This window comes from Thalassophryne amazonica, chromosome 15, assembly GCF_902500255.1.
Source record: "Thalassophryne amazonica chromosome 15, fThaAma1.1, whole genome shotgun sequence".
Taxonomy (NCBI): domain Eukaryota; kingdom Metazoa; phylum Chordata; class Actinopteri; order Batrachoidiformes; family Batrachoididae; genus Thalassophryne; species Thalassophryne amazonica.
Window position 1 is genome coordinate 76,849,957 of NC_047117.1, and position 142,788 is coordinate 76,992,744.

Consider the following 142,788-nt stretch of genomic DNA (forward strand, 5'->3'; position numbering starts at 1 on the left):
AAACTTTATAGAAAATTGTAATAACATTTGAAATTTTAGATTTAACATAATTCATGTAAGTTTTCCTTAATTTATCATCAATAAAAATGGCAAGGAATTTAGTTTCAGATACAATTTCAGTTTCAACGTTGTTCAATGATAAGCTTCTATTTAAATTCCTGGGCTTATTTCCAAATATAATACACTTTGTCTTACCAAAATGAAATGACAATTTATTAGAATCAGACCAATGTTTAAAATTTAGTAATTCCCTCTCCATCATAGTGTAGGAATAAACATTATTTATAAAACATCAAAGCAATATCAGCATGTTTGAAAAAAAGAAAACTGGAATAATGACAGTGGACCAAGCTGATGAAATAACAAAGGCGCAAACCTCAGCCTACTTGAAAACCAGGGTTAGGGTTTAGGGTTAGAGTCGTTGCCGTACAAACGGACAGACGGGACGAACACCAATTTCTCCTGACAAGCACAACTTACAGTTGAAAATAAATTGAATTGAAATTAATGTTTGACCCAATCAGCTAACTTCAACATGGTCTATCAACAGTGAAACATGCAATGTCCTGGATAAATTACAGCATGGTCCACATTTGGAAATCGGGTAACTATAACTCAAATATGTGCTTGACCATTAATTTAACTGCCATTGCAGTGTGTAGGACTTGGTGTCATCTAGTGGTGAGGTTGCAGATTGCATGATGTCATCACCATTCACATAATAGTTTCTCCATTATGTTTTTGCTTCTTTGGTGACTGAGATTCTTGCGCCCTTGCCTTGACCCTACTTTTCACACAAATGAAGCTTCCCACACTTGTTAGCCTGCACTCTTCTTTATTACCCTCAGTTGTCCAGCTACACTGCAAATTGCATAAGAGGGAGTACGTTTGTCTTCTTTGTGCTACCGTATCATCTTGGCAGCCTTCATAAAAACACATCGATTTATTGTTGCAGGTAATTAAACACCAATGAACAGATTGCTACTCTCCCTGCCTGCTAATAAACACCGGTAAATCCCCCACACTGTAGCTTTAATGTTATTGGTCTTTTATTTGGAATGTAAAAGTTGATATTTACTGCTGATAAACAAAAGTCAGAACAGGGGAAATTTAAAATGCCTGTCAGATGTGGTGTGTTCATTTCATTTCTGGAGTTTCAGCTGTGGTTATAGCTTGTCCAGTGTTTGCAGAGCTGGAACCGTCTATCAGGAGCGCGCCGTCTTGTTCTCAAACCGTGATCAGGAGGGTGGTGAAGAATTGTAGGAGTATGGGGGGAGCAGTAAAGCCTACTTGTGTTTCTGTCAAAAACCTCAAAGATTTATCACGAGAGAAGGAAAAGAGAGAGGGCGAAGAAAGAAAGAAGCCAGATGACTGAGATTCCCTCGGTGCGAAGTGTATCCGTGAACGGCTGGTAATGTGGGGGAACTAAATATTCTTGTGGTTATTCTCCCGTAGGGAATAGAGAGTCTATGAAGTGTATGAGCTGCTCAGTGTGTGTGTGCATGTGTGTGTGGTCGTGATTGACAAGACGTGACGAGGTGCCTTTCATCCCCATCTGCATACTGAGCTTCCGATCCGACAGCACCCCGGATCAATCAAAAACTTCCGGGATGGGAATGTTGAGGAAAGAGGAGAACATGACTCGCTTGCCTGGTTTGACACAAACTCGAGAGCGAGAGAGATCGATCCAGAGGAAATATTTCCATTGCTTTAAAATTACGCCGCCTCTGTGCTGAATATCAAACAGTGTGTGAATTAAATGCAGCTGCAAACTGTTCTGCAGCTCAAAGTTCAGTGGAAACAGAAGCACGGTTGATCACAGATCATAAACGTAAATAAACAATGGATCGGCCTCATCCCATCAAATAAAACTAAAAATCCAATGACGACTGCTGCTGTCACACTGTTTTGCTCATGTAAACATTTGTATGGAGCACTGATTAGCCACAAATTAATAGTTCAGTTCACATTTAAGTACATGACAAACCTCTCAAATTGATCTTATTTGATCATCACCAGCACGAACGAGCTGCAGGGCCTAAACTGGACTTACCTCTCCTGTGTAGAAGGAGGCGGCAGGAGCATTCTGTTAAGTGCAATAAATTAATTCCAAGATTTCAAGCACACAAAATACAGAAGCAATCTGAGAGGAGGATGTTGAGAAAACTGCTCACCTTCCATGACGACACCTCCCTCCCCCTGCATGCCACACTGATGTCCTGTCAAAGCACCTTCAGCAAAAGATTGAGGCCACCGAGGTGCTCCACAGAAGATCTTTCCTACCTGTGGCAATCAGTTTTGCATAAACGATGTTGTACTCACTGTTAAAAAAAAGTAATGCTTACTGTTTAGGCACTCTGGCAAAACAATTTCCTTCAGGATTAATAAAGTTATTATTATTATTCTTATAAATTTCCTTTGGACCATGAAAATTATGATGCATGTGCAAACCTCACCTGTTTACATGTTCCCTGCCAGAATTTTGTGCAAGCATGCAGACAATTCCCATATTCCATATTCATAAAGCTAAACGTGGTAAATTGACAATACATGCTATTTTTCCATATTTAACAGATGCAATCCTCTTTGCACTGTTAGTAAATCAGCATGCAGGTGTATTTGCAAGTGCAATGGTGTTTTTAGACATGCAAACTTTTACTATATCAGGCCATAAATGTCTTGTCCAAGGTGACAGACAGGCAGCATGAGTGGGATTCAGACCAGCATCGGCATATTGGCAGGTTAGCTCCTTATCCACTCAGCTACCTGCTTTACATGTTTCCATGCCATTTCGGTATATTGTGTACGGTGGCCATCAGAGGCCAGAACACTTCCAAAAATAGATACAGCATTGATGCAATAACGGATAGTTACATTAAAAAAAAGTCACAGAAATTGAGAAAATGCATGCAACCACAGAACATATAAACTCTACGACAGGGTATTTAAGTGATTCCAGAAAGGGCCGAGAGGGTGTAGGTTTTCTTTGCAACCACCCACTCCACCAGGTGATTTCACTGATTAACTGATTCAATCTGCTCAAAATGATGTTAATCAGTGAAATCACCTGGTGGAGTGGGTGGTTGCAAAGAAAACCTACACCCTCTCTGCCTTTTCTGGAATCACTTGAAGAGCCCTGCTCCAGCACATGCAGCAATTTAATTTGATAACATGCAAGCAGCAAATTCACACAATGTACACAAATGGGTGCAACACAACAGAAGTACTAACAAGAAAAATAGGTTACTGCCTGAAGGACTTTTACTGAAGGACCATTCCAGACTCACCTCCCTGGTTTCATTAAGGTTGTGTTTGTGAGTCCATCTGTCAGGGGACATGTTATTCTACCTAAAATTGTTAAAAATTAGCTGCTATTTATGTTTTTCCCTCAACCACAGATGGCTGACTTCAAGCACCGTGAGTGTTTATGCAAAAGAGGTGATGTCCCCTCAAAACTGACAAATCACAAATCAAAACCTCCGACAACACTAGTTTCCAATTCCACAAATTTTTACCTTGGAAAAGTATTTTCAAGGTGAGAGTCCTGTTAGAAGTGGCTTTTCATAAGCTAAAATATAATACAAAATATAGATCAAAAGGGCTTTTCAATGTTAAAATGAAATAGCCGCTAAATCTGCAATATGAATCAGACGCGCATCAAATTTATTCTAGTCATCGAGAGTGCCAGATTGCACCTCACTGTCACAAATGAGAGTGACTGAGGCACTTTTAATTGTGATATAATACAAAATATACACCAAATGAGCTTTTCAATATTAAATTCAAATGTTCACAAAATCCACAATACGGATCAAACTTTGTCAGGCGATAGTGAGTGCCAGTCTGTGCCTCACCTTCAAATATGAGAGTGATTATGGCATGTTTGATTAAGATATAATGTAAAATATAAATTAAATGGGGTTTTCAATGTAAAATTTAGATCTGTAATCCGGATCAGATCCGAATCAAACTTTGACAGTCGATAAAAGATAACAGCCAACATAAACCTCTCAAATATGAAAGAAATTTGATCTTTTGTGACAGAGTTATGAATTTTTGAAAATTCAGTCAATGTTAAAGATAGGGATTTTTCCCATTTTCCATGATTTTTCCCGACTTTGACTTTTGACCCTGACTTTGCAAACTGAATCAGTTCTTGCCTATCAGGAAATGAAACCTCTGCAAAAATGTTATAACAATATATGGAAAAATTGTGGGTTTACAGGTGTTCAAAAAGACAAACAAACAAACAAACAGGGGTTGGCGGAGGCAATAGTAATAATAATAAAACTTAATTTTATTTGAAATGAGGATGGTAACATGATTTGTAATTAATTACTTTCTTTTAAGAAATAAAAAATAAAAATGCTGCTTGAATATGAACATTTCAGTTTTTCCATATCATATACACACACGCAGAGAGTACTGCACACATGCTTTAAGCACATTTACTGCATCATAAAAGCATTAAAAATGGTGAAATGTGTGATGAATGAAGTGTATTTGTCAAAGGGAACCTCTAGTATTGTTTAACTTGTGCTCTATTTTTAGATGTTTTGAAGATCATCTTTTCACTCGGGAGAAAAGTCATTTTGCACAGGCTCTTCATATTACAGCTGCAGTTACAGGACAGGTAGAGATGCAAAATTGTGAAATGATAAACTCAAAATAGCTAAACATACATTGGACAAATGCCAGATTTCCCTCTTAACGAAAAGAAAATAGTCTCAACCAGTGATCAAAAAGGGTGATCTAATATTTTTTACAAAGATCTACAACCCCTGGCAAAAATTATGGAATCACCGGCCTTGGAGGATGTTCATTCAGTTGTTTAATTTTGTAGAAAAAAAGCAGATCACAGACATGACACAAAACTAAAGTCATTTCAAATGGCAACTTTCTGGCTTTAAGAAACACTATAAGAAATCAAGAAAAAAATATTATGGCAGTCAGTAACAGTTACTTTTTTAGACCAAGCAGAGGAAAAAAATATGGAATCACTCAATTCTGAGGAAAAAATTATGGAATCACCCTGTAAATTTTCATCCTCAAAACTAACACCTGCATCAAATCAGATCTGCTCGTTGACATTGACCCTACGTGTCTTCTTGCAAGGAATGTTTTCGCAGTTTTTGCTCTATGGCAAGATACATTATCATCTTGAAAAAATGATTTCATCATCCCCAAACATCCTTTCAATTGTCCAAAATATCAACGTAAACTTGTGCATTTATTGATGATGTAATGACAGCCATCTCCCCAGTGCCTTTACCTGACATGCAGCCCCATATCATCAATGACTGTGGAAATTTACATGTTCTCTTCAGGCAGTCATCTTTATAAATCTCATTGGAACGGCACCAAACAAAAGTTCCAGCATCATCACCTTGCCCAATGCAGATTCGAGATTCATCACTGAATATGACTTTCATCCAGTCATCCACAGTCCACGATTGCTTTTCCTTAGCCCATTGTAACCTTGTTTTTTTTCTGTTTAGGTGTTAATGATGCCTTTCGTTTAGCTTTTCTGTATGTAAATCCCATTTCCTTTAGGCGGTTTCTTACAGTTCGGTCACAGACGTTGACTCCAGTTTCCTCCCATTCATTCCTCATTTGTTTTGTTGTGCATTTTTCGATTTTTGAGACATATTGCTTTAAGTTTTCTGTCTTGACGCTTTGACGTCTTCCTTGGTCTACCAGTATGTTTGCCTTTAACAACCTTCTCATGTTGTTTGTATTTGGTCCAGAGTTTAGACACAGCTGACTGTGAACAACCAACATCTTTTGCAGCATTGCATGATGATTTACTCTCTTTTAAGAGTTTGATAATCCTCTCCTTTGTTTCAATTGACATATCTCGTGTTGGAGCCATGATTCATGTCAGTCCACTTGGTGCAACAGCTCTCCAAGGTGTGTTCACTCCTTTTTAGATGCAGACTAATGAGCAGATCTGATTTGATGCAGGTGTTAGTTTTGGGGATGAAAATTTAGAGGGTGATTCCATAATTTTTTCCTCAGAATTGAGTGAGTCCATATTTTTTTCCTCTGCTTGGTCTAAAAAAGTAACCATTACTGACTGCCACAGTCTTTTTTCTTGATTTCTTATAGTGTTTCTTAAAGCCAGAAAGTTGTCATTTGAAATGACTTTAGTTTTGTGTCATGTCTGTAATCTGCTTTTTTTTTTCTACAAAATTAAACAACTGAATGAACATCCTCCGAGGCCGGTGATTCCATAATTTTTGCCAGGGGTTGTAATACCGTTCTCTTAGTGATTTATTGTAGTGTCTCAAATAGTGGATGATTCAGTTCATCGGTCAGTTTAAGTGTTGGCAGTGGAAGGAACACCAGGAACACCTCCTGCTTCTTAGAAAATATGGTCCCAGAACACCCAGCTCCAAAGTATAATCAGTGGAATTTACTATTTTAATATCAGTTGACTAGAAAAGGTTAATAGTTACGGTTAAGTGTATGCCATATTAGTGTTTAGCTATTGTTCCAATATGTTGGACAATGACAGCATTGGCAGTTAGGAAAAGAGTGATGTCATTTAGCATTAAAGTTACAGTTAAACACAGTTTGTGCTGAAAGTTTGCAGAAACAAGTCCATTGATTTGGCAAAGTGATATTCACATTTTAAACATTTTTGGCATAAAAAGTTATGTGTAGAATCTTGAATTTTTGAATAAGGTTGTAACATAAAACGTAGAATTAGTGAAGCGCTGTGAATACTTTCCAGACGAGCTGTACTTGTGAGCAAACTGTTGATCTGTATGCAGAATAGAGATGAAAAATCATCACACCTTTACCCAGCCAGTGCTTTTTGATAAATAATTGAATTTAGAGTTGTGATGTTAGGTGTTAGATCTGTTCCATGCAACATCAGAAGGTGGACAAAATTTTAAGTTTTTGTACTTTTTGTACTTCTGGAATTGATGCTGTAAGACGATGTCTCGAGTGCCTATGGCCCTTGAAAATCAGGTTCTCTTAAATAGTGTAAAGTTTAAACTGAACTAACCAAGGTGCACAAAACATCTGAAAATCTGAACAAAACTTCTGGAATTACACAGTTGTTTTATATACTTCTGAATGTTTAAAGGTCCAGGCCCACTTTCTTTAGCATTGGGATTAGACTGATGGTTAAGCAATACTTTGACTTCCAGAGCACGGCTTTGCACACTTTTGGTGGCATTGCACAGGATCAGAATTTGAATATGGTTCCAGAATATTTCCAGTTCGCATATTTCTCAGAACAAAGTCACATCTTTAGCTTTCAGAAGATGCAATGCAAGTTTACTATGCAAATCTGCAATGGAAATCATTTGTGTGGCTATAACAAGATCCTTGGAGGTCTATTCTCAAATTTTAATTGAAGTGAAATTTAAGTGCAGTTGATATGGTACAAAACCATGATGTCCCTCTTTATCTAACAATAATTGCAGCTGTTTGTTTTTTTTGGATGTTGTGCATGAATAAAGGAATACAATACTTCTGATATTCTTATAATTAATTCTTCACAGCCATGTGCCCAAAAAATAAGCACAATTTTGTCACATTTTGCCTCAGTATCTACAAAGTGTCTACACATCGTACGTGTTTACATTTTCTGACATAAAACTTTTCCTACCATCCAGGCGTCTGTTGAATTAGTGTTTTCCAGAGTGATGTTAAAATCAGTTTGACGTCAAGTTGATGATACTTGAAATTCTCTTCAAATAGATGCTATCCAACATAGAAAACTGTTCTTTTTCAAATTGAACTCAGGGGTTTTACTGCAAAATCTGCACAAGGTGTGGTAAAGGAGGGCTTCCTGATGATGCATTCAAGTGCTGTGGTAAAAAAAAAACAGGTACCAAGCTTTCACAGTCATCAATGGAAGTTTGCAACCACAGCTGATTAATCAAGTCTCTTGAGTGGCTGATCACACCTAACTTAGGTCATGAGCAGTGGTGCGTCATCTCCAGGGGCGGAGTTGGTGACCCCTGATTTGCAGGCTTCTCCCTGCAGTTTCTTAATTAGGCCAGGAGATGGAGGTATTCAGCTGAGTTTAGCAACAGGATGGTTGCAGTTGATAAAATGTGACTTAAGGGATTTGCAAAGTGACAGCAGTGCCTCGGACCCAAACTGACAGACAGTGTTTGCAGTCAGCAGCATTCGGTCTGGTGTGGCTAATCAATCTCTAGAGAGCCGAAAGGAAAGGCAGCAGAAACCTTTAAATAGATACTTATTCAGGCCAAAAGGGGGCAGTGGTTCAGCATGTTTGGGCCACAATTAATCTACACACATTCTCCCATCAAAGGCCCAATAAGCCTGTGGTTTATTGGGTTTAAATGTGGTTTAAAACCACATTTTACTGAATGTGTGGATCTTAGAAATAAAAACAGCATGAGTTGTAGTGCTGAGTTGTCTGTCAGAATTTCACTTGTATTAACTTTTATCTTCAAATCTGTGATTAATGGACAAATAGATTGTTATGGCATTTGTCCTATGAAAACATTATTTGCACTTTTCTGAGTACAGTCCATGAGCCCAAAGCCAATTTTGTAAATTTAAGGGGACTAAACGATGCTTACAATCCAGTCTGAGTGTACCATGACCTCACAAAATATATGGTGGCATCCCAGAATGGCAGCTATACCCAAGTTCCGGTTAATGAAGGATTACACGGGGGACAAGACTTAAAAATCCTTCAGTCATATTGAAATGTACATCACATTATTTGTCTGATCAGAAAAATTCCAAAAAGGTATAGTTTGGACTATCGGTGGCGAATTATATGGGAAAAAAAACAATAAAAATAGTGATAAAGTTGAAAAAGTTTAAAAAAGTGATGCAAATTATTGGTTGAGCTAATAGGCTTAATGATTTAGGATTCATAGTTTTGACCATGTTGAATGCTTGATTATGATTACCAACTAATTTGCTTGCTGTATCTTTGTTATTTTGTGTCATTCACCATCATTCATTCCTTTTAAAAGTAATTTTTCAAAAATGTATTTTTCACAATTGCTGGGATCGGCTCCCCCCTCCTCCCCCCCGTGACCCTACTGACCTTACTGACCTCTGTTGGTGGTATACGGGCCACTCGCTGAGCAGCTGATCTTTGAGAATGTTTTGATATAAAAAAAAAAAAAGTCATCGCTGTCTTGACAGAATGGTCTGTGGCCTTTTTCCAAAATAATCTCCACACATTACCGAAGTACTTGGACTGATGAATGAAATACAATCAGTGTGAGTCAAATGCTCGAGAATGAGAGAGAGAGATATGTATTTCAAGCACTGACATGTATTTCCATGACACGAAAGGTTGGAACTGACTCGTGTTCTACTGAAGCTCTGGATCTGGGTTTGGATCATTTTCATTGATGGATCATTGTATTATGTGGAATTTCTGAACAAAGTCCCAGCAGTTCCCGATATGGAATCACCCACAAACACGGCATTGTAGTCATGACGCCTGAGTGTGTCATGTCCCGAAAGGTCATAAAGGTCACTGATTATCCGTCATGTAATTATGCGTTCAAAGCCGATTCTTAATACAGTCCCATCTCCACCATGAAGACGTCTTCATTCCTACCAACACAGCCATGATAAAGATCCCTTATACAGAAGGGATCAAAATGCTGACCTTGAATCTCTTTGACTTATGTTCACACACACTTGGACACACGGACACACAGAACTGAAAACACCATAACCACTTTCACCCCCAAGCACTGATATAAATTCTGCATTTCTTGCCTGTGATGAATTCCTCAAAGGTGAGTTGAACACTCAGACACTTGATTTATTGATGTTTTATTATAAACAGAACTGTTTTTTTTAAGTAAGTTGTGCTTTAGTGTTTGAATATTTTCATATCCACCGTGATGTTTCATATTTAATGACTTTCAGTGTTTTGTTGAAAGGTGGAACACTCCACCAAGCACACTCCACTTTCACAAAGTGAATCAAGATGTGATATATTTAATACGAGAACCTCCCTGAACACTGGACACCCCGCTGGACTCCAGCAGACCTCACGGAAAACATTCAGCCGTTGACGTGAGATACGATCTCCCATAAATAAAGCTTGGTGTTCATTAAACCTTTTGCGTCTGATGTGACTGACTATTCCATGCTCGTGTTTAAAAGGAAGAAAGAGTCACCTTAATAGAGAATAATATATGTGTTTCAGAGATTTAATATTAGCTAGCCAGACGAAGTGTCTGCCAGTGCTGGAAGACGGTTTGCTTTCATAACCAGAGGGGAGATGTGGTGATTCTGGCCCTCCCTGTCAAGCTACAGTCAGCTCGTGGTTCAAAAATATGACATTAAGTAATTAGTTTGGCTGCTACATTACAACTGACTGGCACATGTGTCTGCGGTTAGTGAAAGGACACAACAAGAGCACCACCTTTAAAGCTGTACAGCCTTTGTTTTGTTTTGTAAAGTTGTAAGCCATAAAAAGAATTTTCTTTGGCATCAGTATCACGTTTTTCCTTAAAGGATTCATAATATCATATTGCCAATGTGATGAAAATGTGTGCAGCCTGGAAACAATTTAAAATTTCGACCCCTGCAGGGTAAAAATTCAAGCGATCAGAAGCCATAACATACATTTGGTAGCAACATCATAGATCACGTGGGTGCTTGCCCTGCTCTGAAACATATCATTTCCAGATAAATCTAATACTGTATGTTTCTCATATATTTTGTAAATGCTATTGAGAAATAAACACTCATAAATGTAAAAACACTGTTTTTGAAACCAGTTAGATGTTGGTGTGTACACCCCAGGAAAGCGCATAAAGCAAGTTGTAAAGGTCGAAGATAATCTCAAAATATCACGCATGCACGCACGTGCTTCCTGCTGCAGTGCATCTGCATGACGGTGTTAAAAGGAAAAGACAATACTCACCATGGAATTCCCACCTGGATAAATATGTTCTCTTCATTAAAATGAGCTGTAATTTTGCAACATGTTGCAAAAATAAACTGACATTATAATGCCTGGATTTCAGTAGAAACTAATTTTTGTCAATTTTGTGAAATTTGAAAAGCTGTACAGCTTTAAAAGAGTACAGTTAGATATATTTGGATAGTGACAGTTTTTGTCATTTTTTCTTCTTTTCAGCAGCAAAATAGAACTGAAAGGAAACAGTCAAAATTTAATGTTCAGCTTTAATTTAAAGGGCATGTCTCACGCCTTTTAACGTCCCAGTTAGTAAGACAACATAAAAGTACTCATGATTGTAAGTCTCTCCGCACACATGTGCTAATAATTAGTGATCTCTGATGTATTTTATTCCTCTTACTCTGAGCGCTAGCAGGTGCATTTTTGTCTTCAGGAGTTAATGGACGTTATTTTATGTGCCACAATCATTAGAGAACTTAAGGGAGCTGCAGATGACGATCTTGCGGGCGCATGTGTGCTTCTTTGATAATGTGAGTTTACAATTGGAATTAAATCTATAAAACGGTGAGTCTGGCATGTTCAGAATTTTACCCCTTTTCTGTTTTGTGGCAAGATTTTTTTTTTTTCTTTTTTACTTTGAGAGAGTGTGAATTTGGAGCTGGAATGTGTGTGTGTGTGTGTGTGTGTGTGTGTGTGTGTGTGTGTGTGTGTGTGTGTGTGTGTGTGTGTGTGTGTGTGTGTGTGTGTGTGTGTGTGTGTGTGTGTGCACGTGCACATGCGCTGTGCAGCTGATGAGACTTTTTTTCCTCGGCAGCAGATGTATTTTTTTTAGATTTTATTGATAACAACACTCATAATTAATCGTGCACAAAAGTGATCCTCCAGCAGAGATTGTTATTGACAGGCTGGGTTTATAACTTGGAGGTGCACGTCAACCTTCTCGGAGCTGCCGCTTTTACCGTGACTGCATCAAAACTAACAGTTTTTCCTAAAAAACGAGTCATCATAACACGACATCACACTTATGTAAACTTTGGAATTAATCTGTGCCTCCGTTCTTAATGTCAGCAGCTACATTCCACTGAGGCGCACACTGGGATGCTTCTAGTAGCTACGTCACTTGTTGGAAACACCTGAGTACTCACGAGTACTTTCTTTTCGGATGTCTCCGTAGTTGTTTTTTGCAAATGCTGTATACTTTGAAACCGCTCATGGAAGTGCACAAAGTAATCCCAGTGGATCACTGGATGGTCACTAACACCCTAAATCTAAATTGTTATGATTTTGGTGCGACATATCCTTTAAAGCTGCATTGTGCAGGATTTAGGGTTGCTTATTAGCAGAAATAGAATATAGAGTTCATGATCATCTGTTCATTAGTGTATAATTAACTGCATCAAAGAAAACAATGTGTTTTCATCATCTCAGAATGAATCCTTCACACACCCATGGCAGCGGACCTCCTCATGGAGACAGCCATGTCACTACAGTAGCCCACAAGGAACATACTTACTATGTTTATTGCATTTTGCAGCACAGGCAGAAGACAGAAGAAAAAAGAAGCAGAATCAGTGTTTGATTCCATGTACTCTGCAATCCAGTTTCTAGTGCAAGCTAACAAGTTTGAGAACCCTCATTTCATTTTTATGCTTATCACAAGTGAAAGTAAGGGATCATGAATGTCTATAATCAAAATAAAAGGAAAAAAATGAAGGGAAATAAAAGTGTAACTGGTGACAGCTTAATGCAATCTGCAATCACACCACTGGATGGCACTAAATCTTACACACTGTCGGTTTAAACGGTTCAATAAAATGTTGCATTAACACTTTACAGACATTTTTTACACAACCTGTTTTTTGTTTTGTTTTTTTGTTTTTGTTTTTGTTTTTGGACAGAGTCCACACTTCTCTGTCCATGGACAAGTCCTCTAACTGTTCCTGGGAGATTCCAAAGTGTTCCCAAGCAAGCTGGAAGATGTAATCCTTCCAGCATATCCTGGGTTTTCCCCTGGGCCCCCTCCCAGTTAGTTGTGCATGAAAGGCCTCCCCAGGGAGAAGACCAGAGGGCATCATCACCAGATGCCCGAACCACCTCAGCTGGCTCATTTCCGTGCAAAGAAGCAGCGGCTGCACTGACAGTCCCTCTTACATATTCCAGCTTCTCAACTTGTCCAGGTACCTCATTTCTGACCCTTCCATCTACGACCTTGTACTTTTAGTCGTTACCCATTAGTCGTTACCCAAATTTCATGACTCATGATAGGAGTGTAAATTTAGCAGTAAATCAAGGATCTGGCTTTGTGGCTCAGTACTTTCTTCACCACAGTGGTCCAGTATCGCGTCCACTGGTATCAACCTGAGGTCTCAGGACCTCAGGTTGATACTTTAACTCCTTCTCTTGAGGGACAATCCACCCTTTTGTGACAGAGGACCACGGTTTCAGATCTGGTTGTGCTGATCCTCATCTTTGGGGCCATTATTGTAGCAAAGTATTTGCAAATATGTATTTCGATCCACAAATGTGTAAAAAGGTCCACAAATGTGTAAAAAAAAAAAAATCTGTGCATGTGCAACCAGATCCACAAATGTGTAATCAGATCCATAAATGTGTAAAAAAGAAAAAAATCTGTGCGTGTGTTGTGAAAATCAGGCTACTCGATTGGATGTGTTCTTACACATGATTTTTGCTACGTTTCTGCCATGAAAGATCCACAAATGTGTAATCCGATCCATAAATGTGTAAAAAAGAAAAAAATCTGTGCATGTGTAACCGTGTGTTTGTGAAAATCAGGCCACTCGATTGGATGTGTTCTTACGTACACATGATTTTTGCTACACTTCTGCCATGAAAGATCCACAAATGCATGCAGCAATTTGCACTTGTGTGGAGACTAACCACGAGGGGGCGCAAGCACCAATGATATCAGTCAGCTCTACCGTTTTAAGTCTGGCCAGGCCTTCGAAGAACATCTTTGAGGGCGTCTTTTATTTATTTTTTTATTTATTCTTTTTTTTTTTCTCTCTCTGTGTTTTGGAGACCAGGAACATAAATGGATCTTCTTGCGTCTTTTAATTTTAAATAAACACAAGAATAAAAAGGGTAACAATAAGAAAATGTTAACACAAATAGTACTATATCCTACGGAAGAACATTGCATTCACTGGATTAAAAAAAAATCCTGTACTCGTAATTACGAGAGCTGGAAGTCTGGAGGGGGCGAGAAGCGGGCTAAGGTTAGCTGATGACAGCACACTGTGATTGGACACAGTGTGGATTTTTCCTTAAGGTGTTCCCTTATTAATCAAATTCCTCCAGGGAGGGGCACGGGGCCCCCAGACTGAAAAGCATCGAGCCAGTTTTCTGGAATCAGTAACATCAAAGCAAATCGCCGTTTTAAATTAAATGATGCCTCTTTCCAAATGTTCCAGCCGTTTTTCCCCAAAATGAGACGTACTCCGTTCTTTGTGAATTACACAGATCTTGACGTGCAGCTGAGTGAAAGGAACCATCAATATTTTCTTATTATTACCATTTTTATTCTTGTGTTTATTTAAAGTTAAAAGATACAAGAAAATCCATTCATGGTCTTGGTCTCCAAAACAAAGGAAAAAATAAATAAATAAAACATACCTTCAAAGATGTTCTTTGAGGGCCCGGCCAGCAGTGGTGCAGCTTAGCTAAAATTTCCATGAAAATTGTTCATTTTGTGATAAAAGTATGGAATTTGGCACACATATTCCAAATTAGCTAATGTTTATTTTCAGATATGGAGCCATCCTGGAGCTGACCTCTGATGAGCTACAGGGGTCAATAAAGAACAAGGGGCGGTATGCATGGCTGAAAAAGAACACAGCATTCCAAGAAAAACACTTGCTACCTACAGTAAAATTTGGAGGTGGTTCCATCATGCTGTGTGGCTGTGTGGCCAGTGCAGGTACTGGGAATCTTGTTAAAGTTGAGGGTCATATGGATTCTGGTCAAAATCAGCAGATTCTTGAGAACAATGTTCATGAATCAGTGACAAAGCTGAAGTTGCGCCGGGGCTGGATCTTTCAGCAAGACAACGACCGTAAAAACTGCTCAAAATCTACTAAGGCATTCATGCAGAGGAAAAAGTACAATGTTCTGGAATGACCGTCTCAGTCCCCAGACCTGAATATTATTGAAAATCTGTGGTGTGATTTTAAGCAGGCTGTCCATGCTCAGAAACCAACAAACCTGAGATGTTTTGTAAAGAAGAATGGTCAAAAATACCTTCAACCAGAACTCTCATTGGAAGCTATAGGAAGCATTTAGAGGCTGTTATGTATGTAAAAGTAGGATCTACTAAAAACTGATGTATTTTTTTTTCTGTTGGGGTGCCCAAATTTATACACCTGCCTAATTTTGTTTAAAGGATTATTGCACACTTTCTGTAAATCCTATAAACTTCATTTCACTTCTCAAATATCACTGTGTTTGTCTGCTATATGATATATTTAACTAAAATTGCTGATCCAAACAACCAATGATTTATAAAGAAAAATCATGGAAATCATCAGGGGTACCCAAACGTTTACATACAACTTTACTTCAAAATCACATCAAACCTGCAAAGGTTTAAAGCTGTGATTATTTTTCACTGTTGGCAACGAGAAACTGGTGAGAGTTTGATGTGATCTGTGTCACCTTCACACCAGGCTTAAAGACGACTCCTGTCACGATTCTGACCAGTCGAGCTGTCTGCAGAGAACGATTAAAGAGTCGTTTATGAATGTACACATTAGTGCTGAGGAACTGCACACACACACACTCTCACACACACACACACACACACACACACATGCATATGCACACACAAAGTCTCCAAACACGTGTTTTTAATTTATGCAGCTTTCACTCACAATTATTCACACCAGCAGACATTTGAATATTATTGACCCACAGGAGACGCAAACTCATGACTTTAATAAAAACCCGATGTGTGTGAATTGTCAACATATAAACACAATGACTTTTTAAATTAAAACATTTTTATATTTTCTCTCTCTCTCTCTCTCTCTCTCTCTCTCTCGCTCTCTCTCTCTCTGTATATATACACATATTATTACATTCATATTCATTTATCATTTATTCATTTATCATTTATTTATTCATACAACATTTATGAAATCAGCAACTATGTTTGTGTTGTTGTGTAAAGAGCAGCACATACAAAGAAATACATTTGTTACTGAGTTACTACTAACAAATAAGACAAAAAATACATTGTTATCAACATTTGAAGGTATCTGATAGATAGATAGATAGATAGATAGATAGATAGATAGATAGATAGATAGATAGATAGATAGATAGATAGATAGATAGATAGATAGATAGATAGATAGATAGATAGATAGATAGATAGATAGATAGATAGATAGATAGATAGATAGATAGATAGATAGATAGATAGATAGATAGATAGATAGATAGATAGATAGATAGATAGATAGATTTGACAGTTAATAGCAACTGATTTGAAAATGAAATCAGCTCCACACGAGGGAATAACACACATGTGGCAGTGAAGCAGCTGAGCAGCCAATTGTCCAATTACTTTTGGTCCACACACAAAAGATGCTGTTCAGCTGATTTTGAGCCTCAAATTAAGCCGGTCAGTCTACACAGTGGGCTCATAGTCTCTACAATTGAAGCATTAATAATAAAAATAATTTTTAAAAAGAAAATGTAAATAGGATACTAAATGTATCATTGGAATTGGTTTGAGTTTAAATAATGAAACATTTTAGGTGCATCAGCAGCTTCATATCTTTGTGTTCATCCTTTTAACAGACTCTTGACTCATTAATTGTAATAAAATTGTATGAAAGATTCTCAGCATCTGATTAGAGCGATTGCTTGTTGTGCAAGAGGGAAACAGTGACATCTGTGCACCCTCTGGTAAAGTGAGAAGTGGAACACCTGGTTTGATTGACAGGTCATTACTAACGCCTTCGGGAGAGAAGGCAAAAAAACTGAATGTATGACTGAGTTACATTTTTTTAACATTAAAATGACAGCATAATTTAAAATGGAACATTCTCTTTTCTCAGTCAGTAAACTCACTATGTGCACACAGCCACACACACGCACGTGCGCACACATTTGTGCCTCATTCCATTGTGCTGTACACAGCCGACACACCCAGTACCCCATTTCCCTCCAGTGTGCTCGCTGTCTCTCTCACACAGGTCATAAGTCAAAAAGGGTTGAATAGCAGGAAGGGAGTGAGCTTGTTAATACTGGGCTTTACTGTAATATATGGTGTGAACCGTTTTCCGTGCCACCGAGCTTTATCTCTACATCTCTCACACACACACACACTTAAGTGCCAGCGTCTTATCGTTTCATCAGCAGACGCGGGTTGTTGCGTTGGTTTCCTTCCCTGTTGTGTTCGGATGTGAGGTGCATTCACATCGATCTACCTTTTCCTCCTCGAGGTGTGATCTTATCCTTCAGAGGGAATTCAGGTGTACAGCAACAGTAGAAAATGCTCTTAACATTTTTACCTTCATTTTACAGTTTTGGAGTGATTGTTTGGGGGAGAATGGAGGGTCTCTTCCCCCAAGCATCTCATAGCAGAAAACCAGTCTTGCAACTTCAGGGACATCAACCTGGGCCCAGTTTCATGAAGCAGTGTAATCTTTTAGTCTACTAAACTTAGTCAACTAAGATTAGTCTCACAGCATTAGCCGTCTAATCTCCGTTTCACATAGATGGCTAAACTTGTAAATTAGCCGTCTAACATTAGTTGATTAACGTTAACGTTTTTGATTTTCACTGGCATAAGCAGCCTCACGAGTGCCAAGATACATCTCCAATGTGCAAAAGTTTTGTTTACTTCCAGGATGGTCGTCTGCTACACTCATGTCTGAGTTCGATACATGGTCGACTTGGAGACATGGATGCACCGCCATTAACCTGCTGAAAGATGCCAAACCTGTAAAACTTCAGCACAATCAAAACCTGAAGAAGGGCTGACAGAGCGTTGTTCCTCCTGGTTTGGTGCTTGATGGCTGGAGCTATCATGTCCACGATGAAAAGGATTGTAGGTGGACAGAAGTGGTATTGCTGTTTAACCTCGGCTTCCGTAAACATCTCCAATGTTTTTTTTCCGGGAAACCCACTCCGCAATGCTCCATCAAGTGGCAGTACACCATAGCCACCATTTTTGAGGTAAGACAGTGAAGTTTTGTTTACTAAAATAAGATTAACCTCCTCTGTAGCAAGCTAAAAACTTTAGTCGGCTAACGCAAAACTTTAGCCAACTAAGTGCTTTGTGCAATGACAAATGTCAAAAGATTAGTTGACTAAGTGAGTTTAGTCGACTAAACAAGATTAGACTGCTTCATGAAACCGAGCCCCGGACCCAGTTCGTTAAAACAGTCTAATCTTTTAGCCTACTAAGTTTACTTAGTCGACTAAGGTTAGTCGCCCAACATTATCCGTCTAATCTCCATTTTACATCGATGGCGAAACTTGTAGATTAGACGATTTACATTAATCAAGGATTTTCATGGTCATAGCAGCCTTGCGAGTGCCGTTGCCAAGAAACGCCTCCAATGCATGACAGTTTTGTTCACTTCCGGGTTGGTCCGTGTGCTACAAACATGGCAGAGTCCTCCACAGCAGAGCAGAAGCACTCCTGACCTCAGTGTCTGTAAACATCTCCAGTGGATTATTCTGGTTCCGGTGTCACAGCTTGTCCCGGTCCCCCCCTAAAAATTAGTCTGCTCTGCCTTCACTGTGCATGCGTCATTTGGGGCCGCAGCAGCTCGTGTGAGACTGACTCTCTACACCCAAAGCAATCAAATTGAATAATGTGATTATTAACCATCAGATGACAAAGTAAAACCTTTTAAATCATTCTAAAGTTAGTTTTAACCAGAAACAAGGCCATTTTAAGTAGAAACGAGACGATAATCAGAAAAAACAGTCGGCAGTGAGTTTTTATGACGTCTTTGTGGAATACGTACTCCGAGCTGCAGGGGGAGCTCTGAAGAAACGAATGTGACTGAGAGAGAGAGAGAGAGAGAGAGAGAGAGAGAGAGAGAGAGAGAAACACCTCTTTAAATTCTCTGACTTGGCATGTGAGAGATAATGTAAAAAAATTGCTTGATTTTTGTTACGTGTTTCTCACCTCAAGCTGATGTTTAAAATGTTAGTTGTGTCATTTAAATCAAGGGTTCCCAAACCTTATTACTCACATGATGCTTGAGGAATAACATGATTTTTACTTTCTTTCCTTGTGACCTTAATTAAGTTGTTACGGGGCCTAAAGTGAAACCGTTGTTACCTTTTCAGGAATAATGCTTGAATGCAATTAGCTGGTCCTTGTTGCCTTGTGAGCGGTGCAGTGGGATATGGCAACCCGATCAAAAAAATTATCGTTTCACAGGTTTCCTCCTGGGAGGTTCTTTAGAACACTGTTGGTATCATTCATTTTCACCAAACGTGGTCAGAACATTGAGATGAGTGTTTAAACTGATTAACCACTGGACCATGAACCTCATAGTCATCAAATATACAGTCTTTCAGAGACAATTCCCAAGTATTTCTGCCACAGAGGTGATTCAAAGCGTGTATACATCAGCCAATCAGTTGTGATTTTGTGCTATGTTATATAATGATGACATCCCTTAAACATAATAAATTGACACCTGCATCTGTTTTATATATTGCTTGAAATGTTCCAGCCTTTTGCACTTTACATTAAACACAGGCTATAAAAAATTGCTTTAAAAGTCCAGTTTTTTGTGATATTACAGACACAACTCACCCATTAAACTAACTTAAGACATTGATTTCCTGGCATGAAAATATGTCTCGCAGTCCAAATTTCACCATCGTTCACAACAAATTAGTGTCTAGTTTGTTGTCCTTGAAGCTGTGGCAGTTGGAAGTCAAAATTTTTAACTTTCACCAGCATGTAAAGTCACTGTGCTGCTTTGAAAGGCCAGCAGTGGCAGAAAGGGATGGGTATTGATAAGAATTTTATCAATATCAATGCCATTTTCAATTCCGCTTATTGATCTGATTCCTTATCGATTCCATTATCAATACCTCTTGTGAATTTTCTGTGTACTAAAAGTAGGCTTTACAGGTTTTCTATGTCAACAATGTTTTATTGAGTCTTAAAGTAAATGTGAAATTGGTCACTGGATCCTTAAACTCTGGACATAATAAACTCTACATGGTGGATCCTTGATCTCTGGACATAAATAGAAATAAACAAAATCTTCAGTTTTTGTCAAAAGCATTTCCTTTCAGACATTAAAAGCACAAATTTAACTACATACATAGCCTCTGAACTGAGCTCAGCCGGCTGCGCTGCAAGTCAGCATCAATGTAATTCATAAAGAATGCAGGATGTCTCATTTTGGGAGGAAAAACACATTTTGGTCAATTGTAGTTCATTGTTTGCATTACAACGTTTGGAAAGGTGTCATTTGATTTAAAACGGTGATTCGCTTTGAAGTTATTAATTCCAGTCGGACTCTAACTTGACTCAGCATAGAGCGGCACAGGGTTTGGAGCTGTGCCAACGGAACGGAGGACAATTCTTGTTTCTTGTTTCAAGACAAGAGTCACAGTTAGTGACTTTAATCAGCACAAAAGTGACTCATGATTGACATCTTTAAATGGCTTCTGAAAAGCAGTGAAGCAAAGAACCAGCGAAGCAGCAGGTCAGAGCACTGCTTTGTTGGTTCAAGCTTCAAGCAGAGCTGCGCTGAAGAAGTGGTTGATTACAGTCCCGCTGCAGGGTCTGCAATCAACGTAGAGAAAAGATCATTTTCCTGATAAACACAGTCAAAAACAGCGGCACTCTGAAGGACCGATAATGGAATCGTTAAGCAAAAAGGCTATTGATGTCGCTATGAATAATTTCTTAACGATTCTCAAAAAGAATCGATTCTCGATACCCAACCCTAGTGGCAGAATTATCAGTGAAAACAACATCACATCACCAGTGTGAATGTAGCAATGGCTTTATATTTTATTGTTGTTAGCTTTATTCATTTATATTAACTTTTCTCTTTGCTTCCTTGGTATTGCATTATGTACATTTTTCAAAGACGCATTCAACAAATTCCACCAAAGTGCACTAATAAATGAAATATATATCATGTTAAAAACACTCCTGCTGTAAAATTTCTGTTCTCTTTTGTTCTCTGGCAGAACTTGTTTTTCCCACATAAATGTCAGCAAAAGTTAGTTGTTATGAAAGAACATAATGATTTTAGTTGTCAGCAACTAACATCATTATGTCTGACTGAAACTCTGAAAAGGTTTTAATGGTGTTGGAACATCTCCTAGTTTCTGAAAATTAAAATACACAGAATGCCTAAATACCTGTTATTATTCAGCAGCGTCTCTGTAACACATATTTCCAACAATTAAATTGTAATCATCACACATCGAGCTGTCAGCCTGACTCATAGGCAGACACACATTTTGAAGCATCAAATCGGCTTCTCCCAGATGGATGTGTTGGGCATGGAAGTCATTCAGGCACCACATGTCTGTGTGTTTGCATTATTGTATGTATTTTTTTGCTCAGTAGTGTAAAGGTTAGCAGGTTGTGTCTGTACGCAGAGACGTGGGGTGCTGCAGAGGTTGATAGACTGGAAAATCTACTCCAGATGTACAACATTAATTGTTGAAACACTGTCATTTCTCATGTTATCCTGGTGTGTGTGTGCATGTGTGTGTGTGTGTGCGTGTGGATAGAGCAGTCTGAGGCTAGTGTTGGCCATTCAGTGAGTACAGTGAACTCCTCTCCAGTGTGTCAGTTCCTGCTCCCTATTCTTGCAGGTTGTCCAGAGAGCAGTAATTTTGGGTGCAGCTCCTCTCACTGTGGATCACAAGGCACTGTTGACTTTATGACCGTATGAATTATTGAGCACAATCATTTTTTCTTAATGCTATATAGTTTATTTCAGAACTCGATGAATGCTTTTAAATTATACGTATTCAGGTCTTCTCTGGGAGGTGTGTTCTGCTGCCATGCCTTGGCCCATCCACTATACTACGGAAACACCTTGGGTCTTAGATGGCAACCACCTGGGCAGAGAACCGGTCTCTTCCCCACCTCTTAATAATAACATTCTATCTGCTGTAACCAGGTAAAACTCGGGCATCCTATTGACCTTCTCTACCTATTGGGGTCCTCAACACTGAAGCAGCTGCATGCCCAATGAGAATGCAAGAAATACTCATCTTCTGAGTAACCGGTTGGTTGATACATCATTCCAGTGTCATCTTCCAAAGAGATTCAGTACCAGTGACATCTAGTCGTTGCCTTAAGTCACTGGTTAGCATCCAAGTGTCACAACCACATAGTAATCCAGGACACATCAGGACTTTAAAGACTTGGACCTTCATTCTCCCGAAAAGACATCAGCATCGGAAAAAAACTTCTGTCCGGTAACCTTATGTGGATTACATAAAGGTAACTTTCATATCTACTCTACCATAGTCTCTTAACACTCTGTGAAGAGGAGTCATTGTTGAAGAATATCCAGAAAGGAAGTGAGGAGGTACCAATCCACCAATCCATTTGTCTGCCTCTAGGAGAGGTTCACGGAAGATGATCCCCACCCCCACCCCCGTGGTTCATCTGATGCAAAGCTGCTCCCAAGCTTATCCGTGTTTCTTTTATTCGAGCTGGTCTGTCATCACAAGAGCTCATGTCGTTTATGTGACAGCATCATTATTTATTGTTAATACCAATCCATCTAAATCTGCTTTTTCCACTTAATGGTCACTGGGCGAGAGGCTTAGTGCACATTTGACAGGCCGTCAGTGGACTAATACATATTGATTGCCACTCCCACTCACACCTACTGTCAATTTAGAGTCACTAAGTCACCGAACCTGCATGTCTGTGGAAGTGGGAGGATGATAGAGCAGTTGGAGCAAACCCATGCAAAAATGGGGAGAACATGCAAATTCCACACAGAAATGGACCAGGTTTGGAGCAAACCTGGGACCTTCTCGCAGTGAGGCAATAGTGCTAACCACTAAGCCACCGTACCGCCCTTATTCTTACTGAACAAAACATTAATATTAAATGGTGACTATCAGCTTGAGTAGGCATGTTTGTATATAATGTAAAAGTGCATGTTACTATTTGTCATATTAGCCACATTCATTCCCTCATTAATTTCCTGTACCCGCTTCCTCTATCCCAGCAGTCATAGGGCATGAGGCGGGGTTCACCCTGGACAGGACGCCAGTCTGTCGTAGAGACTAACCACATGTTATTATGAAAGCTTGTCTTGCAGCTTTGAGAAAATCTATCTTAAATGCACAAAAATTGGCTCATTTCAGATCATATTTATCAAACTGTCTTTATGATATTAAAAACAGATATACATTTGACGCCATAACAATCTGGAGGTAAAGGTTCTCCTTTTTGCACTCTTTTTTACATGTTTTCACTGTCTTTCTGGTACTTCAGGAAGGATCTGTATGACATCATGAAAATCTGACCAAAAGACCCAAGTTTAAAGTTCTTCCACTATTGTTGTAGGAGGAAATGCAACACTGTACAGAGTCCAGCCCCCACCACGAGAACACAGGCTGTGAATTACTCTTACACCAAAAACTGTTTGCAGTATCATTAGTTAAAAAAAGTTGTATCTGCTGAAACAGTATCAGCATACTTTGCCTGAAAGTCATTCTGAAACAGTGTCTATCCAGAACATGTTTGTGACAAAGCAGGATAAATGACATCGACATACAAACACAAGATTATCAACATGCTGTTCACAGCCAATGTTTGGCAATTGGCATTTTAAGAGAAATTCCACAGCACAACATGGCTTTAGTGTAAGTCTGGCGTGCCCAACCAGTCGATCGCAATCGACTGGTCGATCGTGGGCTGAGTTCCAGTCAATCACATGGAAAAAAAAATAAAAATCTGTCACTGGACTCAAGAGGATTTTGTGCTGCTATAATAGACTGATGCAGCAGGTGGCAGCAACGCACCATCAAGGATTCCGGCTGCCATTAAAAGCCAGAGTAGAAGAAGAGCTCTTCTTCTATGGTGGATAAGAAAAAATATAATTTTTATCCTGTATTATATTTTCATTTATTCGAATGGCAAATCCATCTGGCTTATCTGCAATGTAAATGCGGCTTTACTGAAGAAAGGGAATTTGGAGCGGCATTTCAGACGATTCACAAGAAATATGATGGCAACGTCTAACACTAACATGGCTAAATCCCCTCTGCTCGCTCAAAAAGTCCAGGATTTGAAAAGTCAGCGAGCAACACAATAATTCATGGTCCATAAATATGAAGACTGATGAATGTGGCAAAGAAGATTGCAGTGTTCTGTTCAGGCCAGGAGTCTGAGGACGCATTTATTGTGTTCGCAGCTGGAGGAGACACACATCTGTTGCACACAGACGTTAGGTGGCTCAACAGAGGTAACTTTCTGAAACGTTCAAACTATGCTGAATATGCACAGCTTTTGGATTTGAAAGCAAGTTTAAAAGCAAATTACACATGCTATCAAGCAGGTTGGAACAGTGTGACCTGCAGAACTTTCCACACATGGACACAGAACTTAAGCACCAGGACAAAGACTGTGGAGCCTCAGAGTGCACGTTATGATGATCACGTGCAGAGCATCTTGTCAGAATTTGACAGGCGCTTCACTGACTTTGCATCCAAAAAGGCTGTTGTCAGTTTTCTCTGTTTTCCATTTGGGGAAAATATAGATGTGGACTGTATATCATCGAAAGTGGCATCACTCTTCAAACTGGATTCTCACACTGAAAAATGACATTGAGTTCAAATCCAGAGCAACACCTGACATGAATGTCCAAATCTGGAATCTAAGTCGCCCTATTGACGTATCCCATAATCCCTTGCGTGCCAGAGACGCTGCAGTCAAACAACATAGAGATCATGTGGATACATGATGACAATTATCAATGAATATTAAACTACAAAAATGTAATTATTTATGCTTTTCGTCACGTTAATAAGAGATTAAATGTTTGATAGCCTGAAAACTTACTAAAACAATTCTAACAAATAATCCATGTCTGCGACGTTTAATCTGCATGGAATTTAATAAACGCAAACCAAATTTCAGACATATTATATATATTAGTCTGGAACAAAGAGGACAAACAGTGTTATAAAGAACAATAATCAAGACGTTAAAGAGCAAACTTCACTGTCCCCCAGAACGACATGAACAGGAAGCGAGCGTAGCTCACAGTAGCTCCCGTTGAAAATAACAGAGAGACAACCTGTGATTCTCGCATGTTTACATAAAACAAACGCAATAACAACGTCTATAAACCCAGAGAATATATTCACAAGAGTTTTAGGCACAATATAAAAATAGTTTTATGTTGCAATGTTAATGGTGTTGTCCGTGTGCAGCGGTTAAAGTGGAGCCCGATCAGAGCATCTCAATGCAGTTCTCAGTGTTACTGAGATCTCGCAGCGCGGTGACCTCTCCGAGGTTTTGCGGGATTTGAAACGTCAATAGGGCGAATGCAGACAAAGAGTGTCTGAGTGCCTGCTTACAGCTGCACTCAGCTCCTACTGTCCGGACTATGAGAGACCAGCTTCCTCCTCTCGGAGGCCAGAAGTCCCACTAAGGTAGGGAACAACTTTTCCAACTTGAGGTCAGTCCTAGGCCTACTTGTGCTTATTCTTTTCCACCATGCACATTTACTTCAATGATGCATTATTATTGCTAAAAGCTGCCAGAAAATTGTGTTATTATATTGGTGCACAATATATTGCGGCTACGCTGTGGCATTCCATATGGCTTGGTAGATCTCGGTACATTGTCAACTTTAAAAGTAGATCTCAGTTCAAAAAAGGTTGGGCACCGCTGGTAAAGGTGTTCTCCATAAGAGATGATAAGGAGACACATACTGGTGAAGTAAATAGATAACACCATGCAGAAGCTTTTTACAGTTTGGATGAAGAGCAAACTTCCAGCTTTTAAAGTTTTTTCGTTTGTTTGTTTTATAAAGTTATTGCTGATTTTACAGTTTTTCAGGAAGCTGGAAAGACACACAACTGATTATTTGAAAAAAACAGTGAGTGATTATGAAATTGAAGAGCACAATAAAGAGAGTAAGATACACTGATACAAAGCATATAAATAACAATATACAATAAACAGTATACTTTATTTTACAACATATACTTTACAATGATACAAAAATATGGTTCACAGTGTTTTGTCTTGGAAAAGATTGAATTTGCAATAGACAGGTTGAAAAACATTTAATAAATTATATAATCCATATCTGACATAAGAATAATGAGACATAATTAATAAGATAAAATCCCCAAATATTTTAAAAAACTTACTTCAACAGTATTTTAAAAATGTTGACTGACTTTCTCAGTCGTTTCTTCCCGTCGTCGACCCTGTTCAGTTACTCCATTCGAACGTCGTTCTAGCTGAGACGACTGAGTGCATGTCTTAAATCCCAGATACCCATATCTGCATTTTCCCAAACTCTTCGCTGCCAGCACAGCTCGTGGGGATTCTCATGACCAGCAGTTCTACCGGGGGCGGGTGATCAATCCTAGTTTAGTTCGTTATCCCATCAGCAGCAGCACGTTGTTGTTGGATCGGTTAGTCCAGTCGTCTCCAGTGGGACGGGATGCAGCGACACACTTCCTCGCTGAAGGAGAAACCTGGATCACACTTTCTCCTTCGGACCTCACAGGGAGGCCTGTGACAGCTAGGATGGGATAGAAAGAAAAAAAAATGTTTATTGTCAACCACAAAACAGAGTTGTGACGTGTTCAGAGTACTGCAGGTTAGGCTGCTTTTCAATGTTGTATTTGTGCTACTGTGGATGAGCTGTTGTGCAACCCATTAATTAATATTACAGATTTGTATTCAATTTAGATTCATTGCCACCAGACACCAGTGAATGAGTTTGTTTTGTTTTATTTTGTTTGACCTGACAGCTTGTCAGTAAAATATCTTTTAAAGATATGAACACGGAAGAATCCACTTTGGTGTGGATCCTGCCTTTGATGTTTGATCCCCGATTGCTGATATTTTATCAATCCATTGATCATAATTGACTGTTGAATTGATTGACTGATTAAATAACTCGTCGAGATCCATCCAATATCAAAGCCAGATCAAAGGTTAACAATCAAGGTAAAATGTTTGCAATAAAGATCAAAAGTCAAGATGACTGATCAGGATCAAAGGTCATAAATATGACCAGAGATGAGTTGTCAGTATCACAGCTTAGGATCAGAGGTCAGCAATCAGGATCAAACCTTAGCAGTCAAGAAGACCCAAGTTTGGGAACAAAGATTAGTGATCACTGTCACCAAACTGTATCACAGATGAGTTATCAGGATCAGAGATGAGTGATGAAGATCACATATCAGGATCAAAGTTCAGCAATCTGGATCAAAGCACAGCCATCAGGATAAATGGTCAACAATAAAGATAAAAGTCTCGTATTAAAGATAACTGATCCGGATCAAAGATCAGGATTGGGATCAAAGGTCATCAACATGATCAACTATAAGGAATCAGGATGACAGACCATGATCAACGTTAAGCAACCAGGACCAAAGGTTAGTAGTTGCCATCAATGAATGTGAGAGAAGAAATTAAGTAAATAACATTGAAACTGAGGACTGTTGTTGAGTGTTACAAAAATGTAACAAAGATGCTACTGTAATGTGTTTAATTGAAATACCATTCCCAAATAGTCCATGAGCCAAGCAGGTTTTCGGTACCACTTAAGGGTAATAAACAACACTTTTAATCCAGCATCAGTGTATCATGGCCTACACAAAAATGTATGATAGCCATCCCATGGTGGTAGCTGTAGCCAGGTAGGGGTCAGTGAAGAATTACACAGAGGTCAAACTTTAAAAATGCTCCAATCATGTTGAAAACAATATCACATTACTTGTCTGGTCATAATAATTCCAAAAAGGTATAGTTTGGACTATCTGTGATGGAATGTTTTGGAGTTCCATCCATTTTCTTCCGCTTTATCCAGAGTCGGGTCGCGGGGGCAGCAGCTCAAGCAAAGCCACCTAGACCTCCCGATCCACACACACCTCCCCCTGCTCCTCCGGGGGAACGCCAAGGCATTCCCAACCCAGCCGAGAGACGTAGTCCCTCCAGCGTGTCCTGGGTCTTCCCCGGGGCCTCCTCCCGATGGGACATGCCCGGAACACCTCTCCAGCAAGGCGTCCAAGGGGCATCCGGAAAAGATGCCCGAGCCACCTCAACTGGCTCCTTTCGACGTGGAGGAGCAGTGGCTCGACTCCGAGCTCTTCCCGAGTGACCGAGCTCCTCACCCTATCTCTAAGGGAGTGCCCAGCCACCCTACGGAGGAAACTCATCTCGGCCGCTTGTACTCGTGATATCGTTCTTTCGGTCATGAGCCAAATCTCATGACCATAGGTGAGGATCGGAACGTAGATCGATCTGTAAATCGAGAGCTTTACCCCCTACTCAGCTCTCTCTTCACCACGACGGTCCGATACAGCGACCGCATCACTGCAGATGCTGCACCGATCCATCTGTCGATTTCATGCTCCATCCATCCCTCACTCGTGAACAAGACCCCGAGATACTTAAACTCCTCCACTTGAGGCAAGGACACTCCACCGACCTGAAGAGGGCAAAGCACCTTTTTCCGGTCGAGAACCATGGCCTCGGATTTAGAGGTGCTGATTTTCATCCCGGACGCTTCACACTCAGCTGCAAACCGACCCAGTGCACGCTGAAAGTCCTGATTTGATGAAGCCAACAGAACCACATCGTCCGCAAACAGCAGAGACGAGATTCTGTGGGTCCCAAACCAGACCCCCTCTACACCCTGGCTGCACCTAGAAATTCTGTCCATAAAGATAATGAACAGAACCATTGACAAAGGGCAGCCCTGGCGGAGGCCAACGTGCACTGGAAACAGGTTTGACTTACTACCGGCAATGCGAACCAAGCTCCTGCTGTGGTCGTACAGGGACCAGATAGCCCTTAGCAAAGGACCCCGGACCCCGTACTCCCGGAGCACCCCCCACAGGGTGCCCCAAGGGACACGGTCGAACGCCTTCTCCAGATCCACAAAGCACATGTGGACTGGTTGGGCGAACTCCCATGAACCCTCTAGCACCCGATGGAGCGTGTAGAGCTGGTCCAGTGTGCTGCGACCAGGACGAAAACCACACTGCTCCTCCTGAATCCGAGGTTTGACTATCGGTCGAATTCTCCTCTCCAGTACTCTGGAATAGACCTTACCGGGGAGGCTGAGGAGTGTGATCCCCCTGTAGTTGGAACACACCCTCGGGTCCCCCTTCATAAACAGAGGGACCACCACCCCAGTCTGCCAATCCAGAGGCACTGTCCCCGACCGCCACGCGATGTTGCAGAGACGTGTCAGCCAAGACAGTCCCACAACATCCAGAGACTTAAGGTACTCAGGATGGATTTCATCCACCCCAGGAGTCTTGCCACCGAGGAGCTTTCTAACCACCTTGGTGACTTCGGCCTGGGTAATGGATGAGTCTGCCTCTGAGTCCCCAGTCTCTGCTTACTCTTCAGAAGACGTGACGATGGGATTGAGGAGATCCTCGAAGTATTCCTTCCACTGCCCGACAACATCCCCAGTCAGGGTGAACAGCTCCCCACCCGCACCATAGACAGTGCTGGTGGAGAGCTGCTTCCGCCTCCTGAGACGTCGGATGGTTTGCCAGAATTTCTTCAAGGCTAACTGATAGTCCTCCTCCATGGCCTCCCCGAACTCCTCCCAGACCTGAGTTTTTGCCTCTGCGACCGCACGGGCTGCGGCACGCTTGGCCTGCCGGTACCTGTCAGCTGCCTCCGGGGTCCAGCCTGCCAACAAAGACAAGTAGGACTCCTTCTTCAGCTTGACAGCATCCCTTACTTCTGGCATCCACCACCGGGTTCAGGGATTGCCGCCGCGACAGGCACCAAAGACCTTGTGACCACAGCTACGAGCGGCCGCATCGACAATGGAGGTGGAGAACATGGACCACTCGGACTCCATGTCTCCAACCTCCTCCGGGATCTGAGAGAAGCTCTCCCGGAGGTGGGAGTTGAAGACCTCGCTGACAGAGGGTCCGCCAGTCGTTCCCAGCAGACCCTCACAATACGTTTGGGCCTGCCAGGTCTGACCGGCTTCCTCCCCTCCGAGCGGATCCAACTCACCACCAGGTGGTGATCGGTCGACAGCTCAGCCCCTCTCTTCACTCGAGTGTCCGAGACACGTGGCCGAAGGTCAGATGATACGACTACAAAGTCGATCATCGACCTCCAGCTCAGGGTGTCCTGGTGTCACGTGCACTTATAGACACCCTTGTTTTGGAGTTATGGGGTAAAAACAGCAAAAATTGTGACAAAGGGTCAGTTTTCAGTTTGTACAGGGGTCAAAAGTTAAAGTTGCTCCAATTTCAGTACAAAATGATGCAAAATATTGGTTGAAATAAAAGGATTAATAAATGGAATAGTTTTGACTGTGTTGAATGTTTGGTCTCCAAGGTAAAGGTCAAACAAGTTTAACATCTATTGGATTCTATGACATGTGACATATATTGCCCTGTAACATGATAACTAAGCATGACAGATGGTGCAAAGTATTCCTTATTAGAACCCTATTAACCCAAACAATAATTTGCATAATTTTTACTGAATTTTAGCAACTTTAACTTTTGACCCCTGTACAAACTGAAATTGACCTTTGTCACCGTTTTTGGTGTTTTTACCCCATAACTCCAGACCATTCCATCACAGATAGTCCAAACTATACCTTTTTGGAATTGTTATGATCAGACAAGTAATATGATATAGTTTTCATCATGATTGGAGCATTTTTAAAGTTTGACCTCTGTGTAATTCTTCATTGACCCCTGTCTGTTCTAGAGCTACCATCCTGGGATGGCTATCATGCATTTTTGTGTAGGCCATGGTACACTGAGGCTGGATTCAAAGTGTTGTTTACTCCCCTTAAATGGTACCGATTTGGTCAAAATTGATGAGGGGCTCATGGACTAAAACATAAATTATTTTCCCTTTACTAAATAGTACATCTTGCTCATTCTGGTTTTGGTAGACCGGCACAATCAACCAGTGCCCACCAGATCAACCACTTTATTTTAAATTCAGCTGCATTTCAATTTTTCCTCCCGTGGGTTTGGGGCCAGCTCCAAGCTAAGAAGGCCAGCTTTCTAGGCATTGTACTTGTGTGATTGAACTTATGATATGAGACAACAGGGCCTCAGTACAACCAAGGTTTACTAGACATGAGTCAGAACCATGGCCGCCTTTAAAAAGGCAGTAACCATTTTAGTGTCGATTTGTCAAGGTCATCTCATAGCAGTAACATTTACAGGCTGCACCAGTGATTTACTGCCAATAATTAAACATCTCAGTTTTCCACAAGTACTGGATATCGACGCTCATTTCTGCTTGACCTCTGATACAGTTACTGCTGTTTACCTTTATGGAGCAGTTGAACAGTGGATTCTTAGATTTTGTGGACACTAATTCCACAAAATATAAAGACTGAAAACCGCTGCCAACAGCTTAACATCCAGAATGGGCACCAGCCTCCAAAACCTCAACCTGGAGCCAGGGCCAGTTTATCCATCCTTCAACTGATTACACGAATACAGAAGGTCTCACAAAGTGATGGAGAGCTTCATCTTACGCACTTCATTATGACGACACTGATTCTGCAGCGTGATTGTGCTTCTCCGGGTGTCACTGAATGATGCAGAATATTTCACGGCTACTTTGGGAGACCTCTAACCCCGTGATGAAATGCACAGACGACTACAAACACACGCGCACGCCCTCTTTTAAACACATGCCAGCGCCTGATCCCAGACACGATGTTTCTACTGTTTTGCTCGACTCATAAAATCACTCAAGAGGGGTCACAAAGGGTCAGCGCTGGGCAAGATGGATGTATGCGCGTGTGTGTTTCCGCCAGGTCAGGGAGAGGAAATTGTTAAGTGACAGCGAGGAGAAGTCATTAGCAGACTGAGGTCTTACATTACAGGCCGGGTTCACAGCAATAACCACCTACACCAGCTGAGCCACACGTAGCCACGAAGATCTCTGGCCACAGCACAGTCTGACTACTCTGAAGCACAGAAATACAAATATTGGCACTTAACATGAATACAAATAAGTAGCTGGATTTGCAAAAATGAAGCAAAATTACAGTATGGAAAAATAATGCTATTTATTCATTGTTTACATTTTGTTCCTTGGATGACTTTTTCAAAGAGCTTGAGTTGCTGTTAGAAAACTTTTTACCTTTTTATTTAACTGCAACCAGCTGTGTGGCTGGTGCATTTGTGGCCTACACAGATTTTATTTCATTTAAGATCCTAATCAATATCAAGTTACAAACCACACACATATAGAGAAATCATACAACTCGCAGTTACTAAACGCTTTCCTCATCAGGCGCCAACTGGGGATGAATATATAGTTTTGCCGGCTATTGGCAAGACTGCCATCCTCGTGCAACCAGAGGCCTCAAGATGCTGGACGGTGTCACGTCACTTCAGAAGCCAAGCTGCATATTAGTAAATAGACCCTTTATTTCCATCAAGGTGGTGAAAGTTCAGAGAAAGGTATCACACCTGGTACCACACGACATGAGCCCTTGGTTCCATCAGTTTTACATCTTATCAATTCAATCTGGCTTTTGTCCATGTCCAACTTGTTCAGCCGCTTCTCAGATTCAGCAAAAGGCATGACTTACCGTAGTGTGCTGTAATTTAGTCCTATTTTTGAGAAGAAGGATACCATTGTCCACCCAATGAAACTATGGCATCCTACCTCCACTGAAAGGACATTGCACTCCCAGCCTTTTTCCTCACAGAACTTCTTCCACTCATACGCCTCCTCAATAATTTCCTCTCAAGGCACTATGACTTCAACAAGCAGAACCTACCTTGCTCCCTCTCACCAGATCACAACACCAGGGCAAAGGAAATGAGGAGGACACCTACAACATCAGCAGCCACCTTGGAGTCACATGCCCCACCACCAGCTTAAAGTGTAGTGCTTTATGGACTTACTGAGGAGGAGTCATACGCTCCTTATGGAATGGGATGGCACAATCTGACTTCTGTTCAGGTTCTTGGTTGATTCTGTTACATCAGGGATGGATAACTTCCATCACTACACTAAGAATCTGGCTATTTCATCAAGTCTACATTTGCAGGGGAGGTGATGGTCTAGTGGTTAAGCGTTGGCCTTGAGACCAGAGGATCCTCGGTTCAAATCCCAGCCTGACCGGAAAATCACTAAGGGCCCTTGGGCAAGGTTCTTGATCCCCTAGTTGCTCCGGGTGCAGTGAGTACCTGTTATGGCAGAACACTGACATCGGGTGAATGTGAGGGAATTATTGTAAAGCGCTTTGAGCGGCTGATGCAGATTGGAAAAGTGCTATATAAATGCAGTCCATTTACCATTTGCAGTGACTGCCAGTATGAAGACAACAGGGTGCCTCGCCCTTTGTGACACAGGGTACAGGTCTCTGAGGCAGTATTGCTCCACAGTTTGAGTTTGTTGCGGTTTTATAATTGGTCAAAACTGGACAGCAAGAGGAACAAAATAGTCAAAGGCTCCATTGACATAAGAGAAGGCCATGTGAGTTTTCTGGACTCCTCTGATTCCCAAAATGTCCACAAACACTGGCCTACACCATTGCAATGACCATGCACGTCTCCTTCGTAGAGTGGATCTCTTCAGTGGCCCTTGGTTTCTTCACTTGAGAGCCAACAATGTGGGATATTTCCCAGTCCTGTTCAACCTATCTGTATAGCCCCATCAATTTCCTTTATCCAAATGCTCACAGCTGTACTTGACAATGGGAAGAGTACAAAAATGAGAGTAAATCACAATGAAAGGAAACATTATTTGTCTGCAGGCCTTCGTCCTTACCTGCAGGTTGCTTGGTGAAATCTGCGGCCTTTTAGGAAACACTTATTAGGAGACTCATTACATTCGCAGGAGCACTTTGTTTTATTGAGGGGCTGGTGCCTTGGACACGTCCTGCTACACGTGCACCGACAGGTGTCCTTATTGAAGACGTGGTTCGGCGGACAGGATGAAGCCGTCGAGACTTTGCAGATGCACTGGCAGGTGTTTCGGTCAAGGTGTCGATTCGGTCCGCAGTCGTGAGTTTGGTCACCTCGCCGACACACACACTGGCATGTTTCCACATCCAGTTCTTTATCCGGGCCACACAGATCTGCTAGAAACAAGTCTGTGTAGAAGCAGTGAAAAAGACACAAGGATTTAAGGGTGACACAGAGGATGAATCTTCCCTGACACTTTTATATGGCACATTCTTCACCATCACACTCACCTTCCCAAAGTGGATGTTGGATTTTTGGTAAGCCGCATCACATCATCGGAAGAAGTTAAAATTTGAAGCATAAAGTCATAACATATCTAACAATCTCACTATTGCTCATGAAATTAATAATAAAACATGGTGCATGATTCCAGCAGTGTCAATGTTTCCAGTTTAAAGTTATATGTAAACTTTATTTCAGTGCCATACAGCTAATTGTAGTTTTCTCCTAGTTCCCATTCTTTTGTGCTCCTCTCCGGTCTTTTTCCAACATTCTTCCGCTGTGACCTCATGACTACTGTCTGAAGATTTAAACAAACATACATCTCAATTCAGCCTCGAACAGTCACTTTCCATCACAATGCTAAGCAACATAGAGATTAATGAGTCTTGTGAAGTCAGGCCGTGTCAAGGAAAAAACATAATTTTCGCATAATTTTGTAAGAGCTGAAAGCAGATTGAAAACAGTGTTCAGCATGTATCCATTTTGAGATTGACTCTGGAAGTTCTAAAATAGGTTTTGAAACGTTCCTCAACAGTGTTTTGACCAGAATATTAATTTCATCTGCTCTTGCAACCATACCACTCTGTGCACACATGATCCCATCAGATTTCAGAAGTCAAGAAGAGGACGAGATCCTGATTAGTACTTGGCTGGGAAACTGCTTCGGAACACAAACATCTGTATGCATTTTTCCACGTGGACCTGGAGGTATGTCAAGAAGGGCATCCATTGCAAATCCCAATGCAGGTTTCCACCAGATCCACTGTGGTGACCCCAAGCAACTGGGGACAGCTAAAAGCAATGAATAAATAAATAAAATTGAATCTTCTCCAAAAGAACAGGTGGCTCTGTGGGGTAGGAGTTGGACCATTAATTGGAGTTTGATTCCATGTCTGTGCTACACACTACCTATATCCACCTTCTGCATTGTCTCAGGTCACCCACTTGTAAATGGGTACTTGCATTGGCTAGTGAAGAACGAGGGGTGATTGAGAAGTTTTGAGCCTGACCCAAAAAAAGTAGGGTGTGGGTCTCCATCTTTTGCATTCTGAGAAACCAACATTTCTCAACATTACACCCAACCTTCACATATTCTGAAGAAAGGTCGGTTTCTCAGAATGCAAAAGATGGAAAACTACACCTTATTTTTCTGGTCAGGTTCAAAACTTCTCAAATGCCCCTCATACCTTGTGATGGACTGGCATCCCATCTATGGGGAGTTGTAGAAGCCCATCCATTTCATGCTATCTAGGGGTACCATCAGCCCAATGGACCTAAGGATCTGTACTGGAATTACTTCTTACTTTTACCATGTCTACACATATTTACCATAAAAGATCTGTATAACAAGGATGTGTCTTAGAGAATGGGTGGAATTAATAAATCATGCACTCAGACTGGAAGACCACATTCTTGAACAAAAAGAGGGAATAATCTTGCACTCTGCACTCGATGTGTTTGCACTACGTGGGAGAGCCAAAACAGCAACAAGGAAGATGGCTAGGTTAAGGGCCTTGTCCCACTGGCGTTTAGGAGGATTTGCGCATGAAATGAGGAGACAAAAGCTGAGCGTCCGTAACAAAGGTGGGCGGAAGTGACAAATGTCCTGGGGTGGATCAGCGAAAACATGAGGAAGAAAAGCGGATATAACAGGGAACAGAAGCGAAAACGACCGCGGAGGCGCCCCCATGAGGGGCACAGCGGCCGTGATGCACTCGCTCCATCCGTGCCCACTCTGTCTGCATGTGCGACATACCATTTGCGACAGTGATGTGGCCATGCTGGGCATGCATCATATCTGTTTTGCACGCTGTCCCGGTCCGCCGCCAAGCTGCGCCAACCCGTCGGTTGTGGATATCAGCAGATGACAGAGGATATACGGCGCATTGGTTGTGTATGTCCTGCGTATGTCTTCAGTATGTGTTCAGGCAGTGATGCGGATCTCATCCGCAGCAGGATTTTTGAGCCGCTCAAAAATCCTGGCTGCAGACATGCGTGCCTCTGCGGATGATCACGGACGTGTTCGGATGGCGGCCGACTCATACAGGAATGTTACACGGTTATTGCGGTTGTTTGGCGGATGTGGGCCACTTTTGTGCGCATTCCATCCGCAAATCCTCCTAAACGCCAGTGGGACAGGGCCCTAAGGTAAGGTTAACTATAATGTTTTAAAAATGTATAATAAGTTTAAAACGTTTTTTTTATATATTTAGTGAGGTAAACGTGCACATGTTCAACTTCACATTGGCATTTTCATCTGTTCAGTGGCAACAAGAAGCACTTTACTCTTGAGTTCTTCTTATAATAATAATTATTTGCACATTAGCTTCTGCTCAGTAATTGTATGTTTGCATTATAAATAAAACAACGCACCTATTAAATTGTTTTTATTGCATGAAGCAGTAGCAACATGTTTCAAAAATAAATGTGACTTCCAGACCCATGTGACATATATGTTTTCCTCTTCCTGGTGTATTTTTGGAAAGATGCTGATACTCCGGTGCAATGTCCCAAAAAATGCAGTTTGTACATGCCCTTATCTTTCAAACTCAATTCAACATGTTATAGATGCAGCATTGTGTGTTTTTCAAGCTTCAGTTGCTAAACATTAGCTGTTGTCAGGGGTGATGTCAGCACCGTCACCCCCTTGTGCTTTGTCACATATGCAATACAATTTGTTAAGTAAATGTTACAATACAACTGTTTTCCAAGAAAAGATAATGGAGGAGAATCACAAAAAGGAAAAACTGAATTATTCTTGGTAATCTGCCCATCTAAATAAATGGTGTATAAATTGTCATTTTGGCATCCAGGAGAAGTTTCATCACCACGATTATAGTTCCTTACAAGGATGAAGGATTTGTTTTTGAATTTCAAATAAACCTACTATTAAAGCTGCAAATATTAGAATGTGTTTTGTTTGTGTATGTATGTGTGTAGCTGTGGAATCTGCCACGCTACGCTCTCAGAATTCTTCCATCTTTTGCTTGTTTACATTGAGTCCAACAAGTGTTGTCATAGTGAAACACACAAAAACACACAGATTCATGCATCCGCCATTGCAACCGTAAATCCTCCTCAGTGAACACATGAACACTCCTGCGAGAAACACTAACACAGAGCCAAAGTTCGTCTAAAATAGTGTTTTAGCCTTCTTCTTGCTATGAGATGTAGAAATAAGACACCATACTTGTTGTCAGCCACTTATGTGTGTTGCATTGTCCAGATGTATCTGCAGTGTTCAATATCAGTCCATCTAGTAAGCCTCAGGAAATGCAAATTACATATTTAAAAACACCAGTAGTCTAATATCTACCCTTGAAGACATCTGACCATAATCATGCTCCTTCATGCACATCCTCATCAATCCATGAAGTGGTTTAGGATGAGTTGCACTTGTGAATATCATACAGTATGATGCATTTCCTTTGCTAAGGGCTATCCAGTCCCTGTACGACCGCAGCAGGAGCTTGGTTCGCATTGCCGGTAGTAAGTCAAACCTGTTTCCAGTGCATGTTGGCCTCCGCCAGGGCTGCCCTTTGTCACCGGTTCTGTTCATTATTTTTATGGACAGAATTTCTAGGCGCAGCCAGGGTGTAGAGGGGTTCTGGTTTGGGAACCACAGAATCTCGTCTCTGCTGTTTGCAGTCGATGTGGCTCTGTTGGCTTCATAAAATCAGGACCTTCAGCGTGCACTGGGGCGGTTTGCAGCCGAGTGTGAAGCGTCCGGGATGAAAATCAGCACCTCAAATCCGAGGCCATGGTTCTCGACTGGAAAAAGGTGCTTTGCCCTCTTCAGGACGGTGGAGTGTCCTTGCCTCAAGTGGAGGAGTTTAAATATCTCGGGGTCTTGTTCACGAGTGAGGGACGGTGATGCGGTCGCTGTATCGGACCGTCGTGGTGAAGAGAGAGCTGAGTAGGGGGGCAAAGCTCTCGATTTAACGATCGATCTACGTTCCGATCCTCACTTATGGTCATGAGATTTGGCTCATGACCGAAAGAACGAGATCGCGAGTACAAGTGGCCGAGATGAGTTTCCTCCGCAGGGTGGCTGGGCACTCCCTTAGAGATAGGGTGAGGAGCTCGGTCACTTGGGAGGAGCTCGGAGTCGAGCCGCTGCTCCTCCACGTCGAAAGGAGTCAGTTGAGGTGGCTCGGGCATCTTTTCCGGATGCCCCCTGGACGCCTCGCTGGAGAGGTGTTCCGGGCACGTCCCACTGGGAGGAGGCCCCGGGGAAGACCCAGGACACGCTGGAGGGATTACATCTCTCGGCTGGCTTGGGAACGCCTTGGGGTTCCCCCGGAGGAGCTGGGGGAGGTGTGTGTGGATCGGGATGTCTGGGCGGCTTTGCTTGAGCTGCTGCCCCCGCGACCCGACTACAGATAAAGCGGAAGAAAATGGATGGATGGATGGATGATTTAACTGAACAGTGTACTTACCAATATGCTGCACTGAGGGCCGTGGAGGGGGCAGTGGTGGTGGTGGGGCGCTGTGGTGCACACTGGTTATCATAGTGATGCATTGACATGACCTACTGCTCCACACCTGACCAGGAGGACAAGTCCTGTTGGATACTGGACACCTTCCCAAAGACAGCACATTCAAAAAACCCAATGAGATACACAGAGGTGGAAAAAACCAAACATGACAGAGTACGACTTCCACAGCAATTTTACATTATTTACATTATTTTTAATTTTAATTTTTAATTTTAATTTACATTATTCTCTGTTATGGGGTAAAGATGGAATGGAAAAAAATGCATTTCATTTCAAACCGACTATATGCACAAGTGCACAATGACCCAAATGCACAACCCACACAGCTGTTTAATAAATGTATTAAGCAAACAGGACAAGACATGCAGCTTCATCGAGACAAAAAAACACAAGCCATCCATAGCTCCAAGAATTGAAAAAGTCCAACCTGTGTGTAACACAGAACACATGTAAAGTATAATAGGACAATAAGATTTCTCACAAAAATGTAAAGTGCAGACAAAATCTGAGTAAACATGACAGAAAATCTGGGGCAGAGATTAGGACACAGACTCACGATTAAGCTAATGCAGGACAGGTGTGTGATTGCTGACAGAGTGTAGTTGGGGAAGCTGAGGTGAAAGTCATCGGGATGAGTGAGCAGCCAAGACAAAGTGCCTGAAACAGTCCAGGAACTGGACAAATCCACTGCACACCATGATTTGAGTTCTATAGTTATGGAATAAGTGTAAACGTTTCACTGACAATATTTTCAGTCTGTTCAGACATGGCTGCCTTAATTTGTGGCACCTAAATTAATATATATTTGCTTCCATTCTGTAAAATTATTTATTTTGTTTCAATTTACAAAAGCCAGATATTTGCACTGAATGCCAGCCGGGTGGCAGCAAAGACCCTATTTCCTGCAGATACACGTTTTATTTAATTATTATCAAATATCAACATTTGTCATGATCCTGGCACTGCCTATATGGCACTAACACTATCAATAGCTCATAAAAATTAATAAATTAAAACGATGGCATTTCTCTGATGTGAATGTGCACGCCCTTTAACTTTAAGCTTTTGCTCATAAGACAGTTTAAGGATTGTAGACAAATAAACACATTGATCAAAGGAAGATTCCTGGACTAGCTTCAATCAAACATCCAGGGAGGAGAAAGGAAGCATGAGCGCATTATTTTGGCTGAGATAACTTCGATTTGTGCAGCTTGAAATCACTGTTTGGACTTTAGTCCTTAACAAAAAAGGTTATTAGATTGATTTGTCACATTTTGCTACTTTGGGAAATGCACAGTAAGGTGAGAGAACAGCTAAATTTAAATGGGATGAGGATGAAGTGTGGATTGGTATATTGGTACCAAAGCCTCAGTTGGTGCCAAATCATTTAGCAGTAATCACTGTCTATTTTTGATTGATAAATGCAGCCATGATTGAGTATTCCTAAACTCTAAATTCATCTGCATTGTCTCAGTTCACCTAGCCTGACAACCGGCCTGAATTAGGCTGAATACTGGCCACCATTTAGGAGTAGGAATTCCCCCTCCTAAACAACCAATAGGAGAGCAGCGCTCACGCCACACCCCCAAACTTGAACAAAGTGAGGCTGACCAACGTTGACGTCAGCGTTTCGGCCGCCAACCAATCACAGGCTAGGAGAGAGAGATAGGTGTCCAGCCTAATTCAAGCCGATTGTCAGGCTACAGTTCACCCACCTGTAAATAGGTACTGGCTGGGGACGTAATGTGCAATGGACTGTCACCCCCTCCAGAGAAAGATGTAGACCTTTATTCACTTCACATTATAGAATCTGGTGACAAGTACCAGTACCAACAATCCTCGGGACATATATATATATATATATATATATATATATATATATATATATATATATATATATATATAACCTAATCTTACTCTTTCCCCCCCACCCTAATCATAACCACCCCAACCCCCCCGCTTCACTTTTAATTTCATGCAGCCATCACGAAATGAATTAGAATGAATTTGTGCTGCCGTGACAAAAATGAGGCGTTTTTCATCACAATATCACAAACCGATAGATTAATGTATATTTCGTGCTGCTGAATCACGACTTGCCGTGAGACCAGGTTGTATATATACCAAAGACCTATATATGAGGTCTGTCAATAAAGTAACGGTCCTTTTATTTTTTTCAAAAACTATATGCATTTGAATCACGTGCGATTACATCAGCCAACCTTGAACCCTCGTGCGCATGCGTGAGTTTTTCCACACCTGTAGGTTGCGTCATTCGCCTGTGGGCAGGCTTTGAGTGAGCACTGGTCCACCCCTCTTGTCTTTTTCTTCATTGTTCTGGAATGGCTCAGAGACTGCTGCTTTGCTTGATCAAAATTTTTTTCAAAAACTGTGAGGCACATCGGAGTGGACACCATTCGAGAAATTCAGCTGGTTTTCGGTGAAAATTTTAACGGCTGATGAGAGATTATGGAGTGTTACTGTCGCTTTAAGGACTCCCCACGGAGCTGCAGGTGTTTTGCTGTGGCGCCGCGCCATGAGCAGCTAGGTGCTAACGGCTTATCCGTCCGCACGTCTTTCATTACAAAATCTCCTTTAACAGTGGAATGTCCGGATAAACTGCTGATCCCGAGCTCTTCTGAAACTTCTCTGTTCTCTCACGACGTCCTGGGTCAACAGAGGCTTAAATTTGGACGTTTTCAGCTTGAAACAGGCTGGTGATAGCGGCTCGGACCGTGGCGCACCCTGCGGCTCTGTGGGGAGTCCTTAAAGTGACAGCAACACTCCATAATCTCTCATCAGCCGTTAAAATTTTCACCGAAAACCGTCTGAATTTCTCGAATGGTGTCCACTTCGATGTGCCTCACAGTTTCTGAAAAAAATTTTGATAAAGCAAAGCGCCAGTCTCTGAGCCATTCCTGAACAATGAAAAAAAGATGAGAGGGCTGGACCACTCCTCACTCAAAGCCTGCCCACAGGCGAATGACGCAACCGACAGGCGTGGAAAAACTCACGCATGCGCACAAGGGTTCAAGGTTGGCTGATGTAATCGCACGTGATTCAAATCCATATAGTTTTTGAAAAAAATAAAAAGGACCGTTACTTTATTGACAGACCTCGTATTCCAAAGGTCTATATGAGTCATAATTCTCTAAAGCCCAAATCTGTGTGTCTGTTATTTGTGAGTTAGTTAGCTAGCTAGTCTGAAAAACTCAAAACCAAGATTGTTGTTTTTCAGGCAACATGTAAAATTACCTGAAAATGTGCAGTAAGATTGTAAAAATGTAACTCTAAGTATGTTTTTTAAAAGCAAAATATAAATCTCATTGATGGAGGCACTCCGCTCATTCTAATATTAGGAGCAGTGTAAGCGGACCGAAAGCCAAGCTTGTGCCAAGCCAATTATACAACATATTATATAAAGACAGTAACTTTACTAAAATAAGGAAACAACGATGCAACACAATGACAGTATTCACCAATAATGAACTGCAACTGGATGAAATATATGTCATTTAGAAGAAAACTGAAACATGTTTCTCAGTTTTTTCAAAATTGCTCGAAGGAGAAATGAATGATTCACCACACTATAGCCAACTTCTTGGGCTGTGATCATAATAAAGTATATTTTATTTATCAACTCATTTTTCATGAATGCTATGACATCAGAAACTTTCCTAAAATAGTTTTCTATTATTTGGGAGAGTGCATATAGTTTATTTTGTAGTTTATTTTATGGAAGGAGAAGCCAAAGTGACTTACTATTTTAAATATTTTTATTATGGGGAATTTCAGCTAGGCTACAGCGTATTTATCCAGAGATTGTGATAGTATTGGATATATTCTTCTACTTCAGTTAAAAATGGAGAAAGAAAAGTTTAGAAGACTTCATCTGACTGGAGCCTACGAGGCAGCAGGTTATAGGTAAATAAAGTTCAATCAAAGGCTGACCCAGAAGGTTGACCTCTTGGGTCAACTTCAGATAAGTAGCTGAGCGCTCCCTTTGATAAAATGCTCTGGTTGCCGTGCTAAGATCACATAATCTTGGCATTTGTTTTCTCTAGTTAAACTGTTCCTGATTTCTCTTTGTGGTGCATTTTTAATCATTTTCATCCTTTCTGAAGATGGATTCCACACTCGGCTGAGAAACGCTGCACAGGAACTCTGCTCATGCACAGGTCACTGCTTACATGTAAAGCCACATGCTGATTCTCAGTACTTACTCAGGTGCTGCCCTCCTGATGATGCTGTGGACTTGTTTGTAGACGTCCAGCTTGGACAGACAGCTGCATTGGGTGTGGTTGGCCACACTGATAGTAACTGGCTTGGTGCCCTGGGTGATTGGCACTGTGATCTCAAACAACTGCAGAAAGACAGACAAGGAAATGTAAGTGCAACGGGCGGACAATTTCTGAATCAAGGTGTTCACAAAAACAGCAGTATTGCATGTTTAGCTGTATCCTGTAGCAGCAATAAAATCGTAAATGGACTTCACTTCCATGTGTTTTTCTATCTAAGTAGGCAAATACTCAAAACACTTTAGAGTTATACACACACACACACACACACACACACACTGACTTCAGGGTACTGCCATGTAAAATCTCTAGTTTTTCAAGGTAAGGAAAATGTTTTTAGGTACACAACTGCTTGGGGCTTAAGTACCTTGTTTTTAGTGATATGTCTGGCTGGTTACAAGACTGATCCTATGATTTTGTCGGTCACAAGACTACCTCTCTGTAGGCCACGACAAAACAATGACGTTATCTACGTATCTGTTGATTGACCCGTAGATAGGCTTGTTAAACAACACTGAACATTGCTCCTTTTGGATGAGATTGCCCAATTTGCAGGGGATCAAATCTACTGCAACATACAGTCTCACTGAAAGCTGTTTCCTTTGACCAGGCGTGTCCTTTTAGATTGATTGGTCAAATGTTAACTGCTTCTTGAACTCTTGCTTTCAGCCTCACATTTTACCAACGAAGACAGCAGGACCTTAGTCAAAAACATTTCATATACACAGCAACCATGGGTACACCTTTTCCCACACATTAACTCATTCATTCATTCATTTTCTGCCGCTTATCCAGAGCTGGTATTTATAAATGTATAAAGTGTGTACCATTTATTGGAGCAAGTCAAATATTTGAGACTACTACTGCTTCCTCCCACTTGCAAAGACCTGCAGGTTAGATGAACCTGTGACTCTAAAGTGACCGTAGGTGTGCATGCGAGTGTGATTGCGTTTTTTCGTCTACACGTGGCCCTGTAGTAGACTGGCATCCTGTCCAAGGTGTGCCCTGCCTCTCACCCAAGGAATGCTGAGATGGGCTCCAGCCCCCGACCCATAATTGGAGTATGCAAAAAGAATGGATGTTTCTGTTCACACTCTCACTTGAAAAGATGAGTGGGGAATTGGAGTGTCTGGGTTTGCAATTGTCTTAGAGCAAGACAAAGAGCATCTCAGAGTCCTCTCAGAAAGCTCCCAACTTAGCCTAAGGAATCTTTAGGCTAAGACTGATCCAGGAAGTGTCCGAGAGCAACTCTGAGTAAGGAGGGGACAGAAACTTTTATCTTTTGGAGGAGGTGGGGTTGACCCCATTGCTAGGTATGACGCAGTCTTCTAACAGCTGTGATTGGTTGTCACAAAAAGGGAAAGAGTTAAAAAACAAATGTGCTTTGCACTTCTAGTTATGAATGGGCAGTAAAATCAACCGATCATACAACCGAACTGTATTAAAAAATGTGTAACCATGAAAATATTTTTGTCATTATGATGAAACTTCGCAAAATTAAATTAATTATTACACAGCTTCAAAATGTTTGAATGTACCTCATTTATGTGCCGATTATTATATTGATTAGCTTATTGTTATGTTTATTCTCCATGCTGGTAATTGCACACAAGCGACGAGTGTGAGAAGTGCTGGTACATACTGCAGTCCACAGCAAGAGCAGAGATTGCAGCACACAAGAAAAATTCTCTTCAAACAGGTGAGTGTTGTAAGCTGTGGCTGCTGACATCGCCTACTTTGATGTTAATAACTATATGAATGTTATAGAATTTACATGCAATTGACATCTTTCCTGTACCCAGGAATCACAATGTTGTGATGACCTTCATCTCAAGCATTATTACATTAATACGCTGGGTGAGAAAAGTAAGCTCATTCCTGATCAGGTCAACCATAAACATTATTATTATTATTAATGTGTTACTGAATCACTGTCATTCAACATACAGAGAATATCTCTCCTTCCTCTCTGTCTTTCAGCTGTTTTGTCTGTTTAAGACACTCCTTAAAAGTCCTCCTTCCTCCTCTTACCAGTTTTGTACCTTAGGAGCTCTCTTGAAAAACATGAAGATCAGAGAGATGTCTATTGGAGAAAAACAAGACATTTTGAAGCTAAGAAATGAGAGAAAATCAATCAGAGGCATGGCAAAAAAAAAAAAACAAAAAAAAAACACTGAGCATGGCCAATACATTAATTTGGAATGTCCCATAAAAGTATCAAACTTCTGATTTACAGAGCAACAGAAATCAAATGGGTCAACCAAGAAAAACAAGATCTCACAGCGCAAACACTGTGATTACAAATTCTCTTCTATTATGCATTCCTTTGCAAAAAAAATCTGTCAACAGCATTTATGTCAGGCAACAAAATTTGGTAAGTTAGTATTAGGCACAAAAAATTATACAGAATTAATGGCAGGTAAACTCGAATCTCTTCATTCACATTTGTAGTGTCACTTATGCCACAAAGTAATTTAAATAAGTAAGGGATTGAGTTAGCACGGACTATTCCAGGTTTTGTACAACCCTAACTCAGACAAAGCTGGGATGTATGGAAAGTACAAACAAAAAAAAAAAAAATGTTGGTATGAGGGCAGTTTAGAGCTAGTAATGAGGTTATTGATTATATGTACTTTCAAACAGGTGATGACAACATGTGATTGTAATTTGGTCTAAAAGCAGTATTTATGAAAGGAGTCTTTGAGGAAGAAAGATGAGTAGAGTATCTCCAGTTTGTCAACAAATGCATGAGAAAATTATAGAAATGTTTAAAAATAATGTTCCTCAAAGAAAGATTGGAAGGTATTTACATATTTCCCCCTCTACAGTGAATTATATCATTAAAAGATTCAAGGAATCTGAAGGAATTTTATTGCCTAAAGGGTAGAGGCATGAGCCGAAGCTGAACACCCACGAACTCTGATCCCTCAGACTGCACTACATCAAGAATTCCCATTCATCAACAGCTGATATAACCATATGGGCAGGGGATTACTTTGGGAAACCATTGTCAAGCACGACAAAACAGAGTCACATTCACAACTGCCACTAAAATATTTACTCTGTAAAAACGAAGCCTTACGTTAAACCTTATTCAGAAGTGCCGTTGTGTATTTAGGGTTGAATGCACCTGGGTTGGATCATCACTCAGAGGAAATATGTATTGTGATCAATTCAATCAGCATTCAAGGTTGTTTTTGGAAGAAATGGATGCTTTGTTTTCTGGACCAAAGATGAAAAGGACCGTCCAGACTGTTATCAGCAACAGGCCAAAAAACCAGTGTCTGTCATTTAGTTTAGTTTAGTTTATTTGATTATTTAAGGGACAATGTACAGCATCATTAAGCTCAATGAGACAGAGATGAGTTGCACCAGATTATAGCCAAATAGCTAATTTCCATCTGCAGTCCCTGGGTACATCAAATAAATTAACAATGAAATTACACAATATTCTAAAATTCCTCTGCCACAATAAATCACTTTCACAGACAAAGTCAGAGCATATCACAAACATTCATCTACCACAGAACTATTCACCATTCTCTACACAATACTAATCAATTTAATTTCTACTAATATTTACAACACAGCTTAAGTTACTTTAAAGCTGGTATGTGTTTATGTCAGTACCCTTGGCAGCATTATTGCAAAAAGGTTCACTTATATTTCAGAGCGACAAGTGCTGCCTTCAAGATGGCATCTTTTCTGAAAAAGACAATGTAAAATCACATTCTGCACACATTACAGTGGCATGGCTGCAGGAGAAGAGGGCACAGACCCAGCTTATTCTGCAATAAGGCCCATGGGTCAGGCCTTATTGCAGTCCTGACCCATCCCCGATACAGAATGTATGGAGAATTTTGAAATGGAAAAAAAAATACAATTGCAAATACATATTGTTGCACACCTTAAGACATGTTTGCAGGAAGAATGGGATAAAATGACACTAGAATTTTTTCATCGCTTGGTATCCTCAAATCCAAAACATCTGAATGTCATTATTACAAAGCGGCATGCTACAATCCAAAATCATAAAAAGTTGGGAAGGTATGGATGAGACTATGTTTCCATTGGTGTCACGGTGCATTGTTGCTCTGAATTTGGCTGAAACATAATTTTGATCAGCAGGGATAATGGGCTCCAGTGCCTGATATTCGTTGTTATTGTATTTTTTTTTTTAAATCATCCATTTTGTCTTGGGTCTTACGTATCCTCTACATCTACTTCCCAGAGAAAAAGTGGGACGTCTCCAACAAACAGGCCATAACCAGTGGCCAAAACTACGTCAGGTTGTGTACAGCTAAAGTTTTCAACCCAATGGCACTTACTGTGAGCTCAAAGTGTGTGTTCTTAGGACGCTGTTGCTATGGCAGGATCTCTCAAGGTCAAACAGACTGGGGTCAGCTTTAATGATATCCTCATCAGAATGAGATGGAGAGAGACAGAATAAGCTCTTTAAGGGTTTTAAATACAAGTTGTTGAGACTAATTAGCTACTATTTATGCTGCTTATGTAAAATGAATGAAGTGGTTCTCAGGGTTTCTGCTCTTTTCAAGTACAAATGGTCTTGTGTGAGCATCTTCATCATTGCCATGAGAAAACCCGAAGTGAACTCTTTAGTCTGCTTTAAGGGTTGAAGTGCAAACCCTTGAAAGTTCTTTTTTATTGTATCATTGCTGTGGTCTTTTTGCTTTTCTTATTTAATCTCCATGATGCTACTCATGCTGATTGTGAAGATCCTGGATATTTTGTTCTATGTCTTTACCCACTTAATCTACATTCAGATTTCAAGTTTAGAGGTTTTTATTCATGGGTCTTTGACTTCAGAAATAATGGCGTCTTCACATGGATGTCAATGAATAGCTGAATTAATAGGCTTTTCCGCACAGAAGTGTTTACGGAAAACTGACTGGTGTGATCTGATGTTTTCAAATGGTTGTTCACATGACATTTTCAAATATAGTTTATGAAAACATGTGAGATATAAAGCACCATGAGCCTGGAAATGCAGGTCTCAGACTGACAGAAAATATGTAAGAATCTGATGTGCAAATTTCAAAAGAATCTGATCCAATCTAAAATGTGGTAGACCACAGGACAGATTATTACAGTTTTGACCTATCCTCTAAGATTTGGACAGGGACAGGTTGTAGGTGAGCTATGGGAATCACTTTCATATATATATATATATATATATATATATATATATATATATATATATATATATATATATATATATATATATATATATATATATATATATATATATATATATATATATATATATATATACACACACACACATGCACACACATAGGTGTGCTCAAAGGTTTACATATCCCTGTTCTTAATACCATGTATTGCCCCCTTTAACATCAGTGACACCTTGGAGACTTTTGTGGTAGTTTGTGGACGAGGCTCTCTGATGGTAAAGCTGCCACTGAATATGTCTTGGACTTTAATTCAATTTCAATTTCAATTTATTTTCATTTATATAGCGCCAAATCACAAGACTGCCTCAAGGTGCTTCACACAAGTACGGTCTAACCTTACTAACCCTCAGAGCAACAGTGGTAAGGAAAAACTCCCTCTGAGGACGAAATCTCAAGCAGACCAGACTCAAAGGGGTGACCCTCTGCTTGGGCCATGCTACAGACACCAATTACAAAATAATGAAATAAATTTATTTACGTCAATTATGAAGAAATACAAACAGTATGGCACTTTATAGTAAATCTGCATGGAGTAGACAGTTCTCAAAAACTGAGTGACTGTGCAAGAAGGAGAAGAGTGAGGAAAGCCACCAAGACACCCAGACAACGCAAAAGAAGTTACAGGCTTATGTAGCTGTGATTGGAGAAATTGTGCACAGTGCAAATTTTTTATTTTTATATCACCACTCTTAGCTTCATAGTGGATTAGAGTGGAGAAAGATATTCATTCACCAAAACAGATCAAATCTAGGCTTGCATCTCAATGTACCTTCTGGCAATTTGTAGCTAAATTTTCAGGTCTTCTTTTTAAGAAAATTCTCCTCTATACCACTTCATCATGAAGATGTATAACTGCTGATACAAAATGCAAAGCTTTTTACCCCGGGCAGGCTTACTTCCCCAGCCAAGGCCAGTACCCATTTACAGCTAAGGGTAAGGGGACAGTGCAGATTCAGTGTCTTGTCCGACAGAGACAGGGACCAGGAATGGAACCCTGGTCAACATACTGGTCCAATTCCTATCTCAGCTGCAGCTGTCAACTGATATCAACCAGCAAAAAAAGGTGGCATAGGAAATTTGTGGCACTGAATATGACACATATGGCAAAGATACAACCAGAAGTCCACTCATAGAAAACCAAGAGGACCAAAAGTAATTCTTTAATGATGCAGTGAAGATGGCAGAGTGAAACATCCATGATGGCATAGGTGTCAGGCTAAAAGACCTTATGCAGAGAATAAGCAGACAAACATAAAAGCTCAGTTCAGTTCAAAGTCAGTTCATTTAACACAACTTTCATTAACTCCTAAGTGTCAAAACCTCTCAACTGCTGCCAGCTGCTTCGAGGCAGTGCCAAAAGAAACCTGACAAAAGTGACCACAAGAACGCTGCTCAAGGAAACCGCCACGTCCATTATGAAACAAGCACTTTTCAATCACTTCAAAAAGACATTTGAATGAATGTTAAATTACCTTCACTGTGATTGATTTGAATTACGTACTATGACGCCAATGTAAATCTCTCAAGTCTGGTCAGTAATCTGTGTTTGCAGCCAAACCAGCAAATAGGAAAAACTAGCAGAGTGAAACAATGTGTTGGGAAACATCTAAATGACTGTAGCTCAGCACCGCTGCCAGACAAACGTCTCTCTGGCTCAACCTCAGCCTGCTTTGGTGTCTTACTACAACTGAAAGGTAAAACACTAACTGAAGTTCCATCAGTCGGCATGCCAGCAATTTCGGTAAATTTGTTGAAATACTGAATGAGTAAAATAAATGTATGATATACAGAAGTCCTATATAGGGGCAGCAGTGGTGGCCAAGTGGTTAAGTGTGCTTGACAATTCTCCTTTCTTGCCAGACAATTTTTTTTTTTTACTTCAAGATTAATTTCTGATTACTGTACATTTTGAACTTTTTAAAAAAAGTTTCTTACATTAAATAACTTGTAATTAAAATAGTTTTAAGTAAAAAAAAGATTCTTTAGACATCTTTAATGTTTGTCTGTAAATTAAAACCATAGCTTATCTGTTGCTGTTTCAGATGAGATGATTTTTTGATTAACATTATAAGGAACCTTGTGTATTTATTTTTAGAAAAAATAGCATGAAAAGTAATGTGTATGTTGGGAAGGTGTCGTAGCACGGACCCACAACAGGGGGCGCAAATGAACGGACAATGAATAAGCCAAAAAGTAACAATTTAATGTTGTGACAATACACAACTAAATACACAAAATTTGCAAAGTCAATTAACACCAGGTGACGTGTGGGCAGGCTCGAAGATAGAAGACCCCCGACGAGAGAGAAGCCGTGTCCCACACGGCTTCCACCACCAACGGTCTGAAGAACACCGGAGCCGACACGTCCCGAGTCCCCAGGTGGCCTCTGTCTTCGGCTGTCGACCCTGGTACTGCTGGCAGAAAGCAAAGACAAGATGAATGAGCGTGAGTCCGCACACTCAGCAATCCACAGTCTGCACACAGTTAGGAGGGAGCACCTCCACCTCCAATCACACACTCGTGCAGCTCCTGTTTAATCCACTTATCTGGTTAGGGGTGTGAGGCGAAGCCGTCGCTGTCACACCAAACGCCAATCCCACAGATAAGGAAAGCACCAGGAAAACGGCTGCAACAGAAGTTCAGATTATTACTCAACGTATGAGTCAGCAGAGAAAATTACCTCTTCGGTAGTCGATTTCTTGGCGAGGAGGTGGAGTTGCAGTCCGGCCTTTATGGTGATGATGATGATGATGAACGAGTGACAGCTGGTGCAGAGGATGAATGACAGCTGTCACTTCTTCTGGGTCTGGCGCCCTCTCGTGCTTGGAGCCCGCACTCCAAGCAGGGCGCCCTCTGGTGGTGGTGGGCCAGCAGTACCTCATCTTCAGCAGCCCACATAACAGTGTATATTTTTAAGTCTGGTAGATTCATTCATTCATATCTGCATTTCAACCAGGAAAAAAGACACCGTAAATAAATGTAAATATTTATTATAAACACAATAGGAGATGGTGTAACAGTGACTGCAGTGTGTCTGTTAATTAGGATTTCTCAATGTCACATAATCCTCATGATGAAATCATTTTTTTTAAATTTAGTCATTTCAACATTTAATTACATCCTCACTGTCTATGTGATTGCTTTTAATGTTGTAATCAGGACAGAGTAATTACTAAAATATGAATTTGACTGTGCTTGTGATTGTGAATGCTTTGAAATTTTGCACAATAGGGGCAGGGCTTCTACCTGTGCAAGTGTCTTTTTGACTGAACTCTGACTTCATGGATATGTTTAGTGATTCATTCATTTAACCCTTTATCTACAGCGATGGTGCCCACGCCATATTTTCCATATGCGTATTTTTTTACCGTAACTCCGCCATAGTTTGTCCAATCCGAATGATTCAAAGTGCATTGTTAAGCTAACACCAAGGGCTTTCCAATGATATATGGTGTATTATGGTAAACGTAAGCCTGTGACGTCATAACGCAGACGAAAAACACGGAAGTTTCATACTAGTGCGCCGCTGATTCTCATTACCGTAAGTTCTCATGTAAGCCCTCAATCTGAAAAATTTCAACACTGACAGCAAGCCAAGAACCCGTGCTTTCCAACAGTATGCTATATGTTGCATATATTACGGTAAAGTGCGTTCGGTGACTTTTGAAATGAGGGAAAAGTATGAAAAAGAGCGCAAAAGTGACAGAAAAGTACAGAGACAGACAGCAAACATAAATGTAGTAATGTTTGAGGAAAAGGCAGGGTGTTAGTGTCATTTGTGAAGGTGTGTGTGCGTGTTTGTGTGGGTGTGATGGCTTTGCAACAGCAGTGGAAACCCAACTTGCCAGCGATCCACAAAGGGGCGGCGTTCTTGCAAGGTTTGCAAGAGGTCAACCTGCTGGATGTGTAAAATTGGCCTCTGTCTTGGTTATATATTTGTGTATACTCGTATAGTTTGACACTTTACTGTTTTATTCATATTCTATAATTTTGCACAAAATGAGTGATCAAATGAGTGATTTATTGCACATTTTAATAATACAGATAATAATTGATATATTTATATATAGTTTTGCACTTTGTTGTTATTCATATTGTTTGGTTCTGCGCTTTAAAATTGGTTACTTTTTGCATATTTTCGCCTTGTAAAATATTTACTTTTGCACTGTTTCTGCACTGTTTCTGAGTTCTAGACACACAAAATTAATTATTTTGATTGTAAACACTTACACCTTCCTGTTAAAAATGTGAAATCCAAACTTCCTTTACATAACAATCATTTTCACTAAAAAAAAACTGAAAAAGAAATCAAGTTCATTTTTGTGTTTTTTTTCTCATTTTAAATGCTAAAACTTGCAAATAATGTGTATAAATAGTTAATCAGGTGTAATATAATTGAAATTCAGGTACTCTTGGAAAAGGGTACCAAAGCACACAAACATAGAACATTATTTCTTAATTTTATTGCTATAATAAAAAATTATAACCAATCTTCCATTTATAGCCTCAGTAGGTAAAGGGTTAATGTTAAAATATAAAATAAAACAGCTTTTTCAAATAATAAAATAATTGGTGTTTAAAGAGCCTTTGTAATATTTATAAGTGTAACAGCAACGCTTATAAAAGACAGGAAGTGAACTGGACTCTCAGGACTTTAACCAGATGAAGGTCTCCTCTGCAGCTTCGACCTCAAATTGGTGGAGTTTTTGGAGACACTTTCCTCACATTTTGAAGCATGGAGATGTTCTCTTCTTCTTCCATCTGGACTTAAGGTTTTGGTATAATGCAAATGCTCGGGGGGGGGGGGGGGGGGGTGAAGCCCCTGAACCCCTGGCTTTTTAAGGTGATTTTTCCATCCAGTTACGCTGAGAAAAAAAAAATCATGCGGAGAACCCTACTTTCATCTCTCTTGTTTCTTACACAGTAAATTTTGCAGAGTAAAATATACTCTGCCAAAATAACTTTTGGTCCTAGTCCAAATAGAGTTAAATATACTCTATCACAGTGCTAAATCAGTTCTATCATAGGGTAAAATGAACTCTATCATAGTGTGAATGATTTATTGAAGCTGAAAAACGTGATTTGATACGACTGTAGAGCTGATTTCACTCAATAACAGAGTGTATTTAACTTTATTTGGACGGAACCAAATGTTATATTTTACTCTGTAAATTTTACTGTGTACCAGTTGTCTTTTCTGACTTCAGCGCAAGGCTGATTTGCCTAATGGACCTCGTCCACACAGCCCATCTTGCAACTCCTCCCCTTCCTCCTTTTTCTTTTCCCCTGTATTCCCATTGTCATCAATCTTTTACATATTTGTCTTTCCTAAAGTTACCCCACAATCTTGTGTTGTATCACAGGATACACATATAAATGACCTGATACTGATATTTACATTTAGGTTTATTGGTGTGTGTCACAAGCAAACTCCAAAAAGAACATAAAAATCGTCAAACTGTCAATCACTCAATCAATCAATCAATTTTTTTTATATAGCGCCAAATCACAACAAACAGTTGCCCCAAGGCGCCTTATATTGTAAGGCAAGGCCATACAATAATTATGTAAAACCAAACGGGCAAAACGACCCCCTGTGAGCAAGCACTTGGCTACAGTGAGAAGGAAAAACTCCCTTTTAACAGGAAGAAACCTCCAGCAGAACCAGGCTCAGCAAGGGGCAGTCTTCTGCTGGGACTGGTATCACTAATGATTAAATGCAGAGTGGTGCATACAGAGCAAAAACAGAAAGAAACAGTGCATCATGGGAACCCCCCAGCAGTCTACGTCTATAGCAGCATAACTAAGGAATGGTTCAGGGTCACCTGATCCAGCCCTAACTATAAGCTTTAGCAAAAAGGAAAGTTTTAAGCCTAATCTTAAAAGTAGAGAGGGTGTCTGTCTCCCTGATCTGAATTGGGAGCTGGTTCCACAGGAGAGGAGCCTGAAAGCTGAAGGCTCTGCCTCCCATTCTACTCTTACAAACCCTAGGAACTACAAGTAAGCCTGCAGTCTGAGAGCGAAGCACTCTATTGGGGTGATATGGTACTACGAGGTCCCTAAGATAAGATGGGACCTGATTATTCAAAACCTTATAAGTAAGAAGGAGAATTTTAAATTCTATTCTAGAATTAACAGGAAGCCAATGAAGAGAGGCCAATATGGGTGAGATATGCTCTCTCCTTCTAGTCCCCGTTAGTACTCTAGCTGCAGCATTTTGAATTAACTGAAGGCTTTTTAGGGAACTTTTAGGACAACCTGATAATAATGAATTACAATAGTCCAGCCTAGAGGAAATAAATGCATGAATTAGTTTTTCAGCATCACTCTGAGACAAGACCTTTCTAATTTTAGAGATATTGTTGTGAAAGTGTAGTGACACGGACCCACAACAGGGGGCGCAAATGAACGGTCAATAGATGAGCCAAAAAGTAACAATTTAATGTTGTGAAATGTGCACAACGAATATACAGACAATCTCAGAATATGATTACAGTCAAATTACAAAGGTGACGTGTGGGCAGGCTCGAGGATAGAAGACGTCTGTCCTGAGAAGGGCCGGAACCACACGATTTCTGCCACCACCGAACCTGGTGAATACTGGAACCGCCAAGTCCCGAATTCCCAGGTGATCACCGTCTCCGACTGTCGGATCTGGTACTGCTGGCGAGAACAAAGACAGTCAAGTGTGGGTGTGTGTACACCCAGTAACAACAACGGTGGGAATGCCACCTCCACCTCTCACTCAATATGTGATGAGTACCGCAGTGATTCCTCAGGGGAAAAGAGTGCCGTCCTGCACTCACTCAGCTTCCACAGATAGAGGAACCGGTACTCCTGCAAACACTCACAATATACAGACATATTGTAACACAAAACGGCTGAGGATATTACCTTCAATGAAGTACGATATCTCGGCGATGAGGTGGAGATGACGTCTGGGTTTTATGGAGTGAGGTGATGAAGAATGAGTGACAGCTGTCAGGAAGTAATGAGTAACAGCTGTCACTCCCGGCTGTGTCCGTGGCGGCAGCGTCCTCTCGTGCCTGAAGCCCGCACTTCAGGCAGGGCACCCTCTGGTGGTGGGCCAGCAATACCTCCTCTTCTGGCGGCCCACACAACAGGACCCCCCCCTCAACGGGCGCCTCCTGGCACCCGACCAGGTTTGTCGGGGTGTCAGCGGTAGAAGTCGGCCAGGAGGGCCGGATCCAGGATGAAGCTCCTCTTCACCCAGGAGCGTTCTTCGGGTCCATACCCTTCCCAGTCCACCAGATATTGGAACCCCCGGCCCATTCGACGGACGTCCAGGAGCCGGCGCACTGTCCAAGCCGGCTCCCCGTCAATGATGCGGGCAGGAGGCGGCGCCGAACCGGGAGCACAGAGGGGTGAGGTGTGGTGAGGTTTGATCCTGGAAACATGGAAGACCGGGTGGATCCGCAGTGAAGCTGGGAGCTGGAGCTTCACCGCGGCAGGGCTGAGGACTTTGAGGATACGGAAGGGGCCGATGAACCTGTCCATCAATTTTGGAGACTGTACTTGCAGGGGGATGTCCTTCGTTGACAACCACACCTCCTGCCCGGGCTGGTATGCAGGGGCCGGGGACCGCCGGCGGTCTGCATGGGTCTTGGCCCTCGTCCGGGCTTTCAACAAGGCAGAACGGGCGGTGCGCCACACCCGACGGCACCTCCGAAGATGGGCCCGGACCGAGGGCACACCGACCTCTCCCTCCACCACGGGAAATAATGGGGGCTGGTACCCCAAACACACCTCAAATGGGGAGAGGCCGGTGGCAGAAGACACCTGGCTGTTATGCGCATACTCGATCCAGGCCAGATGGTTACTCCAGGCCGTCGGGTGCGCGGATGTTACGCAGCGAAGGGTCTGTTCCAGTTCCTGGTTGGCCCGCTCTGCCTGTCCGTTCGTCTGTGGATGGTACCCGGACGAGAGGCTCACGGTGGCCCCCAGTTCCCTGCAGAAGCTCCTCCAGACGTGTGAGGAGAACTGGGGACCACGGTCAGAGACGATGTCGGTGGGTATCCCATGCAGACGGACGACGTGGTGGACCAGGAGGTCTGCTGTCTCCTGGGCTGTTGGGAGCTTCGGGAGGGCCACGAAGTGGGCCGCCTTGGAGAATCGGTCCACTATCATGAAGATGGTGGTAATGCCCTGGGACGGCGGGAGGCCCGTGACGAAATCCAGGCCGATGTGGGACCAGGGGCGATGAGGCACCGGTAATGGCTGGAGAAGTCCTTGGGACCTTTTATGGTCTGCCTTGCCCCTGGCACAGGTGGTGCAGGCCTGGATATACTCCCGGACGTCGGCCTCCATAGACACCCACCAGAAGCGCTGCCGGACAACTGCCACGGTCCTTCGCACCCCTGGATGACAGGAGAGCTTGGAACCGTGACAGAAGTCCAAGACTGCAGCTCTGGCCTCTGGTGGGACATATAAATGGTTCTTCGGACCTGTTCCTGGGTCCGGGCTCCGTGCCAGGGCCTCCTGGACGGTCTTCTCCACGTCCCAGGTGAGGGTGGCCACGATAGTGGACTCCGGCAGGATGGGCTCCGGTGGATCCGACAGTGCAGTTTTGACCTCCTCTTCGTGTACCCGGGACAAGGCATCCGACCTCTGGTTCTTGGTCCCGGGGCGATAGGTGATCCGGAAGTCAAAACACCCGAAGAACAGTGACCAGCGGGCTTGCCTGGGGTTCAGCCGCTTGGCGGTCCTGATATACTCCAGGTTCCGATGGTCAGTGAAAACCGTGAACGGCACAGACGCTCCCTCCAACAGGTGTCTCCACTCCTCAAGAGCCTCTTTCATCGCAAGGAGTTCTCGATTGCCGACGTCATAGTTCCGTTCAGCCGGGGTCAACCTGCGTGAAAAGTAGGCACACGGGTGAAGAACCTTATCGGTCTCTCCGCTCTGGGACAGCACGGCTCCTATCCCTGAGTCAGAGGCGTCCACTTCAACCATGAACTGGCGGCTAGGGTCGGGCTGCACCAAAACTGGCGCAGTAGAGAACCATCGTTTCAACTCCTTGAACGCGGCTTCGCACCGATCCGACCAGGTGAAGGGGACTTTTGGAGAGGTCAGGGCTGTCAGGGGGCTAACTACCTGACTGTAGCCCTTAATGAACCTCCTATAGAAATTAGCCAAGCCGAGGAACTGTTGCAGCTTCCTACGGCTTGTTGGTTGGGGCCAATCTCTCACCGCCGCAACCTTGGCCGGATCAGGGGCGACGGAGTTAGAGGAGATGATAAACCCCAGGAAGGACAAAGACGTGCGGTGAAACTCGCACTTCTCGCCCTTCACAAACAGTCGGTTCTCTAACAACCGCTGCAGGACCTGACGTACATGCTGGACATGGGTCTCAGGATCCGGAGAAAAGATGAGAATATCGTCCAGATATACGAAGACGAATCGGTGCAGAAAGTCCCGCAAGACGTCGTTAACCAAGGCTTGGAACGTCGCGGGGGCGTTGGTGAGGCCGAACGGCATGACCAGGTACTCAAAGTGACCTAACGGGGTGTTAAATGCCGTCTTCCATTCGTCTCCCTTCCGGATCCGAACCAGGTGATACGCATTTCTAAGATCCAGCTTAGTAAAGATTTTGGCTCCATGCAGGGGGGTGAACACGGAATCCAACAATGGCAACGGGTATCGATTGCGAACCGTAATCTCATTCAGCCCCCTGTAATCAATGCATGGACGGAGTCTGCCATCTTTCTTGTCCACAAAGAAGAAACCTGCCCCCATCGGGGAGGTGGAGTTCCGGATCAGCCCGGCAGCTAATGAGTCCCGGATGTAGGTCTCCATTGATTCGCGCTCAGGTCGTGAGAGGTTGTACAGCCTGCTGGACGGGAACTCAGCGCCTGGAACCAAATCAATGGCACAATCGTACGGACGGTGCGGGGGAAGGGTGAGTGCCAGATCCTTGCTGAAGACGTCAGCAAGATCGTGGTACTCAACCGGCACTGCCGTCAGATTGGGAGGGACTTTGACCTCCTCCTTAGCCTGTAAACCGGGAGGAACCGAGGATCCTAAACACACCCGATGGCAGGTTTCGCTCCACTGAACCACCACCCCAGACGGCCAACCAATCCGGGGATTGTGCTTCAACATCCATGGGATGCCCAAAATCACGCGGGAGGTAGAAGGAGTTACAAAAAACTCAATCTCCTCCCGATGGTTTCCAGACACCACCAGAGTTACTGGTTGTGTCTTGTGTGTGAGTAAAGGGAGGAGGGTGCCATCTAGTGCCCGCACCTGCAATGGCGAAGGAAGCACCACCAGAGGGAGCCCTACCTCCCTTGCCCATCTGCTGTCTAGCAGATTCCCTTCTGACCCCGTGTCCACCAGTGCTGGGGCTTGAAGGGTTAAATCCCCGTTCAGGATTGTGACTGGGAGTCGTGTGGCAATCTGTGTGTGTCTCACTTGAATGTTTTGACCCCCCCTTAGCCCAGTCTCTAAGGGCAAGTGTTGTCGTTTCGGCCGTTTGGGGCAGTTTCTCTGTGTGTGCTCAGTTGAGCTGCAGAGAAAACACTCTCCACGGATCAACCTCCTCATTTTGGCCCTGTGCGTTTCCCTAACAACGTCAGCAGGGGGAGCTGTTGCCCCACAGAGCGCTGCGGCTGTGGAGCGTGGGGAGGGCGGCCCCTTTTCGAACCCGGAAGGGAGAGGGGCGGCGCGTATCCGGTCACGTCCTTCGCCTCGCTCCCGACGGCGTTCCTCCAACCGATTGTCTAACCGTATAACGAGATCGATAAGCCCATCTAAATCCCGCGGTTCCTCCTTAGCTACCAGCTGCTCCTTCAGAACCAACGACAGTCTGTTTATGAAGGCGGCGCGGAGCGCAACGTTATTCCAGCCGGACCTCGCAGCCGCGATGCGGAAGTTGACTGCATAAGCGGCTGCGCTCTCGCGTCCCTGTCTCATTGACAGCAGCACAGTTGAAGCGGTCTCTCCTCTGTTAGGGTGATCAAACACTGTTCTGAACTCCCCCACAAACCCAGTGTATGCTGATAACAACCGTGAGTTCTGTTCCCAGAGTGCCGTAGCCCAGACGCATGCTTTACCCCGAAGCAGAGCAATCACATAAGCTATTTTACTAGCATCTGACGCGTACATGACGGGACGTTGTGCGAAGACGAGCGAACACTGCATAAGAAAGTCCGCGCACGTCTCCACACAACCTCCGTACGGCTCAGGAGGGCTTATGTATGCTTCAGGGGATGGTGGGAGGGGTTGTTGAACCACCACTGGAACGTTCATATCCTGCACAGGGTCGACAGGATGACGAGCTGCAGCAGCGCCCTGAGCGCTCGCCGCCATCTGCGCAGAAAGAGCCTCCACCCTGCGGTTCAGGAGAATGTTTTGCTCAGTCATTTGATCCAACCGAGCCGTAAAGGCGGTGAGAATGTGCTGCAGCTCACCAATCATGCCTCCTGCAGACGCCTGCACTCCCTGCTCTCCCATTGGTCGTTCAACAGACGGGTGACGCCCCTCGGAGTCCATGACGCTGGCCGAGATATCCTGTTGTGAAAGTGTAGTGACACGGACCCACAACAGGGGGCGCAAATGAACGGTCAATAGATGAGCCAAAAAGTAACAATTTAATGTTGTGAAATGTGCACAACGAATATACAGACAATCTCAGAATATGATTACAGTCAAATTACAAAGGTGACGTGTGGGCAGGCTCAAGGATAGAAGACGTCTGTCCTGAGAAGGGCCGGAACCACACGATTTCTGCCACCACCGAACCTGGTGAATACTGGAGCCGCCAAGTCCCGAATTCCCAGGTGATCACCGTCTCCGACCGTCGGATCTGGTACTGCTGGCGAGAACAAAGACAGTCAAGTGTGGGTGTGTGTACACCCAGTAAGAACAACGGTGGGAATGCCACCTCCACCTCTCACTCAATATGCGATGAGTACCGCAGTGATTCCTCAGGGGAAAAGAGTGCCGTCCTGTACTCACTCAGCTTCCACAGAAACCGGTACTCCTGCAAACACTCACAATATACAGATATATTGTAACACAAAACGGCTGAGGATATTACCTTCAATGAAGTACGATATCTCGGCGATGAGGTGGAGATGACGTCTGGGTTTTATGGAGTGAGGTGATGAAGAATGAGTGACAGCTGTCAGGAAGTAATGAGTAACAGCTGTCACTCCCAGCTGTGTCCGTGGCGGCAGCGCCCTCTCGTGCCTGAAGCCCGCACTTCAGGCAGGGCGCCCTCTGGTGGTGGGCCAGCAGTACCTCCTCTTCTGGCGGCCCACACAACAGATATTGCGTAAATGCAAAAAAGCAGTCCTACATATTTGTTTAATATGCGCTTTGAATGACATATCCTGATCAAAAATGACTCCAAGATTTCTCACAGTATTACTAGAGGTCAGGGTAATGCCATCCAGAGTAAGGATCTGGTTAGACACCATGTTTCTAAGATTTGTGGGGCCAAGTACAATAACTTCAGTTTTATCTGAGTTTAAAAGCAGGAAATTAGAGGTCATCCATGTCTTTATGTCTGTAAGACAATCCTGCAGTTTAGCTAATTGGTGTGTGTCCTCTGGCTTCATGGATAGATAAAGCTGGGTATCATCTGCGTAACAATGAAAATTTAAGCAATACCGTCTAATAATACTGCCTAAGGGAAGCATGTATAAAGTGAATAAAATTGGTCCTAGCACAGAACCTTGTGGAACTCCATAATTAACTTTAGTCTGTGAAGAAGATTCCCCATTTACATGAACAAATTGTAATCTATTAGACAAATGTGATTCAAACCACCGCAGCGCAGTGCCTTTAATACCTATGGCATGCTCTAATCTCTGTAATAAAATTTTATGGTCAACAGTATCAAAAGCAGCACTGAAGTCTAACAGAACAAGCACAGAGATGAGTCCACTGTCCGAGGCCATAAGAAGATCATTTGTAACCTTCACTAATGCTGTTTCTGTACTATGATGAATTCTAAAACCTGACTGAAACTCTTCAAATAGACCATTCCTCTGCAGATGATCAGTTAGCTGTTTTACAACTACCCTTTCAAGAATTTTTGAGAGAAAAGGAAGGTTGGAGATTGGCCTACAATTAGCTAAGATAGCTGGGTCAAGTGATGGCTTTTTAAGTAATGGTTTAATTACTGCCACCTTAAAAGCCTGTGGTACATAGCCAACTAACAAAGAGATTGATCATATTTAAGATCGAAGCATTAAATAATGGTAGGGCTTCCTTGAGCAGCCTGGTAGGAATGGGGTCTAATAAACATGTTGATGGTTTGGATGAAGTAACTAATGAAAATAACTCAGACAGAACAATCGGAGAGAAAGAGTCTAACCAAATACCGGCATCACTGAAAGCAGCCAAAGATAACGATACGTCTTTGGGATGGTTATGAGTAATTTTTTCTCTAATAGTTAAACTTTTGTTAGCAAAGAAAGTCATGAAGTCATTACTAGTTAAAGTTAATGGAATACTCAGCTCAATAGAGCTCTGACTCTTTGTCAGCCTGGCTACAGTGCTGAAAAGAAACCTGGGGTTGTTCTTATTTTCTTCAATTAGTGATGAGTAGAAAGATGTCCTAGCTTTACGGAGGGCTTTTTTATAGAGCAACAGACTCTTTTTCCAGGCTAAGTGAAGATCTTCTAAATTAGTGAGACGCCATTTCCTCTCCAACTTACGGGTTATCTGCTTTAAGCTACGAGTTTGAGTTATACCACGGAGTCAGGCACTTCTGATTTAAAGCTCTCTTTTTCAGAGGAGCTACAGCATCCAAAGTTGTCTTCAATGAGGATGTAAAACTATTGACGAGATACTCTATCTCACTTACAGAGTTTAGGTAGCTACTGTGCACTGTGTTGTTATATGGCATTAGAGAACATAAAGAAGGAATCATATCCTTAAACCTAGTTACAGTGCTTTCTGAAAGACTTCTAGTGTAATGAAACCTATTCCCCACTGCTGGGTAGTCCATCAGAGTAAATGTAAATGTTATTAAGAAATGATCAGACAGAAGGGAGTTTTCAGGGAATACTGTTAAGTCTTCTATTTCCATACCATAAGTCAGAACAAGATCTAAGATATGATTAAAGTGGTGGGTGGACTCATGTACATTTTGAGCAAAGCCAATAGAGTCTAATAATAGATTAAATGCAGTGCTGAGGCTGTCATTCTCAGCATCTGTGTGGATGTTAAAATCGCCCACTATAATTATCTTATCTGAGCTAAGCACTAAGTCAGACAAAAGGTCTGAAAATTCACAGAGAAACTCACAGTAACGACCAGGTGGACGATAGATAATAACAAATAAAACTGGTTTTTGGGACTTCCAATTTGGATGGACAAGACTAAGAGTCAAGCTTTCAAATGAATTAAAGCTCTGTCTGGGTTTTTGATTAATTAATAAGCTGGAATGGAAGATTGCTGCTAATCCTCCGCCTCGGCCCGTGCTACGAGCATTCTGACAGTTAGTGTGACTCGGGGGTGTTGACTCATTTAAACTAACATATTCATCCTGCTGTAACCAGGTTTCTGTAAGGCAGAATAAATCAATATGTTGATCAATTATTATATCATTTACTAACAGGGACTTAGAAGAGAGAGACCTAATGTTTAATAGACCACATTTAACTGTTTTAGTCTGTGGTGCAGTTGAAGGTGCTATATTATTTTTTCTTTTTGAATTTTTATGCTTAAATAGATTTTTGCTGGTTATTGGTGGTGTGGGAGCAGACACCATCTCTACGGGGATGGGGTAATGAGGGGATGGCAGGGGGAGAGAAGCTGCAGAGAGGTGTGTAAGACTACAACTCTGCTTCCTGGTCCCAACCCTGGATAGTCACGGTTTGGAGGATTTAAGAAAATTGGCCAGATTTCTAGAAATGAGAGCTGCTCCATCCAAAGTGGGATGGATGCCGTCTCTCCTAACAAGACCAGGTTTTCCCCAGAAGCTTTGCCAATTATCTATGAAGCCCACCTCATTTTTTGGACACCACTCAGACAGCCAGCAATTCAAGGAGAACATGCGGCTAAACATGTCTTAACTGTCTTAACAGCATTGTGTCTCAAACTGTCTTAACAGCATTATGATTCTTGTATTACACTGAATTATATATTTACCACGGCGATATTTTTAAAGTACCTTCTCATGCCTGGTCTTTATCAGTTTCTGAATATTTTCACTGGATGACTTACAAGGGATCAGTCACCCTTTTGGACAGCCTCTCTTAACAAGGTATTGCCAGAACTTCATCTTCACTTAGCATCACTTTCACTGGATGTAATAGACACTTGCTTATTTCCATTGTTGCTAGTGTTTATTTGGCCATGTGACCTTGGCTAAATAGATGGTTGACAAAAATATCTCATCATCAAACATTTTTCATTACATGCAGTAAAAATCATCACTTCGTGGTTTGGAGTTGTTGCAAACATTACCACACATTCACCATGTCAACCACATAATACGTCAAGATTTCTTTCTTTCTTTTTTATTGCCACACTATGCATCATTTTTCTGTGTGGCTCCAAGGAGCTGGACTGCATGAAATATACAGTATATACTGTGTATCCAGAAAGTATTCACAGTGCTTAATTCCAAAATGTATGAAATTTATTTCTTTCCTCAAACTTCTACACACAACACCCCATAATGACAATATGAAATCCTTTGAGATTTTTGCACATTTATTACAAAAAAGCCCACCACATGCACATAAGTACTCACAGTCTTTGCTATGAAGCTCAAAATTTATTTAATTAGTTCCACTAATCATCCTTGAGATGTTTCTAAAGCTTAACTGGAGTCCACCTTGGGTAAATTCAGTTCACTAGACATGATTTGGTAAGACACACATGTCTACATATAAGGTCCCACAGTTGACAGTGTATGTCAGAGCACAAACCAAGCATGAAGTCAAAGAAATTGTCTTTAGATCTCCGAGACAGGATTGTCTTGAGGCACAAATCTGGGGCTGGGTACAGAAACTCCATCATCCGTAAATGAAAGAAGTTAAGATCCACCAGGACTCTTCCTAGAGCTGGCCGCCTGTCTAAACTGAGCAATCTGCGGAGAAGGGCCTTAGTCAGGGAGGTAAACAAGAACCTGATGGTCATACTGTCAGAGCTCCAGCATTACTCTGTGGAGAGAGGAGAACCTTCCAGAAAGACAATTATCTTTGCAGCAATGCACCAATCAGGCCTGTATGGTAGAGTGGCCAGACGGAAGCCACTCCTTAGTAAAAGGCACATGGCAGCCTATCTGGAGTTTGCCAGACCATTAGAAACAAAATTCCCCGGATCTGACGAGGATTGAACTCTTTGGTGTGAATGTCGGGGTCATGTTTAGAGAAAACCAGACACCATCCCTACAGTGAAGCATGGTGGTGGCAGCATCATTCTGTGGGGATGGTTTTCAGTGGCAGGAACTGGGAGAGGATTGAGGGAAAGATGAATGCAGCAATGTACAGAGACATCCTGGATGAAAACCTGCTCCAGAGCGCACTTGACCTCAGACTGGGATAACAGATCATCTTTTAGCAGGACAATGACCCTAAACACACAGCCAAGATATCAAAGGAGTTGCTTCAGGACACCTCTGTGAATGTCCTTGAGTGGCCCAGCCAGAGCCCAGACCTGAATCCAATTGAACATCTCTGGAGAGATCTGAAAATGGCTGTGCACCGACGCTCCCCATCCAACCTGATGGAGCTTGGGAGGTGCTGCAAAGAGGTATGGGCAAACTGCCCAAAGATAGATGCACCAACCTTGTGGCATCATATTCAAGAAGACCTGAGGCTGTACTTGCTGCCAAATGTGCATCAACAAAGTATTAAGGAAAGGGTGTGAAATTAAAAATGTAAAATTTCTTAGTTTTATTATTTTTAATAAATTGGCAAAATTTTCAAAAAAAACTTTATGTTGTCATTATGGGGTGTTGCGAGTATAATTTTGAGATTAAAAATAAATTTAATTTTGCAATAAGGCTGTAACATAACAAAATGTGAAACAAGTGAAGCACTGTGAATACTTTCCAGATGCACTGTAAGTGCCTCCACCTCCGTTATTATCAGTCACAATAAGCCTAGATCATGGCAAGAAGAAGCATCCCATACTTGTCCACCAATATCCTTATGTAATATGACCCATTCCAGAGAAAATATACTTACTTCAAATTTATTTCTCAAGCCAAGTTAAATCAATTTTTGCAACTGATTTGTGCATTCACACTGAAAAGTTTTGCTCCAAGAATAGCGTGAAACAGCAAGACAAAATATGCTGTCGAAGTCAATTGGACAGCACATGCCCACCCAAAAAAATATTGTACTAGTCAGACCATGAAAGCCATTCAAAAAGAAAACCTTATGCTAGTACATGCTACACTTTAATCACAGCTTAATCTCTAGACATGCAATTTCCTTGTTTCCACTGAAGCTTATAAAGGTTTAATTAAACAATTACAAAACACAAATGCAGTGATTTCCACAAAGCATGCGCATTAAGGATACAATGAGTGAGTTTTCCTCAAAAACAATGTTCTGTATCATATTTAGATGAGCTTTTATGTATAAGTAACTAAAGTGAATTCACTTTTGAACAGGGGTGGGCACAGTTCAGCTAATCCCATAACAGATAATTATTGAAGCTAATGTTTTTGCTAGCGGATTAGCTTTTCAGATAAGTTTTAAAACCATTATCGGACCAATTATCTTCCGATAAATTTAGTTCCGATAACTTTCAGTCCCATAACATTTTTTTTTGGCTGGTAAACTGAGCACATTTTAACGGTCAAAAACGTTTGTAAATCCTAAAATCAAACATTTTAGTCCATCTGTTGTGTGGTTGTAGCAGACTGTCTGCCTGTCGCTTGCTGATTATGTCATCATTAAGCGCAAAACGTGATCGGCCGGTCAACGCAGGGAGCATTGTGGGTAGTATAGTTCAGGTTCACTTTGGACGTTACAGTCTGCTCGGCACAGAAACAAAATGGACTAATTTTAACATTATGTTATTTTATTTCTTTGTGGCTGACGGTATCATTTAATCCCCAAGACTCGGTGGGGAAGAGGAGCTACATTAAAAGTAGTTGGTTATCGGCTATCTGTAATAAAGATAAATTTTGTAGCAGTTTATCGGTTTAGCATCATAAAAGATCATTTTTCAGTTATCAGATTAATGGTTAGTGAAACTAGGTTTTTGGTTAGCTGTGCCCACCACTGCTTTTGAAATATCTTTAAAAAGGTTCACACTTGAACCCATGTTTGTTCTCTTATGCAAACACTGTTTGAATATGAGCAAGGTTGCATAGCACTCTTGGCTTTCAATAAATTCTTAGCATTTGTAAAACTTGTGGTGATTAGATTCCATTGCTGAGTCATCATGCTTTTTTCCCTTTTTACCCGAGGTCATCAAATATGGCCATCAGGTATTGCGAAAGCTTTTCGTCCATCCGTCCGTCCATCTCTCTGTGCATCTGTCTGTGCTTAGCTTAAGTCCAGTACTATTACTGCGAGACTCTTGAAATTAACAGGAAAAATTCTTAGGACACAGACCTTGGACAAGTTTAAAGATGGTTAACCTTGATGTATATTAAGAGGTATTTTTAAGAGGTTAAAAAGTCACATTCTGTTTCAATCTGATCCGTTTTGTGTTTGAGTGATGTGGGTGACAGCCAATCAGAGTAGAGCTGCACCGTGACATCAGTGGCTGGTCTCTTCAAAATCGCTTCGTTTTGTGCATTTATATACATGTTTCTGATATATTATGTAAAACCTAGCAAGAAATAAACACTTCTAAAACTAAAAACGCTGTTTTTGTAACCTGATAACTCCTCTGGAAGGATTTACAACCCATTTAGCGGATGTTAGCGTGGTGACATCACAGGCTGCTAGCTAGGTGGATAGTCCTTTTTGTTTGTGTGTAAATATAACCTCTTTGTCATATGTTATGCAAAACCTAGCAAGAAATAAACACTTAAAAAATGAAAAGGCTGTTTTTTGAACCTAAAAACACCTCAACAGTGATTTATAAGACATTTAGCTGATGTTAGCATGTGCGCTAACACCCACTAACACTAACATCCGCTAACTTAAAGCTAACTTGCTATGGGTTCAATTTGTCTTTTTAAGACCTGAGAATGCACCGAGGGTGATCTACAAATATTCTTTGATTTGCACAGCATTCGCTCTTGTCTAAAGCTCATGTAAACATACACGCAAAGCCTCCTGCAGACGCCGTTAAGGGCCCCTTCACACATAGTATGAATTGCACAAATTGCACATGAAGTGCGCATGAAGCCGGAATCATATGCAATTCATGTAAAATCATAGCTGCCTCCAATGCCTCGTACACCTGTTGCTACAACTATTTGCACACACCAGCGGCTGAAAGACAGAATGTGCGCTCTGATGGCCCGGTGAACCCTCTCGTGGCAGGTGTTGGCCAAATTCCAGCTGACACACACGAACATCTAGCTCTGCTAGCTAGGCACTTAGAAAATGGGTGGCCATTCACACTATAAACACGACAACAGTCAGCAGATGATCACTTTCAAGCTGGGTGCGAAATATGTCTAAAGGCCCTTTTACACCGGGCCAGCTTCGAGTTGCTTCATGTGGCGTCATGACGACGCAGGAATGTCTGTCTCAGATGTGTACAGCAGGGGGAGAGAGGAGGTGAGGACGCAGAGAACCTGCAGGCAGTCAGAGGAATCAGAGTGCACAGTTTGGATGCAGCCAGACTGTGCACTCTGATTCCTCTTCTAGTTTATTTTTGTTCTTGTGCAGGGCTGCAGGGCTGCGCTCTGAGTTCTGTTATAGTTTGTCTTTCTTCCTTTAACTGCGAGCTGCGTGCGTGCGCGCGAATGAACCATCCGTGAATAAATGTGGAGATGTCTGGAGTTATACTTGATGTGGACCTGTCCTGTCTCTGGCAGTCAGTCTGTGAGCAGGACTTATGTCCTTTTTTGTCCTTTATTTAACACAGTGGTGAGAGAGTTTGAGGTGAGAGTGAGGAACTAACTGCAGCAGCCAGACAGGTTTTTTTCTTTTAATTGTTCCCATGTGCACGTGCGAACGAATTGTCCATGAGTGGACTGGAGATGTTCAGACTTTTTACTGGATGTGGACATTTCCTGTCTCTAACAATCAGTCTGTGCGCAGGACTTTTTATGGACTTTATTTAAACACAATTATGAGAGAATTTAAGAGCGAGAAGCTGCAGCAGCTGTCAGGCTGCAACCAGCATTTTTTTTCTGTGTGCTTTTTGAGCGTGTAGTTTTGCATTGTGTACACGGTATAAATACAATCCTGCGTGGTTTATACTTCGGGAACAAACGCAGACTAAAGGATTATTTAGGTGCAAAATTATAAAAATTGTATCACTGTACACCTATTCAAGAACCTGACTGTACCTCTTCAGTCTAATATCAACCGTGAGGCCTATCCAGTGTGCTTGCCTCCAGATTCCATAGTGTGAAGCAAATAAGGTTCTATGGCCTTCCCCTAGAGAGGACACCAGTCTGACACAGGTTACTTCTTTGGACAAGGCTGGTACCCATTTACAATTGGGTGGACTGGGACATGTATACAAAGTGTCTTGTCCAAGGTCACAGGAAGGAAGCATGACCAGGACTTGAACCCAGGTCTACATATTGGTAGCCCTAGTCCTTATCTACTGAGCTACTTAACAGTCAAATCCAATATCATCTGTCAATTAGCAAAGATTTTTTACTATTTCTCACTTAGACCGTTATCATTTACAGTAGATGAAGACTTACACAAACAACAAATCTGAACATCTTGGGACAGATTTGGAATGACCCACTACAGCTTAGGGATCTCTCCAGGACCAGGTTTATGTGAGCATCAACAAAGATTTGTTTAAAGATTGCAAATCTTTATGATTCCTTAAGGCACGATTTTGTATGAAAGCAATAGAGAGAGGGGGGAAAAAATCAATTCTAACCTAATCTGTTGACATGTGGCCACCAAAGTTTGTTCACATCTGTCTTGAATATGACAGAATTCAGCTGCTGTTTCTTTTTTGCATACCATTTTCCATACTATTTCCACTACTGTACTGAAGTGTTGTTAAATAAGCCATAAGAATATAAATGATGTCAAATCTGGAGGGAAAAACTTCACTGCTCTGAAAGTTCTGTGTTGTCCTTACAGTTTTGCTGAGATATCCTGTTGAGATATTCCTGCACTGTTTGTCCTCGGAGTGGCAGCATCCTCCACATCTGTACACGGACACACAGGGTGGCTTGTAGAAGATGTTAGTCGGAGCCCCAAACTCCCTTCCTACATCGACACACACTTCCCGAGGCATGCACTGAGTCTTCCTCCACTCCGACTCGATGCCTGCACACATGTGACAGCATGACAGGGGGTCATTTGACATTTCACACACACACACACACACACACACACACACACACACACACACACACACACACACACACACACACACACACACACACACACACACTCAAATGTTTGATCCCTGAATTCTAATATTCCAACACCAATATCTCTTCTAAAAGTAATTTCAAAAATAAAGATGTGTACATACTTTTCAGGATGTCCAGGTTGAGGTAGGCGGCAGCAAAAGTGGTCTCTTCTGTAGATGTCAATGGCCTCAGTCGGCGGGGATGCGGCAGTGGCTGGTGTATAAATTTTGAAGAAGCAGCAGAAGAAGCAGCAGCAGTAAGTTTTGATTTGCATTTTAGGGCAGCCCAATATGAGGGATAGATGAGACTCATTAGTTCATCGACACTGGAGGCTGAACGCAACCTCTGTTCCATGTCTGGCTTTGGGGGAGTGTCCTGGAAAAAGGAGTCAAGATAAACAAAAAATTAGAGAAGATAAAGGCAACACAATCTCTTAGACATATGTAATATGTAGGTAGGTATATAGGTAGGTTGGTAGCCAGGTAGGTGGGTAGTCAGCTAGGCAGATCGGCAGGCAAGTCTAGGTATGTAGGTCGGCAAATGGACAGATAAATATGCAGCGAGAACTATGTTGGCAGGCAGGCAGGCACGCGGGTAGCTATGCTAGTAGGTCAACGGGCAGGTAGGCTGGCAGGTAGATGAGCAACTAACTAGGTAGGAAGGTAGGTAAACAAGTAGGTATGTAGGCAGGCAAGTAGGTACTAGGTATGTAGGTACATAGGAAGTAGGTAGGCTTGCAGATAGGCAGGTTAACATAAATAGGTCAGTAGGTAGGTAGGCAGGTAGGTACTAGGTATCTAGGTAGGTAATTAGGTGGGTACATGGGTAGGTGGGTAGGTAGGTAGGTACATTTAAATGCACCAAAGTAAGTTGGACAACACTAACTCTGAAAAGAGGTAGGTGATACCTAGTCAGCAGCATTTCAAGGAAAAATTCCTTGTCAGGTTTACTGTTTTCATCATGGCATGAGACAGAATGTTTGAGGTATTTCAGCAAGTACCAAATCAGCTTTGAATTGCAGAATATTGTGTTACCATTTACATATATGTATTAAATGTTAAATGGCAGAGGTGGGAGTAAGTCGCTGACAAGTCATTCTCAAGTCATGAATCAGCAAGTCCCAAGTCAAGTCTCAAGTCAGCTGTCAAACACTTGGTTGTCATTATGACTTGAGACTTGACTTGGGACTTGCTGATTCATAACTTGAGAGCGACTTGATGATGACTTAATCCCACCTCTGGTAAATGGACTGCATTCATATAGCGTTTTTCCACCAGTAGCAGAAGCTCAAAGTGCTTTACAGTCATGGCTTGCATTTACCCATTCACACACCGATGTCAGGGTGCTGCCATGCAAGGCACTCACTACACACTGGGAGCAACTTGATGATTAAGGACCTTGCCCAAGGGCCCTTAGTGATTTTCTGGCTAGACGGGGATATGAACCGAGGATCGTCCGGTTCCAAGCCCACTGGTCCATCTCCTTCCCTATGAATTACACTATGAATACATAAATCCAGGACAGCATAGTGGTATAGTGGTGAGCACTGTTGCCTCGCAGCAAGAAAGTCATGGGATCTCTTCCCACCTTGGGCCTTTTGTGTGGCATTTGCATGTTCTCCCTGCGTCTGCGTAGGTTCCTTCCAGGTGCTCCGGCTTCATCTCACATCCAAAGATATACAGGTTAGGTGAATTGGAAACTTTAAATTGACCGTAGGTGTGGGTGTGAATGTGTTTGTCTGTCTATATGTGGCCCTACGATAGACTGGCGTCAGGGTCTACCCCTCCTGGAGCCCTATGATTGCTAGCATAAGCTTTAGCCCCCATGACCCTCATTTGGAGTAAGCAGGAATAGAAAATGGATGGATATCCATCCATCCATTTTCATCCATCCATCCACCCGGATGGAGTAAGCAGGAATAGAAAATGGATGGATATCCATCCATCCATTTTCATCCATCCATCCATCCGGGTGGATGGATGGATGAAAATGGATGGATGGATATCCATCCATTTTCATCCATCCATCCATCCGGGTGGATGGATGGATATGTAAATCCACCAATACTATGTCATGTTAGATAGACCATTTCTGTGCTAATTGCATTCACATACTACATGCATGTGCTCTTCTGAGAATGTGCACTGGTATTTTTTTCTACATGCTGAGTTTCCTGAGCGCACTGTATCCTTTTACATGGGAAAAAAAATGGCCTTTTGCAGCTCAAAGTCACAAAAAAAAAAAAAAAATTGCGAATGCTACGGCTCAAAATAAACGGTTGCTGTCACCTGAAATAGGAATGACTTCTGATTCTGAGACCAGACCACACTTTACAAGGCTGACTGATGACTGCAGCCATTAAAGCAGTAACTAACTTTTTGATCACTATGGATAGAGATTCTTCTTCATTGTGGAGCTTGAGTTTGACTTCTGAGCTGCTGTTGTCTTGACCGAACTGAACTAATGGTTGCATGTCTTTTCAGTTTTACATTTGACCCCAGTGAGGCTACACATCTAACTAAAGATAATAACTAATTGTGTACGGAACCAATTGAAATTTGGACACACTTTCCCATTCAATTGAATGAGAAAGTGTGTTCAAAGTGTGTGAAAATCATGTCTGTTGTCCCTTTTGATGGGCTTCCACCCACCAAGAGGTTCTGGGTTTCACTAAGCATATTTTCTGATCGTGGTCTCAGACAGTTGTTGGTAATCCATGCAAGAAGCTTTCCTGCGGTAGACAGCAAGGCGATTCCACAATATCGTGATTGGGTTTGTAGGGTTTATAGTATGTTGTTTATTTTCTGTCTGTTACTTGTTGTGCTAAGGTTTTGGTGGAGGGCTTTCTCTTGTCTGGTGTTGGGTGCTTGGTGTTGGGCGTGTCTTTCCTCTTCTCACCTTCCTGCTTGCCACGCCTCATTCCTGAACCTTCCTCACACACCTGTCTTGTATTTCCTCATTATCACTCCTCCCATATAAATCACTTCCTTTCCCGCTTTCAGTTGCGAGATTGTTGTGGCTTGTGTCACTTTCAAGCATTTGTCCTCAGAGCGTCCTTGTCCTGTTTTGCTTAACCGTGTATCGACTTGTCTGCCTGTTTTTTGGATACTGTCTCTGTCTAATACTTCAGTTACTGTTGCTATTTTTGGACTGCCTTTTTGTGTACCAAACTTGTACCACTTGGACTGACATTAAACTCTGTTAAGCTGAATCCTGAATCCTGCATTTGTGTACAACCTCTTGGTGCCATTGAGTGTGTCACACGGTGCTTTTTACAGTCAGACTTGTCTCCTTTACACTTGTAGATGTGACAATTAAGTCTTTCAGGTTTGCTAAGATTTCTTGTTTAGTCCAAATTTTGATGATGAGACTGTGCAGTTGGCGTTGAAGTAAAGGACCTTCTTGAAGGACATCAACAGGAATATTGTCTAACCCTGGTGATTTGTTGTTTTTCATGCCTTTAAGAGAAAGAAGACTTTCTTCAAGAGTTGGGGTTTGACTGAGTTCTTCAACAATGTCTTGTCTTGGTAAATCACCTCCTCCACCTAATCTGTCTCTTGAGGACTTCTTGTTTTACCAGAGCTATGTTAGGCGTCTCATGTTGAGGGCTCCTGTTGAGCTTTCATGGTTACCACAGTGGACATGGAGTACACAAGGTCCCCAATGTATGTCACCTCAGCAGGCAATCCTCTACTTGGTCCGTTACCCAGGTGTCACTACACAGATGAGAAGCTGGACTTATTCTTATTTATTATCTGTTTTTGTGTGTTATTATTCAGTACATTAAAAGGCTTCTGTGTCACTTCACTACCTGTAATTCTCTCATTTGCATCAGCCAGAAGTGACGCATTTACAGCTACACAGAAGCAAAAATCAGATGTTAGTGTTCCCTTGGCATAGCTTTCAATACAATCAATCACTGTATACTTCGTACATGTTTCTGACATTTCTGATCTGCTCCTGGTTCTTGCAAGGTTTTATTTGTACTTGTGCAGTTCACGACAGGTTGTAATTTTTTGTTTGTTTGTTTTGGGGCCGGGGTCGGTAAATATGGTATACCTCAAGGTTCTGTACTTGGCCGTTTGCCACTTTTGTGAAACACCTCGTGGTCAGATCATATATTAGCATGAAGTTCTACTATTATACTGATGATACTCAGTTCTACTTGGCTATAAATACAGATAAACTGTTGCATATTAAGAACTTAAACTTATAATGTTTGGCCAGAATTGGTAGAATTACCCTGAAATCAATCAATCAATCAACTTTTTTCTTATATAGCGCCAAATCACAACAAACAGTTGCCCCAAGGCGCTCCATATTGCAAGGCAAGGCCATACAATAATTATGAAAAACCCCAACGGTCAAAACGACCCCCTATGAGCAAGCACTTGGCAACAGTGGGAAGGAAAAACTCCCTTTTAACAGGAAGAAACCTCCAGCGGAACCAGGCTCAGGGAGGGGCAGTCTTCTGCTGAGACTGGTTGGGGCTGAGGGAAAAAACCAGGAAAAAGACATGCCGTGAAGAGGGGCAGAGATCGATCACTAATGATTAAATGCAGAGTGATGCATACGGAGCAAAAAGAGAAAGAAACAGTGCATCATGGGAACCCCCCCACAATCTACGTCTAAAGCAGCATAACCAAGGGATGGTCCAGGGTCACCCGATCCAGCCCTAACTATAAGCCTTAGCGAAAAGGAAAGTTTTAAGCCTAATCTTAAAAGTAGAGAGGGTATCTGTCTCCCTGATCTGAATTGGGAGCTGGTTCCACAGGAGAGGAGCCTGAAAGCTGAAGGCTCTGCCTCCCATTCTACTCTTACAAACCCTAGGAACTACAAGTAAGCCCGCAGTCTGAGAACGAAGCGCTCTAATGGGGTAATATGGTACTACGAGGTCCCTAAGATAAGATGGGACCTGATTATTCAAAACCTTATAAGTAAGAAGAAGAATTTTAAATTCTATTCTAGAATTAACAGGAAGCCAATGAAGAGAGGCCAACACGGGTGAGATATGCTCTCTCCTGCTAGTCCCCGTCAGTACTCTAGCTGCAGCATTCTGAACCAACTGAAGGCTTTTTAGGGAACTTTTAGGACAACCTGATAATAATGAATTACAATAGTCCAGCCTAGAGGAAATAAATGCATGAATTAGTTTTTCAGCATCACTCTGAGACAAGACCTTTCTGATTTTAGAGATATTGCGTAAATGCAAAAAGGCAGTCCTACATATTTGTTTAATATGCACTTTGAATGACATATCCTGATCAAAAATGGCTCCAAGATTTCTCACAGTATTACTAGAGATCAGGGAAATGCCATCCAGAGTAACGATCTGGTTAGACACCATGCTTCTAAGATTTGTGGGGCCAAGTACAATAACTTCAGTTTTATCTGAGTTTAAAAGCAGGAAATTAGAGGTCATCCATGTCTTTATGTCTGTAAGACAATCCTGCAGTTTAGCTAATTGGTGTGTATCCTCTGGCTTCATGGATAGATAAAGCTGGGTATCATCTGCGTAACAATGAAAATTTAAGCAATACCGTCTAATAATACTGCCTAAGGGAAGCATGTATAAAGTGAATAAAATTGGTCCTAGCACAGAACCTTGTGGAACTCCATAATTAACTTTAGTCTGTGAAGAAGATTCCCCATTTACATGAACAAACTGTAATCTATTAGACAAATATGATTCAAACCACCGCAGCGCAGTGCCTTTAATACCTATGACATGCTCTAATCTCTGTAATAAAATTTTATGGTCAACAGTATCAAAAGCAGCACTGAGGTCCAACAGAACAAGCACAGAGATAAGTCCACTGTCCGAAGCCATAAGAAGATCATTTGTAACCTTCACTAATGCTGTTTCTGTACTATGATGAATTCTAAAACCTGACTGAAACTCTTCAAATAGACCATTCCTCTGCAGGTGATCAGTTAGCTGTTTTACAACTACCCTCTCAAGAATCTTTGAGAGAAAAGGAAGGTTGGAAATTGGCCTATAATTAGCTAAGATAGCTGGGTCAAGTGATGGCTTTTTAAGTAATGGTTTAATTACTGCCACCTTAAAGGCCTGTGGTACATAACCAACTAACAAAGATAGATTGATCATATTTAAGATTGAAGCATTAAATAATGGTAGGACTTCCTTGAGCAGCCTGGCAGGAATGGGGTCCAATAAACATGCCGATGGTTTGGACGAAGCAACCAATGAAAATAACTCAGACAGAACAACCGGAGAGAAAGAGTCTAACCAAATACCGGCATCACTGAAAGCAGCCAAAGATAACGATACATCTTTGGGATGGTTATGAGTAATTTTTTCTCTAATAGTCAAAATTTTGTTAGCAAAGAAAGTCATGAAGTCATTACTAGTTAAAGTTAATGGAATACTCAGCTCAATAGAGCTCTGACTCTTTGTCAGCCTAGCTACAGTGCTGAAAAGAAACCTGAGGTTATACTTATTTTCTTCAATTAGTGATGAGTAGAAAGATGTCCTAGCTTTACGGAGGGCTTTTTTATAGAGTAACAAACTCTTTTTCCAGGCTAAGTGAAGATCTTCTAAATTAGTGAGACGCCATTTCCTCTCCAACTTACGGGTTATCTGCTTTAAGCTACGAGTTTGTGAGTTATACCACAGAGTCAGACACTTCTGATTTAAAGCTCTCTTTTTCAGAGGAGCTACAGCATCCAAAGTTGTCTTCAAAGAGGATGTAAAACTATTGACGAGATACTCTAACTCCCTTACAGAGTTTAGGTAGCTACTCTGCTCTGTGTTGGTATATGACATTAGAGAACATAACGAAGGAATCATATCCTTAAACCTAGTTACAGCGCTTTCTGAAAGACTTCTCGTGTAATGAAACTTATTCCCCACTGCAGGGTAGTCCATCAGGGTAAATGTAAATGTTATTAAAAAATGATCAGACAAAAGGGAGTTTTCAGGGAATACTGTTAAGTCTTCTATTTCCATACCATAAGTCAGAACAAGATCTAAGATATGATTAAAGTGGTGGGTGGACTCATTTACTTTTTGAGCAAAGCCGATAGAGTCTAATAATAGATTAAATGCAGTGTTGAGGCTGTCATTCTCAGCATCTGTGTGGATATTAAAATCGCCCACTATAATTATCTTATCTGAGCTAAGCACTAAGTCAGACAAAAGGTCTGAAAATTCACAGAGAAACTCACAGTAACGACCAGGTGGACGATAGATAATAACAAATAAAACTGTTTTGAAAGCTCCCATTCTCCACTTACATTTAATGTTGTGCTGGATAGGTAATTGTCCAGCAGTAATTAGTGATTTGTGGGTGAAGCCTCATTTTCTTTTACTAATGTATTGTTCCTGCTTTGATTTGGACTCACTTGCACATCAGTAGTTTTGTGATCACTCACAGGAGAAATCAGGGGAGAAAGATGGAGGTGCTTTGCGAAAACAAGGAATGGTGCTGCCAGGGACAAATATTGTGTTTGTTCCTGAATACTGAGCTCAGTACTGCTTGTCTTCATTCTTTGGTCCACCTTCCACCCCCTCTTAGTGTCTGGGACTGTACTCAGTACAAACACAGATGGTCTTGGCTCAAATTTTATCAACATTCAAGAAAATTGCACATCTCCAAGTGACGTCTTCATGCTTCAAAAAGGAGCAATAACACAAAAAAGAAGAGCAGGGGAGAGAAGATGAGACTTAACAAATTTGTCCTTGTTTGGTGGTTAGATCGTTAGCAGTATTATTCTTAATTATTATTATTACTGTTACTACTACTACTACTACTACAGCTACTACTTTTTTAAACTGCACATTACACTATGATGTAGTTTGTGTGCAGCATTCATCACTATAGTATATTTTATTCTTTACATTTTCCCAAAATCTGTGGTTCTTACAAATAATTAATAATAATAATTCAAATTTGGTGCATCCCAAATTTGAATAATCAATCACACATGCAAATGGCCGCAAACTCACAGAACCAAAACAGTGGGTGAAGTTCAAGGACTTTTTTTTTGTTTGTTTGCGTTTGTGTATGCAGGAGAAGAACTGCACTTGAGACTCTTTTCAGCAGTTCAGGGAACAGTTATTGGGGGTGAAAAAGCTAACAAGTGGTTCAGAGGTCACAGTTAAGTTGCACCAGAAAAGTTGTGTTTGCATTCTGGCAACTTTCTCTGGCAACTTTCAGTGTTCACTGGTTAGTTGTTACTGTTTGTTTGAAACATTGTGTACATATTGGAGAAATGGGTGTAAAAATACAATATATAAGTAATAATAAATTAAATAATATGTGTGCACATCCAGCAACAGCCTAGTACCAGACTTAGATAATGTTTTGTTTTGCTTTTTGAAATTTACCTTTTTTGGTCATATTCACTGACTTTGTCCTTTTTGGGGGGAGGGGGACAAATCAAATGGGTTATAATAACATTATACCAATGTTATTACGTCCACCAAGGATGTAATAAAATCATTAGTGTTTATTTATTTGCCTGTCTGTCTGTCAGCAGGATTACATCAAAACTACTGCACGGATTTTGACAAAATCTTCACCACAGATAGATTTTAGGCCAAGGAAGACTCCATTAAATTTTGGAGGTAATCTGGATCTGGATCCAGATTCTGGATCAGGATTTCACTTTGTAGACTTTTAAGGATTAAGTCAAAACTACTTCATGGATACGCCATCAAGATGTAAAACCAAGATCAGGAAGACAATGGTTTGTTTCAGCTTGTGAATTCTGGACCAGTATGCAATTATTGCATTGTGTTGTGGAATCTGGATCCAGGTAAAGTCTGGGTCACAATGTGAATCACAAATGTGTTAGTTTGAATCCTCGTCAACCCTTGGCGGATGTCAGAAATCTCGTGTATTATAATGCTGCAAAACTGTTTTTGGACTGTTGGTTGGTAACGTTCTTAGTAACATCTCAGCAACATTCTGGAACGGTTAAATATAAACATTCCTCCAGTGCTGTGATGTGTTACTGTCACTTTAATACAACATTCAGGCAACGTTCGATTGTTAGCTGGGAAGATTAAATGTCAGTTGTAGTCCCATTTTAAAACAGGTTTTTGCTGTCCTTAAAATGACTGAAGAAACAATCTCAAATAAAATGACTGAAGAAACAATCTCAAATATTGGTGGAAACTTTGGAGCTGCTCTTGGAACAGAATCCATCAGATTTTGGATCAGATTAGGAAACGTCTCAAAGTTTGAAACCAGAGAGCAGCGGTGCTGCGGCACGATGTTCACTGTCTGTAAGAGGATATATATGAGTGACAAGATGAATCAAGATCAGTGCGTTAGGTTTGCTAAACGGGATAAAAATATAATGCCCAATCTTGGAAATGTTAGGCTTTGGAAAAGCCTTGGCAGGTATACTGGAAAATGCAGTCAGTGATAGATAAATGAATGAGTCCATCCATTTAATTTTGTTACTTTGACAAGTCAACACCATAAATGCGATCATCTTGTATGTCCATAAATTAAGTCAAGTCTGGAAGCGTGCGCTAGTACTGCACTTTGCTGCATCTACGACACCATGGAACAGCCTTGGGTCTTGAATGGCAAACACCCAGACAGACAACCGGTCCAAATTAATTTGTTTGTATGCAAGACAACTTTAAAAGTCATTACTTTTTGAGTTATCTTACAAACAAACAAATTTGGTGAGCAGACAGATAATGTTAAGAGGAAGTAAGTGTTTCAGTTTTGGAGGCAGTAAGGAAGGTATTCTGTCACTGAAATCCAGAAGAATGTTTGGCACGTAAAAAAAAAGTTATGAGAGGTTTTTGATGAAATATGGTGAGCAGATAATAACAGAAAGTAGATGATATTCTAGAAAACGAGGGAGGAATTTTAATTGCAATTTGCAGAGCATATTTCAAATCCAGTAACTAAATGGCATTTTAAACATTCAATTTATTAATGACTTTCAATAACATTTTATGAGAAGATGAATAATGTTCTAGGAAATCTTCAGTGCAATTTTTTTCACTCAGAATGTATTCTGCATCCGTGACTATGCGTCTGTCAGCCTTTTCTGTGCCCTTATGTTTATGGGTTTGTATGTAGTCCTCTGTCTTGTTTCTGTGCATACACATATGTGTTTATTGTCTACTGCCCGCACACCTGTTTGGATTTCAGCATGTGTCCTTCTGTCGTTCGTGTGTGCCGCGGCCTCAACTTTATCTAAATTCTGGGTCTTTAAGTGAATCTTAGGGTTATAGTGGCTGGTGATCAGCTTAGTATTTCCTCTGTCTTTCTTGTCGCTTAATGCTGACAAATTACACTGTATTTGTCTTTCTGATGCTTGATTCCAGGGGCGTAGGCAGAAATCATAAAACGGGTGGGCCCAGAAAAAAATCAGACGGGCCCAACCTTTGGGGTTGTAGGTAAGGTGTAGGTATTATAATACACCGTTTGAAAAGGTATGCCTCGTTTGGACATCGCAAGCAACGTTATCACTTAGCCTACAGCACTGGCAAAGTGAGCACACAGACGTGACACATCAGACACAAGTACTCTTCATGGATAATGCAAGCTGCAGTGCAGCACCACACACACACACACACACACACACACACATTCAGTGCAAGTCTGGTAGCCTACTTGGCTCAGTCGAAACCCAAAACGTCAATAGGTATTTAAATAAGGCATTGTTTCAAAAATGAATTCCAAGTTTAATGATGAACACATCTCTGCCAACTGCACAGATGCTGTGTGCACAGTGCAGATGCAAAGTGTCAGACACAAGCACCCCATGGACAATGCAAGCAGCAACGCAACGCTTAGTCATGTAAAGTCCTTTAAAATAAAAATTCAAAATATATCCGCAACATGAAAACAGGTTGGCTCGGCAGCCAAATTATGAAATTGATAAACAATGGAAACCATGGCTCAGTGGCCAAATTAAAAACCATCAGAACGGACACCAACATGATTTGGACCTCTACTGGTGGTTGGCTCTCACTGCGGTATTGTATCACTTCCTGTTCCGGAGCACAGCGGTGTTTTGCTGTATCTGTTAGCTGTTTAATCTGCGCAGTTAGATTGATCTAGTTAACTAGATAATGATTTGTTTCACAGTGTAATCTTCACATGCCTTAACTAAAGCACTCCCTCTGCTGAATCACCTCTAAATTATTTACACATTATTCACTTTGTGTGTTTTTAGGAATCCGCTAGCTTAGCGCAGCTACTAGCTCTTAGCCGATTTAGCATGGCGGCTTCTCCTGTCTCTCCCGCACTTTTCTGCTCTGGGTGTGAAATGTTTAGTTATTCCTCGGCCTCCTTTAGCAGTAACGGTACTTGTAATAAGTGTAGCTTATTCGTAGCTTTGGAGGCCAGCCTGGGCGAATTGGAGACTCGTCTCCGCACCGTAGGAAAATTCTACAGCTAGCCAGGCCCCTGTAGTCGGTGCGGACCAAGGTAGCTTAGCCGCCGTTAGTTCCCTTCCAGCAGATCCCGAGCAGCCGGGAAAGCAGGCCGACTGGGTGACTGTGAGGAGGAAGCGTAGCCCTAAAGAGAAGCCCGGTGTACACCGCCAACGCGTTCACATTTCTAACCGTTTTTCCCCACTCGGCGACACACCCACCGAGGATCAAACTCTGGTTATTGGCGACTCTGTTTTGAGAAATGTGATGTTGGCGACACCAGCAACCATAGTCAGTTGTCTTCCAGGGGCCAGAGCAGGCAACACTGAAGGAAATTTGAAACGGCTGGCTAAGGCTAAGCGTAAATTTGGTAAGATTGTAATTCACGTCGGCAGTAATGACACCCGGTTACGCCAATCGGAGGTCACCGGGAGTGACATGTTTAGCCGCATGTTCTCCTTGAATTGCTGGCTGTCTGAGTGGTGTCCAAAAAATGAGGTGGGCTTCACAGATAATTGGCAAAGCTTCTGGGGAAAACCTGGTCTTGTTAGGAGACACGGCATCCATCCCACTTTGGATGGAGCAGCTCTCATTTCTAGAAATCTGGCCAATTTTCTTAAATCCTCCAAACCATGACTATCCAGGGTTGGGACCAGGAAGCAGAGTTGTAGTCTTACACACCTCTCTGCAGCTTCTCTCCCCCTGCCATCCCCTCATTACCCCATCCCCGTAGAGACGGTGCCTGCTCCCAGACCACCAATAACCAGTAAAAATCTATTTAAGCATAAAAATTCAAAAAGAAAAAATAATATAGCACCTTCAACTGCACCACAGACTAAAACAGTTAAATGTGGTCTATTAAACATTAGGTCTCTCTCTTCTAAGTCTCTGTTAGTAAATATAATAATTGATCAACATATTGATTTATTCTGCCTTACAGAAACCTGGTTACAGCAGGATGAATATGTTAGTTTAAATGAGTCAACACCCCCGAGTCACACTAACTGCCAGAACGCTCGTAGCACGGGCCGAGGTGGAGGATTAGCAGCAATCTTCCACTCCAGTTTATTAATTAATCAAAAACCCAGACAGAGCTTTAATTCATTTGAAAGCTTGACTCTTAGTCTTGTCCATCCAAATTGGAAGTCCCAAAAACCAGTTTTATTTGTTATTATCTATTGTCCACCTGGTCGTTACTGTGAGTTTCTCTGTGAATTTTCAGACCTTTTGTCTGACTTAGTGCTTAGCTCAGATAAGATAATTATAGTGGGCGATTTTAACATCCACACAGATGCTGAGAATGACAGCCTCAACACTGCATTTAATCTATTATTAGACTCAGTTGGCTTTGCTCAAAATGTAAATGAGTCCACCCACCACTTTAATCATATCTTAGATCTTGTTCGGACTTATGGTATGGAAATTGAAGACTTAACAGTATTCCCTGAAAACTCCCTTCTGTCTGATCATTTCTTAATAACATTTACATTTACTCTGATGGACTACCCAGCAGTGGGGAATAAGTTTCATTACACTAGAAGTCTTTCAGAAAGCGCTGTAACTAGGTTTAAGGATATGATTCCTTCTTTATGTTCTCTAATGCCATATACCAACACAGTGCAGAGTAGCTACCTAAACTCTGTGAGTGAGATAGAGTATCTCGTCAATAGTTTTACATCCTCATTGAAGACAACTTTGGATGCTGTAGCTCCTCTGAAAAAGACAGCCTTAAATCAGAAGTGCCTGACTCCGTGGTATAACTCACAAACTCGCATCTTAAAGCAGATAACCCATAAGTTGGAGACGAAATGGCGTCTCACTAATTTAGAAGATCTTCACTTAGCCTGGAAAAAGAGTCTGTTGCTCTATAAAAAAGCCCTCCGTAAAGCTAGGACATCTTACTACTCATCACTAATTGAAGAAAATAAGAACAACCCCAGGTTTCTTTTCAGCACTGTAGCCAGGCTGACAAAGAGTCAGAGCTCTATTGAGCCGAGTATTCCTTTAACTTTAACTAGTAATGACTTCATGACTTTCTTTGCTAATAAAATTTTAACTATTAGAGAAAAAATTACTCATAACCATCCCAAAGACATATCGTTATCTTTGGCTGCTTTCAGTGATGCCGGTATTTGGTTAGACTCTTTCTCTCCGATTGTTCTGTCTGAGTTATTTTCATTAGTTACTTCCTCCAAACCATCAACATGTCTATTAGACCCCATTCCTACCAGGCTGCTCAAGGAAGCCCTACTATTAATTAATGCTTCAATCTTAAATATGATCAATCTATCTTTATTAGTTGGCTATGTACCACAGGCTTTTAAGGTGGCACTAATTAAACCATTACTTAAAAAGCCATCACTTGACCCAGCTATCTTAGCTAATTATAGGCCAATCTCCAACCTTCCTTTTCTCTCAAAAATTCTTGAAAGGGTAGTTGTAAAACAGCTAACTAATCATCTGCAGAGGAATGGTCTATTTGAAGAGTTTCAGTCAGGTTTTAGAATCCATCATAGTACAGAAACAGCATTAGTGAAGGTTACAAATGATCTTCTTATGGCCTCAGACAGTGGACTCATCTCTGTGCTTGTTCTGTTAGACTTCAGTGCTGCTTTTGATACTGTTGACCATAAAATTTTATTACAGAGATTAGAGCATGCCATAGGTATTAAAGGCACTGCGCTGCGGTGGTTTGAATCATATTTATCTAATAGATTACAATTTCTTCATGTAAATGGGGAATCTTCTTTACAGACTAAGGTTAATTATGGAGTTCCACAAGGTTCTGTGCTAGGACCAATTTTATTCACTTTATACATGTTTCCCTTAGGCAGTATTATTAGACAGCATTGCTTAAATTTTCATTGTTGCACAGATGATACCCAGCTTTATCTATCCATGAAGCCAGAGGACACACACCAATTAGCTAAACTGCAGGATTGTCTTACAGACATAAAGACATGGATGACCTCTAATTTCCTGCTTTTAAACTCAGATAAAACTGAAGTTATTGTACTTGGCCCCACAAATCTTAGAAACATGGTGTCTAACCAGATCCTTACTCTGGATGGCATTACCCTGACCTCTAGTAATACTGTGAGAAATCTTGGAGTCACTTTTGATCAGGATATGTTATTCAATGCGCATATTAAACAAATATGTAGGACTGCTTTTTTGCATTTGCGCAATATCTCTAAAATTAGAAAGGACTTGTCTCAGAGTGATGCTGAAAAACTAATTCATGCATTTATTTCCTCTAGGCTGGACTATTGTAATTCATTATTATCAGATTGTCCTAAAAGTTCCCTGAAAAGCCTTCAGGTAATTCAAAATGCTGCAGCTAGAGTACTGACAGGGACTAGAAGGAGAGAGCATATCTCACCCATATTGGCCTCTCTTCATTGGCATCCTGTTAATTCTAGAATAGAATTTAAAATTCTTCTTCTTACTTATAAGGTTTTGAATAATCAGGTCCCATCTTATCTTAGGGACCTCATAGTACCATATTACCCCAATAGAGCGCTTCGCTCTCAGACTGCAGGCTTACTTGTAGTTCCTAGGGTTTGTAAGAGTAGAATGGGAGGCAGAGCCTTCAGCTTTCAGGCTCCTCTCCTGTGGAACCAGCTCCCAATTCAGATCAGGGAGACAGACACCCTCTCTACTTTTAAGATTAGGCTTAAAACTTTCCTTTTTGCTAAAGCTTATAGTTAGAGCCTTTTCTGAGCTCCTCCCCCCCGGCTGCTCGTTTTTCAGCTCCCCGCGAGCATCAGGTCGAGGCGGTGGTGTGGCCACGGTTTTTAAAGACAGTTTTAAATGCCGATTTTTATCTTCTAATGTCTACTCCACTTTTGAACTTCAGTTGTTTGTGATGGAGTTCGACTGTCCTGTGCTCTGTGCTGTTGTTTATCGTCCACCAAAATTTAATAAGGATTTTATTCAGGAGTTTTCTGAGTTTCTGGCAGATTTTATCCCAAAATATGACAACTTTTTGGTCTGTGGTGATTTTAATATTCATATCTGTTGTCCTTCTAATCAGCTGGCTGATGATTTTAAAAGCCTCCTGAACTCTTTTGGTCTAACACAAGTTGTGGATGGACCAACACATAATCTTGGACACACCTTGGACCTGGTTATTTCTTTTGGGCTCTCAGTTTCACTTAAGGACATATCAGACATTGCTATTTCAGATCACTTTCCTGTTATTTTTGAATTTATTGCTCCTCCATCTGCTAGTAAGCCACTTGTTCCTGTCTCTCGCCGCCGTTTGGTCACCTCCTCGACAGCGGGGGACTTTGCTGCTGCCTTCATGGACTCTCAGTTTTATGCCATGAATGGACTGGTTTCTCCATTACTCCCAGATAACATCCTCTCTTCTTTCCACTCTACATGCACAGTAATTTTGGGCTCTGTTGCACCGATGCGCTGCAAATCCAGGAAATCAAAATCCGACCCCTGGTTAAATGCCACGACCCGTGCCCTCAGGCAACGCTGCAGACGGGCGGAGAGAAAATGGAAAAAGGACAAACTACAGGTGACTCTGGGTTTTCTGAGGGACAGTCTAACTGACTATCAGAAGGCTGTGAAGGAGGCAAAAGCACAATATCTGTCTCATATTATTTTGAGCAGTTGTCATCGTCCCAGTGTGTTATTTCAGACTATAAACTCAGTTGTAAATCCACACACCTCTGTTTTGTTGGACGCTACAACCACAACCTGTGAGGAGTTTCTTCAGTTTTTTATTAATAAGGTTTCATCAGTCAGACAGAACGCTGATCAGAGCTGTAATGTTGAGTTGTCTGCTCCTCGTGCACATTCTGCTGTGCTCGAACAGTTTGAGCCCATTTCTTTTGCATCTCTCGCTGATGTTGTAAAACACATAAAATCTACAAGTTGTCCTTTTGATGTTGTTCCAGCTAAGGTGTTGAAGGAGGTTTTTAATACTGTTGGGACGGGTCTCCTAACTTTTATCAATGCTTGTCTTAGATCAGGGTCTGTTCCAGCTGCTTTTAAACATGCTGTGGTTCGACCTCTTCTTAAAAATCCTCACCTGGACTCATCAGTTTTATCCAATTTTAGACCTGTGTCTCATCTGCCATTTCTATCTAAGGTTTTAGAAAAGGTTGTCTTTTTACAGTTACAATCATTTTTAGAAGACAATCTCATCCTTGAAAAATTCCAGTCTGGGTTTAGATCGCGACACAGCACTGAGTCAGCACTTTTAAAAGTTCATAATGATATTACTCTGTCGGTGGATGCAGGGAATCCTGCTGTGCTGGTTCTGTTGGACCTCACAGCAGCCTTTGATACTGTGGATCACACAGTACTTGTTTCCCGGTTGGAACATTTTATTGGCATTCATGGTACTGCACTTAAGTGGTTTAGATCATATTTGGCTGAAAGGAGCTGTTCTGTCATGATTGGGGACCTTTCCTCATCAACTGCTCCTCTGTGCTGTGGAGTGCCGCAGGGATCTGTCCTTGGGCCGATTCTATTTTCTTTGTACATTCTGCCATTGGGGTCAATTATAACCCAGCACAACCTGTCCTTTCATTGTTATGCAGATGATCTGCAAATCTATCTGCCTGTGAGGACTAATGGGAGTGATGCTTTGTCATCATTATTTAATTATATTTGTGATGTCCCTTTACCTGAATGATGGTAAAACTGAGATCATGGTGTTTGAGCGCACTGGCATACCAAATGTGGTAACACCAAATTTTGGTGCTTTGGCTAACTATGTAAAACCAGCTATCAAGAATTTGGGAGTGATATTTGACAGCTGTTTGAGGTTCGATCAACAGATAAATTCTGTTGTCAAAGCTAGTTTTTTCCAACTTCGCCTTTTGGCTAAAATAAAGCACTTTCTCAGTAGACGTGATCTTGAGACGGCCATTCATGCTTTCATCAGCTCCAGACTTGATTATTGTAATGCACTTTATTCGGGCATTAATCAGTTGTCTCTTGCACGTCTCCAGTTGGTGCAGAATGCTGCTGCTCATCTTTTGACAAACACTTTTAGAAGTGAGCATATTACGCCCATCCTGTACTCACTCCACTGGCTTCCAGTTCGTTTTAGAATTGATTTTAAAATTTTAATGTTTGTTTTTAAAGCTATTTATGGCCTTGCACCTCCCTACTTGTCTGAAATTTTAACTTTGCGCACCTACAGTGGGACATTAAGGACGTCTGGCCAGCTTTACTTAGATGTTCCAAGGTCAAGATATAAACGCTGGGGTGATCATGCTTTCGCGGTAGCTGGCCCCAGACTGTGGAATGAGGTACCTCTTGAGTTACGTACTATTCCTGACCTAGCACTTTTTAAATCTAAGTTAAAGACTTATTTATTTAAACTGGCTTTTAACACTTAGTGGGGAGGTGACATGTTCTGTTATTTTTATGTTCTTTTTTATGTGTTGTTTTAAAATTTTATTTTATATGTGTTTTATTTTTGTAAATTTGTGTTTTTAATGTTAAGCACTTTGGACACCAGTCGGTGCTGTAAAGCACTTTATAAATAAATGTTGATTGATTGATTGATTGAGGGCTGGATCAGGTGACCCTGAACCATCCCTTAGTTATGCTGCTATAGACTTAGACTGCTGGGGGGTTCCCATGATGCACTGAGTGTTTCTTTCTCTTTTTGCTCTGTATGCACCACTCTGCATTTAATCATTAGTGATTGATCTCTGCTCCCCTCCACAGCATGTCTTTTTCCTGGTTCTCTCCCTCAGCCCCAACCAGTCCCAGCAGAAGACTGCCCCTCCCTGAGCCTGGTTCTGCTGGAGGTTTCTTCCTGTTAAAAGGGAGTTTTTCCTTCCCACTGTCGCCAAGTGCTTGCTCACAGGGGGTCGTTTTGACCGTTGGGGTTTTTCCGTAATTATTGTATGGTCTTGCCTTACAATATAAACAGAGGTGTCAAGTAACGAAGTACAAATACTTCGTTACTGTACTTAAGTACACTTTTTAGGTATCTATACTTTACTCCTTTACTTATTTTTCTGCCTACTTCTGACTTCTACTCATTACATTTTCACACAAGTATCTGTACTTTCTATTCCTTACATTTTTAAAACAAACAGCCTTGTTACTCTTGGCTTCAGTTTAATGTTTATATATATATATTTCACGTCATGTGCGCCTGTAATCAACTTTTCTGCAGCACGGCTTTGCTTTGAACCGTGAACCAATCCAAGCAGTGGTTCGCAGATTGAAGCAATGCTTCGACCTATTGCTTCGTTTATTCTTTCTTTCGCTTAATTTTCCCCTGCAAAAACCCTAAAGAGCATACTTCTGTGAGTATTATTTACCTTTTCTATGTTAAACCGACCTGTTATGGTCTTCTGAAACAGTTGATAGATGTATTTTATAACTGAAAAGCGGGAGCGATGCTAACGCGTTAGCATGTCTATGGTATTTTCAATGTTAAAAGTTAGCATTAAGCAGCTCTCATCACGTTCGGGTGCATTTGTTTTCAAATTGTAATATTTCTTAAATTTATTTTTGTTTATATATTAATAATCTAATGATTACTATATACAATTTTAGAGAAAGAGGCAAAAAGAACCTGATTAGAAACACAACAGAAAATATAAAAGCAACTAACAATGAACATACATATATAAATACATACATAAATAAATAATTGTTTTCTGTGAACACCTAGTGACTCTTACACCTCCACTTCATCCCTGTCTTATTTAATGACAGTTTGTTTCAGTCAAACCATATTTTCAGTTTGTTAATTTTTTCAGTGATTTCCTCCAGAACTATCTGCCAAACTAGAAAACTGCTGCATCCTAGTAAGAGCAGAATACTACTGGAATGAATTTGAATAAGGAAAATTGTTTTGTTTTTTTTTCTTCACTAAATGGATGCTGCACTCACTCCAGTTTATTGTCTGGAATAGTCCCAGATTGTATTTCAGAGCTTCTACGTAGAATTGAAACATTTTCGTGCAGGTGGTGTTGGGGGGTAATTTTGGGTTTTGGCCACATGTAGAATGAATCAGTTTTTAAATTAAGCTTTCAATTCATATAGTGGCATCTACTTTTTTTTCTCTTTTTTTTTAAAGGTTACTTTATACTTTTATACTTTAAGTAGGTTTTGGAGCACATACTTTTTCACTTTTACTTGAGTAAAGAGGTCAAGTTGATACTTCAACTTTTACCAGAGTGTTTTTAAACTGCAGTATCTATACTTCTACTTAAGTAACAAATGTGTGTACTTTTGACACCACTGAATATAAAGCACCTTGGGGCAACTGTTTGTTGTGATTTGGCGCTATATAAATAAAACTGATTTGATTTGATTTGATGATTCATGGCAGTTGCAATATAATGTTAACAATTAGGCCTATTTAGAAGAAAAAAATAATTAATGGTCTCAGAATTACATTTGATGAAACCTTTTAATGCTACAGCAGGAGACAACAGGGTTTTTTTGTTGAACTCTCTTATCACGTCATCATAGTCCAACAATTCGGTCAGTTCTTTCAAGGGAAAGCACGGAGAGTGCATTCAGTCTGTGAGTCAGCATGGATGTTCTGGTGGACGTTTTTATCCATTTAACAGTAGAAAACAGCAGTTCGACGGTGCATGTTGTTATTGGCATTGTGATGAGGGCCCACAGAAGACTATTTATTTGAGGAAAAATGTGGTCCCTCGTTTATCGCGGGAGTTACGTTCTAAAAATAACCCGCGATAAGCGAAATCCACGAAGTAGTGAGCGCTATTTTTTGCAAATATTATAGATGTTTTAAGGCTGTAAAACCCCTCACTACACACTTTATACACTTTTCTCAAACAGGCATTAACATTTTCTCACTTTTCTTTCTTGTGTAAACACTATCTTTTTTCTTCTGGGCGAGAAGACTATAAACAGACACATGCAGAACACAATGCGCATGCTCTCCCTTCGCTCACTGCCTCCGGAGGTATGGATGCGGGACCCGCAAAGAATCCAAGTCCTGTCTCGGTGGCCACGGAGCTCTGCGGCTGCGATCAACATCCAGATCAAAACAGCGAGCGTAGTCTCTGGACCTGTTGCCAGATTTGGTGCAATTACGCACAGCAGCCAGGAGAGCGGTGTGATTGGCCCGCTGCTGCATTTACCGAGCCAGCAGAAAGCGCATCGGAGGCAGTGAGAGCAATCGTGGTGATGCCGACCGGTGCCGCGACCGGCCCACCTGATAAGGACGCAGAACACAATGCGCCATTAAAAAAAAAGCATGCAAAATTGCACTAAAAAAAATCCGCGAAACTGCGAGGCCACGAATGATGAACCGCGTTATAGCGAGGGACCACTGTACTCTGAAAATGAATGAATACAACCCCTGGCAATAATTATGGAATCACCGGCCTCGGAGGATGTTCATTCAGTTGTTTAATTTTGTAGAAAAAAAGCAGATCACAGACATGACACAAAACTGAAGTCATTTCAAATGGCAACTTTCTGGCTTTAAGAAACACTATAAGAAATCAGGAAAAACGGTTACTTTTTTAGACCAAGCAGAGGGAAAAAAAAATATGGACTCACTCAGTTCTGAGGAATAAATTATGGAATCACCCTGTAAATTTTCATCCCCAAAACTAACACCTGCATCAAATCAGATCTGCTCGTTAGTCTGCATCTAAAAAGGAGTGATAACACCTTGGAGAGCTGTTGCACCAAGTGGACTGACATGAATCATGGCTCCAACACGAGAAATGTCAATTGAAACAAAGGGGAGGATTATCAAACTCTTAAAAGAGGGTAAATCATCACGCAATGTTGCAAAAGGTGTTGGTTGTTCACAGTCAGCTGTGTCTAAAATCTGGACCAAATACAAACAACATGGGAAGGTTGTTAAAGGCAAACATAGTGGTAGACCAAGGAAGACATCAAAGCGTCAAGACAGAAAACTTCAAGCAATATGTCTCAAAAATCAAAAATGCACAACAAAAGAAATGAGGAACGAATGGGAGGAAACTGGAGTCAACGTCTGTGACCGAACTGTAAGAAACCGCCTAAAGGAAATTGGATTTACATACAGAAAAGCTAAACGAAAGCCATCATTAACACCTAAACAGAAAAAAAACAAGGTTACAATGGGCTAAGGAAAAGCAATCGTGGACTGGATGAAAGTCATATTCAGTGATGAATCTCGAATCTGCATTGGGCAAGGTGATGATGCTGGAACTTTTGTTTGGTGCTGTTCCAGTGAGATTTATAAAGATGACTGCCTGAAGAGAACATGTAAATTTCCACAGTCATTGATGATATGGGGCTGCATGTCAGGTAAAGGCACTGGGGAGATGGCTGTCATTACATCATCAATAAATGCACAAGTTTACGTTGATATTTTGGACAATTGAAAGGATGTTTGGGGATGATGAAATCATTTTTCAAGATGATAATGCATCTTGCCATAGAGCAAAAACTGTGAAAACATTCCTTGCAAAAAGACACATAGGGTCAATGTCAATGAGCAGATCTGATTTGATGCAGGTGTTAGTTTTGGGGATGAAAATTTACAGGGTGATTCCATAATTTATTCCTCAGAATTGAGTGATTCCATATTTTTTTCCCTCTGCCTGGTCTAAAAAAGTAACCGTTACTGACTGCCACAATTTGTTTTCCTGATTTCGTATAGTGTTTCTTAAAGCCAGAAAGTTGCCATTTGAAATGACTTCAGTTTTGTGTCATGTCTGTGATCTGCTTTTTTTCTACAAAATTAAACAACTGAATGAACATCCTCTGAGGCCGGTGATTCCATAATTTTTGCCACACACACACACACACACACACCTCTAAATGCCACCTGCTTTTTCATAAGCGCTGATATGCCCCTGATATGAAATGGGAAGGTAACAGTGCATAAACTCATTTGCACTATGTGTTACCTGATGACTTATTGGTATACCGTAAAATGACGCGTGCAGACCAAGAATATGTTGAAATTTACATCAACTTTCAAGATGTTGTGCAATGTAACCCACCAAATTAACCAGTGAGATCTATATTTTCCTTTAAATACAAACATTTCTTTATATTTCAAATTAAATTATGCTTTTATAGAACATCAACAACAGCACCACTTGTAAAACAAAATTTACTCAGAAACACGGCAAATGTCACATATAAACATTTCCATTCACCAAGTTGTCAGATTTCAACATGGAATCATTTGTAATATGATGAGACATGATACCAGTAATATTTTGAAACCAAAAACACTGCTTTAAGCTTCATAAGAAATAGCTTCATGAGAAATAGCTTTTTACAGCTTGACTTTAGCTTTTTTTTTGCTTGACTTTCGAACTGACACAAAAACACTGTCTGGTTGAACTATTACTGGTTATTATTATGGACAAAGACATACATATTTTAATTCATTCATCATGATTGTTCCCACTTCAAGTACATCAGAATATCAGATTATCAGTGTAGGGAACAATGTGAGTATCTGACGATGGGCAGTTTTGGTTTCATGATGATCCTAAACATTCCAAGAAATGTGATCTGCAATATGAAAATTCTGAATTATTATGTACTTTCTATCAATCTGTAGGTTCATAGGTTCATTGTCATGTATTACATATTTTTAACCAGTAACATTGCACAACATCTTGAAAGTTGATGTAAATTTCAACATATTCTTGATCTGCGAGCATCATTTTATGGTATATCAATAAATCATCAGGTAACACGTAGTGAAAATGAGTTTATGCACTGTTACTTTCCCATTTCATATCAGGGCTTATGAAAAAACAGGTGGCATTTGGATGTGGGGGGCGGGGGTGCACGGGGGGCCTATCTGGCCCCTGGGCTACCTTGAGAGTTTTATTGTCACCTTTTTTGAAGCTACTGAATTTTACTTTTATGTTTTGTTCCTTCCTTGTATACTCTGTGATTGGATCCTTTTGTCATGTTTGGACTCTCATACCCACATTTCTTCCCTGTCACTTGTTTGGACTGTTTATCACTCAGGTAACATTAAATCACCTTGGTTTTTGCAACTCACCCTCCACCTCATTGCTGCTGGCAAATCTGGTTCACTCAGACTTTGTTAAATCCCAACAGTGTGAATGCCTTCCCATGTGTAAATTAAATCAGCGTGCCATTGTTTATACATCTGCTAAATGAAATAAAGATATAACAAGCCAGGCATGAGCTATTAGGTGATTTCAGTCATTAATAACCATTTGTTACTTAGCATGTTGTCCAAAGTCATTCACATAAGTGATGAGTAACGTATTTTCCGGAGAATATGTCGCTCCAGCGTATAAGTCACACTGGGGTATAAGTCACACCTTTTCTGTGTTATGACCTCTTTCATTTGGGATTTTTATGCATAATGTATTTTTTATTACTGGTATTTATTCTCTTATTTTTGGAGTTTATTTTCTTTAGTGTTTTGATTCTTGGGAAAAATTCAATATAAACAGTCATAATTACTTAGTAGAGAAGCTTGAATCTTCGACTGGACTGGGTTGCTTGACGCGAGGACGTTTCGCTTCAAATCGCAGAAGCTTCCTCAGCTAAAATTCTTGCTCTGGTAGTCTGACTTCTGTCTTGACCCTTGTAGAGAAAACGGCTCTCCTCGCATCAGGAGAGCCGTCAGTCCCATCGTTAAGAGGGACAGCTACCCTGTCATTAGGAGGGTGCTAACTAGAGCACAATAGGTGCTAATTAAAGCAATTGTTTAGTCACTAGCCAATAGCAGTCTGCTTCTTGGTTGGAGGGGTCTGGTTAGGTTTAAAACTCCAGCTTTTGCGGCTTCTGTTTGTTCATCTCTACAAAGGTCAAGACAGAAGTCAGACTACCACAGCAAGAATTTTAGCCGAGGAAGCTTCTGCAATTTGAAGCGAAACGTCCTTGCATTAAGCAACCCGATCCAGTCGAAGATTCAAGCTTCTCTACTATGGAAACCACCTGGACAACTGAGAGCCTTCACAGAAGTCATAATTACTATTATTAATAATAAATTTGTGAGTTTTTGGTATATAAGTCGCACCAAAGTATGAGTCGCAGGGCCCACCCCCCCACCCCCATATCACCCACAAAAGTGCTGTAGTTGTTCTTTCACATGGCACACCAACTGCATCAATCAGACATTATTTTCCATAAAGGAAGTGAGCCAGTAAAATGTTGCTAGAAGAGAGCTGAAGACAGATGGTAAAACGCTCAGATGCAGCAGACATGGAAAAGACCCGTCAGGTCCTCAAGCACACATCAAAGAAATCCAGTGTGCTTTTCTTCTTCTTTCTCTTCATCTTTTCCCACATCTCTGTGGGGTCGTCCCCCCTCCCAGCGCTTCCTTCCAGTCTTCCTTTTAATCCACCTCCACTTCATTCTCTTCCCTCGTACTTTCTTGGATATTTCTCCAAATTTTGTTTTACTCAACGCATCCATCTCAGCATTATCACTTCTGCCACACCTTTCTCTGCCCACGTCACAGCCCCAATCAATCACTGCTAGTCTTGTAAATTTTATTTTTAACCCTGACATTAATTCCTCAGTCAAAAAAAAATTGATTGCTGTGTGCTCACTGTTCCAACCAACCATTCAGGGTTCTGATTCTGCAGGTCTAATTAAATTTTAACACTCTAAAAAAATGAAAAGTTGTCTCAACAAGATAAAGTGATGTAACAATTTGCACAGATTTGTGAGAGGTTTTTTTCAACTTAAGTTAATTCAACTTAACTGGAGTCGATTTGTGACATTAACTACACTGAAATAACTTAAAAAAAAAATTATGCAAATTGTTACATCAATTTTTCTTATTGAGACAGCAGTTCCTTTTTAGAGTGCATGTTGATGCAAAGCCAAGTCCTTATTTGTGCATTTGGGTCCAATTTTGGTACATTTTGGTGCTTCAATTTTGCAATAAGGTGTTGTTGTGGTGATTTATAAAGTTATTCATGGATTAGCACCTCCCTACCTATCTGAGCTCATTACACCCTATGTACCGGCCCGTGCTCTACGTTCTCAGGGCACAGGACTACTTTATGTCCCTAAGGTTAAAAAAGAGTCAGTAGACTACAGAGCCTTCCCTTATCGTGCACCTGTCTTGTGCAATGATCTCCCTGCAGAAACAATTCTGTAGAATCTGTCAAGACATTCAAGTCCATACTAAAGGCACATCTAATCTCCCTCTCAAATGGCTAGCATTCTGGTGTAGTATGGAACTATGCTTCTTCTCCTCTCAATTCATATTATTAGCAATATAACAGGCCTCAGCCTAACTACATATAAATTCTGGGTCTCTTAGTGAAGTACAGGGCTAACTGACAGCAACCACCGTAGTAATCTCTCTGCTTCTCTGTTGACTTACTGCTGGTGAATTAATGCCTTAGGTGCAATGACTTGGTAACAGTGGTGGGCACAGTTCCGATAATGCAATAACAGATAATTATCAAAGATAACGTTTCCATTATCGGATTATCTTTTTAGATAACTTTAAAAACCATTATTGGACCAATTATCTTCCGATAAATTTTTGTCCGATAACTTTTAGACTGAAAACGTAGTAAACAAAGTTGAATAGCGGCAAACATTTTTAAAATTTAAAATCAGTTGAGCAGCTACCTGTTAAAAGTTTCATAACAGATGTATAGTTCTACCCTCTGCAAACAGAAGAGAGCTGCTTCCAAGAGAAATTGCTCTATCCTTTGCAGGCCAAAGAGAGCTGGTCACAAAAAAAAAAAAATTTCCTTTAACACCATACTGATACACTGACAATATCACCCAAGTCATCCAGAGGCATACATTTTTAACTTATGGTTCAAATTTTAACCAAACTAAGTTCGAACAAGTTATTTAAAATTACTGTCATGTCTGAAGATTTATAAAGTGAAAATATCAGATATATGTTTTAGTTTTAAAGTAATGTGCTAATTTGTAAGGTTTTAGTGAGCACATGCTGTGCCCAGCAGTGCATTATGGGTAGGATATAGCAATCTCAGTACATTCACAACAGGACAAATGCATTTCAGACACTCTGTTCAGGCTCCACGGACAACAGCATTAAACTCTAGTGCCTAAAACTCTCATGAATATATTCTCTGGGTTTATAGACGTTATTGTATTTGCGTTTGTTACATTCCACACATCTTAAATGTAGCAGACACGGATTATCTGGAATTTTGTTTTGGCAAGTTTTCAAGGCCTCTACTGCCATCTACTGGCCAGTAGTGTTGGTTTACATAATGAATGACTGAATCAATCAGTGTTTAGCAGAGGCACCTTACCCAGAATCCTTTGCGATCTTTCTGTGTTTGTTAAAAAACCTCAGAATTAGTGCATTATTCAACATTAAAAGATATACGTTATATTTTAACTTTGTACAAATGACAGAACTGACATTAATGGAGTTATTCTGTCAGTATTCACACCTAACCATAAGTCAGCATGACTTTATTTTCCAAGCCCTCCGCCTGACCGGAGCGTTGTGATTGATAGAGAGCTGGCTTTGTGGCTGCTCTCAGGGTGCTTCTGTGTTAGAAGCCATGTAGTAAACAAGAGCTTCCAGCAGGGAGCAGGATGTTCAAAGACAGAAGTGTGGGCTCATTGTTTGGGTCTGTTGTCGTTTTCAATGCTACTAGAAGCGACCGTGGTGTTAAAACTCAAATTCAGTTTATTAGTAGTTGCGAATGTACCAGAGACAATACTGGAATTTATCGGTTATCTGTAACTTCCGATACATTTTTTGGGTGGTTTATCATTTTATCTTTATCAAAGATAACTTTTCAGTTATCTGATTATCTGTTATTGTAGTTAATGTTTTGGTTATCTGTGCCCACCACTGTTTGGTAAGTTGTCCCCAGCCAGACATTCCATCTTTTTTTTTTCCTGGTTTTAATTTTTTGCCCCTTTGTATATATCATCTAGTATTTGCCCACATAGTGGCATCTTTCTTTTGATACGAATTCCTGAACAGTGTTTGAAACAGGTTTTGAATTACTCTGAAGTAGTGTTTTCAGTTGCAGTCGCTAATTCATAAAACTGTTTTGGCATCATTCCCAGACACATGTTCTATCTATTGTTTAATTCTGGTTTTAGTTTCCTGTTCTGTTGTTCCATTCTGTTGTTGATGAACTACGTGTAAGTTTTAACCACAACTCTTCATAATTTCCCACAATCCAGCATCCAATAACCGTCCATAACTTATTAGGCACTTCCACTCACTATGGAGCAGGTGTCAGTACGTCTGTGGTGTGTTACACACAAAACAAAGTTCCTCTTTTGATTGACATGGTGCATCAAAGGTTATCAGCTGTAAAAGGGTTTTCCGCCATATGTTCTTTTTATGTGGTGACTCATTAGGATGATCACATTAAATGTATTTTGAGCTACTGTCTGCACAAGTTGGATGTGCATTAGAAACTCACAATTTAAATCCACTGATTGTTCATTTGGGTATGTACTGTATGACAGGAAGCAGCATGGACCATAGACCCCTGGATACAGAAAAACCCACCAGTACATCCGCATGAGTGTTTGCAACATCATGAAGTTCAATAACTGAAGCTTTTCTTTTTTTTGCCAAACAAACCACAAGCCAAAGGTCTTGCCAAAAGCTGTCTCTGTGTGTGTGTGTGTGTGTGTGTGTGTGTGTGTGTGTGTGTGTGTGTGTGTGTGTGTGTGTGTGTGTGTGTGTGTGTGTGTGTGTGTGTGTGTGTGTGTGTGTGTGTGTGTGTGTGTGTGTGTGTGTGTGTGTGTGTGTGTGTGTGTGTGTGTGTGTGTGTGTGTATTACAATTTCTGTTCTAAATCTAAGTGATCTAAGTATTTCTGAAATCAACTTTGACATCTTGTACCACAAACACGCACACTGTCTATTAGAAGTCAATAGCAGTTTTTTGGGGGAATGGAAAACAGACAGCAAAAATATGATTAAAAGCAAAAACATCAAGAAAGCACTGCTGAATATGCACATGTTTATGTACACAGGCATGTGCACCACACATAAGCATGCTGTGTGTGACGTGTCAACACTGTCAAGCACAATTTGAAGTGGTATGTTAATGTTTTTCCAAGCACTCTCTTACTCAGCTGTTCACAAACAGGCATACATAAACCACATCTCCGTGCAAAGCCAGGAACAATGTGTTTTATGCAGCAACATCTGCACCACAATGGATCAATAATCTCTAGATTGTAACCCATCAATCTGGAATATGAGGCAAAAAAGAATTCTATTGACTGAATCGATTCCCAAAGAAACAAGAGATTTTTGACATCTGCCAATCCGGATCTGGATCACCTCCAAAATTCAGTGGAGTCTTCCATGCCCTGATATCAATCTGTGCTGCAAATTTGGTGAGAATCTGTGAAATAGTTTTGAAGACATCCTTCAAAGCCTATATAAAGGGAAATCTTGATCCAGAATCCATATCTGGTTCTGCATCTCCTCCAGAAGTCAGTGGAGTCTTCCATGCTCTAATATCTATCTTTGGTGCAAATTTGGTGAGATCCCCAGCACTTGGTGAGCATGTTGGGGATTTTCACAGAGATTGGCACTGATGAATATCTAAAAATTAAAAGCCAAATGGCCTCTGTGTGCATGTGTGTGAATATCTTCGATCATAGACAAACTGGGGAGAGCTGACATTTTCCGTTTGGTATGCTTATGCATTTTGGGTCATGGATGAACACTGCCAAAACAGAACATTAATAGGACTAATATTTTGGGGGGAAACTATGGATATTAGCTAACAAAATATCAACAGTGAACAATGGATGTTGATAATTACATTCTGGACTTACATGCCATTCCAAATCATTCTAGAAACTTTGCAGAATTTATTACCACCCTTCAAAAATGTCTGCTACCTGTTTTATAAACACTACCCAATCTAGAGCCCGTGGATCCTCAATGTGCTACTGAAAGATGGCAGCTAGTCTTTATTCCAATACATTGGAGATGCACTGGGCATGGGCTGAAACAAGGCAGGCACTTTGGTCCCACAGTGATACACAACACAACCTCCAGTTTTAACACCATGCACAGAAAAAAAATGAATCTAAGATATCAAGAAGAGTTCATCTGCCTGGAGTCCAAGGGCTCCTGACTTATCAAATAGGACTTGACTGCTGCAAATGTGGCCAAACAAGACCAGCTCAGACATATTATCTGAGATGTGCTGTTACCCTGTTACAGTAAATTAGTAAAAGTAAATAAAGAAATAGTCATTAACTTATTGTTATTTGATCGATGAGTAGACATTTTAAAGCATGTAAAATAAAGTATGTACAAAGTACAAGCCCACCCCCACATTTACCCCTATTTCATTGGGGCAATGTTTTGCTGCAGACATCATGACTTTCCAGTTAAGGAGATATTGGCCAACCCCACAGTGAATGAAAATGAACAACAAATGTTTAATCTGTTATTCATCTGCTGAATTTATTAAAGCTGTTTCAGCACCAGACACTAAATACAACATGACAGTTTTACACCACTCTTAAACTACTGTAGTTCCAGAAGGAGCAGAGAGGATGCAGGTTTTCATTCCTCCCAATCACATCAGCAGGTGATTTCAATCAGTAATGGTCTGACGCAGACTCCAAGTTCTGAACCTGAGCAGAAAACTGTGTGAGCATGTGAGGCGAAAGTTATTTTCTATTCCTGAAATGTAACCAAACACTTCTACGGTCAACATAGGAGTGCTGTTGAGTTGCACTATTCTTACTCCTTATTTTGACTAGATTTACAGTCAGACATACTTTTGGTTGTATTGTAACTGCATATGATAAGATAAAGTATACTTTATTGTCCCTAAGGGGGAAATTCATCTTGGGCTCACAATTTTTAACACGGGTGCAGCCAGTTAAAAACACATCAAATAAGTGTAAACCAGAGTGGACAAACTAACAAATAATAAATACACGCCTTGCAACACAACCGCATGCCGTTAATTTTAGATTTTCTTGCAGACACTGTAACTAACAGGGCCAGAAATTTAGGTGATGGAGGGACACCAGATGTTGAAGATGCAATGCATTCTTGGTCCATTCTGCCAATATGTGATAGGGAGATTTGGATATGTCGATATGTAGACCCGGGTTTAATTCCTGGCCACAGAATGTGTTTGCGACCTTGGAGAAGACACTTCATATGCATTGACCTAGTCCAGGTTATGTCTGTTAGCATGTGTTGCTGCTGGTGGTCACCATGGCCCCCAAACTATGGAACCACAATAGCTCCTGGATGGCAATCATGGAGGCATAAAATCAGTCCATTCCATTGGAGCAGTGATGGTCCAGTGCAGGAGTATTCAACTCGGTCCAGAAAGGGCCGAGAGGGTGCAGGTTTTCTTTGCAACCTCCCACTCCACCAGGTGATTTCACTGATTAACATCACTTTGAATCGGTTAATTAGGCCAAGAAACCAGAGAAACGAATATCACTACTGAAACATTCATTTCGCAGGCCTCCCAGCTATAAATGGGTACCGAACCTGTGACAGACTATCCTCCCATACAGGGAGAGTCATAGACTCACATCCACTTCACGCTTCAGTATATGAGGATAACAACCTTCACCAATGGGCTCCAAAGCCTGGATAAGACTTACTTTTCTCTTCTTGCAAATAATTTAGGTCAATTTTAGCAAATTTTGAAGTTACAAAAAAGCAACAGTGAATATTGGCAAGTGATCAAATGGAAGGTTCCCGGTTCAAGACCGCCTATACCCATTCTCCATGCCATGTGAGGATTTACATCAGAAAGGACATCCAGGGTAAAACCTGTGCCAGATCAGCAACACAGAGTGAAAACTGTCTTCGGGGTTCCATGGATAACTTCAACTATTTGACCAGTGATTTTTCACAAAAAAAAAAAAAAATGTGAATAAATGAATACAAAATAATTTTTTTGTTTGTTCTGTTTGCATGTACAATGCTGTCACTTGATCTGAATTATGAGCGTTTTCCAGCTTTGAGTGTTTCAGAGAACAAGTGTTCTCAGTCAGTCCTTCCTTTGGTTGGTAAAAGGAAAAAAGACTCAGCTCCATCATCTATCAAAAAGCTTTGACAGCCAAAGACAGAAGCATTTACCATCATGACCTGTTCATTGCTGTTTGAATTAAAACCGACTTCAGGCCCCTCGAATGGCCACTTGTGCTAAATGTGAAAATGTTGTGAAAATGTTACTCCAGCTGGCCGTACGAACACAGACTAAGTTTAGTTTAGCTAGTATTTCCTAGAAAAACCAAGATTCTGTGCCGCTCTGTGACAATCTTCATTATGCATTCTGCCCTCATTGACCTTTAGTCACCCTTTAGCTCACTCCCATTTACCGCTCCTCCCGTCTCCCATTCAGCCCAAAACAATAGCAATTGGTGAGGTCTGCAGGTCAGTGTTTGGCACGTCCAGCAGCAGCTGGTTAACCTTCACATGTCAGAACTCTGAATGAGGCCTCACATAGTTTCACTTCAAAGAGAACTTCCAGAGTCAAAACGTCCGGCATAAAACGCCTAAAAATCATTCCCACAGGTTTCAGATGGTGACCAACATCAAACCTGGTTGCAAATGAGCAAATAAATCACATCCTTGTGATTTGTACAATACAGGACGTCACAGAGGAACATTTAGTTTTGGCTTAGACTGTTTTTTGAACTGCACTCCGGTGACTGGCTTCACAGGCCTGTCATGAGCACAGCTAAAAAAAAAAAAAAAAGATTAAATCAGACTGAAACCATGTCACAAGCTTTCTACAATGTGATTGCTTTTCTCAGTGGCTGAAATAAAATGTGCACAGGAAACTTTTTTTTTTTACTGGGATTTTTACACCAGGACTGAATTTTTGCTGGACAAAGATGAAGCCATGTCCAGACACCAGCGTAGACCATGACGATCCATGACGATCATCAGTAGAACGGCAGATCTTAGTTAAATAACCTCCTGGTTCCCTTCAGTGGTGAATATTTGAAGGAATACCTATAAAAACTACTTTTAATACAATTTTTGAGCATTGTGAACTAGGTTTGGGCAGTTGGACGATTTCATCATCCATCAGCAATGGCTGATTGACATTACAATGTGGAACCACCCACCATCTTGAAGCCCCCAACCGGCTGCACATGCACATACATTTTCCTGAGTATAACTCCCTGTTGGTTTGTTTTTTGCTAGTCTGGGAGGCTCCGCAATTTATACACTGAAAAATCATGTTTGTTATTCATAATAAAAACAATTATATAACTCTTTATATAGGACTTTCACAGGAATCAAAGCAGAAAAGAAAATAAACTCCAATAGGGTTAAATCCCACCCCTGCCACATTTCTCCATGTAATGTGGAATTGTGTGAGGAAGGGCATCTTGTGCCAAAATTAACATGCAGGTCCACCTCGGCTCTGCTGTGGCAACCCCAAGTGAAAATGAGAGGACAGCCGAAGGGACTTACTAAAGAAAGAATGAATGCCAATAAATATATACTCACTCAATCATCTTCAACCACTTACTCCAATTAAGAATCACGGGGGGCTGGAGCCTGTCACAGCGGTTATAGCGTGTGAGGTACACCCTGGATAGGACGCCAGTCTGTCGCAGGACCACATACATACAAACAAACATATTCGCACCCGCGTTCACACCGACTGACAATTTAAAGTTTCCAGTCCACCTAACCTGCGTGTCTTTGGATGTGGGAGAAAGCCGGAGAACATGGGGAGAACATGCAAAGTCCACACAGAAAGGCCACAGGAGGGAAATGATCCCATGACCTTCTTGCTGTGAGTCAACAGTGCTAACCACGAAGCCATCGTGCTGCCATAGTTGAAATAATTGAGATGTTTCACCCACTGAATATTCCACTCAGAAATAACAGAAAATTCCTAAGAAATAACAATTACCAAAAACATTCTTCTACAAACTCCAGGGGGCTTTTGAAATATGAAAGATACAAAAATAAGATTAAGGAAAGTGCTTAAATAGAAAAAAAAATATTAAAAAAACTCAAGTAGCAACAGATAACGTGAGTAAGAGCACCAAAACATTTTCAGATTGCATCCCAGTTGTAAATGTTTGCCAAGCTGCACTTAACTACTCAAAAACACATCATCAGTTCCCGTCACTGACTTCAAAATAAGAATTGCAACATTTCACCTGAAGCTTTTTGTCCTTCCAACTTGGTCAGAGCATCTACTGAATGCTCCCCAAGGCAAAAAAAAAAAAAAAGCAAAAATCAATAAACATAAAACTAAATCATCCCAAAACTATTATCTATGAGCTGTTTCTGTTCTCTCAGGTGGACGAAGAAATAACTCACGTTAACACAGAGAGGATTACGTTTCTGTGGAAAAGGTCAAATCCCAGAATGGATCAACCACTGCATGATGTAATCAAAGCCAGATGCAGACTAGAAAAAACACTCTTTATGGCCCCTTTACACATAGTGCAAAGTTTGGACGGCGTTTGGGTGAAAATGACAAAAATTAGTGCACGAAACACTGCGCCGATGGGCAGGTGTGCACGAACACGGCGCAAGAGTTCGTGCATGCGCAGGTGTCTTTGGAGCAGGAACAGTGCCAGGTGCAGCACATGGTGCTGCTTATGTGGTGCAAATAAACAAATAACAACCAGCTAGTACCTGTGGAACCATATCATGCTGCTTATGTGGCATATTTTTTAAAAAAAGAGAAAAACACACCACCCACTGGATGCAAACTCACACCTTTCAAAAGCTCTGATTACCAGTCAGCGACTTTACCACTGTGCTACCGAGCTGTTCTTTGAAAGTTGCGGGAATCTGCCTCATATCAGGAAGACCATTTTATTATTACAAAAAAACATCAAAAACACACATCATATAAAAACACCACATTTATCAAGCAAGCAATACAAAAACGATCCGTTCTGTTTCTGTGTAGATGACCCATGGTCACAGACATACAGTTATGAAATGACATGAATGAGAAGCAGTTCACCCGTCTCATTCATGTCCACATCTGCTGGCGCATCTCCAACCAGCCGCGCATGCGTGTCTAGTGGACAGTGCGCTGCAGGACACCGCGTCATGTGGAACAGAGCTCAAATGGGTGATGTGACAGTGAGATTGCCTGCTGTGTGTTCTCATCTGACGGTTCATTTCAACCTGGAAGCAGCTTGTCCATGTGCACACCGTTCATGCGCTCGCTCGCTGCAGCACGTCACCACAGTGATATATGTTTTTATTTATGTCCACTTGATAACAGCAAACAGACACACGCACTTCACAGTGGGCAGTTGTTTGTCCATGCCCGTCCAAACAGAGTACATGGTGTCCAGCGAGACTGTCCAGATCCACAGATTTCCACAGCTGCTTCAAGGATTCAAAGGATTCAAGGATTCAAAAGAATTTTATTGTCATATGCACAAAGGAACATGTTCCCTGCACAATGAATGTGTTTGCTGCATTTAACCCATCCTAATTGCCAGTTAGGAGCAGAAGTCACCTTTAGGCGCCCGGGGACCAGCTCCAGATGTATATCCTGCCTTAGGTCAACAGCAGGGCTGAGCAAACCCTTCAATGGGAGGACACACCTCCTATCAGTTCTCAGCGCACACACCAAAGCCACACTCGTGTGGGACTTATACAGATTTCTCTGCGAGTACAAAGGTGATTGTCTGCAGTCTGTCATCGTGCCAAGAGTGTGACTGGCCACACATTTTCTGCGTGCCATGCCAGCGGTGTTCGGTGTTCGTGCGTGTCACCTGACATTTGGCCGGCACCTGCTGCAAGAGGATGTGATGGGTTTGCACAGCGCACACTTTGTCTTTCAGGCGCTTGTGTGCGCAAATAGTTGTAGCAACAGGTGCATGAGGCATTGGAGGCAGGGACAACATTACATGGTTTGCAAACGATTCCTGTGTCATGTGCACTAAGTGTGCGCTTTGTCCAAACTTTGCACTATGTGTGAAGGGGCCTTTACAGTGCACACCTCTGCATTCTGATAGAGGACCACCTCCAGCCTACAGATGACTATTCAATGATGACTAAACGAAGGTGAAAACTAGATGTCTTTGGTGCAAGGTTTCTTCGGAGATCGTTACGTACCGCTGGAATGCGTTTGTGTAAAACAAATGGTTACTTAGAGAGACTCACATGAGAAGTATGAGGGACTTGAGATATCTTGTGCTGCATGCTGTTGCCACATGTTGGAGCTTCATAGATCATTCTGTCCATCAACTGCCCATCCATGTGATCCTCCAAGATCCTTCCAGGAACAGGACATGTTAGACCTATGAGGGAACTGTGGAAATCTGGAGGATACTGAGGACTTATGGAAGGATCGTAAGGTCCTTCGATGACTGATCTCCCAAAAGCAGTCCATTTACCGAGACTCTGCTCTTCACTATGTCTTTTGAACGATAGGTTGCTGTGACCACTTGACCCTCACTCTGTATGTGTATGGCTGCTAATGCAGTAAAACTTGCATATCCTGACTATCTTCCTTGTAGTCAGAAGGATATATCTGGTAGTCAGGAGGATATAATGGATTCAGGTGAACCAGCGAATTTTGCCCGTTATAATCGAAGTCCGTTATATGAATAAAACAAAATCCATTATATGTATAAAATGCACAAAATCCATGTTTTCTAAATCCGCTGCGAAGTGGTACCTTAAAATCCTAAAGCCTGATATACAGTGAGGAAAATAAGTATTTGAACACCCTGTGATTTTGCAAATTCTCCCACTTAGAAATCATGGAGGGGTCTGAAATTTTCATCTTAGGTGCATGTCCACTGTGAGAGACATAATCCCCCAAAAAATAAAATCCGGAAATCACAATGTATGATTTTTTTAATAATTTATTTGTATGTTACTGCTGCAAATAAGTATTTGAACACCTGTGAAAATCAATGTTAATATTTGGTACAGTAGCCTTTGTTTGCAATTACAGAGGTCACCAGGTTTTCACACACTGCAGCAGGGATTTTGGTCCACTCCTCCATGCAGATCTTCTCTAGATGTTTCAGGTTTGGAGTTTTAGCTCCCTCCAAAGATTTTCTATTGAGTTCAGGTCTGGAGACTGGCCAGGCCACTCACCTAGAAATGCGTCTTACGGAGCCCCTCCTTAGTTGCCCTGGCTGTGTGTTTGGGGTCACTGTCATGCTGGAAGACCCAGCCATGACCTATCTTCAATGCTCTTACTGAGGGAAGGAGGTTGTTTGGCCAAATCTCGCAATACATGACCCCATCCATCCTCCCTTCAATACGATGCAGTCGTCCTGTCCCCTTTGCAGCAGAGCACCCCCAGAGTATGATGTTTCCACCTCCATGCTTCACGGCTGGGATGGTTTTCTTCGGGTTGTTCTCATTCTCTAAACATGGTAAGCGGAGTTGATTCCAAAAAGCTCTATTCTGGTCTCATATGACCACATGACCTTCTCCCATGCCTCCTCTGGATCATCCAGATGGTCACTGGTGAACTTTAAATGGGCCTGGACATGTTCTGGCTTGAGCAGGGGGACCTTGTTGCCCTGCAGGATTTTAAACCATGACAGCATCATGTGTTACTAATGTAATCTTTGTGACTGTGGTCCCAGCTCTCTTCAGGTCATTGACCAGGTCCTCCTGTGTTGTTCTGAGCTTTCTCAGAATCATCCTTACCCCACAAAGTGAAATCTTGCATGGAATCCCAGACCGAAGGAGATTGACAGTCATCTTGTGTTTCTTCCACTTTCTAATAAATAATCATAACAGTTGTTGTCTTCTACCAAGCTCCTTGCCTGTTGTCCTGTAGTCCATCCCAGTGTTGTGCAGGTCTACAGTTTTGTCCCTGGTGTCCTTAGACAGCTCTTTGGTCTTGGCTATGGTGGACAGGTTGGAGTGTGATTGATTGTGTGAACAGGTGTCTTTTATACAGGTAACAAGTTCAAACAGGTGCAATTAATACAGGTAAAGAGTGCAGAATCAGAGGGCTTCTTAAAGAAAAATTAACAGGTCTGTGAGAGCCACAATTCTTGCTGGTTGGTAGGGGGTCAAATACTTATTTACAGCAGTAACATACAAATACATTATTAAAAAAAATCATACATTGTGATTTCCGGATTTTTTTTTTTTTTAGATTATGTCTCTCACAGTGGACATGCACCTAAGATGAAAATTTCAGACACCTCCATGATTTCTAAGTGGGAGACCTTGCAAAACCATAGGGTGTTCAAATACTTATTTTCCTCACTGTATGCTTCTGTAACTCTGTGGCCATGCAATGACGTCAACGTGCATGTGACCCTTTTAAAGTTCTCCATCGTGTCTTTATGCAATTTGCCACAGTAGCAGTGACTTTTTCTGGATTAACTTGTTCCTCAACAAACTCTACTTCTTTATACAGTACAATCATCAACCTCCAAACCAACCATATGGTATGTACAATTTTCCTCCATGAGTTGCAGTTCATTTGAGGTTCTTTTCCTGACTCCTTGTTGTAAAGTTGATCATATTTGTGGACTTTTCTGCCAAATGTATTGGATCCATGCTCGAAATGTAATCGGCAGGTGCACTGCAAAAACTAGTTTAGCAGGTGCACATCAGGCTCTGGGAAGGGGTCACAGCCAGGCAGAGGGCGCTGATCTAAAGCGGTTTGGTTCGCCCCAGGGATGTGTGAAACTTAACACCATATTACAGTGCAGGCAACAAACAGCATTTTGTTAATAATCACCGGCCTTAAATTACACCGTGTCTCATTTAGGTCCCGTGTCTGAGCACGGTTTGAAAAAATAAATCTTTTAATCATGGAAATACAGTATCCATTTTCCTTGAATCGGCAAGTGTCAGTGCTGAACCTCATTTCGTACCTCTGTTACTGGACACGTCCAGACTGCTCTGTTGGTACATGTGAGGGCTTTTCATGAAAATGCATTGCGATCGGACAGGACTTCTTGTCGGATGTGAGCAAAAATCCATCATACAAAATCCATTATATACAGTGTTTATTACATGGAAAAACATACAAAAGTATTGGGACTTTTGCTTTTGTCCGATGAGCGTGAATATCTGGTTTATATGATGATGGTTTAGGCGAGTTTTACTGTATACACTTGCTCAGTGGGTGGATAAGATGGCACCTTCCTCATGTGAGACACCTTGGGGCGAAATACACTGTGATTTGGTGCTGTATAAATAAACTGAATTGAATTAGTACTTGCATTCATTAGACCCAGACCTGACTTGACATGAATGGAAACAAGACTGCAAGGACAACAGGGAAACAGCACTGGTCTTGGTCTGGGGTACCAATCCTGCTGTCAGGTGTGCTCAGTCAGCAGAAGCTCAAAAACAACAAATACTAATCAGCTGTGGTTGTAGCCGATATGCATGGAGAGCATGCAGGGCAGGTGATCTTCAACACTGAGGCTTATGACCCCTGCTGTTGTGGCTTGGTTAGAAGAGAGGCAGACTTGTGACCAGAGGATCCTTGGGCCAGACAAGAAAATCACTCATTTGCGTCCAGTGTGAAGACGAGATCCTCACATGGCAGCAGACTGACGTTGGTGTCACGCATCTTTGTAAAGCACGCTGTACATCTACATCAGATGGATGCCACTGTACCACTATAGAAATGCAGTGGTCAGCATTGGGCAGTACTTGGCAGAAGAATAAAGCCAACACAATTCACAAAAACTGGTGCCAAACATGAAAAGCCAAACTCCATGTAATGAGCCGTGACAATAACACTAAAGGAAATCCTGATGAGCTGCATGTGTCACTTTCCAAATGAAGCATGAAAATGCAGTTAGCCACAGCCCAAGCCACAAAAAGCCAGACTGAACTGAGAGCCAAACTTTAACGTGTCCCAAGGCTAAGCACTTTTAGTGTCTTGTTCAAGGACATTTCAACACTCAGCTGCAATTAGAAATCAAACCCACCAATTAGTGGTCAGTGGACACCTGCCCCATTGACTGAGCTGTAGCTGCCCTCAAGCGCCAAAGCAAAGACGCATACCTTCAGTATTATGTTCCGCTAGTGTCTCGTCTCTGATGATCTGTTCTTAACTCCAGGTATCCAGGTTCTCCAAAAGAACAAAAACATTTAAATCAATAGGAGACATTAAAGAAATTATTTTTTAAAAACTGATCCTGAATTACAACCGCCTCAAATTCTAATAAACTCTTTGTTTTCACCAGATTCCAATGAAATGCATTTATGCTTTTTTTTTTAATGACCTGCACAAGAGCAGTCAAACAAGCCAACAAACAGACTGAACAGTGGTAATAATGGTGCGTGCTTACAAATAAAATGACAGGTTTGTAACAACAAAATAGCCCTGTAGAGGGCTTCAAACACACAATGTGCATAGAACAGTTACAGTACTGCTGTACCTCAATATCCAAAATGCAAATCCAGTGATGTGAATGCATCTGGCAATTTGAATTCATGAAAAATTGTGACTTTCAACCTTCCTGATGTTTCCAGATGAATGAAGATTACCACACAGGGACATGTCATGGTCAAGTGAACTGCCAAAAACAACTAAAAGGACTAAACTCACATTGAAATACTTTGAGTGTTGATCTAAGCTGTTTTTGGCCCTCAGTCTAATGCTCTGTAAGATAAAATCCATTTATCTGCTGCTGCAGAGAGGAGTTTCCATAAATAACAGATATTTCAAAATATTCTGTTCTGCAGAACCATTGTATGGACACGGCTTACCGTCAGAAAACCCCAAGGCAATAAAGTTAATTAAGGTGCTGGAGTATATCTGTCAGGTCAAAAGGAAACTGGAAACGGAAAGCCAAAGCAAATACAAAGCAAAGTAAAAAAATAAATAAATAAAGATGAACCATGAGGAATGAAGTGACGATAATTGGCACAAATCAGGACGCATTGGAGGAGACTGGGAATTCTTCAACCTTTTAAGCCAACTGCAGTAAGTCAAAAGACTCAAGGAAGTCTCAAGTGGAGCCATTTACAACTTCAGAGTTCATCCAGTACTGTTGACCTGTTAGTTCTAGTTGCCCAAAATTGGCTTTTGCATGGACAGTAACGAGAGTCTGTCCATATTAAGCTGTTTGATACAGCTGGAAATAGTTGGGGGATTTTCTCAAGGGGTCCAGTGAAATTTCCTCAAGGGTGCAACAACCATTTCCAGGAGGTAGGTGGGCAAATTGTGCAACACATTTCTGGGGGGGTATGTTGATTTTTCACAGTGGATATGGTTTTCCGAGGGGTACATCTGTTTTAAGAATAAGTTTGCCTTTTTGTATTTGTTGTTTGTTTTTTTTCCCCAGGGTAAAAAAAAATAAAAATTCTTTCATCCCATATTTTTGGATTCAAAATAGAGTGCTACATTCTATGTATATATCTTTTTTTTAATATAACAGCTGAGTGGATCCTTGTCATTTGATTGGTGCTTTGTATTTCACATGACATGGATAATTTGGCCCCATTTGTGTTGCGTTGCATTTAGTGTGCATATATGGTTCCATTTAGCGTGCAAATTTGGTTCCATAGATTTTGTACCATTGCATGCTGTAAACTCTGCCCACACATTAGTGTGGGCGGCAGAGTTTGTTTTGATGACGAACGACGATATGAACAAGTTAATTGATGTTGCTAATTCTTCGAGCACACACAAAAAAAAAAATACGCTACTCCATGAGCCATCTGGAGGCATGAAGAGCTGTTAGAATGAAAAGCTGGTCAAATTTCTGACGTGATTTTTCGCTGGACTGAGGACGTACGTGCTCATAGCTTCATGGTGGAATGCAACAGAGAAGGCCAAGAAAACAGATCAAATCTAGGATCAAGTTGCCGACGTGTCTTCTGGCAAAATATGACTGAATTTTCTTTTAAAGAAAATCCTTCTCTGTTCCACACAATCATGAAGCTGTACAACTGGTGATGCAATAGACAAAAGTTACACAGTGCAACAATCTGTCCAACCACATGCGTCATGAGAGTTTTGATGGCTTCCTTCACGAGTCGCTTTCCTATAATTTCAAGTTCAAGCAGTCACTAACTGTTTCACAACACTCACTGTATCCTACTATGAAAATACTTTTTTAAACATGTTCAGTTGCTTCACAAATGTTATTTTTAGTTGTATAATCCAAAACATGAGAGAAGTTTAATGAATTATATATATATATATATATATATATATATATATATATATACACACGAGGTCTGTTAGAAAAGTAATGGACCTTTTTATTTTTTTCAAAAACTATATGGATTTGATTCATATGTTTTTACATCAGCCAAGCTTGAACCTTCGTGCGCATGCGTGAGTTTTTCCACGCCTGTCCGTTGCGTCATTCGCCTGTGGGCAGGCTTTGAGTGAGCACTGCTCCACCCCTCTCATCGTTGTTTCATTGCGAGGAAATGGCGGAATGATTTGGGCTTTTTTTTCCATCAGAATTTTTTCAGAAACTGTTAGAGACAGGCAGCTGGAAACCATTTGAAAAATTTATCTGGCTTTCTGTGAAAATTTTACGGGCTTCACAGAGAATAAGGAGTGTTACTACAGCTTTAAGAACGGCCCACAATGGCGCACGGCGAGAGGCAGAAACCACCACATCATTTCTAAACGGATGGCTGTGTGGAGCTGGGACCGTCGTGTGCAATTTCTCTGGTTATCACAAGAGCTGGACATCAGCCATTTTCCGGCAGATTTCACTTTTAACAAGAGATTTTGTCATGGAAAGCCGTGCGGAGGCTTCGCGCGTCACGACCGATTCGCTGATGAAGCGAGACAAAGGAACACCTCCATTTCGGAGTGCCAGAGTGCTTACCAGTCGAGTGAGTATAAGAGAAATTGTGGAGAGCTGGGCAATTCATTGGTCAATGAAATCTAAGCATGATCGTGGATTAAAGATGCAATGCCCTCTGCAAATACATTATTATACTTCATTCAAACTGTACTGTTATTTGCAAAATGCTCAAATAATATATTTAAATATCAAATAATTGTGCTCAAATAATGCATTTGCTCCCTAAATATGTAAGTTTCTGACATCTCTGAGGGGTGTCACCTGAGCTGGTGTTAAGATTTTACTGAAATTCCTTTGAGTAACTGTGATAAGCTTTAAAATTAAACAATTGGAACTGCGAGAGAAACTCGTCATTCAAATTAAGACTTTAATGTGATCAAATGGTGACGTGTTACTGGCGAACATTTGTCCCCAGCACCATGCACACATTCACACACGCTTAACCCCCGTGACACCTGCTGTCATTGACTCTTTCCTCTGCCTAATTTCACCTCAATTTTCCTCCCCTATCAAACACTTTCTACATTCTCTCTCTCTCTCTCTCTCTCTCTCCTTTCCGCTCAGCCACTTTTTTTTTTTGCTCTTGTCAGTTCATTTCAATTCAGATCAGCTCTGCTGGCATAACATTAAAGAAACGTATCTTTCAATAGTGTATCAATCCAGCCATTATGGTCCATGACAGACCAATAATAACTGTTAAAAGCCATTAAACTGCACGATGCCTTATGCGTGTAAGATAAACCATATCATAAATTACAAAAAATAATAATAATAATAACCTGCTCCCTTACAATGCTTTTAAATTCCCAAATTATGATCATTGCCAGCATCAAGGCATGTTCATATTTTTATGGTCTTGCAGAATGCACTGGTCCATGTTGACCTTTACCACTCCAAAACTGATGGCGGTGCTAAGAGGTCTGTCCAAAAAGTATCGTACCTTTTTATTTTTTTCAAAAACTATATGGATTTGAATCACATGTGATTACATCGGCCAAGCTTGAACCTTCGTGCGCATGCATGAGTTTTTCCACGCCTGTCGGTTGCGTCATTCACCTGTGGGCAGGCTTTGAGTGAGCACTGGTCCACCCCTCCCGTCGGATTTCTTTCATCTGAGAACTTGCTGAGAGACTTTGCTCCATGAAATTTTTTTCAGAAACTGTTAGAGACAGGCAGTTGGAAACCATTCGATAGATTCAGTTGGATATCGGTGAAGATTCTGTCGGCGTCACACGGATTAAGGACTGTTAAAACCTTTTTAAAGACGGCCCACAGCGGCGGAGGGTGCACGGCGCGCCGAGCAGCCATTCGACAGGCTGGAACGACCAGATAATTTCTAAACTGAACGCTGTGTTGATCCGGGACATCATGTGACTACCACAGAAATGGCAACAGAGCTGGACATAGCACTTTTGCGGCACATTCCACTGTTACAGGAGATTTTGTAATGAAAGACATGCGGAGGATTTCGCGCGTCGGCACGAAGCAGCTCAGGACGCGCAGCAAAAAAAAAAAACAACTCCGTGTTGGAAACCATTCAGAAGATTCAGATGGCTTTCGATGGCTTTCAGTCGAGTGAGTATCTGAGAAATTGTGTAACAGCTGGACATGCTGTTGTGTGGGCCGCCAGAAGAGGAGGTACTGCTGGCCCACCACCAGAGGGCGCCCTGCCTGAAGTGCGGGCTTCAGGCACAAGAGGGCGCTGCCGCCTCACAGGAACAGCCGAGGTGACAGCTGTCACTCATCAACTATGACAGCTGTCACCGATCATCTGCACTTCACCCCGGATAAAAGCAGGATGACACCTCCACCACGTCGCCGAGATATCGTTCTTCCAAGGAGGTAACTCTCTCAGCCTGAGAATTCCTAAACGTTGTTTGTTGATACATTGTTTGCAGCTGTCTTCCTGAAGGACCGGCGTATGCTGCGACTGCTTCGCTCTGCATTCCGCCAGATAAGTGAATAGACAGACGCTGCACGAGTGTGTGTTAGAGGTGGAGGTGGAATAGCCACCATCCTTGTTACGGGGTGCACACACACCCACACCTGACTGTTTTTGCTCTTCACCAGCAGTACCAGATCCGACACGCGGAGACGGTGGCCACCTGGGGAACTCGGGACCTGGCGGCTCCAGTATCCTCCTGGTTTGGTGGCGGAGGAAATCGTGTGGTTCCGGTTCTTCTCCAGACGGACGTCTCCTATCGTCGAGCCTGCCCACACGACACCTTTATTAATTGACCTTGTATTCATTCTATAATCTGCTGTGTGTAGTTGTGGCATTCACAACAGTAAAGTGTTCAAATTTAACTTCTCCTATTGTCCGTTCATTTGCGCCCCCTGTTGTGGGTCCGTGTCACTACACTTTCACAACACATGCCCCAACATGTCCTGTGAGACTTCCAAGACGGAGGTGTTTTTTTGCTGCGCCGACAGAATCTTCACCGATATCCAACTGAATCTATCGAATGGTTTCCAACTGCCTGTGTCTAACAGTTTCTGAAAAAAATTTCATGGAGCAAAGCGGCAGTCTCTCAGCAAGTTCTCAGACAAAAGAAATCCGACGGGAGGGGTGGACCAGTGCTCACTCAAAGCCTGCCCACAGGCGAATGACGCAACCGACAGGCGTGGAAAAACTCACGCATGCGCACGAAGGTTCAAGCTTGGGTGATGTAATCACACGTGATTCAAATCCATATAGTTTTTGAAAAAAATAAAAAGATACTATACTTTTTGGACAGACCTCGTATACTGTATTTCTTCTGCTTTGCTTCCATTGCTAGCATCATCTGTGCCATTAGCTTAACTAATTTGATGGTGAAAGTGCAACAAATCGCATAGCTGCATTTTAAAGCTAACATTTCCCAGTCCATTTTTGTTAAAATTTTGTCTCGAAAGTGAATTTGTTGTCGCACAACACAAATGTCTCCTTCATTTCGACTGCAGTCGTCGTCCCACTTTACACTCATTGGTTATGAGCTAGGGCTGCAGGATATAACCTAAAATTCATATTGGGGTATAAATTGAATCCCTTCATGATAATGGTATATATCACGATATAAACCTAAGTGCAAAAATTATCATGTGTTTCTGAATGGGTCCCTTAGCAAAGGAAAATTGATCAAAATAAATAAAAATGACAAAAAATAAAAACAGATATAATGTAATTTTGAAACCATTTATTGTGCAGATCTCAAAACTACTGGTACAATTTGCCGGAAGGTGATGCAAGCCTAGATCTGATGTTTTGGTGAAAGAATTAAATAAATTTATGGTCAGCGGCTGAAGTTTCATGTCTTGAACACTAGATGGCACACCCGCTCTGAATACATGAAGCGCTTTCAGGACGGTCACTTCCTCATTTACAAAACGCAACATGAAACCACATGCAAAACATTTTATAAAAACTACTTAATTTATTCATATCTGAAGTCAATCTAGGTAAATTGACGTTACCTGACTGATTTTGTCTTTCTGCTCCAGTTAAAAAAAAAAACAAAAAAAAAACATTGCATTATTAAATGTGCCGCTTTCTCAAATAGTAGAGAAGCTTGAATCTTCGACTGGACTAGGTTGCTTGACGTGAGGACGTTTCGCTTCAAATCACAAAAGCTTCCTCAGCTAAAATTCTTGCTCTGGTAGTCTGACTTCTGACTTGACTCTTGTAGAGAAGAATAAACCAGAAGCCAACAAAAGCTGGAGTTTTTAACCTAACCAGACCCCTCCTACCGAAAGGCCGACTGCTATAGGCTAGTGACTAAACAATAGCTCTAATTAGCACCTATTGTGCTCTAGTTAGCACTCTCCTAATGATGGGATGGAAGCATCCCCTGATGGCTCCCTTGACGACTCTCCTGATGACGTGAATGACTCATTACCATGAACAAAAGACTGAAACTGCTTTGACCTGAGTACCCCATTGTAAACAGGGGACAAAGCGTGTCTGAGACCCGCCCCCCGGTTAAGGCTGGGTTTCAACTGTTTTACAAAGAATGCTTCCTTGACACCTCTCTCAAACCATTTCTTCTCTCTGGCTAAGATTTTAACTTCCTTGTCCTCAAACGTGTGGTTAGTGTCTTTCAGGTGGAGATGAACTGCAGACTGAGGTCCACTGGCGACCTCTCTGCGGTGCTGGTATAGCCTCTTGTTTAAAGGTTGCTTAGTCTCACCTATGTAGTGTTCATTACAGTTTTCTTGACATCTGATATAATACACTACATTGCTCTGTTTGTAACTAGGGATCCTGTCCTTAGGATGAACTAATTTCTGTCTCAAGGTGTTAACCGGTTTAAAGTAAACTGGGATTTTGTGCTGTCTGAAGATCCTCTGTAGTTTTTCCCCTACTCCTGCTAAATAAGGGAGAGACACTCCTCTTCTTCTTGTCTCCGTCTCCTGTCTATCTGGTCTCTTTGTTTTCTGGGACTTCTGCACTTTGTCCAGGGACCATTGTGGGTACCCACATACTGTGAGGGCTTTCTGTACAAGTTGTTGTTCTTTAGCCCTTCCCTCTGCAGTTGTGGGCACCTGTAGGGCTCTGTGTTGAAGAGTCCTGATCACCCTGAGCTTGTGTTCAAGGGGGTGGTTTGAGCCAAAGAGCAGATATTGGTCAGTGTGAGTGGGTTTTCTGTAAACCTCTGTCTGGAGCTGCCTGTTCTCTCCAATCGTAACATCACAGTCCAAGAAGGCTAAATGGTTGTGTCTGGCATCTTCACGTGTGAACTTGATATTGGAATCCACCGAACTGATGTGTTCTCTAAAGTCCTCGACCTCCTGTTGCTTTATTTTAACCCATGTGTCATCGACATATCTGAACAAGTGACTGGGAGAGATGCCCATGAACGACGTCAAGGCTGTCTTCTCCACTCGCTCCATGTACAGATTGGCCACAATGGGGGATACCGGAGACCCCATCGCACAACCATGGATCTGCCTGTAGTAATTCCCCCTAAACAGGAAATACGTGGTGTTAAGACAGATCTCCAAGAGTTGGCAGATGTGGTCTGGTGTGAGTTTGGTCCTTTCAGGTAGAGACAAATCCTCCAGCAGTCTCTCCTCACAGCTGAGATGGCCTCAGCGGTGGGGAAGCAGGTGAACAATGAAGTCACATCAAACGACACAATTGTTTCATCTGCCTCCAGCTGCAGGTCCTTGATCTTGTTCACAAAATCTTTTGTGTTCTCCACATGGTGGTCTGAGTTACCCACTAGAGGAGCCAAAATCCACTTGAGGTGCTTGGCCAAATTGTATGTGATGGAATCTGTGCTACATACAATAGGCCTGAGTGGCACGTCCTGTTTGTGGATTTTGGGCAGTCCATAGATGCATGGAGTGGTGTCCTGTTTAGTCACCAACCTATAGCAGTCAGCCTCTCGGTAGGAGGGGTCTGGTTAGGTTAAAAACTCCAGCTTTTGTTGGCTTCTGGTTTATTCTTCTCTACAAGAGTCAAGTCAGAAGTCAGACTACCAGAGCAAGAATTTTAGCTGAGGAAGCTTCTGTGATTTGAAGCGAAACGTCCTCACGTCAAGCAACCCAGTCCAGTCGAAGATTCAAGCTTCTCTACTATGGAAACCACCTGGACAACTGAGAGCCTACACAGAAACAGCTTTCTCAAATGTTTAATTCAGGTCGCGACAGCTCTTCCTTCTCCCAGTGCTTCGGCTGAAATAAATAAACAACGGCTTTGCAAATATCATCGACAGAACAGGCGTCTCACAAACTTAGATGAACAGCAGTTAGAGTCAGTCACCTCAGCTCAGAACACCCCCTCCACCGCAGCAAACTGGTTCACACAAATCTCTACCATCAGCCAGATAAACCACCTAAAACAAGAAGGCCTAATATGCGCACAAACGTCAACATGGTGCACGGTGAAAGTGCAACAAATTTTAACTTTTGAGGTGGTGCACTTCCAAGGTGCGTGTCGCATTTCTCCAAACAAGACTCTTGCAATGTACCACAAATGGAGGCGCTGTTCTCCACTGAGTCACTATAAGTCAGTTGTTGATAAGGAGTTCATTCGCATTGTTAAAAAAAAAAAAAAAAAGCCTCTCATCAACATTCGACTTGTACTGAGCCAGTAGAGACCTGTGATGCTGAACAGGTAGAAGGCTAAGGTAAGCAGCTAACTGTACATCAGATGTTTTAAAAAGCACATATAGTGAGTTAAATGTGCATGTTTAACTTGGTAGGGATTCTCCCTATGCTACCAGACCCATCTGATGATATTTTCTCTGTTCCGTGGTGAAAACAAATGGTTTAATGCAAATGTTTTTGAGTTTGTCCTGTAGACTGTGCAACCAGATACCCCGTCATGGTGCTTGAGTTCTAAATCAATACTGGAGTAATTAAAATAATTTATGTCCTAAAATTATGAAATAAAACATCTAAAAATAGAGCACAGTTTGAAATATCCCTGAGTTCTCCTTTATTATCCTGTAAATGGATGCAGTATTTAAGTATCTCCAGTTCTATGTACTGTGTTGAATTATGAAAGAATTTTGACTGCAATGTACATGAAAAAGTAAGTGTCAGTGAAAGTCGAATGTTTTACTTTCAGTTATGCCAAATGTGGCTGGCAGTTTTTTTAAAAGGTCTTTTGTTCTATTATAATTTTCTGCCTCTAAATTGATAAAAAAAAAAAATTACAAGCTAATGGGTTTTATGGTGGCGGCAGAGGAACATGTACTCTAAAGAATACCCTTCTAGTTTTTGCAGTAATTCATGTTTCATAGAGGTTCTGTGTTTTTTATAGGCTCACTGTGTACATGATTAAAGTTTATTTTGCCTGAGGTGGGTACACTCAGTTCAAGGCCGCCCCCTCACTGCAGAGATTCACCTCCCTGTGAGTTTTAATAACAATATCCTTGTGTTTCAGCTTTAGGTTTCCCCACAGCAGCCTAATGAAATATGAATAAAATAAAATATTCTTAATTTTTATGCTGGGAGTAATCATACAATAATTTATAACTTCTATAACAGTTGACACATATATATATATATATATATATATATATATATATATATAAAGTATTTATGATTAGATCTGAAACTGGCTGTGCACCGACGCTCCCCATCCAACCTGATGGAGCTTGAGAGGTGCTGCAAAGAGGAATGGGCAAACTGCCCAAAGATAGGTGCACTAAGCTTGTGGCGTCTTATTCAACAAGAAGACTTGAGGCCATAATTGCTGTCAAAGGTGCATGAACAAAGTATTGAGCAAAGGGTGTGAATACTTATGTACATGTAATTCATTCATTTTTTTTATTTTTAATAAATTGGCAAAATTTCAAAAAATGTTTGTCATGTTGTCATTATGGGGTGTTGTGAGTAGAATTTCGAGAGGGGAAAAAATTAATTTATTCCATTTTGGAATAAGGCTGTAACATAAAATGTGGAAGAAGTGAAGCGCTGTGAATGCTTTCCGGATGCACAGTATTTTCCTAATCACAGAACTGAAAATAAGTTTAAAATGCAGCTTCTGTCTTTTCTGAGGAAAGATTAACTTAAGTTTATTTGGGTACACCAAGAAAGTAAACTTGCAAATGCTTCTGAAAGTGTTCAGATGTGTAATCCATCACAGTGAACACTGAGTACCCTGTTTTTCCCACCACATGTATTTTAAGTATTACTAAATGTATAAAGTGTGTTGTCTGTAATCCTGCATTGCTGCCAAGTTCAGCAAATGAGCTTCACAAAAAACAGAAATCCATAACAAAATGATGGAATCTGAGAACAGCAATCAAGTCAAGTGAAAGTATCCAGTATCACCCACCCAAACAGACAACTGTCTATTCCCAACTCTCAAAAGTACCCATCTATCTGCCAAGGTGAAGCGTGGTCATCCCCCAGTTACTAGAGTCCTCGACACTGAGACAACTACATGATGGATCGTGCCCAGAGAAATACACCACATTGGCAAAACCTGGTTTATGGCATTCCCTCACAAAGCAAGTCATACTTCTCATTCCAGTCATCCAAGTCTCCCCAAGTACCCAATAGTTTGACTCAAAGTAATTCCAGTGGTATCCAAGGATCCTCCAGAGACCTAGTAGTAATCATCACCTTGTGAATACCATTTTCTTGCAATAGCAAGGTAGTTTATTTCATTATTGTGGGAAAACAAAAATGCCAGTTTATCAAGCTATTAAGATTAAACTTTATGGGGAAAGATTTTCTCCTAATAAGTCAGGTGTTATCACAAGAAATGAGCTTCATTTAAGAAGATCCCCCTGGATGGGACGCTACTTCATCGCAGGTTACTTTCCCAGCCAAAGTTGGTTCCCATTTACAGCTGAGCGAACTGAGACAATGTAGACAAAGTGTGATCCTCAAGGTCGTCAACAAGTAGCTTGACTGGGAATCAAACCCAGGTCAATATATTGGTCGCCCAAGTGTTGAACCCACTGATTTACCTGCTGCCTTGAACATCACATGACCCACTCTCCAAAATAGTTGAAATTCCCTTCACTATCGCTATCTCTCATCACCATAGCGACCCCGCGGAGAGGAACCCTTTACTTTATTGAACTGTGCAATGTTCCCTCAGTTGTTCAAGCTGACAGACAAATCTTTCATTCCAGCAACAACCTCTGTGCCTTATGAGCAAAAATTCTCCAAAGCAGGAGAGATTTTGATTAATAAGGAAACCATTGCAGTCCGAGCACATAGAGCAGACTGTTTTTCTTTGTTAAACGAATAAATAGTTGACACAAATGATTAGCGAATGTACACATGCGTTCCCTACAAATAATAAGAAAACTTTTCTTCATATAAAATTATAAAACAAGCTTTGCAAAAACCAACTAAAAAAAAAGTACAGATATACATGCAAAGTTTATGATTCCATGCTAGAACAAAGAATTTTTAATTTTGTGTTAAATATTAATAAATAAAATATGTGTTTTTATCACCCACGATGAAGGTGGGCACCACATCCAGCAGGTGGCCGACACGTCTATGGGATATTACATAGATAAAACAAAACTGCTGTTTCAGTTGATGGGGCATCCTTACGTGCTCTTTTAAAGTGGTGAGCTTGAAAGCTATGGCATTTATGGTTTTTAGTTAACGGCTACTTATCTGTGTTTTCCCTTTTCGTATGATCTACTCTTGACAAGTATTTTGATGATCATAGTTGTGCCTAAGACTGGCGGCAGTCTGCACTCTCCTGAGTGCCTTTCTACCTCAGAATATATTCAGGGATCCACCAGACGCACATTTTAAAGCAGCCCTGAGCTTGTGACTATGTGGTCCCCCCGTGGCTCCACATGATGGACCCCTGCTGGTCCGCGGACCCTCCACAGGAGCCAAGTTCATGTGAAACAGCTCATACGTACCGGCTCGTCCATCTGCTCCTGCTCGTAGTAATCATAATAGTCGCTCTGGCTGAGGTCGCTGGCGAAGTTTGTGTAGAGAAAGTAGGCAAGTAAAATAGATATTCCCAATAGGTGCATATTTAGAATGTCTTCAAGTGTTTAGAATCCGCGAAGGAACATTTAATAGCGCCTCCTCTGTGTCTTCGCTCCCCTTTTCTGCTGCCACTCATAAAAGTCTCTCATTTGCTCTCTGTCTTCTTCTCTTTTCTGCACTTTTCTTTTCTTTTCTTTGTCTTTCTTGTTCCACTGAGGGACTGAATCATGTGTATGGATCCCACTGTGCAGCTGTGCATGAAAGCCCGGTCATATGGACGCAGACAAATCCGCTCAAAGGGGCGCACCGCCTGCGTCTACGTCAAGGCGCAAAAATTACAGGAAACAAGGCAATCTGCCTTCAACGTAAAAGCATCAAATGCGCTGTTTTGTTTTTTTGTTTTTTTTGCAAATAAAGTGCGGCAATCTCCATTTTCTACTGACTCCTACCGCCAAATAAGGAAAGCTGCATGCATTTCTTTTAACAAGGTGGTGAGTGCAAAAGATTAAGGAACCATAAGCGAGTTTATATATATATATATATATATATATATATATATATATATATATATATATATATATATATATATATATATATATATATATAAATAAAACACTGGGCCAAAGACAACAGAGGACCATACAACTCATGCAGAGCTAAAAGCCAGAGAATAAAAGTGGGTCTTCAGATGAGACTTAAAACACTCCACTGTGGGGGCTGTTCAAATGTGGAGAGGCAGAGGGTTCCAGAGTCTGGGCCCAGCCACAGAGAAGGCCCTGTTCCCCCGGTCTTAAGTCTCGTCCTAGGCACCACAAGCTGGAGCTGGCCCTCAGACCTCAGAGCGCGCGCTGGGGAGTAAATTTGGAGGAGGTCTACAATATATTGTGGGGCCAGTCCGTTTAAGGCTTTAAAAACAAATAATAAAATTTTAAAATCAATTCTAAAATTAACAGGGAGCCAGTGCAAAGACGCGAGAATGGGTGTAATATGTTCTTGTTTTTTGCTCCCAGTTAAGAGGCGTGCAGCAGTGTTCTGGACTAACTGCAATCTGTGAAGTGTATTTTGATTAATTCCAAAAAAAAGTGAATTGCAGTAGTCTAGGCGTGAAGAAATAAAAGCATGCATGACGCTCTCCAAGTCAGAAAAGGATAAAATTGACAACCGCCTTGACCTGCCTATCCAGTTTAAAATCATTGTCCATAATGACGCCAAGGTTGGTGGCTGTGGGCTTCATGTGTTGACTGAGAGGGCCCAGGTCTAATCGAGCTGTGGAACCAACACTGGGCCCAAACACAATCACCTCGGTTTTGTTCTCATTTAAGCTAAGAACATTTTGAGCCAACCAAGCCTTGACGTCTTCCAGGCACACAGGCAAGACTGTCAGGGGGCTGCGAGAGTTCTTCTTAATAGGCAAGTAAATTTGAGTATCATCTGCATAAAGATGATAAGATAAGCCATGTTTTCTAAACACCTGACCTAAAGGGAGAAGGTACAGGGTAAAGAGAACAGGCCCAAGAATAGAACCCTGGGGGACTCCACAGTTCAGAGGAACAGAGGATGAGGTGGACTCCCCCAGCCTGACAGTAAATGAATGGCCTGTAAGGTAAGAGTGGAACCAGTCCAAGGCTGTCCCCCTGACACCCACACAGTTCTCAAGAAGGGATAAAATAGTTGCATGGTCGACTGTGTCGAAGGCAGCAGTCAAGTCCAAAAGCACCAAAACAGCAGAGTCACCAGAATCAGATATGGAAAGTGGTGGGACTAACAGCTGTTCATTTGTATTTAAAGCTACAGGTAGAAGAAAAAAAGTTTTTTTAAGTGTTGTTTAAAACACCAAATTAGCTTGTATGAATTGTAAAAATATGGACATTTTATGACATCCTTTTTTTATGAAGTGTGTCAACAGGAAAAGAAATCCACAGATTTTATTAGCAGACTTTTACAAATTTTATCTCTGTTCTGTCCTTCAGCATCTCTTTCTCTCGAGGAAGAGATTGCTAATCACAGGGGGAAATCATTATAGCAATAATTCCATTGAAATTTATTCATACGTATTATTACGCGCCCATAAATGCAGTTTTATTTTGAAAGTTATTGAGAGGAAGCGTAATTGGGTTTGTTTGCGTTACCTTTACGGCCATTTTTTGGACCCCTGCGCTTCACGAGTTTGAAAATTAAGGAAATCATCCTTCATTCAAAGGATTTCACTCTCTTTTGTTGTTCCAGCCAAAAAGTTCTCGAATGCAAAGGGGAAAAAAAGTTATTTGTTCAGTAAAATCTTCATTTGACCTTTAACTTCTTTGCAAATGCCTCATTATAAATAAAAGAACCTGAGTGCTGTGCACTGCGCAAAAGCTTCAGGGGCATTTAATAAGCACCTAAGAATAAATGTAACTAAATATAAAAGCAAGAAAAATGACTGGCAGCTTTTCACTTGTGCAATTTAATTTCATTTTTAGTGATGATCTCCATAAGTTCATAGGTGTTCTGCAAGACAGTCAAGCTGGATTTATTTTCATTTACAGTCATGTAATTATTGAGTTATCACTGACAGCTGTGTTTGTGTGTGGATTTCTTTATTTGTAGTAGATTTATTTATTTATCGAAAATTAAATTTGAATAATTTGATAACAGATTAATGCCTTTAATTTTAACAAAAATTTACTAAAACCGCAAATGAGAGGAACTGTAGTAGCCAGTAAACCAGTATGTCTGGCATTTATATTATGTATTTATATTTATATTTGCAAACTGATTTTATTTTTTTACTTTCAGTTTTGATATTCTGTGTGCTTCTTACCCTGTGTGCTGCTATACAATGCTGCTGGAACCTCAATTTCCCTGAGGGAGTGTTCCCCAGGTATCATTAAATTCTGTCTAATCAAATCTAAAATAATAATAAAAATAAAAGCCTTACTTTTAATTTTAATTTTTTAATTCATTCATTCATTTTTCCTGATGGATCAGCAACAATAGCTAAACCTTTTCCAATCAAATAAATAATAAGATAATAAGACTAAGACCTGTTGGCTGCTCTCACTTTCTTTGATAGCAGGTCCAGTGTGGATTGTCATATTGATTGAGCATATGTTTATGTCTGATGAACATGGAGAATGTGGACCAGGTGGTCTTCAACCAGGACCTTCTGGTTTGGAGGCGACTACACTAAATGCTTCTCTTTTCTCTTTTTACTGGATAAATCGTGCTGTTTAACTCTCTCTCTTTCAATCAGACAACCTTCTCTGAACATTCGCTCGCTCTGTGGTTACTCTGGGAAAACTCAGTTGTTGCTCTTTGTTATTCATATCAAAGCTGAAGATTTTAAGCATATTGATAAATGTAGAGGACTTTGAATTCCTTCTTTTGGTGGCTGGGGAAAAAAGGAAAGTGCAACACCTGCCAAAGTACATCTCACCCTGATGCTGAGGGTTTTAGTAACAGGTGATACGTCAGAGTTTAGTTATTTCTGTGCAGATGTGGAATGAGGTGATTCAGTATGTTTTGCAACAAATTTCCAGTGGACTCATTGTGTTCTGTCATCCCGTCACATCTTATCTCACTTCCTTCTTCCTCAGTCCATTACGTTAGATTTGATTTTCCTGCTATCGGGTGCCTGTTGCTGACATAATAACAAAGTCAAAAAACAAAAAAGTTTAAAGTTGTTGGCGGTAACAGTGAATAGTGGGTCATGCTCACTCATAGCACAAGAAAAGAGCATTCCCAAGAAACCTAAAAAATGTTCAGATAACACATTTACAACAATATGTCATGTTGATGACATCAGTGTGTTTCTCAAACTTACATCTCGCAATAACGTAACTTCATGTTTGGCATCTGACAGGAAACTGCGGCACTTCTCCAACATACAAAGATGAAAAACACACATTTGTGCACTCAAAACACTTTTGTTTGGAGTGTGAGCTTGTAGCATATCTCCAAAGATGGAAGTTGGTCTGAAAATTTACTGTTAAGCAACATAACACAACAGCAGATATGGAATGGTGATAATATAGAGATAGATAGAGACAGATGGATAGCGATGCCAACAGAGATAGAAATAGAGAAAGATAGATAGATAGATAGATAGATAGATAGATAGATAGATAGATAGATAGATAGATAGATAGATAGATAGATAGATAGATAGATAGATAGATAGATAGATAGATAGATAGATAGATAGATAGATAGAGATAGCAATAGGATAAATAGAGATAGCTAGAGATAGAGATAAACAGAGACAGTTAGAGATAGAGATAGATAGCGATAGAGATAAATATAGTTACAGATAGAGATAGTTAGAGATAGATAGAGATAAATAGAGATAGTTAGAAATAGAGATAGATAGAGATAAATAGAGATAGTTAGAAATAGAGATAGTTAGAGATAGAGATATATAGATATAGTTAGAAATAGATAAAGCTAGATAGAGATAGACAGAAACAGAGATAAATAGAGATAGATAGAGATAGACAGAGATAGTGATAGAGATAAATGGAGATAGTTATAGAGATAGAGAAAGTTAGAGATGGATATAGATAGAGATAGATAGAGAAAGATAGAGAGGATAGAGATAGCTAGAGATAAAAAGACATCATTAGAGATAGAGATATGTAGAAATAAATAGAGATAGTTAAGTGATAGATAGAGATCCATAGAGATAAATAGAGATAGATTGGGGATATAGACAGTTAGAGATAAACAGACATGGTGATAGAGATAAACAGAGATAGATAGAGATAGTAAGAGATAGTCACAGATTGAGAGAGATAAGTAGAGAAAGTTAGAGATAATTAGAGATAGAGATAGACAGAGATATATTGAGGTAGTTAGAGATAGATAGACATTAATAGAGATAGTCCGAGATTTTGATAGATAGAGATACATGGAGATACATAGAGATGGAGATACATAAAGATAGATAGAGTTAGAGATAGATAGCTGGAGATAGACTTAGTTAGAGATAGAGACAGATAGAGATAAATAGAGATACATAGAGATAGTTAAAGATATAGATAGATAGAGTAGACAGATAGAGATAGTGATAGATAGAGATCATTAGAGATCATTAGAGATAGAGATAAGTAGAGATAAACAGAGACAGTTAAGTGATAGCAATACAACGAGATACATAGAGATGAATAGAGATAAATGGGAATGGAGATGGTCAGAGATAAAAAAAAAATAGAATTGGATAGAGATAAATAGAGATAGATAGAGATAGCGATAGAGATGCATAGAGGTAAGAAGAGATGGATGGGAAGGGAGATGGTTAGAGATAGAGATAAATAGAGATAGATAGAGATCTTTAGAGATAGAGCTATAAAGAGATAGATAGAGATAAATAGAGATAGTTAGAGATAATTAGAGATAGAGCTATAAAGAGATAGATAGAGATAAATAGAGATAGTTAGAGATAATTAGAGATAGAGCTATAAAGAGATAGATAGAGATAAATAGAGATAGATAGAGATAATTAGAGATAGAGATATAGATAGAGATAAATTGAGGTAGTTAAAGAAAAAGATAGATAGCGATTAACAGAGATAGATAGTGATAGATAGAGATAGAGATATGGAGATACATAGAGATAGAGATACATAGAAATAGATACAGATAGATATAGAGACAGATAGAGATACATAGAGATAGGTAGAGATATAGAAAGATAAAGCAGATAGATAGAGATAGTGATAGAGATAGAGATAAATAGAGATAGCTAGAGATAAATATAGAGAGATAGCGATTGATAGAGATAGAGATAAATAGAGAGAGTTAGAGCTAGAGATATATAGAGATAGATAGCAATAGAGATAGCAATAGATAAAGATATGTAGCGGGATAAAAGTCCCGGGTCCCAATTGAAAAGACGTTCCCGCTAGCTTGGCTAACGGGGAGTTCCCCTTTGGCTGACCTGGTAGAGGAACGGTCTTTTGGTGGGAGACGCGTGGGTTCAATCCCCCAATGTGGGTTCAATCCCCCAATGTCGTCCCGGCCACGAAGGTCCTGCTGCTTCAGATAGATAGAGATACATAGAGATGGAGATAGATAGAGATAGAATAGAGATAGGTAGAGATAGAGATAGCAATAGATAGAGATACATAGAGATAGATTGAGATAAATAGAGATTGATGGAGATAGATGGACATAGAGATAGTTAGAGATAGAGATAGAGATAAATATAGATATAGATATTGATAAATAGAGATAGATAGAGACAGGGATAGATGTGATAAATAGAGATAGTTAGAGATAGATAGAGATAGACATAGAGATACTTACAGATAAATAGACGCAGTTAGAGATCGATAGAGATTAAGAGAGATAGTTAGAGATAAATATAGATAGAGATAGATAGAGATAAATAGAGATAGATAGAGATAGAGATAATCAGAGGTAGTTAGAGATAGATAGAGATTAATAGAGATAGTTAGAGATGGAGATAAAGATGGATGGAGATAAATAGTGATAAACAGGGATAGTTAGAGATAGATAGAGATACAAATAGATAGTGATAGAGATAAATAGAGATCAATGGAGATAGAGATACTTAGAGATAGAGATAAATAAATCTAAATAGAGATAGATAGGGATAGATAGAGATATGTAGAGATAAATAAAGTTTGTTAGAGATAGAGATCGACAGAGATAAATAGAGATAGAGATAGATAGATAGATATAGTTAGAAATAGATAAAGCTAGATAGAGATAGACAGAGATAGAGATAAATAGAGCTAAATAGAGATAGACACAGATAGCGATAGAGATAAATACAGATAGTTAGAGATAGAGATAAATAGAGAAAGTTAGAGAAAGATATAGTTAGAGATAGATAGAGTTGGATATAGGAAGATAGAGATGGATAGAGATAGAGACAGGTAGAGATAATCATTAGAGATAGGTAGAGATAAGTAGAAATAAATAGAGATATTTAACTGATAGATAGAGATACATAGAGATAAATAGAGATAGACAAGGACAGAGATAGTTAGAGATAGAAATAAATAGAGATGGATAGAGATAATTAGGGATGGACAAAGATAGTGATAGAGATAAATAGAGATTAGAGATAGAGAGAGATAAGTAGCGAAAGTTAGCGATAATTAGAAATAGAGATAGAGATTAATAGAGATAGTCAGGGATAGCGAATGATAGTGATAGATAGAGATAGAGATACATGGAGATACATAGAGATAGAACAAGATAAATAGAGGTAGTTAGAGATAGAGACAGATAAAGATAGATAGAGGTAGAGATAGATATAGGTAGATAAAGCTAGATAGAGATAAATGGTGATAGATAGATAGATAGATAGATAGATAGATAGATAGATAGATAGATAGATAGATAGATAGATAGATAGATAGATAGATAGATAGAGATAAATAAAATAGAGATAGCGATAAATATAGATAGAGATAGATATTGATAAATAGAGATAGATTGAGATAACAATAGATAGAGATAAATAGAGATAGTTATAGATAGAGATAGCAATAGATAGAGATAAATAGAGATAGTTATAGATAGAGATTAATAGAGATAGTTAGGGATAGAGACAGGTAGAGATAAATAGCGATAAATAGGGATAGAGATAAATAGAGGTAGTTAGAGATATGGATAGTTAGCGATACATAGAGATAGAGATAAATATAGAGATAGATATTGATAAATAGAGATAGATTGAGATAGCAATAGATAGAGATAAATAGAGATAGTTATAGATAGAGACAGACAGAGATAGAGATAAATAGAGATAGTTAGAGATAGAGATAATGAGAGATAGTTAGGGATAGAGACAGGTAGAGATAAATAGAGATAAATAGGGATAGAGATAGATAGAGATGAATAGAGATAATTAGAGGAAGAGATAATTAGAGATAGAGATAGATAGAGATTATTATAGATGGAGATAGTTACAGATAGAGATAAACAGAGATAAAGATAGAGATAGATATAGTTAGCTATAGAGATAGAGATAAATGAGAAAGATGGAGATAGAAATACTTAGAGATAGAGATAAATAGAGATAGAGATAGATAGGGATAGACAGAGATAGTTAGAGATAGAGATAGATAGAGATAGGCAGAGATAAATTGAAGTAGATAGAGATAGCTAGAGATAGATATAGATAAATAGAGATAGTTAGAGCTATGATAGATAGAGATAAATAGAGATAGTCAGAGATAGAGATATTTTGAGATGATAGAGATAGAGACAGATACAGAAAAAGATACATAGATATAACTAGAAATAGTTAGAGATAGAGATAGATAGAGACAGAGATAGAGATAGTTAGAGATAGATAGTTAGAGATAGTTAGAGATAGAGAAAGCTAGAGATACACAGAGATAGATATAGGTAGATAAAGATAGAAGATAGATAAAGATAGAGATAAATAGAGATAGTTAGAGATAGAGATAGTTAGAGATCCATAGAGATAGAGATAGATAGAGATAAATGGAGATAGTGCTAGTTAGAGTTAGATAAAACAAGAGATAGAGATAAATAGAGATACATAGAGATAGTGAGAGATAGAAATAGTTAGAGCTAGAGATAGATAGGGATAAATAGAGATAGTTAGAGATAGATAGAGATAGTGATAAATAGAGCTAGTTAGACATAGAGATAGATAGAGATAAATAGAGATAAATACAGGTAGTTAGAGATAGAGATATTTAGAGATAGATAGAGGTAGATAAAGATAGAGGTAGATAAAATAGCTAGAGATAAATAGAGATAGTGATTGATAGATAGAGATAGAGCTAGAGATAAAGATAGAGATAAAAAAGATAAATATAGCTAGACATAGATAGAGATAGAGACAGAGATAAATACAGATAGATATAGATAGTGATAGTTATAGAGATACATAGAGATAGATAAATATACAGAGATAGAGATGATAGAGATAAATAGAGATGTTAGAAATAAAGATAGATCAAGATAAGTAGAGATAGAGATAGATAAAGATAGTTAGAAAGATATAAATAGAGATAGTTAGGGATAGATAGAGCTAAATAGAGATAGAGATATTTTGAGATAGATAGAGATAGAGATAGACAGAGATAGAGATACATAGAGAACATATAGATAGTTAGAGATAGAGATAGGTAGAGATAGTTATAGATAGAGACAACTGGAGATATATATATATATAGTTATAGATAGAGATAGATTTAGGTAGATAAAGATAGAGATAGAGATAGTTTGAGATAGAGATAGACAGATGATCCATAGTGATAGTTAGAGATAGATAGAGCTAGAGATAAAGATAAATAAAGATAAATAGAGATATTTAGAGATAGATAGATAGAGTTAGGGATAAACAGAGATAGTTAGAGATAGATCAAGATAGGGATAAATAGAGATAGATAGAAATAGATAGAGATAGGGATAAATAGAGATAGATAGAGATAAATACAGTTAGTTTGAGATAGAGATATTCACAGATAGATAGAGATAGAGGTAGATAAAGATAGATAGAGATAGTGATTGATAGATAGAGATAGATAGAGCTAGAGATAAAGATAGAGATAAAAAGATAGAAATAGACAGAGATAGAGATAGTCAGAGATAGAGACAGTGATAAATACAGATAGATATAGATAGCGATAGTTATAGAGATAGATAGAGATAAGTAGAGATAGAGATAGATAAAGATAGATAGAGATAGAGATGAATAGAGATAGAGATAAATAGACATAGGGATAGATAGAGCTAAACAGAGATAGAGATAGTCAGAGATAGAGATATTTTGAGATAAATAGAGATAGAGACAGATAGAGATAGAGATACATAGAGATACAAAATAGATAGAGATAGAGATAATTAGAGATAGAGATAGGTAGAGACAGATCAAGATAGAGATACAGAGAGGTAAATAAAGATAGTTAGAGATACAGATAGTTAGAGATAGTTATAGATAGAGATAATTGGAGATATATATAGTTATAGATAGAGATAATTGGAGATATATATAGTTATAGATAGAGATAGATATAGGTAGATAAAGATATATAGAGATAGAGATAGTTCGAGATATAGTTAGAGGATCCATAGTGATAGAGATGGATAGAGCTATAGCTACAGATAAATAGAGATATTTAGAGATAGATATAGTTAGGGATAAATAGAGATCGTTAGATATAGATAGAGATAGGGATAAATAGAGATAGATAGAGATATAGATAGATAGAGATAAATAGAGATAGATACAGGTAGTTAGAGATAGAGATATTTAGAGATAGATAGAGATATAGATAGATAGAGATAAATAGAGATAGATACAGGTAGTTAGAGATAGAGATATTTAGAGATAGATAGAGATAATAGATGTAGATAAAGATAGATAGAGATAAACAGAGATAGCGATTGATAGATAGAGATAGATAGAGATATAGATAAAGATAGAGATATAAAATATAAATAGAGATAGACAGAGATAGAGATAGTCAGAGATTGAGACAGAGATAAATACAGATAGATATAGAAAGCAATAGTTATAGAGATAGATAGAGATAAAGAAACACAGAGATAGAGATAGATAGAGATAAATAGAGATAGTTAGAAATAGAGATCGATAGCGATAAGTAGAGATAGAGATAGATAGAGATAGATAGAGATAGAGATAAAAAAGAGATAGAGATACTTAGAGATAGGGATAGATAGAGATAGAGATAGTCAGAGATAGAGATATTTTGAGATAGATAGAGATGGAGATAGAGACAGATAGAGATAGTGATACATAGAAATACATATAAATAGAGATCGAGATAGAGATACGCAGAGATACATAGAGATAGTTCGAGATAGTTATAGATAGAGATAATTGGAGATATAGTTGAGATAAATATTGGTAGATAAAGATAGATAGAGATAGTGGTAGTTAGAGATAGAGATAGAGGATCCATAGTGATAGAGATAGATAAAGCTAGAGATAAAGATAAATAGAGATAGTTAGAGATAGAGTTAGGGATAAATAGAGAAAGTTAGAGATAGATAGATAGATAGATAGATAGATAGATAGATAGATAGATAGATAGATAGATAGATAGATAGATAGATAGATAGATAGATAGATAGATAGATAGATAGATAGATAGATAGATAGATAGATAGATAGATAGATAGAGGCAACATACGCATCTTTCATCATCGGTAAAAAAAACAAAAATCTTGAATAATCCCGAATAGTGCCAAACGTGTCCCCGCGTTGAACACAGCTTTTGATTTGATCCCACAATGCACTGCGCAGGTGTACACACACAGGAAAATTCAAACCGGATCAAAACAAACATGGCGTCAGTCCAGTCGAGTCGATCATCATGGCATCCAGGAAAAAAGTTGTTGTGCAAGGAAATTTGGGCCCTTATTTCAGCAAGAAGTGGTTTATAAATAGTTTTCAGACAATAGTGTGGTTTGAAAGGCATTCTGTGATGACTGAAATTACATTTTCGGTGGTTTTCCGACTAAAATCGTTGGTCAATCAATGGCCAAAACTTGGAAAAAAAAAACACTCGCTCAGTCACTGTCGATTGTTGATGCCGACGATATCGGACATGCCACATGCATTGATTGTAAAAGTATTTCATTTATCCATAAATCATCATGGAAGTATGCCTGGTTTAACTGTCGGAAAACATTTTATTTACTAAATACATGTATCCGAACAAGGACACCCATTCAGTCACGTGGCATAGGACACTTTCCAATAATCAAAGAAATTAAATCATTGTTGACACACAGAACTTTCTTCATATTTTAAATACACTGTAAATTGGTAGTTATATTTTTTTTCTTCTGGAGCGAATAAATATTAAAAATAAATTCTATAAAATTCTAAAAATTACACTGTAAATTTGCAGATCTACTTTTCTTCTGGAGCAAATAAATAAATTCTGCAAAATTCTAAAAACTTGACTATTTTTAAATTATAGGGAAGTTCCACAGCCATGTGATACACGAATAAAATAAAATATGAATAAAAGAATGAAGATTATTGAATAACAAGACGCGTACAATTTTTATTTTATCATTGGGCAAAAATGCACCTGTCAGATTTTCACTCTGGATCCAGCCCTGAAATACATAATGCTATTGATAGAATTTCTACAGGTGGGTAGGTCAGAAAGACAAATAAAAATGTCTCACACCAGTCAGTTAAAATACTTGATGTGAAAACCCCCAACAATACCCCCAACAATCTCTTTTATTCCAACATTTCCAATTTATGAAATTATGTTCATTTGTTTATGCTGTTCTCTAGTCAATCCAGGCATTGCTTCTATAAGCAAATGTACCATTTTCCAACCCCCCCCCCCGCACCGCCCCATACATAAAAACATTACTAATACTTGTCATACTGACTTATGCTGAGCAAACATACATATTTATCTTTCTCCCCATCTTTTTGTAATGATTTACAATTGCCATTTACATCGTATTATTATTATTGTGTATTTGCTTTGATATAATGGTCAAAGTGCTGCATTAAAAGTCCATAAATAAGAATTAAACACAGCGCGGTGATCTGTCAGAGCTACTGAGGGTGTAATTATGTCTCACTGTAGTATTTGTTATGCTTGGATCAGACTTTGTGCTGTTACAGCTGGCAGGTCTGCCTCAGTAACTGCACTAATATGTGAATTTAATGTCAGACATGCCGCAGGTGCATTTTTCACAAACAGGAAAGTCCAGAAATATTTGGACATTGACAAAACTTATGATGTTTACATAAAACCATTTGTACCATATTTGCTCCTCAACTTTCTGAGGAATTTTATGGCTGTGTTTTGATGTTTCAGGCTTTACAGGGTTAAGCTTAAGTTCTTTACGATATGATTCTGGTTGTAAAGACAGAAATATGCTTCAGTATCACGATGCGATTCAATGCAAATGTTTCCCATTTGCTATCATTCACATATTTAACAGCATGTCTTGCAATGTTAATCCACAAGAGGGCAAATTACCCCTGACCCATTACGTCATTCTGGGAACACTATGGGACCGCCTGAGGTTCTGCATGGCAACCAGACAGAGATCCGAACCATCCCCACCTCTCCAAAGTACCTGTCTATCTGCTGCATGCAGGAATAATTTGGGTGTCCCCTCGGCCTTCCCAGCTGATGAGGTCCTCTGTGTGCTGGATCATGCCCAAAGAAACATGCCACAAGACCAAAATGTCATATATGGCGTCTCCTCTCAATGGAAAAATACTGCACCATTTGTCTCCCAAAGTAACAGCCTGCTTGACAGAGTTATTCCAGAAGTACCCAAGGCTCCTCTGAAGAGACCTTGTACCAAAGACATCTCACCATCACCTTTAAGTGACTGCTTCACATCCAAGTCAGTGCGACAGGAAACATCAGGACCCGAAAGACTCGGACCTTTATTCTCCTGTAAATGTGTTGGCATCTCCAAACCTGTCCAACCAGCACCCTCATGACTCCATAAAGTCTTCACAGATGACTTGAGCCTTCAGGGGTCCATGGACTCCCCAGCAAGTCCATGTTTCATGATGTTTCTGGACCAACAAGGGTTCAAACCAGGAAACAGACCATCATTTCTCATTTTCTTTTAAAGAAAGTACTTCTCGCTTCCTCTCCACTGTGATGTTCCACTGATGATGTTGTGTGGGCCGCTGAAGAGGAGGTACTGCTGGCCCGCCACCACCAGAGGGCGCCCTGCCTGGAGTGCGGGCTCCAGGCACCAGAGGGCGCCGCCGCCTCACAGGAGCAGCCAAGGTGACAGCTGTCACCCATCACCTGAGACAGCTGACAGCAATCATCAGTCGGGTATATCAGCAGGACGGCATCTCCACCTCATTGCCGAGATATCGTTTCTACCAGAGAGGTGACGTATCAAAGCCTACTGAGTACACAGCATTTGACTGAGCTAGTTATTGGTTACTGTTCCAACGAGAGGTGGAGGTACCTTTCCTGCCGTTCGGAGTTCTGGGTGCAAACGCGCCCCCATCTAACTGTTCTTTTTCCCTCGCCAGCAGTACCAGGTCCGACACGCGGAGGCAGTGGCCACCTGGGAGTTCGGGACTTGGCGGCTCCAGTATACCCGGGGACCTGTGGCGGAGGAAGCCGTGTGGTTCCGGTCTTACCTTGGAGAGGCGTCTCCTATCTTCGAGCCTGCCCACACGACACCTTTGTGTATTGACTTTTGTCCAATTCTGTAATTGGTTGTATTCGTTGTGCACATTCACAACAGTAAAGCGTTGTTATTTTGACTTACTCCATTGTCCGTTCATTTGCGCCCCCTGTTGTGGGTCCGTGTTCCTACACTTTCCCAACAGATGATGTAATTCACAAACGCTGCACTGTGCACAGTAAAAATGGACCAAAGTGACAATCTTTACTAGATCTTTAATATACATAGTTTGAAAAGTGTATTGATTTTTTGTGTGTTTGTTTGTTCTAAATCAGTTCAATATTTTCCTATAAATTGATGATCTCATTTCTACACTTTAAACATCAGGATTAATTGCTTTTCCATTTGTTGTGTTTTACATTTCACATAGAAACAGTTTTTCCCCTTGAATAAGACAAAATAAGAACCGATTTCTTTTGTGTGTGTGTGTGTGTGTGTGTGTGTGTGTGTGGTGTGTGTGTGTGTGTGTGTGTGTGTGTGTGTGTGTGTGTGTGTGTGTGTGTGTGTGTGTGTGTGTGTGTGTGTGTGTGTGTGTGTGTGTGTGTTGGTGGGGGGGGTGCTGTGCTCATATTCCTCATGGATAAAAGCATCGAGGTGATCCAAGTCCACAGCATGAGCAGTTTCAGCTGAAACAACTTGGCGTGGAAAAGACAGATGGAGACGGCGCGACAGAGTTATTGAACAGGCTTTGGGCTTCAGGCCGAACACTGACACAAACACACGACTCAACTGGAAAGGATGTTCAACGCAGGGGGTCTCGCTCCATCTCCAAGTGTAGCCAAGACTGTGTGAGTGTCTGAGAGGCCGCTGTCAGACGTTTGGGAGATCTGAAATCCTTCAGTCAGGTCAACATTCCAAAGTATTACAAGACACAAAACAAGAGCAACAGCCTGAAGTGACTCTTTTCCTTGGACTCTGTTCCGCTTGGATGAAACAATAGTAAGCTGAGGTCACTTTGTGAATCACTTTATGATTTATGTTATTTTGGATTCATGATTCAAACAAACACAGAAGAAGTGTGATCTTCAACAGCTTTGCATTTTCCATGCGGGTATTTTTGCACAATCTCTGATCCAAAAACTTCACGGAAGCAGATATTTTACAGATACACTCACAAGTGTCCCTCGTGCATTTTAATCACACTAAGAAGGATTTCTTCTGAGCCCTACATTGTTGTGTTTGGCCATGTGCCTCAAAGGTCAGGGGTCATTGCACAGATTACAAGACTGACCCGGGTTGGCAGTTTTTGGAGCTCACTCATCACAGGGACAAGAAGTGCCAGTGATACCGTGCTGTGGAGGGAACTAAAAATTAAAAGTATCTTTCAAGATTAAAGAGCAAGCAGACAAGCTTTGGGTTTAAGCTACTGTAACCAAAGCCTCTTGTGTGCCAAGTCCTGGTGTGGATCTCTGATGGATTCACCATAACAACTGGGGTCAGCTGATATCAAAAATAGGCATTGGCTTTAAACTGAACCATTCAGATTGTTTGTAAATGCCTCCAAAGTCAGTTCTTGATAGTAAAGAATTAAAAGAGGGTCTCCACTTGGCGCTATAACTAAAAAAAAAAGAAAAAAAAAAGTCTGTTTGTAGACAGTGTACTAGGACAGGCCTGTTGCAACAAGGCAAGTAAACCAATCAATTGCCTAGGGCCCCGACCTGGCTTGGGGCCCCCAGACAATGACTGGTTATGAATTTTATGCAACAACAACTGTGTGAGTGCCACTTTAAATTCTGTGACAGTCAATGCAGGAAAGTGAAGCCACACTTTTATCAGAATCACCCTCAAGGGGGCCCTTCCTACAGTAGCCAGCCACATGACGTAGCTCAACTCAACGGGTGAGATGTAAAGTCAGTGGTAGAGAGACATGTGACATGCACAGCAACATATGTTATTGATATAAAGTGTGAGCTTAAACTGTGTCTATGCTGTGGTTCTATCAGGCTTGGTTTGTTTATTGTTTGTTACCTGGGATCGGTACACGGTAAGGCAGTCAAACAGGAGCAGAAGTACAATAATCATCAGGCTAGATGCATGGTTGAGGAAGGCAAGCAGGGGGTCAAAACATGATGAGGCAAAACAAAGCAAGGCAAAAATACAAGAGCTGGAAAGAAGGCACAAGGCACATCAATCTGGCGAGGAACAAGCGCACAATGTGAGTCTTAAATACACCCAGGTGATGAGCTGCAAATCAAGAACAGGTGTAAGGAGAAGCTTCCAGACCCGGGGTGTGGTTAGACAGAGGGAAACGCCCACCACCAAGCACCAAGAGAGAGACAAGAGAAAACCCAAGCAGAAAGAGACAGCCAGAGAACAGACAGATCACAAAATAAAGCAAAAGTAGAATAAAACAGAACACATAGCAAATCCAAATCCTGACAGGTTTGTGTAGACTTTAGGCAGACCAGGCGGGGTGGTGAGGTATAGGGGACCCTCCAAGTCCATTTTGCTTGGGGCCCCTAAATGCCTTGAAACAGCCCTGTACTAGGGTCAAATGTCTGCAGATTACAAATGAAACTTTTTTTTAGAGCGGTGGTGTTTTGACAAATGGGAGTTCAAATGTACAGTGGTCCCTCGTTTATCGAGGGAGTTAGGTTCTAAAAATAACCCGCAATAGGCGAAATCGGCAAAGTAGTCAGCGTTATTTTTTACAATTATTATAGTTTTAAGGCTGTAAAACCCCTCACTACACACTTTATACACTTTTCTCAAACAGGCATTAACATTTTCTCACTTTTCTCTCGTGTGTAAACACTCTCAAAGTTCAAACCTTAGTAGAAAAATAAAACCAACCTGTTTTCAGGCCCAGACATTTTTTTGAGAAATAAAAATAGAACGTTTTCCTATAAATAATTATGATGGCTTTTAGAACTAATGAATTTAATTTTAACGATCAACCTACGAGGTTGGACACATAAGAAATTATTAATAGTGACTGACCAGTATTTCACAGTTCCTCTGATCGCGCCTCATCATCCTGGCGCTGCTCTGCTGTCACACCTTTTTCCACTGAGTGACACCTCAGTGCAGGTGTCTTTTTCCGAGTGAAGAACACAGTTATGGGTAGTTGTTGGCGCTCTTTTTTCTTCTGCGCAACAAGATTCTTATAAACAGACACGCAGAATACAATGCGCGTACTCTCCCTTCGCGGTGCCGTGACCGGCCTGCTTGATGAGGATGCAGAACACAATGCGCAGTAAAAAAAAAAAAAAAGCATGCAAAATTGGACTAAAAAAATCTGCGAAACTGCGAGGCCGCGAAAGGTGAACCGTGTTATAGCGAGGGACCACTGTACCTCCAAATCGTCCCTTTCATCTCTTCACTTTCCTTTAATCTCCTTTGATTATTTTTTTTCGGAATATTTCAGGACCATAGATAACGGTAGCATTTTAATCAACCACTTGTTTGACACAACTGGCTTACCAGTTTTTCTGACATCAACTCCAGAAAACACAGTTGGAAAACCTCTGCACCTCTTATGCTTTGTGTTTCTGTTTTTGTCCACAGGTCTGTGTCATGGGCTGGACAGTATCCACCATCCTACGGAACCATCCTGGATCCTGAATAGCAACCACTCAAGCAAATCAATGATTCATCCTGATCCTCTGGTTTGAGCCATAGCTGTACCAAACCAGGATTTGCAAGTGCTGGAATTTATAGTAGTCAGGGTAGTGTGGTGGTCAAGTGGCCACTTTCATTCAGAACAGGAGCAAATATTGATACCTTTGAACAAATAATTATGGGAATGTACAACAAAATTAATAAGAATGCACATTTATTTATTTGTGGTGATTTTAATATTGATTTTCTAAATCCTCACAATCATCCACAAACTACTTCATTTATAAATTCCATATATTGTATGGGGTTATTCCCGACTATTATTCATCCAAGCAGAATAACTTCGAACTCAACAACCCTTATTGATAATATTCTAACAAATGTTATATCCGGTAAGCTCAGTGCGGGACTACTGGTAAGTGATATTACTGATCACCTGCCAGTATTCACTGTTTTTGCATTACATGGTCGAGTGTTTCGAAAGGATTTTAATAGGTTGAGTAGAAAAGTAACACCAATAGCCATTGACAATTTAAGGGAGGATTTACTACGTCAGAATTGGAATGAAGTTTATGTTGATGATGTTGATGTATCCTATGATGGTTTCATTTCCTCTATTTCTAAGTTATATGATAAACATTGTCCTCTTGTTGACAAAAATATACACTAATCGATACAGCAATAAACCATGGATAACTAAGGGACTTCAGAGAGCATGTAAAAAGAAGAATTTATTGTATAAACAATTTATAAAATTAAGAACAAAGGAAGCTGAAAGAAAATCTAAAATTTATAAGAATAAACTAATTTATATTATGAGATTTAGTAAGAAAAAATACTATAGCGAGCTACTCGTTAAAAACAAGAATAATATAAAAAATACATGGAACATTTTAAATGAAATAATAAAAAAGAGTAAAAATGTTAGAGATTATCCTTCTTTTTTTCTCTTGAATAATACAGTGATTGAAGACCATGAGTCTATTGCTGACCATTTTAACGAATTTTTTGTCAATGTGGGGAAAAAAACTAGCTAGTAATATCGACTCAACTAGCACTAATTTTTTTGAAAATAAGATAACATTTAATAAATCTATGTCAATGTTTGTTGGTGCAACCAATGAAGAAGAGATAATTGATCTGGTGCATAATTCCAAAAGTAAGAAAACAAAGGATTTTAATAATTTTGATATGGCTTTTTTTGAAAAAAATTATTGATTGTATAGCGAAACCTTTCAGCTATATTTGTAATATATCATTAAGTTCTGGTAAATTTCCTTCTCAGATGAAGATAGCAAAAGTAATACCTACGTTTAAAACCGGGGACAAACACACTTTTTCCAATTACAGACCTATTTCACTTTTACCACAATTTTCGAAAATACTAGAAAAAATTTTTGTAAAAAGATTGAATAATTACTTGCAAAAGCATGAGATACTTTGTGAAGAACAGTATGGATTTAGAAAATCTAGATCTACATCACATGCATTGATGGATTTTATCGAAAATATAGCGACTGCAGTAGATAATAGCAATATACAGTAGGGTATTTTTTTTTATTTACAGAAAGCGTTGATACTGTTAACCATGAAATATTATTAACCAAATTACAGAAATACGGAATTAGAGGATTAGCATATGATTGGATAAATAGTTATTTACATGGTCGGTTTCAGTATGTTCATTATAATAACACTGATTCTGGACTTCGGGAATTACGTGTGGGGTGCCCCAGGGTTCGGTGTTAGGACCCCTGTTATTTATACTATATATAAATGATATAAGTTGGGTGTCAAGAGTACTGAGGTGTGTCCTTTTTGCAGATGACACAACTGTGTTTGTAGTGGTGATAATCTTGAACAGCTTTTGGATACTGTGGAAAATGAATTGGATAAATTCAAGGCTTGGTTTAACGCTAATAAATTGTCACTTCACCTTGGAAAAACTAAATGTATTATATTTGGAAATAAATTTGTACCTAAATGTAAAAATGTAACCATTAACAATATGGAAATAGAGACAGTGACTGAGAATAAATTCCTTTGTGTTATAATTGATAATAAACTCAGCTGGAAACCGCATATAAATTATATAAAATTGAAAATGTCAAAATCTATCGCCATCATGTACAGGGTCAAGGACACACTGTTACAGGAAGGATTACTCACTTTATATCATTCTTTAGTAGTAGCATATATGACATATTGTGTGGAGTCTTGGGGTAACACTTATAAATCAAATACCAATCAAGTATTTCTTTTACAAAAACATGCCATTAGAATTATTTGTAACAAACATTATCTTGAGTCAACGCATTCTTTGTTTATGATTTTAAATTTATTGAAATTTAGAGATTTAGTGGATTATATCACAATACAAACTTTGTACAAAGCAAATAATCGAGCCTTACCACTTTATGTCCAGAACCTGTTCAAGATAAGGGATTCTGGATATAGTTTACGAGGATGTGCTGTATTTAAGAGGCCTCCCGTACGCACTAATATAAAGGGTTTTTGTGTTTCAGTTAAGGGGGTGAAGATTTGGAATAAATGTCCTGTTGAAATTAGATTATGTAGTTCTTTAGTTTGTTTTAAGAAACGTTATAAAAATCTATTAATTTCTGGATATATTGGAAAAGGAAATTGAATTTAATGTATAAATATGATGTATAAATTTGTTAATGTATGGTATGTATCTGTGGGGAATGTATGTATATATAGGAGTGTGAGCAAAAATGGATATGTATTTATGAGTCCTATTTTTTTTTTTCTTTTTTTGAGTATAAGTGTAAAATGTGTTGGACTGGATTTTTGGTATAGGGGTGGGTAACTTATAAGCTTTGCTTCTTCCCACCCCTTTTCAGACACACAGTGCAAATTTTGGTTTTGGTTTTTGTTTTGATTTGTTTTGATATGTTGTGTCTGTACTGTGTTGATGCTGAAATAAATTTCATTCATTCATTTCATTCAGATGGTTCCCAGTTCAGGACCAGCTGTCCCCAGTATCCATGTATTATGGGGTTACATCAGAAAGGACATCTGGTGTAAAACTTGTGCCAAATCTGTATAATTCATTCATTTTCATATACCCACTTATTCCAGTAAAGGAGCCCAGTGGTCAGTGGGCACGATGCAGGGTTCACCCCAGACAGGCCTCCAGTCTGTCGCATGGGCACATGTAAACCGACAAACACACTCTCACTCACGATGGTCATCTTAAATTTAATTTAAACCCTCATGCTATAACACATGAGAAGCACTTCAGCTACTTCCTGACTGTCAAAGGATGGATGATTTTTTTTTTTTTTTTTTTTTTTTTTTTTTTTTTGCCACAACATTTGGGCCAAACACCCTCACAGTTCACCCACCATGAGGCTGGAATTAGATCAAAATAAACACACAAACACACAAATAAATGCAATCTACATCACAGCAGCTTGATTAGTACAACCAAAACACACCCTGTAGATCCACATGCATCATCTGACATTTGGGCCAAACACCCTTACATGGACCAAAAGAGAGTAATGACAAATTGATAGAAGTCCAGAAAATATGTGAAATATTATTTTCATAGAGGAATTCCATCTTACTGCATATGTTCTGTTTTTCCTTGTGGAAAGACTAATTGCTCAACATTTTTTCAACATCCCCACAAACACACACATGCATGCGTGCACGCACAGACTCCCACACACACACACACACATGCTGTAAGGAAAGTGTGGCAGTACAGAGATAAGCCGCTTTTGTTAGCAGTTGACATTTATCCGCAATTCTAGCGGCAAGCAGTCCAGTGACAAAACTAAGAACGAAACTGTGGATGTAGCACAGTTTGAATATTT

General features: G+C 40.6%; 1 protein-coding gene across 1 annotated transcript; it reads right to left on the reverse strand.

Annotated features, from left to right (window-relative positions):
• Positions 1-26,072: 26,072 nt before the first annotated feature.
• vegfc (vascular endothelial growth factor c) lies at positions 26,073-121,529 on the reverse strand. The gene is made up of 7 exons (XM_034188859.1): positions 121,150-121,529; positions 69,890-70,142; positions 69,488-69,678; positions 43,023-43,162; positions 38,740-38,882; positions 33,882-34,206; positions 26,073-26,655 (listed from the first exon to the last, which is right to left on the reverse strand). Exons 1-7 carry the CDS (start codon positions 121,264-121,266, stop codon positions 26,547-26,549), a joined length of 1,278 nt encoding a protein of 425 aa, XP_034044750.1. The 5' UTR covers positions 121,267-121,529; the 3' UTR covers positions 26,073-26,546.
• Positions 121,530-142,788: the final 21,259 nt, after the last annotated feature.

Coding starts and splice junctions, on each gene's coding strand:
- vegfc (XM_034188859.1), bottom strand. CDS start 121,266: ATGCACCTATTGGGAATATCTATTTTACTTGCCTACTTTCTCTACACA. Junction 69,679..69,889: donor CAACCTGGACATCCTGAAAA/GTATGTACACAT, acceptor ACATGTGTGCAG/GCATCGAGTCGGAGTGGAGG. Junction 38,883..43,022: donor ATCAGGAGGGCAGCACCTGA/GTAAGTACTGAG, acceptor GTCTTTGGGAAG/GTGTCCAGTATCCAACAGGA.